This window comes from Pipistrellus hanaki, assembly GCF_964339955.1.
Source record: "Pipistrellus hanaki genome assembly, chromosome: 1".
Classification (NCBI taxonomy): Eukaryota; Metazoa; Chordata; class Mammalia; order Chiroptera; family Vespertilionidae; genus Pipistrellus; species Pipistrellus hanaki.
The window spans coordinates 165,138,488-165,282,666 of NC_140503.1; the positions used below are offsets into that span (position 1 = coordinate 165,138,488).

The 144,179-nt window shown below is 38.3% G+C and overlaps 1 protein-coding gene and 1 pseudogene across 4 annotated transcripts; one reads left to right on the forward strand and one right to left on the reverse strand.

Annotated features, from left to right (window-relative positions):
• Positions 1-2,184: 2,184 nt before the first annotated feature.
• CNOT6L (CCR4-NOT transcription complex subunit 6 like) lies at positions 2,185-88,988 on the forward strand. 3 transcript variants are annotated; one of them, XM_084882494.1, is made up of 12 exons: positions 2,185-2,746; positions 34,809-34,930; positions 39,674-39,860; positions 41,067-41,152; positions 46,731-46,820; positions 55,813-55,881; positions 59,770-59,927; positions 62,306-62,460; positions 71,612-71,763; positions 76,305-76,532; positions 76,701-76,903; positions 81,788-88,988. In XM_084882494.1, exons 2-12 carry the CDS (start codon positions 34,819-34,821, stop codon positions 81,998-82,000), a joined length of 1,653 nt encoding a protein of 550 aa, XP_084738620.1. In that variant the 5' UTR covers positions 2,185-2,746; positions 34,809-34,818; the 3' UTR covers positions 82,001-88,988. The 3 variants fall into 3 exon arrangements, with proteins under 3 accessions (XP_084738620.1, XP_084738618.1, XP_084738619.1); XM_084882492.1 differs by lacking the exon at positions 2,185-2,746 and adding an exon at positions 2,973-3,129; XM_084882493.1 differs by lacking the exon at positions 2,185-2,746 and adding an exon at positions 3,265-3,423.
• A 29,679-nt stretch (positions 88,989-118,667) lies between these two features.
• Positions 118,668-119,387, reverse strand: LOC311630123 (destrin-like; annotated as a pseudogene). The gene has a single exon. The product of its transcript is annotated as a destrin-like (transcript).
• Positions 119,388-144,179: the final 24,792 nt, after the last annotated feature.

Genomic DNA, 144,179 nt, shown 5'->3' on the forward strand with positions numbered 1-144,179 from the left:
TTTTATAGTAAAATCTTCTGTTCTTAACTCTGAATGTCACAAGTACAATTATTCAATGGATTGTGTCTCATTTAATATTTAAAACTTAAAGGCCAACAATGAACACCCCCTATATATACCTAAGCTTCTGGACCAGCAAGCCTCACCATTTATTAGTGCTTAACATCCACAAAGGCTCTCCCCGCTTTCCCCACCACAGCCACCACTGCTGTAAAAGTGGCAGGTATCCTATGGCTCAAGTGAAAATGCCAGTGCCATCACTCTTATCTTCCCGGGCATTGTTGTAACTACTAATTTTGTGTTACTTTTCATACTTTCATCTCAGGTTTGTCCTGTGAGAATTTCCTGTTTATGTGTCTGCTCCCCCTATGACTATGAGCTACTTAAGACTAGGGACTACATATCCTTATCTTTGTATCTCTGATGCTCAACACAATGCATGTCTGGATGTTTGTTTATTGTATATGAATGAACAGCTAGGGATCTATATAGTTATAGGTATTCGAAGAAGCTTAAATCTGTGAGGATATCCCATCATCTGATTCATATTTTCCAGGTTTATTTCCCTCTTTTCTTCAACATCTGGTAGTGTTTCTCCTTGGGAAAGCGTGTTTGTGTGCCAAGGAGAAATGCTGTGGCAAGATGCCACTGAGACGGGTTTACTACTCTGGGTTCCTGAAGTGACTTGTTTGGCTTTGTTGCTTACAAAGCCAAAGATAATTATTCATAATATATCAGCCTAGACTTAAAATTGTTGGGAAGGAACAAGTGGGAACTTCTTCCAGGATTAAAGCCATTTTGATGCCTATTACACAGTATGGGGGTGGTGTTGCTAGGGAGAGAAATGGAAACAACACAGGTGGAAAACAAAACAGCCTGAGGTCTTCTATGCCCTGAAGGGGCTTCTTCACTCATTCACTCACACTTCCTGGTAACAAAGATGAAAGTGGTGCAGTTGCTCTTCTGCAATGGTGAGCTCTTTTAATAGCTGATCAGTTCTGTCTAAATGATGATTTGCATTTTTAACGCACCATTTTCCCCAGGAGATGAGAACGTTTTGCATCCAGTAATAGGGTCTAAGATTAATTGCAACCCTACACAACGTGCTCAGTGTGCTAAACAACCACCCTGTAGGAAAAACAACACTGAACACTGCTAATATACCCGTGACCTGGAGCATGCATTGAGAAAGAGATTGCAAAATTGCAACAGCAGTATTCTTTCTGCCTCCAGAGCTGGTATGATTTGGTTTTGGACTGCTGGTGGCAACAGCTGAATGAAGCTGACCCACAAAAACAAAATTAAACCCGAGGCACTAAAATGTCAAGGTCATATTCATCAAGTAAACATTAATATTTCCATTTCGCATTTTTATGTTTTCATTCTGCAGCCGAAGAAACGTGATCCTATCGCGAGAAGGGAAAATCAGGATACATTATAGGACGTGATGATCGCAGTCACGGGTTCTTTTATTTACATTTCGCTGTGCCGCCTACAGATATTACACGTAAAAAAAAAAAAAAAGAAAAGAAAAGAAAAAAGAAAAGAAAACAACCACAACCACACCCACAAAGATGCCAGGAAACATCTCCTTCGGTCCCTTCACCTCACCTGGCATCTCAGCCACCCAGACCAGCGCTCAGCTTTGCTGTCAGCCTCTTGGCGAGCGAGCGAGCAGTAAACACCGCTGAGTCCACGCGTGACCACGGGGCTCGCCAGTCTCTCTCCACCCCCCCCTCCCCTCCATGCATTATGGATGTGGGCTTTTGATACCCTGCCAGCCTTTCCAGCTCTGCTCGACACTCAAGCCAAGAAAAGAGAATAAGGAAAACAGTAAGAGTAAAGGAGAAAACAGGCGAGAAACACCCCCCCACCCCAATCCCTGGCTGTGGCGCGCGCACGCGCGCCGGCCCCGGGAGGCGGGGCCAGGCCGCGGAGCCCCGCCCCTTCCCCTCACCCCACCCCAGGGCTCCGGGGAGTGACGGACTCCCGCCAGCCCCTCCACGTCAATCAACCTTTCCTCTCCTCGCACTCTCTGCACCTTGTTATTAATCTCAATACCGACCTCGCGCGGACGCCTCTCCCCCGACCCCGGGGGTGTGAACGTGTGTGTGTGTGTGTGTGTGTGTGTGTGAGCGCGAGCGAAGGCACCGGAAAGAAAAAGCTGGCGTTTCTGAGTCGCAGCCTCGGCCCCGGCGGCGGCAGCAGCAGCGAGCGCGACAGCCACCTCCGCAGCGGCGGCAGCCCGGGCGCCGGGAGGCCAAGGCCAAGGCCAGGCTCCGCGCGGCGCTCGCAGTAGCGGAGCCGCGGCTCCGGCGGCCGCGGGGGCGCAGCGTCCTCCGGCGAGGGGCCTTCTGGGCGGCGGCGGCGGCGGCCGCGGGACCTCTCTCTCCTGCGGGCCAGGGTCACCGTCCCCGAAGCCGGGGCAGCGCGGCCCTCGCGTTCCCCTTCCTTCCCCGCCCCCCCACCCCCGTCCGTCCGTCCGTCTCCTCGCTTCCTTCCAGCCGCCCTCCTCCCCGCCGCCGCCTCGGCCGTTCCTCCGGCGGCCCGGCCCGGCCCGCCCCGCCCGCCCCGCGTCCCCTCCGGCCGGTGCCTCTTCCCCCCCGGCGGGCTGCCTGCATGTCTTTGCTGCCCTCAGCCCCGCCGCCACCGCCGCCGCCGCCGCCCCCGCCGCCGCAGCACCAGCACCAGCCGCCCCGCCGCCGCCGCCGTCGCCGCCGCCCGGACCCCGGCGCGCTGAATGCAGGTGAGGAGGGGGCGCAGGGCTCCCCCATTTCCCCCGCCCCGGGGGCCCCCAGGCCTCGCGCCCCGCGAGCTCGGCCCAGGCCCCGCCGGCCTCGCAGCAGCTTCCCTTCGGGGCGGGCGGGCGGGCGGGCGGGCGGGAGCGAGGCCCGCCCGCGGGTGTCGGTGTTTGCGTCTGCGGCCGCGGCCGGCTCGGGGGGAAAGCGCCGTGGGGGCCCCGGGCGCGCGCGCGCGCGTGTGCGTTTCCCCGGCCGCCCGCGGGCAAATGGCTGCTGTGGCTCCTCCTGGGAGGCCCGAGGCAGCAGGGGAGGCCTTGGTCGAGTGTGTGTGCGCCTCCGAGTAGGATCCCGAGTGTCGGGAAGAGGCGCGCGTCCCCGGGGAGATGAGGTGGGAGGAAGGCTCCCGTGTGTGTCGTTGTGGATGCGAGCGGGGACTTGGGCGGGCGGGGGGCGGCCCGAGGAGCCGCCGCCGGGAGTGTGTGTGTGTGTGTGTGTGTGTGTGTGTGTGTGTGTGTGTCGGGCTGACCCGGGTCTGTCAAAGGTTCCGGGTGTGAGAGTGTGTGTGTGTCGGGGGGCGGGGGAGAGGCGCTCCGGGCCCGGGAGGCTGGGGAGCCCGTGAGTCCGGGACCCTCGAGTGGCTGGCCCTCCCCGCTTTGTGGCCCAGGCTTGGGGGGCCTCGCAGGTGAGAGCGGCTCCGCGGGAGCCGGGCCTCCGGCGGGCGGGCGGGCGGGCGGTGCGGGGCGGAGGGCTGCGGGTCGGGGCCGCGCCTCGGGTCTCGCGGCCGCGGCGGCAGGAAGCGTCCCGGCCTGCGGCGCGGCCTAACCGCCTTGCCGCCCGCCCGCCCGCCTCCCGCCTCCCGGGACCTGGGGCCCCGCGCGCGGGCCGGCGGCGCCGTCTCGGGCCCCGGCAGGTGACGGTCCGAGGCGGCACGGACTGATGGATGGGGGAGCGGGGAAGGCATATCCCGGCTTCGGAAGTGCAGGCTCCCTCCCCGGCCGGCTACGGTGGGACCCGGGTCGGGGGGGGGGGGGGGGGGAGAGAAAGTGAATCAAAGCAGTCGTCACGGGAATCCGCGGGGCCGAGGTCCCTGAAGCTGGAGGGAGGGACCAAGTAGTCCCTATTTTCATGTTTCGTTGCAAACACTTTTACGGTTGAGAAACCATGGATGCATAAGATAAAGGTGTTGTTGGAGGGGCGAGGGAAAGAAATGGAAGCCTCTGTGGTCTGGTGAGATTGGGTGGATGTTGTGCATTTGAAATTGTTTTATCCTGCCTCCTAGGGGGAAAGGCGGGTACGCGCCGAGCTTGAGGAAGAGGAAGTTCCTGGCTGGGGCTGTCATCCTCGCCTCCGCGGGCTGTTTTAGCTCCGGCTCTTTGATTGGAATTTGCGTTCTGGCAGTTTAGCCCAGCAGTTTGTGCACACTGGGAGTATGCCACCGCCTTTCGGGAGATAGACTTGCCTTATTACCTCGAGGTGTCCTCATTGTCAGTCAAGTTAGTTGTGCATAAACACACTTTCCCTCACAGTCTCCCAAAACCTAGATGAAGCCTCTGTTGCTCTAGTGTTCTCCTGAAAAGCTATTTTGAGAGTAGTCTTAAATAAAATGCACCGCTAAAGAGAGATCTGCCAGTAGATGTACACATGCATTTCAGAATTAAGTTTAGATGGTGTTTGGGTAATTATTTGCTGATTTACCCATGCATTTCAGAATTAAGTTTAGATGGTGTTTGGGTAATTATTTGCTGATTTACTTTACTCCACCTTCTTGCCATTTGTGTCTAGTTAGCTCACCTAGCTAAAATCGTTTAAAGTCATGATATAGGTTCGACTCTTGCAGGCTTGCTCTGTATAATGGCCGGAGATTGGTCCTTTCTTCTCACAAAGAAATGCTCCATGCCCTTCACTGGGAAGGGGGTGGGGGGGTAAGAATGGTCGTTGGGGATGATATAGTGGGGTGGAGCCGTTTTCTGTGGCCATTATTGGATAAATAGTTTAATGAAACAGATTTGTTTTACAGACTTCAGAACTCCAACTGTGACTTTGCCTTAGCTATTTGGCCTTAAGCAAAGCTTTTAATGTCTTTAAATCTCTTTCATCTGCCAGAAGGAGATAATACATTTATAGTAAGATTGTCTGAGGATAGAATGAGTAACATATGTTTGACACATAGTAGATGCTTAGTTAAATATTAGTTCCCTCACCTGCCGTTCTGATTGATGGCTTTGAAAAACATAAGTACAAATACTCTTTTAATTAGTGAAAGCACTATTTTGTAACTAAGTTAAAAATCAAAACAGTAGAACATTTCAGAGTCCTTTGATATGCATAAGATATATATATATATATATATATATATATAACTTAAAACTGTATTTTAGAATTCTTTCTAGAAATAAGACTCATTAAAATACCTAGTGTTCTAGTTTGTAGAGACTATATAGTCTTAATTTTTTTTTGTATTTTCAAATGGGCCTCTAAAGAGAGATCTGCCTGTAGGTAGGTGTACAGTGCATTTCAGAATTAAGTGTAAATGATATTTGAATAATTATTTGCTGATTTACTTTATTCCACCAGCTTGACATTTGTATATAGTTAGATTATCTAGCTAAAATCCTCTAGTTAAAGTCATGATATAGATTTGTTTCATTATTCTTTTTGTGAGTTCTTGTTAATGTAGCCCTGGGGGGAAAAATTAAGTTGTTTGTAGCACATACATGTTCCCATACAGTCAAGCATTAAAAAGGACCAAAGAACTAAAGTTTATTTTATCTATATAGGTCCATATAGTATAAGTGCTGCAAATATTGCTATGTAATTTTTTAAGTTTATGTTGACTGATTCTGGTAAACAGAACTTCTTGGAATATTTTCCTGAATGAAGGCAAAAATCCTCTGTCAACTTTAATAATTTAACATTTTTATTACTCTGTATGAAGTAGTAAAAAACAAAACAAAAAACTAACCACTTAATAAGCATTAAAATTTTAATAAATTTGTGAAGGATTTTTGTGAAGGATAGCAGAGACAACTTTATTAGAATGCAAAATATCATGATTTTGTTAAAGTGAGTGTGTTATGGGTGGGTGTGTATTTACAACAAATATAACTATCTGCCATATAGTTATATTTAAAGGAAGAATTCTTACCTTAAAATTGTATAAATGTATAAATGGTAATTTTTAATATCTTAAAAAAATAAAATAGAATTTTACTGTTAACTAAGTATTTGGTTTTTACTAGATACTATGAATCTAGTAAAATTTAAAGCACTTCATACTTTTTTAATTAGGGAAAATTTTCTCAGCATTATGAAAATATTAATAGATGATACTGAACTAATATATTAAGACATGTGAAATTTATTTATTTATTTATTTATTTTTATTTTATTTTTTTTTTAAATATATTTTATTGATTTTTCACAGAGAGGAAGAGAGAGGGATAGAGGGTTAGAAATGTTGATGAGAGAGAATCGTCGATCAGTTGCCTCTTGCACACCCCCTACTGGGGATGTGCCCGCAACCAAGGTACATGCCCTTGACTGGAATCGAACCCGGGACCTTTCAGTCCACAGGCCGACGCTCTATCCACTGAGCCAAACCGGTCCCGGCTGAAATTTATTTTAATAGTGGAACTGCTTATGCTGTCATTGTTTAGCTAAAGGAATTGTGTTACATCGAAATCAAAGCGGCAAATTGTTTAGATTTTAACAATAAATGTTATTTAAATGGGCTTTTAAACAATCTTTCCAAAATATTCCTTATAAAATGTCTTTAATGAAAGGGAATTAAAATACTTAAGAATTTGTGCATGTATTACTTTGGATAATGCTAATTGGGGTAAAAAAGACACTCCAGAATTTCAGTGGCTTAATACATATAAGTGTTTATTTTGCTCCCATAATAGTGCAGGTGCTCCCAGTTAGCAGGCTTGTGGCTTTCTTCCCTCTGGCAATTGAGGGACCCTGACTCCTTATATCTTATAGCTTCACCATTCCCTATGGCCTCCTAGCCCTGCCTATTACCCACAGACCATTTCTTAAGAATCCCCATACTTAAGGTGACAAACATCTGTCCACATTTCATTGGTGAGAATTTGTCACAGAGTCTTATTTGAATGCAAGGAAGTTGAGAATGTAGTCTCTGCATAGTGGACAGCTTGGGACTTTTCATGAGGTTATTTTAGATGGTAGCACATATTTATGAAATTATGTCTAAAATGAATTATAATACTTAAAAATTGTTCAAAGAATAAAATTGGGGCAAGGGGAGAAAAGGGAAGGTGTAGAGCCAGAGAAGGAGGAGGAGGGAACAGGAGCTTTCTTCTTTGGGGATTTTGAATGACAACTGAAACCAGCGATTTAAAGATACAGATAGCTGAGACAACATTGTAATTGTATTTAATAATCTTTAGTGAGTTTCTTCTTTATCCAGCTATTGATTGCCATTGTGGTGTACTGGATTTTGACTGTTTTGAGTTGTTTCTCTTTGTACTTTGAAATCACTTGACTTTGAATTTTAGTTTCTGGGGCATAATTTTATAGAAAACGAATTTTTGAATTTTCCTTTTCTGTTGAGAAAGCATATGTAATATATAGAGCATTATAGTTATTACTTTATACTTTAAAGAAATATCATTTAGGTTGACTTTACTATGTTTTATTGTTTGCTGTTGCTGTTTTTGTAATTTTAAAGTTATTGTAATCAGAAAGAACAACAAAATCAAGTAAACAGCAAAGGCTTAATTAACTTGTGCTTGTGTTTCATGATGAAAATACTACAACTTTCTTTAACTGTACTAACATTGAATCTCTAATACATTAAATGCATTTCATTTTCGAACAACTTTAATTCTAATTGAATCACAATTTATTCTTGCAGTGCCTAGGATTTTTGTGAAGTGAGACCTCAGCTTTCTGGTTCACCTATACTTATTTTTCTTCTGAAGAGTTTGGTTAGGAATCTGGGAAATTTTATATATGTCTGTATTTCCCCAAAGAAAGATTTTTGAGTGATGTGGTTAACATTTTCCTGGTAAATATTTCTAATATTTTGTATTTTAAGAATTAAAAACCTTATTTGAGGGCTCACTCTATATCCATTAGTATATTCAGTTGTAAAGCGAAGTATGAAAGAAGTAGAAGAAACCCTTGTGAGTAAGGGAGATAAAACAATGTAGTGATTTCAAAACAATAAACAAGTGCAGGTCACTATAGTATAAACTGTTCACAAATATTCTGAGAGGAAGTAACAAATAGAATGGTGGGTAGGTCGGAAAAGGTTTTTGGTAAGAGCTTTTTGAGATATAATTCACTTACCATAGAAGTAGTCCATTTAAAATACATAACTCATTATTCATATTTGTGCAGCCATCGAAACAATTTTAGAACATTTTAATCACCTAAAATATAAATCCTGTGTTCTTTAAAAGTTACCCCTCATTCTCCCAAACTCTTATTTCTAGGTAATCAATTATTTGTTTTCTGACTGTATATTTACCTCTTTTAGACATTTCATACAAATGCAATCTTAATACATAGTCTTTTATCACAGATTTCTCTCACTTTGTGTCCAGGGTTCATTCCTGTTATGTACTTTATTCTTTCTATGGCTGTATAATATGCCATTTTATGGATATGTCAGCTCATCAATATTGGAGTTGTTTCTGCTTTTTGTCTATTGTAAATAATTCTGCTATGAACATTTATATGTAAGTTTCTGAGCATGTATTTTTCAGTTATCTTGGGGATATGCTAGATCATATGATTCCTTAATAGTTAAACTCCAGACTGTTTTCCAAAGCTGTCTCACCATTTCATTTCACATCTCCACCAACAGTACATATATATAAGGGCTCCAGTTTCTCTACATCCTTGCCAACTTTTGTTATCTGTCTTTTTGATCATAGCTCTCCTAGTGGGTGTTAAGTAGTAGCTCATTGTGATTTTGATTTGCATTCCCCTAATGATTTGAAGTGTTTTTTCATTTCCCTATTGGCCATTTGTGTATCTTTATGTGTATTTAGACCTTACGACCATTTTAAAGTTATTTTGTTATGATTGCATTGTAAGAGTGAATTGGAGTTATCTTTTCACTTTCCTGATAGTGTCCTTTGAAAAACAAATTTCTAAATTTGATGAAGTCTAATTTGTTTTTTCTTCTCTTGTTTGTGCTTTTGATGTTATATTTAAGAAACCCTTTACTAATCTGAGGTCACAATGATTTACCCTTCTGTTTTGTCCTAAGTGTTTTATAGTTTTAACTTTTACATTTAGATCTTGAATCTATTTTAAGTTAATTTCTGTATGTGGCCTGATGGGAGTCTGACATTATTCCTTTGCATGTGGATATTTAGTTGTCCTAGTACCATTTGTTGAAAGACTATTCTTTCCCTACAGCATTGTCTTGTAACTCTTATTGGAAATAAGTTAATCATAAATATGAGGGTTTATTTCTGGACTTTCTGTTTTATTCCATTGAATTATATGATTTTCCTTATGCCAGTACTGTCTTGACTAACATGGCTTTGTAATTAAGAAGTCTTTTCGAAGTAATTCAGATTTCTTGAGTCCTCCAACATTTTTCTTTTCAATATTGTTTTGGCTATTTATTTTTTTATTAAAATATACTTTATTGATTTTTCCACAGAGAGTAAGGGAGAGAGATAGAGAGCTAGAAACGTCAATGAGAGAGAAACATCAATCAGCTGCCTCTTGCACACCTACTGGGGACGTGCCGGCAGTCAGTGTACATGCCCTTGACCGGAATCGAACCTGGGACCTTTCAGCCCGGAGTCCGACGCTCTATCCACTGAGCCAAACTGGTTTCGGCTGTTTTGGCTATTTAATGTCTCTTATATTTCCATATGAATTAAAATTTATTTTTATTTTTATTGATTTCAGAGAGGAAGGGAGAGGGAGAGAGAAGTAGAAACATCAGTGATGAAAGAGAATCATTGATCGGCTCTCTCCTGCACACCCACATTGGGGAATTGAGCCTGCAACCCGGGCATGTGCTCTGACCTGGGAATCCAACTGTGACCTGGCTCATAGGTTGATGTTCAACCACTGAGCCATGCTGGCCAGGCTATTTCCATATGAATTTTAGAATTAGCTTGTAAATTCCTACAAAGAAGCCAGCTGGGATTTTGATAGGAGTTGTGTAATCCGTAGATCGATTTGAGGAGCATAACATTAAATCTTCCTATTCACAAATATGGAATCTTTCCACTTATTTAGATCTTTATTTCAACAATATTTTGTAGTTCTCAGAGATGTTTTACAATTCTTTTGTTGCATTTATTCTTAAATATTTTATTCTTCTTGATGCTATTGTAAATGGAATTGTTTTCTTAATTTCATTTTTGGGTTTATTGTAAGTATGTAAAATACAACTGATTTTTGTGTATTGATTTTGTATTTAGCATGTTTGTTAAACTTTTTATTCTAGTGGATTTTTGGTGGATTCTGTAAGATTTTCTGTATACCAAAGATTATGTCACCTGTAAATATAGTTTGACTTTTCCAGTCTGAATGCATTTTCTTTCTATAATCTTGCCTAATTGCCTGGGTTAAAACCTCTAATAAACTGTTGGAAGACTCGTCAAGAGCAGATATCTTTGTCTTGTTCTCATCTTGTGGGGAAAGTCTTTAGTCTTTGACTGTTAAGTATATTAGCTGACGGGTTTTTATAGATGCCTCTTATGTTGAGGAAGTTCCCTTCTATTCCTAGTTTGAGTGCTTTATCATGAAGAAGGGGTGTTATGGTTGAGTTTTGAGGAAACTATGCAATATGAATTAGAAAAGTGAAGATGCTGTTTCAGTAATGATTCCAGTAATAATGCTTAATTTGTTTGGAAAAGAGAGACTAGCTTTCCCCCCCTCTCCAGTCTTTCCTTCCCTTCTTCCTCCTCTAATGTTTTCTAGTTATCTTCTCATTGATCCATACACACATCTAGCAGATCCTTAATCATTTACTGAAGATTTTCTGAATAACTCAGATTTCTTGAGTAGTGGAGACTATTGTATTTTGGAAAACCTTAAACTGTGGAGAGTTTTGTTCTGATTAGTTTGATAGCTAGGTTGGAAGGGGGAACACAGGAGGCTGAGAAAATAATACAAAAAAAAAAAGTACCAATCATAGAATTTAAAAAAAGGAAACAAACCTTTGTGATACTGAGAATATGGCTAATGATGAATTCCATGTTTACTTTGAACCTGACAGTCATCTGACTTTTTCCCAAAATGTTTCAACATCAATGATTTTGTTTTTATAAGTTTTCTGAAAAATTTAATAGTTTTCTTTTTAGGAAATTTTGCTTTTACAATGTTTCAATTGATGTGGTTATTACCTGTTGTTTCATTTTTGAAACTTTTTGTTTCCATGTAGCTACATTCTGAATAGATAAAATATTAAAAAATATTTTTATTGATTTCAGAGAAGAAGGGATAGGGAGAGATGGGTAGAAACATCAATGTTGAGAGATAATCATTGAGAGATAATCATTGTTCGGCTGCCTCCTGCATACCCCCTACTGGGGATCGAGCTCGCTACCTGAGCATGTGCCCTGACCCAGGAATTGAGCTGTGACCTCCTGGTTCATTGGTCTGTACTCAACTACTGAACAACACTGGCTGGACTAGATCAATATTTTTAAAATTTTATTTCTGTCTTTCATGTTATAAGTCTCAGAATTAAAAAAACAAACAAACTGGGTTTAGTTACAAATCATCCTGTTAAGACAGAGTTGGAAAATGGTATATAACTTTGGATAAATAGCAAACAAATGAAGTCAGAATATGGTTAGCAACAAAGAACATTAAAATACAGGGTACATAGCGTTTGTACCCTTACAGGATGGAAAAAGACAGGTGGTATAGAAGTTGAGCTTATCTTTAGCTTTAGGAGAAGGAAGGAAAGTTAGTGGATTATTGCAAATTCTTTCAGCATCTATTATTTAACTTCTCTTCCCTTGCATGTATTGTTGCCGGAGAAATCCCTAAGTCATTAGACATTGCTTATATTTCCTATCTAAAATTCTTCAATGATAAGTTACTGTATTTTGGCTGCCTATTCTGTGTAAGGGCAGGAGTTGGCAAGTTGTTTTTTTATATAAAGGACTATATGTAGTAAATATTTTGGCTTTTAAAAAAAAATAAATCTTTATTGTTCAGATTATTACAGTTGTTCCTCTTTTTGTCCCCCATAGCTCCCCTCCACCGGTTCCCACTCAACCCCATGCCCTTACCCCTCCGCCCCCCAACTTTCCTTGTCCATAGGTGTAAGATTTTTGTCCAATTTCTTCCCGCATCCCCCACACCCTTCCCTCCCCCCCCAAATTATCAGTCCACTCCCTTTCTATGCCCCTGATTCTATTATATTTACCAGTTTCTTCTGTTCATCAGATTTTTCATTCACTTGATTTTTAGATACACTTGTTGATAGATCTGTATTTGTTGTCACTTTGTTGTTCATAATTTTTAAAAAAATATATATTTTATTGATTTTTTACAGAGAGGAAGAGAGAGGGATAGAGAGTTAGAAACATCGATGAGAGAGAATCATCCATCAGCTGCCTCTTGCACCACCCCTACTGGGGATGTGCCCGCAACCAAGGTACATGCCCTTGACTGGAATCGAACCCGGGGAACCTTTCAGTCCGCAGGTCAATGCTCTATCCACTGAGCCAAACTGGTCTCGGCTGTTGTTCATAATTTTTATCTCTACCTTTTTCTTCTTCTTCCTCTTCTTAGAAAATACCTTTTAGCATTTCATATAATATTGGTTTGTTGGTGATGAACTCCTTTAGCTTTCTCTTATTTGTAAAGCTCTTTATCTGACCTTCAATTCAAAATTATGGCTTTGCTGGGTAATCTTGGTTGAAGTTTCTTGCTATTCATCACTTTTGAATATTTCTTGCCACTCCCTTCTACCCTGCATAGTTTCTGTTGAGAAATCAGCTAACAGTTGCATGACTACTCCCTTGAAGGTAACTAACTGTTTTTATCTTGTTGCTTTTAAGATCCTCTCTTTGTCTTTTGCCCTTGGCATTTTAATTATGATATGTCTTGGTGTGGTCCTCTTTGGATTCCTCTTGTTTCGGATTCTGTGCGCTTCCTGGACTTGTAAGTCTATTTCTTTAACCAGGTAGGGGAAGTTTTCTGTCATTATTTCTTCAAATAGGTTTTCAATATTTTGCTCTCTCTCTTCTTCTGGCACCCCCATAATTTGGATGTTGATATGCTTGAAGTTGTCCCAGAGGCTCCTTACACTATCTTCATATTTTTGGATTCTTTTTGCTTTTCCAGTTGGGTGTCTTTTGCTTCTTCGTATTTCAAATGTTTGAGTTGATTCTTGGGATCCTCTAGTCTGCTGTTGGATCTTTGTATATTATTCTTTATTTCAGTAAGTGTATACTTAATTTCTGATTGGTCTTTTTTCATATCCTTAAGGGTCTCACTAACTTTCTTGGAGGTTCATAGAAGATTCTTGAGTAACCTAACCATGGTTTTGAACTCTATATCCAGTAGTTTGCTTTCCTCCATTTCTTTCGTTTGTGACATGTTTCTTTGTCTCTGCATTTTGGCTGTTTCCCTGTGTTGATAGAGTGACTTTGTGTGCTAGGTGTCCTATAGGGCCCAGTGACTCAGCCTCCCCAGTCACCTGAGGTGGACACTCTTGGTGCACACCTTTGAGGGCTGTGTGCAGTCTTGTAGTTAAGCCTTAATTGCTGTTGCTATCACCTCCAGGCCAGTTGGCCCTGAGGACCAGCTTTGTCTACAGTGGGAGAACTGCTGTGCTGGAGATACCATTATGGGCAGGACTTGCTTCAGTAGGGCTTGGTGCTCACTGAGTCTGCCCATTGAGTGTGTTACTTATGGATGTGAAGAGTTGTAATCTGTTATGATTTCACACTGACCACTGGGTACACTGGCTCTTGGATCTCCAAGGAGGTGCAAAGTTAGTCACTGCCTGAGGCCACCCAGCAGGAGCTACAGAGAGATCTGCAGATTCCTCCTCTTTGGGGTTTGGAAGTGCACAGACAAGTGCCCACCCAGCTGTGAAGCAAGGCAGGCTGATGCTGCTGAGCCTTGGGCCTTCTTTTGGAAGCTTTGGAGTTCTCTTATCTAGCTACAGTTTGTTAGGTTTTAGGTTACAAAAGGACAGGCCATTCATATGCAAAAGCCACTGCTCAGAGCTTTGGTGGGGTTATAAATTGGGTGGGGCAGGGTCTTAGGGAATCACCAGGGCGGAGCAAACAGCAATGGCTGTCATTCAGCCCTGTACCTGGGTCTCTGTGTCCTGTGGTCCTATGCAGGAACTATGATCGCTGCGAGCACCTCTGAAAGAAGTCTGCCCTCGTATTCCAGCCCAATGCCATACAGTCCAGTTTCTCCCTGTATGAGTCTGGGTCCCCAGAGTCTTGCCCTGAACTGGAGTTCAGAGCAATCGGGAGCTTGTATCTCTCTCCCAATAGAAAAAAAAACTACAGTGCACTCAGTTGCCAGCCCATTTTGTTTGCACCTCCGCACCTCTGCACTTCTGCACCTTCTACTAATCCCAATGTGCTTTTTTCTTTTCTTCTAGTTTTAGAACTTCCACTCAGCCAGCTTTCCTGTGGTTCTGGATGATATTTGTTTTGTCCGTTAGTTGTAGTTTTGATGTGGTTGTAAGAGGCAGCAAGTACAGGTGTTTACCTATGCCACCATCTTGGTTGTCTCTCTTTTGGCTTTTTGGATCACATAAGATCTCTGTTCTGTAGTCTCCTTTATGTTTTAGTTGTAGGTTTTTTGTTTCTTTCTTTTTTTTTTTTCTTTTAGGTAACCATCTTAAGATGTCAAGCCACTCATTGCTGTCAAACCAAGCTATAGTTTGCTGACTCCTGTGTTAGGAGATTTACATGAATTAACTTACTAGAATTCTGGCAAAATTGATATTAATTTCTATTTTATAGTTGAGTAAACGGAAACTTAGAGATGCGTTTTTGTTGAAAGTCATATAGCAAGTAAATGTCAGATCTTGAATTCAGATTTAGGTTATTGGAATTCCTAAACCTGTGTGCTTTCCAAGATAACCTGCTACTGCTCATTGCTTATATAATAAAATGGAGATTTTGTAGAATTATATGTAAGGCTCCTTATGATCTTGTTTTTGTATACCTCTCTAGTTTTATTGATTACTCTTCTCTCTTGAACATATTCCCTAGCCTAGCTATATCGCGAGACTTTATAGCTTGGTTTATGCTTTATATGTGCCTACAATACCTTATATTTTATGACCTCACTGACGTCTTTAATAATTCACCTCAGGTTCTCCCTACCCTGAGAAACTTTGCTGACACTTACACTATTTGCTTTATGCTCTTTCTTCTTGCTCCCCTAGCATCCTATGCATTCCTCTTCCATAACATTACCAATTGCCTTGTGTTTACCTGATTTATGTCTCTTTCCATTGGGCTGAGAATTTTTAAAGGCAGATATACCTCATCCTTATAGCTCAAGTGTTTGATACATAGTAGAGGCTTAACTATGTACTAAATGTTTGTTATTAAATGAATGAATAATCAAATAATCAAATAGCATTGCAAGCAGTAGAAATTACATGGACCAAATATGTAGTAGCAGAAAGGCATCCATCTAGATTCAAGGGTGAGAGGGAAGTTGAGTAAATTTCCAGAGCTTCAGTGGGAAGGAGGCTGATAAAGCACATTGGAGTATGATTATTATGGAGGGGTTTGAATGTGGGGTAAGGAATTAAAATTTCTTACTAAGTTCAGCTAGGTTCAACTCTAGAGCAGCATTTTTTTACATCTATAAATTTTTTAAAATTTAATAAATCTTTATCAGATTATTACAATTGTCCTATTTTTTCCCCCATAGCTCCCTTCCACCTGGTTTCTACCCCCCCTCTGCCCTTACCTTCCTCCCACTGTCCTCATCCATAGGTGTACGATTTTTGTCCAGTCTCTTTCTACACCCCCCACTCCCCTTTCCCCCCAAGAATTGTCAGTCCACTCCCTTTCTATGCCCCTGATTCTATTCACCAGTTTCTTCTGTTCATCAGATTTTTTTTATTCCCTTGGTTTTTAGATTCACATGTTGAATCTAAATGTACAAAATGTTTATTGTACTTATGTACTAAACTATGTACTTAACTATGTTAAGTACATATTTGTTCCATGTAATTTCTACTGCTTGCAATGCTATTTGATTATTCATTCATTTAATAAGCAATTACTAACCCCAGGATATATAACAAACATTTAGTACATAGTTAAGTAACTATGTACTTAACATAGTTAAACAACACATTTGTTGTTCATAATTTTTATCTTTACCTTTTTCTTCTTCCTCTTCTTAAAAAGTATCTTTCAGCATTTCATATAATTCTGGTATGATGGTGTTGAACTCCTTTAGCTTTTTCTTATCTGTTAAGCTCTTTATCTGACCTTCAATTCTAAATGATAGCTTTGCTGGGTAGAGTAATCTTGATTATAGGTTCTTGCTATTCATCACTTTTGAATATTTCTTGCCACTCCTGTCTGGCCTGCATAGTTTCTGTTAAGAAATCAGAATGGGTGCTCGTATGGGTGCTCCCTTGTAGGTAACTGTTTTCTCTGGCTGCTTTTAATATTCTTTTTGTCTTTTGCTCTTGGCATTTTAATTATTATGTGCCTTGGTGTGGTCCTCTTTGAATTCCTCTTGTTTGGGGTTCTATGCGCTTCCTAGACTTGTAAGTCTATTTCTTTCATCAGGTGGGGGAAGTTTTCGGTCACTATTTCTTCAAATATGTTTTCAGTGTCTTGCACTCTCTCTCTTTTTTTTAGCACCCCCATAATTCTTTTATTGGTACACTTTAAGTTGTCCCAGAGGCTTCTTACACTAACTTCAAGTTTTTGGATTCTTTTTGAATTTTGCTTTTCTGGTTGAGTGTTTTTTGCTTCTTTTTATTCCAAATCTCTGACTTGGTTTTTGCATTCCTCTAGTCTTCTTTTAGGTCTCTGAAAATAATTTTTATTTCAGTTAGTGTATGCTTAATTTCTGATTGGTCCTTTTTCATATCCTGGAGGGTTTTGTTAAATTTACTGGCCTTTTCTAGGAAGTTCTTGAAAAATCTTATAATCATGGTTTTGAACTCTATATCCAGTCGTTTGTTTTCCTCCATTTCTTTCATTTGTGACATGTTTGTCTCTGCATTTTGGCTGCTTCCCTGAGTTGGCAGGGTAGCTTTGTGTGCTAGGTGTCCTAGCAGGGGCCAGTGGCTCAGCCTCCCCAGTTACCTGACGTGGACACTCTTGGTGTGCCCTTTGTGGCCTCTGTTTGCAATCTTGTTGTAGTTAAGCCTAGATTGTTGTTAGTATCACTGCGGGGAGTTGACCTCCAGTCCAGTTGGCTGTGAGGGTCAGCTATGTCTCTGCTGGGAGAGCTTTTCTGCTCAGCTTGGATGGGACGGAGTCTCAGGGTGAAGCAGACAGCCTTGGTTTGCTGTCAGCCCTGCCCAATGAGGCCCCTGTGTCTCAGTGTCCTGTGGCAATGGCTGCATGCACCTCTGAGAGAAGGCTGTCCTTGAGTTTCACCTGCTGCCAGACAGTCCAGTTTCTCTGTGAATGAAACTGGGTACCCAAAGTCTCACCTGCAACCGGATTTCGGTGCAGTCGGGAGGTTTTGTTTCCCTCCCAACCAAGACAGCTAGCTGTGCAATTGCTACCCACCCTCTCCGGACACTGCAAGTAAGCCAGCCAGGTATTCAGCCACCCTTTCCGCGCATGCGGGTCTCTGCACCTCTGTCCTCCACAGCTCCTGAGTCTCAGTGTCCTTTTCTCTTTCCTTCTAGTTGTAGAATTTCTACTCAGCCAGCTTTCCAGTGGATCTGGACGATGTCCGCTCTTGTCTTCCAGTTGCAGTTTTGAAATTTTTGTGTGAGCTGTAGTATAGATGTTTACCTATGCTGCTATCTAGGTTTCTCCTACATCTATAAATTGAGGTCCTGTTATTAATACCTGAGTTTTATAATATTGTCTTGATCATATTTTGTAGGGCATACCTACATGATAGTTTTGATAATAGTTATTGTAAATGTGTCTCTAGGATTTCATAAATATCAATATTACTTTTAAGGACATTGGGGACATTGAGTGATTTTGGGCACGTTGGTACTTTGAAAAGAATTATTGAAGATTCTTGTTGAGATATGCAGAATGAGTTGAGGAGACTAGAATGGAAGGAGGGAGGCTCTTTTGTCTTTTTTTTTTTTTTAAGAGTTAAATTAAAACATGAAATGATAGGTCAAGAAATTAATTGCTGTCAGTTGCTATAGAAAAGAAGGCTTTTGCTGATTGAATGTAAAGGGAGATGACTGAGAAACCAGGAGACAATTTGGGAAAGAAAATTAGGAATTTTGTATTAGATAAATTGATTAAAATTGGAATGATTTCTCTTTTTGCCTGGATTCAGCTCCTAATTACTTGTTATTTGAATAATTAGAATATCCTCATGTTTTCCCTTTCTGCCTTTAATGAATGGATGGATGTGGGTGGATGTTGGAGCCTTTTTAGAGTAATGAATTTAAGTGAATGAAAGAAAATAGATGTTATATTGAAATACTAGAATTTATATATATAAAAACAAATTGGTGATATATCAATATATGTGTCTTTTTTTAACGCATTTAAGTAAGGATCTGGCAGAGTCTAATAACTACTGTGATTTTGAAGTAGTGATACATATAGATGGCATATATAGTGATAAATATTTGAAGTAATATAGGTGGATGATATTTTGAGGTATCTATAACAACTATAATGTGATATGTGATTTATTTGTGTTAGTGACAAAAATCACAGTTACTGTTATTATTATGGTAGGTTGTTTAGGTCTATCTAAGAGAAGTACAAAATTTTAGTTAGAGGTTAGTGAAAATAGTGATGTAATTTTTTTTCTATACAAATTTAGATTTTCTGAGCTTCATGGACCCCAGTTTAAAAAGCTTTGCTTGTATTGTCTCCTAGTTGCTTAAGTTTATTCTATGTATTAATGTCATAGTATTCTTTGCAAATTGTATTTTCTTTCATGTCTGTTCTAGAAATAATGTGTTCTTTGAAAGAAAAATGATACTGAAGAGAGTAATTTTCTGGTTGTCATCAAGACTATTAGTAATAAAGTATAGTATATATAGTATCATTATATGTTTCTGGGCAATATGTACTTATATTACTTCATAAACATACACAACTAGAATATACTATTTGATGTTTTTAAACTTGCTTTTCTTTTTATTTATTTATTATTTTTAAGTATATATTTTTTTTTATTGATTTCAGAGAGGAAGGAAGAGAGAGAGAGAGAAACATCAATGATGAGAGGGAATCATTGATTGGCTGCCTCCTGCACGTTCACAGTGGGGATCAAGCCTGCAACTGGGGCATGTGCCCTGACTGGGAATGGAATCATGACCTGCTGGTTCATTGGTCAATGCTCAACCACTGAGCCTTGCAGGCCTGGCTTCTTTTTAAATCTAATCCTCATTTAAGGATATGTTGAGAAAGAGGAAGGGAAGGAAGGAAGGAGAGCAAAAGAGAGAAGAAAAAAAATCAATGTGAGAGAGAAACATCAGTCAGTTGCCTTCTATATGTATCCCAACCCAGGTTCTAAATGGCAACCTAGATAGGTGCCCCGACTGGGAGTCAAACCCACAACCTTTTGGTGTATAGGATTCTACTCCAACCAACTCAGCCACTTGGATAGGACTAAACTTGCTTTTTTCTTTTTAATCATCACTTGAGGATATTTTCTTTCAGAGGGACTAGAGGGGAAGGAGGAGGGAGGGAGGGAAGGAGGGGGAAGAAGGGAAAGAGGGAGAGAGGGAGGGAGAGGGAGAGGGAGAGGGAGAGGGAGAGGGAGAGGGAGAGGGAGAAGAAGAGGGAGGGAGGGAGGGAGAGAGAGAGATAGACAGAGAGAGAGGAACATCCATGTGTGAGAGAAACATCCATTGGTTGCCTCCTACATGCACCCCAACTGGGGCTGGGGATTGAGCCTGCAACTGAGGTACATGCCCTTGACTCGGAATCAAATCCGTGATCCTGAGGTTTGCAGGCTGCCGCACTAACCGCTGGGCAACAGGCCAGGGCTAAACTTGCTCTTTTATTTAACAGCATGTTATGGTCATTTTTCCATCAATAGATATACCTCATGCTTTAAATTTTTTATTTTATTTTTTTAATTGAATCTTGGGGTGACATTAGTTAATAAAATTACATAAATTTCAGGTGTACAATTCTATAATATATCATTTGTATATTGTATTATGTGTTCACCATCCCAAATAAAGTCTACTTCCTAAAAATTTTATAGCATTAAAATTTATATATATATATATATATATATATATATATATATATATATATCACATAACACACATTCACATTGTAAAAGTATTTTGTCAGTATTGTGAATACCATTACTATCCAATTACAGACCATTTTCATCACCCTCAAAAGATACTTCATACCTATTAGCAATTCCAGTTTGTCCATTCTAGCATCTGTTGGCAACCACCAATCTACTTTCTGTCACTGTGGATTTTCCTATTTTAGGCATTCATATAAATGGAATCAGACACAATATGTGACCTTTTGTGTCTGGCTTCTTTCACTTATGTTTTCAGGATTATTTCATGTTATAGCACAAGCATGTCAAACTCAAAGGCTAACATGGGCCAAATAAGGCTCAAGGTTGTGGGCCTCCAAAAAAGAAAAGCTTCAATTCTCATTAAAACATAGGTTTATTTCGATAGAGACCTGCTGAATACAAAGGGCTGAAATAAAGGAGTAATTGTTAACAAATTAATAGAAAATTTTAATAAAAATTAATATTTTTTTAACATTAACTTACCAGACACTGAATAACTGCACAAGTTAATGTGTAATGCAAATAAATCTATTTTTCTTGTACTTCAAAAGCGAAATATTTCCTTTTACATACAGCAAACAAATCAGTCCAAAACTAATGATGTGGCAGTCAGCTGCTAAAATATTCACTGCTAGTATTAGTGGAGAGAAATGGTGTACCTGCCTGTAAGGCGCATAAGAAAAATGAATGCAACATGATTACAGTCATCATTCATTAGCGAACTTTGTAGTTCGTTATTAATAATTATGTATAGCAGGATATTGTAAAAGTTAAGTTATGAAATTTTTATTAAAACGTTTCTTACATACCGTTATATTGGCTGGGCCACAAAAATATTCGTTGTAGGTCACATATGGCCTGAGGGCTGCGAGTTTGACATGCTTGATGTAGCATGTAACATTACTTCATTCCTTTTTGTGGTTGAATAATACACTATTGTTTGAGTATGCCATATTTTGTTGACTTGCTCATCAGTTGAGTGTTATGAATTACAGTGCTTATAGCACATTTTATAATTAATCATCATTCAAGAATTGCTACAATTGAATTTTATTCTATGTAATCTGCATATGTTTCTTTATTAAGTTACAGTTATTTGTAAGCAGTGTTATATATCCTTCGTGGAAAGCAACTTTAAGTACATTTTATTTTATTTTTTTATTTTTTATTTTTCTATAGCAAAGTACTTTCTTTAATAAGTAAAAAGAGTATACTCTACAATAATGTAAAAAGTATAGTATAGTAAGTACATAGTTGTTTATAATTATTAACAAGTATGTACTATGCATAATTGTATGTGCTATACTTTATATTTCTGACATCGCAACTGATTTGTCTGCACCAGTATCACCACCAACATAAAAGAAATGCAGCCTGGTTGGTGTGGTCAGTGGTTGTGCATCATTTAAGTACATTTTAGAAAGAAATAGGAAATACATGTTTACAATATAGTGGTCATTGTTTACAGTCTATGAATGATAAGAAAAATGTAAAGTTTTTAGGGCAGGGAACTCAGTTCTAATAATAAGAAATAATGGATTTTTGATAAAATGCTTACAAAGAATTACATTTTATTTTTTAATTTTTTAATTTTTAAAATTTCTTTATTGATTAAGGTATCACATATTTGTCCTCATCCCCCCATTCCCATCCTAAACCCCTCCCCATGCATGCCCCACCTCCCTGTTGTCCTTGACCCTGGTTAGGCTCCTATGTATGCACACTAGTCCTTTGGTTGATCTCTCCCCTTTTTCCCCATCTTCCCCTACATTTTATTTTTTAATTTGTGAAACCTCAAAATAAAGTTTTTAAAAATTGTTAAGCCGAAACCGGTTTGGCTCAGTGGTAGAGCATCGGCCTGTGGACTGAAAGGTCCCAGGTTAGATTCCAGTCAAGGGCATGTACATTGGTTGCGGGCACATCCCCGGTAGGGGGTGTGCAAGAGGCAGCTGGTAGATGTTTCTCTCTCATTGACGTTTCTAGCTCTCGCTCTCTCCCTTCCTTTCTGTAAAATATCAATAAATATATATTTAAAAAATCATTAATTAAAAAGGTTTATTTAGGTCTTACATGGAGAAATAATAAACATAGGTTATGTGCAACTTGGTTTTAGGTAACTACCTATTTTTCCTAGTATGTTGTAAGTATACAGACCTCATTTTGTCAGCCTCAAAACAAGAAGGAAATTCTGCATTGGTTAGCTAAGGAAGAAAGTAATGAGTTTAAGTAACAAAATAGGACATTTGTTCCTCTGTGACCTTTGATGAGTTTGTGAAGTTGACATTTTGACTATAGGATTGAAATTAGGAGAGTTTTATATTTAGTTTACTTTGTTGCTTTTGCAGAGTATCTATCTGCCAGGGGGAAAAAAGAAACCCAAGTTAAAGTCTCTGCTACCTTTGTGGGAAATGATGAACAATACTCTTCCTTCTGCTGACAAAATCTGGGTATCTGTATTTTACAATGGTTCGTTTTTGCTTTCACTTGGGGCCAAAGTATCCTTTTCCTGGAGCCAAGCTTGATTCAAAGCTTTTGTAAGTTCTCTTATTCTTTATCCATGTAAACAACTATTTTAGGAACTATTTTAAAGCTGACACCCCTTCCCTTCAAACCTTTTCTGCTCAGTACAAAGCACCACCTTCTTGGCAGTCATTTTATGAGTAGTGTGGGTACTCTCAGGCATTTTATTCATGCCAAAAAGTTAAGGATTAGCTCTATTGTTTAATGCTATCTGCTTTGGATCAATGCGAGTCAGCATTGGCCCTGCTTTTTTAATTCTTTTATAATTAAGTTACTGGCACCTTAGAACCCTTTCCTGGATGGAGCTTTTCTTTGTGCCTTTATCAAGTTTTATCCACAGTTTGGTTACTAAGGTTTTCCTGTTTTATACTACTGTATTTAATAGAGCCTTACATATTTAGATATTGCTTTTCCAAATTCTAAACCTTGGTTCTCAAATAAAGTAAAACTAGTTTTAACACCTTTTTGTGTACATTTTGCTGTGTATATCTAACGCTGAAACATTTGGTGTAAAGTGTGGGGCAGCTATGACCTTCAGACTTCCATAATCAGTCAGTTTTGTATTAAAAATGTAATGCATTCACTTTCCAAAACAATAGAAAATTAACAATAAGTAGAAATGTTATTCATTATGAAATTGATTCATTAATTAAACCCTTCATTTTTTATATTACCAAACTTACTTTTCTAGTAACAAACCAAATGATTTCTTGATATACTGTTTATATTTTCTTGATGCAATAAGACATTCTTACTTTATACAGAGGTGATAATGCTTACATAAATAAACTTAAGACATTATATTTGTGAAATATTACCCAATTCTATGATTTTTTTTTTCTGTACTACTATAGAGGCAGAGCCTGAAATTGGGAGGTAGGAGAAAGAAAAAGATGAAGTATTTTATTTTTTATGAAGTGATCGACTATACATTCAGTTTTTTCCACATTTAAGCATTGAACTGAATCCAGTTTTTCTAGTGGCTTTGTTACTTTGAGTGTTAGGAAGTCCCGTACTCTTATATCTATTATTATGTCCAAATATCCAAAACACTGGCAATACCAAATGCTGGTGAGGATTGGAGCACCTGATGGGAATGCAAAAATGGTATATCCACTTAGAAGACTCTGGCAATTTCTTATAAAACTAAACATATTCTTACCATATTCAGTCATTAATCATGCTCCTTGGTATTTATTCAAATGAATTGAGAACTTATGTCACACAAACACTTGCACATGGATTTTTATGGCAGTCTTATTCATAATTGCCAAAACTTGGAAGCAACCAAGATGTCCTTTGATTTAGCTTAATGCATTTGACATTTATCCATGTTATGTGTTTCAGTAGTTTAGTTTAGTTTTGTTTTTTTTGTTTTTTTTTAAATGCTGAGTAGTATTTCATTGTGTGGCTGTACCACAGTTTATCTTTTTATCAGTTGGAGAACATTTTAATTGTTTCCAGTTTTGGGTGATTATGAATAAAGTTGCTATAAAACATCTACCCTGTTTCCCCGAAAATAAGACAGTGTCTTATATTAATCATCTAATTTTGAGAACGCTGGCAGCATTTGCATCTCTGCTTAAGATTACTTTGGAAACTAATATTGAGGTGATCAGTTAATATTTCTGTAGAAATGAGTCTCTGTTTAATGATTTGTAATTTAGGGTTAGATTCATTGAGTTAGAAGTATTTGATTCATTATGAGACTTTTATGGTTTAACATTCTCCCTTTCTTAGTCTGAATTCAAATAAAGTAATATGCATCCTTATGTTCATTGCAGCACTATTTACAATAGCCAAAATAGGGAAACAATCCAAGTGCCCATCATAAGAAAGTTGTGGTACTTGGCCATAAAATAGAATGAAATCTTACGATTTGTGAAAATAGGGCAGACTTAGAGGGTATTATGCTAACTTAAATAAGTCAGCCATGGAAAGACAAATACCAAATGATTTTACTTGTATGTGAAATCTAAAGAACAACATAAATGAATAAACATAATTGAAGACTCATAGATATGGAGAACAGACTGATAGTTGCCAGAGGGGAGTATGCTGGGGGACTGGGTGAAATAGGTGAAAGGATTAAGAAGTATAAACTGATAGTTACAAAATAGTCATGGGAATGTAAAAGTACAGCATCTATATATATAAAAGCTTAAGTGACCATCACAACCAAAAACAACTGAATGGACAACCGAACAGGCTGCATGAGGCAACCAGGCCAGCACGGGGGTTAGTAAGGGATGACCAAACAACTGAGCAGCAGGTTGCATGGGGTGACCAGGCCAGCAGGGGTTTAGTGACGGATGACCAAACGACTGAGCAGCGGGCTGCATGGGGTGACCAGGCTGGCTGGGGGGGCAGTGAAGGGCGACCAAATAACCACACAGCAGGCTGCGTGGGGCTACCAGGCTGGCAGGGGGTGGGGAAGTTAGGGGTGACCAGGTAGGCAGGGAAGAGCAGTAGGGGCAACCAGGCCAGTGTGTATGTGTGTGTGTGCATGGCGGGGGCGAGTTAGGGGCGACCAGGCCAGTGTGTGTGTGTGTGCATGGGGTGGAGGGGGAGTTAGGGGAGACCAGGCCAGAGGTGGGGAGCTGTTGGGGGTGACCAGGCTGGTGGGGGAGAGGATGTTGGGGGTGACCAGTCCATCAGGGGTGGCAGTTAGGGGTGATCAGGCAGGCAGGCAGGTGAGCAGTTAGGAGCTAGTCCTGGTTTGTAAGAGGGTTGTCCGACTGCTGGTTTAGCAGGATCGGGCCTAAACTGGCAGTCGGACACCCCCTGAGGGCTTCTGGATTGGAGAGGGTACAGGCTAGACTGAGCCCTCCCCCTCTGTGCATGAATTTTGTGCACCAGGCCTCTAGTGGGGGATATAATCAATACTAGAGGCCTGGTGCATGAAATTCGTGCATGGGTGGGGTCCCTAGGATCAGGGGCTGGACCTATCAGGTAAGGAAGGAACGGATGCCGGATGCCAATGCCATCGTCAGTGCCCTGCCACCATGTGGTTCCCCGCTTCTTTCCCCACTTCTTTTCCCTCATCGCCATGCTGCCACTATTGCATGCAAGCTGAGGGAAGGACGGGGCCTGCCGGCCGGGGGAAGGACCCTGGGAGGTTGGCCAGCCCAGGGGGAGGGACCATGGCAAGTTAGCTGGCAGTGGGAGTGCACTGGCCACCAGGGGGCAGCTCCTGTGTTGAGTGTCTGCACCCTGGTGGTCAGTGTGTCATAGCGACTAGTCGTTCTAGTTGTTTGGTCTTAACAGTTGTTTAAGCATTATATATATATACACACACACACACACACACACACATACATATATATAGTAATAACCTGTGTTTGATGGATACTGGAAATATGGGAGGAAACATTTTGTAAAGTATATGATTATCTACTCACTATGCTGTATACCTGAAACTAATAGCAAAACAATATTAAGTGTAAACTGTAATTAAAAATAGTAAAAAGATGAAACAATATTAATTCTGCTGAACTGTTGCTTAAATTTAGACAGGGTGTTGAGAGGGAAACTGTGTTTTAAGGACTTCTATCTTTATATAGTGTGTTTTAAGGACACTATAAGGACTTCTATCTTTATATACACTGTAGAGTCTGTTTTTTTTTGTTTTGTTTTTAGTAAGCTGCTTCAGATGACCAATATTAAATGTTTACTTCTAGTCTTTAACAGTTTGCTCTGATTTGACCCAGATTTTTTTTATATATATATATATATTTTTTTTTCCTCCCCCCCCTCCAGGGGAGGATGATAGTTATGTTGTTTTATTTTCCTAGCCCCAGATACAAAACCCAAGATTTGGGATTTCTTAACAATAGTATATTTAGGTGTATTTTATATATACTTTGTAATATGCTATTCATTGAAACAGCATATTATATAGTTATCTTGTATTTTATTTCGGTTTTGAAAAGTTCCAGTTTAAACTTTTCCAGGGCTCTTATGATAGAGATTAAAACTTACTTACTTTCAGGATAGTTTATATAGGAACTAAGAAATAGGACGTAATCAGGTTTTTTCTCCAGGACTGATGGTTACTCTCAGAAATTTTGCACTAGAATCTAGGACATCTTAATAAAAGATAGGCTAAGGTTCAAGGAAACTTATGTGGTTAGTATTTGGGGAGCTTTGTGGAGTATTTTTCATAGTGTTGAAATTGGGTCAAAGACTGGGAAGTTTAAAGGTTGTATTGACAAATACCATATGATTTCACTTATATGTGAAATCTAATGGGCAACATAAACTGACAAAATGGAAGCAGAGACATGAATACATGAAACAGATGGACAGCTGTCAGAGGGGAAGGAGTTGTGAGACTGGATGAAGGAAGGAGAAGGGTTTAAGAAAAAAAATACCAAAAAGTGTATGTATGTATATATACATATACATATACATATACATACACACACACACACACACACACACACACACACACATATATATATGGCACACAGACACAGTCAACAATGTGGTGATAGCTAGAGAGAAAGAAGTTGGGGGGGGTGAATGAGGGGAGGTGGAGAGACTTTGCTTGGGGTGTGGGCACACAACAAAGTGTGTAATTGAAGTTTTGTTGAGTTCTACACTTGATATCTGTATGGTTTTGTGAACCAGTGTCACCCCAATAAATTCAATTAAAAAACTACAAAAAAAAAGTAAAAGATTGTGTCAAAAGAAAAAAACAAGATGATGTCGTAGGTAAACAACTAATCTGCCACCTCGCACAACAATTTCAAAACTACAACTAAAAGACAAAACGTCTATCACCCAGAACCACGGGAAAGCTGGCTGAAAGAGAAAGGAGCATAAGTGCTGAAAAGCCAAGTGTGGAGGCACGCGAATCCAGCTGGTGGCGGCCAACTGGGTGCCGGCTTTTTTTCAACCCAAAGGGAAATAAGCTCCCAATCACTTTAAAATCCAGTTTCTGGGGTCACGCGGGGGACCCAGATACCTACGGGTGGAAGCTGGTCTGTCGGCTATCAGGTCCAAAAGTGAGGGTGACTTTTTGCAGAGGTGTGCGCAGCAGTCATTGTTTACTGTGCTGGAGCCAGGGATTTGGAAACACAGAAAGGCAGAGACTGCTGACTTCAGCCATCACTGTTTGTCACGCCCCAGCCTAATGACTACATCCTGAGACCCCGCCCTACCCTGAGGTCTCTCCCCACACATTCTACAAACCCACCCAGGCTCCACATAGCTGCTTTTGTATTGTGGCAGCTTAGCAAATGAAACTGCAGCTCCAGCTCCAAAGCCGCCAAATCCCAAGCAAAGAGGAGAAAACTGAATTTCTCGCTGTAGCTCCTGCTGGGTGGCCTCAGACAGTAGCTGAACTGTACCCCATTGGAGATAATAGTGTATCTAGTGGTCCGTGTGATGACACCAGATTTCAACTACTCTCATAAGGGACACATTCAAGAGGCAGATTCAGTGAGCACCAAAGCCCCATTGAAACAAGTCCTGCCCCATAAATGAGTCTCCAGCACAGTAATTCTTCTGTTATAGACATAGCGAGTCCCCATAGCTAATTGGGTTGAAGGTAAATTCCTCCCAGTGACATCAACAACCACCAAGACTTAACTACATCAAGGCTGTACACACAGTCCACAAAGGGGTGCACCAAGAGTGTCCACATCATGCCCATTGAACCATATAGGACACCTAGGCCCACAAAGCTACCCTACCAACTCAGGGAAGCAGCCAAAATGCTGAGAAAAGAAAATACATCTCAAAAGAAATGGAGGAGAACAAAAGACTGGATATAGAGTTCAAAACCACAGTTATAAGGTTTTTCAAGAATTTCCTAGAAAAGGCCGATAAATTTAACGAGATCCTTAAGGATATGGAAAAGGACCAACTAGAAATTAAACATACACTGACTGAAATAAAAAATATTATACAGAGACCTAACAGCAGACTTGAAGAATGCAAGAGTCAAGTCAAAGATTTGGAATATATAAAGGCAAAGAAAACTCTTCTGGAGAAGCAAGAAGAGAAGAGAATCCAGAAAGTTGAAGATAGTGTAAGAAGCCTCTGGTACAACTTCAAGCATACCAACATTAGAATTATGGGAGTGCCAGAAAAAGGGAGAGAGCAAGACACTGAAAACCTATTTGAAGAAATAATGACAGAAAACTTCCCCTACCTGGTGAAAAAAATAGATTTACAAGTCCGGGAAGTGCATAGAACCCCAAACAAAAGGAATCCAAAGAGGACCACACCAAGACACATCATAATTAAAATGCCAAGAGTAAAAGACAAAGAGAGAATCTTATAAGCAGCCAGAGAAAAACAGTTATCTACAAGGGAGCACCCATATGACTATCAGCTGATTTCTCAATAGCAGGCCAGATGGGAATGGCAAGAAATATTCAAAGTGATGAATAGCAAGAACCTACAACCAAGATTAATTTGAAGGTCAGATAAAGAGCTTCACAGATAAGAAAAAAATAAAGGAGTTCATCACCACCAAACCAGTATTATATGAAATGCTAAAAGGTGTTCTTTAAAAAGAGGAAAAAGAAGAAAAAAGTAAAGATAAAAATTATGAACAACAAATACATATCAACAAATGAATCTAAAAGTTAAGTGAATTAAAAATCTGAGTAACAGAATAAACTGGTGAATATAATAGAATCAGGGGCATAGAATGGGAGGGGATTGATAATTCTCAGGGTCAAAGGGGTGTCTGTGTGGGGGGTATGGGAAGAGACTGGACAAAAATCATATACCTGTGGATGAGGACAGGGAGGGGGGAGGTAAGGTTAGAGGGTCTGGTGGAGACTGGGTGGAGGGGAGCTATGGGAGGGGGAAGGAGAAACTATAAACAAAGATTTATTTAAAAAATTAAAAAAATAAAACAAGGGGAAAAAAGATTGTGTTGAGAAGGGGCTTTTAGTTTATTTTCTTATCTGATCAGGATCTGCAGTGTAAATTAGATTGATGTAATGAAAGGATCCTTTGGGAACTGATGTAAGATGGAAAAATTTGAAACTCTTGTAAAAACTAATTTAAAACTTTGCCTATTTAAAATAAACAAATGACCAAACTATAAACAGACTTTATAGATACAGAGATCAGACTGGTGGTTGCCAGAGGGGAGGAGGGTTGGATGGCCGGGTATAAAAGGTGAAGGGATTAAATATAAATTGGTAATCACAAAATAGATGTGGGGATGTAAATTACAGCATAGGGAATATAGTTAATAATGTAATGACTATGTACGGTGCCATGGGGGTACTTGAAATATTGGGGACCACTTTGTAGAGTATATAGTTGTCTAACCCTATGCTGTATACCTGAAACTGAAACAAAATAATGATTGTAAACTATAATTCAAAAATAAAAGAAAAATTCCTATCTAATAAAGAGGGAATATGCTAATTGACCATCACTCCATAATAAAGATGGCTGTACCCACTGCTGAGGACAAGTTCTCTTAAGGAGCCTTAATGAGCAATCAGTAGGGACTTGAGGCTACGCCCTCCCCAACCCCTGTGGGTCTTAATAGGGGATCTCAGGCTGTGTCCCCCACCTGGCAGGGCTTCACAGGGGATCTCAGGGAGGGCTTGACGGGGAACCTCAAGGTGCGCCTCCTGTCCTGGCACCGGGCTAGGGGACCTGAGGCTACGTCCCCTGCCTGGTGGGGCTTAATAAGGGTGGGACTGGCCGAGTCCGAGTCTTGCCCAATGGGCAGGGGTGGGGGAGCAGCTGGGTCTGGGTCTCACACTATTTTGAGGCGCATGAGGGTGGATAGGAACTTGACTCTGGGTCCCGTGGTGCACCCCAGACTCTGACAGGAGGAAGGTTTTTATATACATTTTACTAATTTTCTTTCATCTCTGACACTTCTATTACAGAGAAAGGACAAATGGCAATATTAAATTATTTCCTCTAATTAATCCCCTATTGATGTGCAGAAATTTTGTCATCAGGCCACTAGTCTATTATTAAAACCCAGTGGCCTTAATGTTTTGACAACTAAAGACCAGCGCGGATGGGCGGGGCTACGAGCACGGGTGGGTGGGGCATGTGATTTCACATGCTGGACTTCTAGTAATAAATTAAAATAATGCTTTGAAGCCCTCTTAGTTACTATTTTTTTCAAAGGTAAGGCAGCATATTTTTATCCAGTATTACATAAATATTTCTTAAATGATAAAATAACCAAAACTGCCTTTTTCATCAATTTGAAAAAGAAGGCAGGAAAGGCTTTGCTTTCCAAAATAAAACATTTCTATTTCTTGGATATAAAGTGTCTATCACTCAGTCTTTTAAGTCTTGGAATGATCTATATATGAGAAATCACATTATCACTGTCATATTTATAGATTTAAATTAGCTTTGAGTTATTCTTTTATATTGTAAGTTCTTTTAAAATAATTTTTTTTGTGTGTTATGTCTCCAAAGTGATTCATGCTAAGGAACTAAGAAGGAAAACAAAGCTGAGTAGTAGGATTCAATAATACCAATTTTCTAAATTTGAGATCTCTAAACTTTTAAGTAGCACATTTGAAAACTTCATGTTTGGGACAATAGTGATTTCTGGAACTATATAGATTCTACTAAATCACTAGTTAATCCAAATGAAAAATGTTTTAGCTTCAGTCAGGTTATCCAAATCTAGATTCACTTTGAAAAATTAAGTAACTAGTATTTTTATTGGCTTCCTAATCAAATGAGGCCTCTGACTAGCCCTTATATAGCAGTATTAATATTACTTTGGTTTTTACATATTATGGACTTTCATAAACATTTTGTGGATGTGTCTTGCAGAAACAGATTTTGTAAATTTTAATGTACTCTTAAAGTTGTAAACTTGTATTTATTTAAAAATATATAGTTTTATATAGTAGCTGTTTTAAGACTAGAATTAGAGGGCTAGAAAAGATTATTAAAATGTTTAGGGAAATGGAACATTTGAATTTATTACCTTTTCTTGAGATTAATTTTTAGAAAAGTATTGTCTGTTAGTTGGCTGTGAGATGGCAAGGGTGGTAGAAGTGGTAGATTTTAGGATTACATTCCATAAATACATATTAAGTGCCCTGGTAGGAACTATATAGAGATATAAAAAGGATATGCTTCAGCACAGAAAAAACTCACAGTCCCTTTAAGAAACATACTGTCTATGAAATATTATGCAGCTGTAAAAAAAGAAGGATCTTTTACCTTTTGAGACAGCATAGAGGCACCTAGAGAGTACTATGCTAAGGGAAATAAGCTAGTCAGAGAAAGACAAGTATCACATGATCTCACTTATATGTGGAATCTAATGAACAAAATTAACTAACAAAATAGATCCAGAGACATTGAAGTACTCAACAGACTGACGAATTTCAGAGGGAAGAGGAGTGGGGTGGCAGGAAGAGATTAACCAAAGAATGTATATGCATAACCCATGGCGGACAGTAGTTTGGGGAATGCCTGGGGATGGGATGGGAGCAAGGTGGAGAGGGGCATTAGAGGGGAAAAGGGGCATCTATTATACTTTCAACAATAAAGATAAATTTTTTTTAAAAGAAGGAAACATACCATCTAGTGAGAGACCATGATTAAAATAGCTAATTTAGCTCTAGCTGGTTTGTTTTAGTTGATAGAGCGTCAGCTTGAGGACTGAAGGGTTCCAGGTTCAATTCTGATCAAGGGCACATACCTCGGTTGCAGGTGGGCCCTGGTTGAGGTGCGTGCAGGAGGCAACCAAATCGATGTGTTCCTCTCACACTGTTATTTCTGTCTTTCCCTCTCTCTTCCCTTCTCTCTAAAAATCAATGGAAAAATATTCTCAGCTGAGGATTAAAAAAAAAGCAGCCAAATTAAGTTGACCTTTAATCCTATGCTGCTTTATGCTTTATAAAAAAGATCTAAAGTTACTGAAACATATGCTTTTGCAAATTTTGTAGTGTGTTTTTTACCCCTCCTCATTGTAGGTAATGGATTTGGTAGCATATCTTTGGATTTGGATCTGTTTGATTTAGCTTTGATCTTGTGTTTTTGTAGACTCTTATAATGCAGAAATACCCACAGAAAGATATATGTGCTTTATGGTGCACAATAGAAATTTTGAAAACGTTATCTAAAATTTTTTTTTCCAGAAGTATTTTACATAGGCTAAATGTGTTAGAAATTGTTTTTCCCATGTGAAAAATGATCTTCTTTGTGCTATTTGAAGGTATGGGAGATATGGGAAATAAAATATAGTTTAGTATCACCCAAGTCGTATGATAAAATTAAAACAGAAAAGCTTAACATGGAAACTTGGAAGCTAATTACTGTTAACAGATAAACAAATCTGGAAAACTTTCTCTTTGCCTTAAGGTAAGGGGGGAAATCAACTATTTTATCTTTAGAAATAAAAGAACAATTTATGGTATGGGAAACTTTGTACTCTTATAAACTAACTTTGATTTCTTGAAACATGATAGAATACCTGTAATTTTCTCTGTGCGTGTGTGTGTAACAAATTTCAGACCTCCTGAAAACAACTCTTCCATTGAGATATAATTCTGAATTCTACTTAAAAACACTCCCAGATTTAGACACTTGGTTTTGGTGTGTATATGTTTGTGTGTGTATGTTAAAAATATGAGCAACTGTAAATACTATGAAGCAGTTTACTAATAACATGTGTGAGTTTAATTAGGTTTAGGACTTCGTTATTTACTATTATTGTTAGATTTGAACTGAATTTTTCCACCCTACCAATCACCAAGCAGTAATTCTTTTGTTGGGCCCCTGAAACAATTACTTTTAGGACCATTTCTCATCTGTTTCATACATGCATACTAGTGTAATTTTATGCCTCGTTGGTCATTACTTTTGATTGTTCTGTGATTATTTTATTAATACATGAAGACTCTATGGTAGTTTCAATTAGGGTCGTCATGTAACTCATCATTCAAATTGGATACTTTTGAGAGTGAAAAGGGCTGATATTAATTATCTAAGAACAAACAGATATAAACCAAGACTGGCCCACGGAAACCAAGATACATGATCACCCTAATTATTAAGCTTTTGATTGTAAGTAACAGGAAACACAACTCAGACTAGTTCAAACAAATGAAATGTATTGGCTCGTGTACCCAAAGAGTCCAGTGTTTGGAAGTGCTACAGGTATGGATTGGTGAGGAATCTGGCTTTCTTTTTATATTTTCTAGACTCTTAACTCAGTGGTTCCTAATGTGGGGCAATTTGATTTTTAAGGAGGGCAATTTGAGAATGAGCTATTAACTGAATTTTTTTTGTGTGTGCATTTGTTATGGTTCTAGGGGCCTCATATACAGTATATAAATTGTGACATGCTCTTTTATTTTTCTCTTTCATGGATTTTTCTCTTCTTTGGAAGCTTGTTTAGACCAAGTTAATGGCTTTTTAGGCTTCTTTGTAAATGGGAGTTCACTTTTTGAATAATAAGAATTATATGTCACAGCACAGGGAACATGGATTTTAGAGATGCTTAGGTGGGGCATGGCCAAAGAAAGGTTGAGAACCACTGCTCCAACATCTATGACTGAAGTCCCTTTGGATGGCTGCCAGTAGCAATTTAGGATATATTCTCCTTTATAATCAGTAGAAGAGAGGGGACATCTATAATACTTTCAGCAACATATTTATTCTCCCATTATATAACATATAGTTTTTCAACATATAAGAGTTTTAAACTCTGTGATCACTGTATATGTCTCAACTAATCTATGTGTCTAGGGGAATGTCATGTGTTGATTGTCTTAGATATGGGATATCTGAATATCACTGATGCAAAGAAGATGGGATTATCCTGGTTCTCTGGGACTAGTCAAGAGTCCATTCAGAAAATTGGTGTAGGATCAGTCTGTCATGGAAAGCAAGGAAGCTAAATGAAGGGGAATGGATGGAATGAATGTTTGGGAAGCTATTACAATGTTCATTGTGTAGTTCAGTGTCATTTTTTTGTTTGAATTTCCCCCGACACACCTTTTGCTAGTTCCTGTAAGAGCCTAGCATACTTAAGAGGTATTTTTCTTTTAGTGAGAATTTGTGGTATAAAATCACTTAGTAACCTGGCAAAGGGAGACAAAAAAGAAAACTTACCCATTTTTTTCATGAGACTCTAATGACTTTTTTTTTTTTTTTTTTTTTTTTTTACAGACTAATAGGGATGCCAAAGGAAAAATATGATCCTCCAGATCCTCGCAAAATTTATACCATCATGTCAGCAGAGGAGGTAGCCAATGGGAAAAAATCTCACTGGGCAGAATTAGAAATCTCGGGTGAGTGGAATCTGAAGCATTTAATTCAGGGTATAATAGCAATAATGAACAAGAGTTGAGTATTGTTATATTTATTTCTTTGTTGTACATTTTTAATTGGATGAACTAATCAAGAAAATATATACTGAGATACTAATGTTTAATTTATCTATTTTATCTATAACTAAATATATTTGTTCATATCCTTTCTTTTGAGATTAGTATCTTGAGCCAGAATTGACATCTGGAATTGAAGACATTGGGAGTTGTTTCTTTTTTTGTTTTTGTTTACACTTATTTATTTATTTTTATTTATTTTTAATTTAACAAATCTTTATTGTTCAGATTATTACCATTGTTCCTCTTCCCCCTCCCATAGCTCCCTTCCACTTGGTTCCCACCCCACCTTCTGCCTTTACCTCCCCCCACTGTCCTCATCCATAGGTGTATGATTTTTGTTCAGTCTCTTCCTGCACTTTCCACACCCCTTTCCCCCTGAAAATTTTCAGTCCACTCCCTTTATATGCCCCTGATTCTATTATATTCACGAGTTTATTCTGTTTCTCAGATTTTTAATTCACTTGATTTTTAGATTCACTTGTTGTTAGATATATATTTGTTGTTCATAATTTTTATCTTTACCTTTTTCTTCCTCTTCCTCTTCTTAAAGAATACATTTTAGCATTCCATATATCATAATTCGGTTTGGTGTCTAAATGATAGCTTTGCTGGGTAGAGTAATCTTGGTTGTAGGTTCTTGTTATTCATCACTTTGAATATTTCTTGCCACTCCCATCTGGCCTGCATAATTTCTGTTGAGAAATCAGCTGATAATTGTATGTGTGCTCCCTTGTAGGTAACTAACTGTTTTTCTCTGGCTGCTTTTAATATTCTCTTTGTCTTTTGCTCTTGGCATTTTAATTATGATGTGTCTTGGTGTAGTCCTCTTTGAATTCCTTTTGTTTGGGGTTCTGTGCACTTCCTGAACTTTTAAGTCTTATTTCTTTCATCAGGTGGGGGAAGTTTTCTGTCACTATTTCTTCAAATAGGTTTTCAGTGTCTTGCTCTCTCTTTTTTTCTGGCACTCCCATAATTCTGATGTTGGTACGCTTGAAGTTGTCCCAGAGGCTTCTTACACTATCTTCAAGTTTTTGGATTCTTTTTGAATTTTGCTTTTCTGGTTGAGTGTTTTTTGCTTCTTTGTATTCCAAATCTCTGACTTGGCTTTTGCGTTCCTCTAGTCTCCTCTTAGGTCTCTGTATAATAATTTTTATTTCAGTTAGTGTATGCTTAATTTCTGATTGGCCCTTTTTCATATCCTTGAGGGTCTTGTTAAATTTATCGGCCTTTTCTAGGAAGTTCTTGAAAAACCTTATAACTGTAGTTTTGAACTCTATATCCAGTTGTTTGTTTTCCTCTATTTCTTTCATTTGTGATCTGTTTCTTTGTCTCTGCATTTTGGCTGCTTCCCTGAGTTGGTAGGGTAGCTTTGTGTGCTAAGTGTCCTAGCAGGGCCCAGTGGCTCAGCCTCCCTAGTTACCTGAGGTGGACACTCTTGGTGTGCCCCTTTGTGGGCTGTGTGTGCAGTCTTGTTGTAGTTAAGCCTAGATTGTTGTTAATATTACTGGGGGGAGTTGACTTCCAGTCCAGTTGGTTGTAAGGGTCAGCTGTGTCCACCAAGGGAGAACTTCTGTGCTGGAGACTGCCTTATGAGACAATACTTGCAAAATTGCAAAGCCTCTGTGTTCAGCTTGACTGGGGCGGAGTCTCAAAGCTGAGAAGACAGTCTTGGCTTCCCGTCAGCACTGCCCTATGAGGCCTCTGTGTCTCAGTGTCCCTCAGTAATCACAACAAGCACCTCTAAGAGTAAGCCGCCCTCGAATTTTGCCCACTGTCAGACAGTCCAGTTTCTCCCCCAATGAATGTGGATTCCCAGATTCTCGCCTGGAACTGGAGTTCAGCACACTCCATTTCCCACCCACTAGAGAAAACCAGCGGCACACTCAGCAGTCAGTCCTCTCTTCACTCACTCGCGCACACTCCTCCAGACCTTTTTCTTTCGAAGCTCCCCTGAGTTTCTGCCTGACAATCCAGATTCTCCCTCATGTAAGCCTGGGTCCATAAGAACTGGGGTTCAGTGCAGTTGGGAGCTTTTGTCTCCTTCCTGCTAGATTAAGCCACTCAGCTGCCCGCACGCGTGTGTCACTGTACCTCAGCCTTTTGTAGCTCCTCTGATTCTCCGTGTGCTTTCCTCTTTCTTTCTAGTTGTAAAATTTCCATTCAACCAACTTTCTTGTGATTCTGGATGATGTTAGTTTTGTCTTTTAGTTGTAGTTTTGAAATTGTTGTGTGAGGCAGCAGTTTAGGTGTTTACCTATGTTGACATCTTGGTTTCTCCTACTGGGAGTTCAGTTTCTAAGTAAAATCAGGTTTTTTAATATGATAGATTTTGTTTTAGCTATTACAGAGTATTTTTATTTTTATTTTTAACTTTTTAACTTTACTTTTTCCTTAACAGAGTAATTATTTTTGCAAATTGAAATCTTTGCCATTCTCCTATCATCTCAGTGTTGGCAGAGTAGAAAATCTAGAAGGTCTGTTTAGTCTAACACATGTGATAACTGTGTTATATAACTTTACATATTTAGGATTTGGTAAAATTGAATAAAATTTCCAAATCTTATTCAAAAGCTTAACCCCAGTCTAATAATAAGAAACAAAGATAAACTTAATTAAAGAATATTCTTCAAAATGCCTAACTGGTCCCCAAAATTGTCAAGGTCAGAAAAACAAGGGAAGACTGAGCAACTGTCATGCATAAGAAGAGATTAAGGAGACAGAATGACTAAATGCAAAATGGTATCTTGAATTAAATCTTGGAACACAGAGTGTAAAAAATAGGTTAGATCCAAATTAGCTTATTAATAGTAATGTACCAGTGTTAATTCCTAGTTTTGACAAATGTACCATGTTAATATAAGATACTAATATTAGGGGAAATTGGATGAGGGGTATATAAGAACTCTGTATTATCTTGGAACCTTTTCTGTATATCTAAAATTGTTAGTTACAGTTAAAATTTTATTGAAAATAGAATATGAGTACTGTTTTTCTTTTATGAATTGATATGCAATACAGATTATATAGGCTTTCATTTGGAAGAGTTAAACCGACATTATAGTGTCAATAGCAAGAACCACCGTTGCAGTTAGCTAAAAAGGTAACTGGGTGAATAAGTGATGGATAATCGGAAGAATTAATATGAGAAAATCCTATTAGGTTAATCTAGACTTTCTCAAATTGGCATTGTAGATCCAGACAATTCTTTGTGGTTGGGGGCTGTTGTGCACCACAGGATGTTTAGCAGCTTTTCTGGCTCCTACCCACAAGTTGTCAGTAGCACTTGTCTAGTTTTTTTAAAAATATATTTTTATTGATTTCAGAGAGGAAGGGAGAGGAGAGAATGATAGAAACATCAGTGATGAGAGAGAATCATTGATTGGCTGCCTCCTGCACGCCCCCTACTGGGGATCAATCCCATGGCCTGGGCATATGCCCTTGACCAGTATTGAACTTGGGACCCTTCAGTCCACAGGCTGACGCTTTATCCAGTGAGCCAAACCAGCTGGGGCAGCACTTTCCTAGTTTTGAATACCCAAAAAGTCTCCAGATTGCTGAAGTCACTTTAGGAGCAAAATTTCCCCTGGTTGAGAACCATTCTGTTAAATCCTGGGTAAAACTGAAATATTCTTCTTGGGAACTTTGTTTCTCTATTAAAATGCAAAATTCTAGTTTGCATTTTAAGCCTGATTATACAATACAATAGATAGTGTGAAAAAAAACCTTGACAGAAGATCTAAGTTTAAATTTACTGCTCATTAGGTACATAAAAAGTAACATTTCCCTTTTGAGATTTTTATCCCTCTTTACCTCCCACTGCTTTTTAAATAAAAATCAATTGTTTGAAAAGTATTATATAATTAAATACTATTTTACTTTTGTAAAGTTTTTAAAATAATCTTCATATCAATTAAGATATTACATTTTATAGAAGCTGAGGTGAGGTGATTTTCCAGGCTTATGTAGCTAATAAATAGCAAAAAATCAGGAATCTGAACAATGTCTTTCTAGTACACGTTCCACCATAACTATAAGATGCTGACTATTTGTAAAACTTAATGTGTGACTATTTCCTTCAGTATGTTTACTTAATGGAAAATATTAAGCCAGAGTTAATGTATAATTGTGTCTTTTGAGGGTTAAATGATTTCCTGGTGGCTAATCTAAGGTTGGTCTATTCTATATCACAGTCATTACTCTTGTCTATTTAAGTTTGTAGACTAATTTGGGCCCTAGATATGGATAAACCATACACTGTTAATTTTTATGGAGCATATGAGATATATTTTTTTAGGACTATGACTGGAAAAAAAAAAAAAGAGTCATTATCTATTGCTCAATTCAACCAAGGCTTTTTCCTTGAGAACATGAAATCAACCTGATTCTAAGGGTCTTCCCATTATTCCTCATCTCATTTAATACATAGAAGATCCATGAGAAAGAATGATTGTCAAGGGAAAGTGGTCTCACATTAAAGAGGGCCAGGTGTGTTTGGAAGCAGTCAATTAGCATTAAATGTAAAATTTAAATGTCAAAGATACAATATTTGTATATATTTGCAGGCTCTTCTATCACTTTTTAGTTCTTGTAGTTCAGTCTTTGTCTTAAGCCTAGAGTTTAATGCTTTAATATTTTGCCTTTTAGGTAGAGTGCGGAGCTTAAGTACATCACTTTGGTCATTGACACACTTGACAGCGCTGCACCTAAATGACAATTTTCTTAGTCGCATTCCACCTGATATTGCCAAGCTTCATAATCTGGTTTACCTGGATCTGTCATCCAATAAACTCAGAAGTTTACCAGCAGAACTAGGAAACATGGTGTCTCTCAGGTGAGGAAATATTATAGATATGACTCACAATGTGAAATTCTAAATTTACCAAATTAGAAAATTATGGGATGTTACTTATCTTATAGTAGGATTTCCATGTGTGTTTCCAAGGTCAAATGCTATAAATTGAACACAGTGCTTGCATTGGCTTCCCATGAACATTTCTTTTCCTTCCTTTCAATTGGGAGGTTTCTGACAAGAAATGTGCTTATATTGCCAAGTTCTTTTGACAGACTTTAGGTAGGGTGGAAATACAATACTACATCTGACTTTTGGCTCAAGTGTATGCTCATAAGACTAATCAAATAATTGGGAAAATATAATGTACTTATTAGTAAAACTTTTAGGAACATATCTCTGTTTCATATAAACTTCTGTATATATAAAAGCGAGTATGCAAAGTGTCCCCTTGGGAGTTCGACCAACCAGGAGTTCAATCGTTCACTCTGATGTGTGCTGACCACCAGGGGGTGGCACAGAACGAAGGAAGGCCCCGGTTGGCAGCCACATAGGAACCCTATCCATATATGGATTTCGTGCACTGGGCCTCTAGTACTTACATATTACAAGTCCTTAAGGAAACCTTAAAACCTGATAAGTGGATTTATTTCTAGTCCTTCAGGGTTCTTTAAGAATGTCTCCATAGGAGAAAAATTTGTAGAAATATTAAGACCTTGAATAAATGTTCCCAATACAAACTAGGATTGCTTTTCTATATTGTTTATATGCTGAGTAGTAATTTACGAGATTTTTATCATATGTTTAAAATGAAACATACTGTTTTAAAGTCTTGTTACTCACCATCCTCTTACTATATGGTTATAGTTAAATCCCGAACTTTGTAAAAATTATATTTTTTCTGTGAATTAGACTAGGTTCAAGGATATCTGTTTGTCTTTGAACACTAAGAATATCTGTCACTGGCATTTGGATGAAAGAGAAAAGACAGTAGATTTAGCTTGAAAATGATATATAATTCCTACACCTTTAATAATGAGTAAATTATAGAAACACTGTTAATAGTTGTGGCAATTACACATTTTGTAGTACTTTAATATTACATAACAGTTTTACGTAAGCATATAAAATGTGCTTTGAATATATACAGCACTCATGTTATGTTAGAGGGAAGGTTAAGAAAGTAATTGTAGATGTTAATAAAGCTTGATAAATTCAACTAAAACTTTTTTTTTTTTTTTTTAACAGGGAATTGCTTTTAAATAACAATATGTTACGGGTTTTGCCTTATGAACTTGGTCGGCTCTTCCAGCTACAAACTCTAGGTTTGAAAGGTGAGTGATTTTTTTTTTTTTAATATAGTGTTAACACTCAGTATTGAGTATACTGAGCCCTTTAAAGACCATTTAAGCCAAAGCTGGTTTGGCTCAGTGGATAGAGCATTGGCTTGTGGACTGAAAGGTCCCAGGTTCGATTCCAGTGAAGGGCATGTACATTGGTTGTGGACACATCCCCAGTAGGAGGTGTGCAGGAGGCAGCTGGTCAATGTTTCTCTTTCATCAATGTTTCTAGCTCTCTATACCTCTTCTTTCCTCTCTGTAAAAAATAAATAAAACATGTATTTTAAAGACCATTTAAATTATTATACTAGGTTAGGTTTTAGTATAATTTTGAAAATGGGACTATGGTATACTTATTTTTTAAATAAAAAGTGGTTCTTTGATATTGAATTGTGTTTCAGGATTTCAACATGCAGCCATCTTTTTAACAAACTTTTGTGGGGGAATGTTTTTTAATTTTATCTTTAACTGTCTATAAAACGCTAAACTTTCTTAGAAGAGACATTTCAAATTAACAATAGTTTTTTTCTGTTGTGTTTTTTTTTTCTTCAATGACTTAATAGTTGGAATATTCATGTCAGATATTCATAGAGTACATAAAATAGTATTAACATATAATATTATTGTAAGAGGGAAAACATTGTAAGAGTAAAAATGAACTATACCTAGTGAGTATAATTATTCTAAATAAAATATATTAATTCAAAATACATGCTCCACTGATAATTTTATCTCAAGATTAGCTTGAAAAGAAAGTCATACTCAATTTACATAAATACTGAAATTTGTAGAATTTTTTCTTAAAAGAAGAGGGGTTAATTTAAATTCAGAGGACTAAATATAGATGCACTGTATTGGTTAAACATTTTATTCTGTGCTCTTGAGGAGTAAACATTAATTAAAGCCATATAAAGTATATGCTTTCATGTATTTTGTTTTCCTCCTTCAGAGATTGAATGTTCATGAGCATGTTTTGTTTGCATTTGTTTATGTCGGATAATGGAGCATTAAAAAGAGAAACTTGAATAAGAGTGAAAAGAATGTTGACATTATTGGTTGAAATGACAGAAAAGGCTTCTTTATACAGTTAACCCTTTATAAATTATATAATTATATGAATGGTTAAGTCTTAGTTTTTAGTTTCTCTGTAGGATATTTTGGATTTTTAAAATTATATATGAAGTGGAAAAATATTTTCTTTGAGAACTAATCCAAGGCATGTGAAATTTAACTGTTGGGATATTTTACCTAATACTATATATGCTAAAACTTATTTTTATAAATATGGTTAAAACAGTCATCCAGGTAGAGTTGGAGTAGAAGCAGGTCTGTTCCTTACTAAAAATAATTATGGAATGGTTGTCATTCTTTTATAAACTTAGATTCTAGAATTATGAAATTCATACTTTTATGTTGACTATTGTTAGTATAATGATAATGATAAATGAATAATTTACTATTGAGGCCAGTGGACTTACCCTTTGTACTGCATTTAACATTCTTGAAAAACCACGTATTACATATACTGTTCCATAACTCTAGTCCATGCTATCTCATATATAGACATGTTCCCAGAAAATTTCTATTAAGTATCAACTGAATGTATCATTCTGAATATCTGTTATCTTCTTAGTCCTTTTACTGGTTAAAATGTTAGTCTTCTAAATTACAGTAGCCTTTGTCTGCAGGAGGTATGCTCTAAGAACCCCCAGTGGGGATGCCTGAAACCAATGATAATACCAAATCCTATATATACACTATTTTTTCCTATCATCATAATAAAAGGCTAATATGCAAGTAGTCATCATGCTGTGGCTGTAGTGACTGGAACAGCAGGGACCTGAGGCTGCACCCCCAACCAGGCAAGGCTTTACTGGAGACCTGAGGCCACGCCCCCGCCCGACAGGGTTTGAGGGGGTGGGGCCAGCCAGGTCTGAGTCTCGCCCAATGGGGGTGGGGCTGATTGGTTCTAGGTCCTACCAGAAGCATAAGTGCATGGGCGGGGACTTGACTCTGGGTCCTGCTGCACACCCCAGACTCTGACAGGAGGGAGATTTTCACATACACTTTACTAATTTTCTTTCATCTCTGACACTTCTACTGTAGAGAAAGGACAAATAGCAATATTAAAATATTTGCTCTAATTTCCTTTTAATGTGCATAAATTTTGTGCACCGTGATGAAGTTTATGAATTCATGCAGTAAGAGATGAACAATTGATAATAAAATAGAACAACTATAAAAATACTGCAGTAAAAGTTATTGCATAATTTTTAGATATTTTATTGTGTTATACTCACTTTCTGACTTAAAGGAAGAGCTTTATGGCTTCTCTTGGGCACATCTGAATTGCAAGAGTACTACTGAATTGCAAAAAGCATTGGGGCATTTTTAAGTAAAACAAGTGATACTTGAACACAAGCACTGTGATACCTCTATAGTTGATCTGATAACTGAGATGCTGCTAACAGGCAGGTAGGGTATCCACCATGGTTACACTGGACAAAGGGATGATTCATGATCTGGATGGGATGGCACGAGATATCATTACACCACTTAGAGAACAGCATCTAATTTAAAACTTATGAATTGTTTATTTCTAGAATTTTGTTTTATATTTTTGGACCTGGATTGACCATCATGTCTCTGAAGCTATAATAAGATGAAGACTACTGTATTCTCTTTGTCTGGATTTTGATCCTAGGGCCCTTTTGACTACTGATTCATAGTTGTTAAAATCTCTTCTTAGACCAGTAGTCTTTTGGATGATGCAACAGCTCTGCTTTGCCAACTTTAATTCAGCTTTGTTCATGGATATACTATATGTTCCTTTTCATTAAACTTTAGTTTGTTCTATGGTAAATACCTATATGTAGCCTTTTTATATTAGAGCCTCTTTTTCTGGCAGTGCCACTTATTGTTCAGGTGATCCAGAAGAGCAAGCACCTTTTAGAAATGAAAGAAAACAAGTGCTTTCTGCCTTCTTTCAAAAGCTGAGGAGGGTAGAAATAGGATTGGCTCCATAAAGCAAATAAAGGAATAAAATGTCCCTAAAGAAATATGCTTAGGAAGGTGAAACTTGAAATAATTTCTTAATCAGTTTTAATAACCACATAGTGGTACTTTGTGTTAAAAAAGGAGAAGATTATGCAGTGGAAAATTTTAAAAAGCACTGTTATATATGTAAATGAAACAATGAGAATGAATTACCTCTGGGATGCCTTTTTGTCTTTTTAAAAATTCCATTTTGTCTTGAAACTGGCAAAAGGAGTGCCTTTTTTTCTATTTCCTTGTCTACCTCTGAAACACAGATACTGAAGTTTTGATAATGATTTTGATTATCTTGGCCCAATATGCTAATTTTTAGAAATTCTATTTTGAGATTTAAGGACTGTGTATGAAAGGGTAGGGTATTTGAGGAATAAGATAAAAAGGCCAATTTTAAAACTAAAGAAATGGTTAGTCTAGTAAATTGGAAATGTTCTCTTTAGTCACTTAAAAGTCTAAAATGTATTAATTTAATGGAAGGAAAGGTATAAGAGCAGTTCTCACACAGTTATTTTAAATAATGTAGAATTCAGGTCCTAATGTGTTGGGCAATACTTTTTCTGACTTATGATTGAAAGAGTTGTCCTCAGGCATTGATGTCATAAAAAATTAAGAACTTCAATAATTGTGAAAATTCTAGGTTTCTGCTAAGAATTCCTTATCTCCTTGAAATAAAATGGGCTGTGGCAATAGATTCTTTTTCCTTGTAAAAATTTTAACAAGATTTTGAAAGTATTAGCCCCTCTATCCCCAAATATTGCCTCTTCTCTCTCTCAACTCTCTTTCTGGCTAGGAGTTAGGCTGTGTTTACTATTTATTATAGTAGCTGTATGTTAGAATCAAAATTTTCCTCTAGTTTCCTTGCTTTTATCCTCTGTTGTCCCTGTGTTTTCCCAGAGAATCTTTAAGTAGGGTCGAAGGCTTGCAGTTACTTGAGACAGAGTCCTGTAGATTTATGATTAGGTCTGTTTTTTAGCGAGCCTGAGCTAGTTTTACCTGCACCCACAGTAGGCTACAGGGACCTGGAGAATGGGGTATTTCTCTTACCCCAGGTTGATTAAGTTTTGGTAAAATCCTAATTTGTCATATTCTGGTAAATTATTTTCCTTGTGGGTAGGACTTGTTAAAGAGACATTACATTCTCCCTTCCCCTGCAAGAAGAGGCAAAACGTTTCTTTACCCTTTTAAAAATATATTTTTTAAAAATTGATTTCAGAGAGTAAGGGAGAAGGAGAGAGAGAGAAACATCAGTGATGAGAGAGAATCACTGATTGGCTGCCTACTGCATGCTGGAAATCGAGCCCGCATCGAAACACTACTTAGCTTAAGATTCAGCATTTTTGTCATCCCAGAACAGTTTCTTTTCCTACTTTCAAGGGTTTTGGAAACTAAGGCTTTTGGATGTAAAATTTGGATAAATTTTACATTTCCACCAGCAACTTATGAGAGTTACAAGTACTCCACATTTCTTTCTAACACTTTGGTGGTTTTTTTAATTTTAGCCAAATTGTTGGGTGGGTGCTGCATTGAAGATTTTGTTTAATAGTTAGGACCTTCATTTCTGGAATTTCTTTGTTTTTTGTTTTTCAAATCTGTTTACAAGGCTGCTCTTGCATGCTTATTTGACAAATACCTCCTTTATTTCTTAAGAGAATATAGAGACTGTTAGTAATAGCTTGTTTTTTGGTATTTGATAAACCTGTAGTCCATATACCTGATCAATATCATAAAAATTACTTCCCTACTTCCCTCTCACAGTTTACTAACTCATCTTGGTAATAATTTTCTTTTTCACATGAAATGTCTTTTCTTTTCTCATATGTAACATAAATATTCTAACTAGGATATTTATTCTAATAAATATTAGATAAATATTCTCCCTCTTTTTTTTTTTTTTTTTTTTAATCCTTAGCTGAGGATATTTGTTTCCATTGATTTTTAGAGACAATAGAAGGGAGAAACACCAATGTAGAGACACATCCATTGGTTGCCTCCCTGGCTGAGAGCCTGCAACTGAGATACATGCCCTTGACCAGAATCAAACCCCCCCCTTCAGTCCACAGGTCAATGCTGCATCCACTCAGCCAAACCAGCTAGGGCCTCCCTCTTTTTCATATCACTCATTCTTTCTCACACCAGACTTTTTTGTTTCTCAGTTAAAATATTGTCTTCAAAGATAAAGTTAGAACCTAGTCCGCAGGCCGGTTATTACTTCAAGTGCCAAGTTGTGATATTACTTCAGAATTTACTTAGATTAATATTTATATGCTATGTGTCTATGTATACATGTGATTTTGACAAATTATAGGGATATAGTATAAATAGTGAAATATGGAAAGAAATAACTTGAAGTTTTTCTTTTTGAATATCTTAAAGTATTTCTTTAAATTCACATTTCTTTACATTTATGTTTAGATTAAATATAGTAAAATTCACTATAAAAACAATTTTTTTTTTATTATGTACACTTGTCTGGTCTTACTGTTATACGTCTTACAGATTGTATTTTTGTCTTCTGCTTTAGGCAATCCTTTATCACAGGATATTCTCAATTTGTACCAGGACCCAGATGGAACCCGAAAGCTACTGAACTTCATGCTTGACAATCTTGCAGGTAATTATTAATGACAAAGCAGTAAACTTTACAGATATTACTGTTGATTAATATGTCACATATTGCTTAAGAGCATCAGATCATTTAAAAAAAAATTCTCACTTGAGGATATGTTTTTATTGATTTATGGAGAAGGAGAAGAAACTACATTTCTTACTTATAACATTAGTTATAACATTACTTACAAGTAAAATATGTAGTTTTTGGATAATAACTTGGGGAAATACATTCATGTGCCTGAGGTAGGGAAAAATTTTTAAAAAGGACACAAAAGCAGTACCTTAATGGAAAAGATCAACAAACTTAAGGATGTTATAATTTTTTTGGTTCATCAAGAGATAAATTAAGAGAGTGAAAAAGCAAATAACACCATGGGAGAAGGTATCTGCAATATATAGACCAACAAATAGCTTATCTCTAAAACATGTAAAATTATACCCACAAACTACATAGAACCCCTATTGCTGGGTCATAGACATGAGAAATATTTAATTTTAAAGCAAGAGGAGAATAGCATACACATAATAAGTATACAGCCAAATACTCTTAAATTTTTACTAAAAGTACCTCTTTAATAAGTTTATCTCTCTCCTATCAAAACTTTTAGTCATTATAGTCAAGCATCCTATATAATAAAAGGCTAATATGTAAATTGACCAAAGAGTGGAACCACAGGCCACTATGATGCACACTGACTACCAGGGGGCAGATGCTCAATGCAGGAGCTACCCCTGTGGTCATTGCGCTCCCACAGGGGGAGCACCACTCAGCCAGAAGCCAGGCTCATGTCTGGTGAGACCAGCTGCGGTGGCAGGAGCCTCTCCCACCTTCGCAGCAGTGCTAAGGATATGTCAGTTGGACATCCCCCAAGGACTCCTGGATTGTGAGAGTGTGCAGGCCAGGCTGAGGGGACCTCCCCGCCAAGTGCACAAATTTTGTGCTGGGCCTCTAGTTATTTAGATATTAATCTAGTTTTACCTTATTGTAAATCTTACTATTTTAAAAAATTTTATATGTAAGTGTCCTCTATCATGGAGAGAATTTCCAAAAGTATAGCCAAATATTGTGATAACTAGTGACCTGGTACATGAAATTCGTACACATTAAAAGGGGATTAATTAGAGAAAATAATTTAATATTGCTATTTGCCCTTTCTCTATAATGGAAGTGTGAAAGATGAAAGAAAGTTAGTAAAATATGTATGAAAACCCTCCTGTCAGAGTCTGGAGCACACCATGGGACCCAGAGTCAAGTCCCCACCTACCCACATGAACCTCAAAATTGCATGAGACCCAGATCCAGCCAGGTTCCCCGCTCCCATTAAGCTAGATCCAGACCTGGCCAGTCCCACCCTTGTCAAGCCCTGCTAGGCAGGGGGCATAGCCTCAGGTCCCCTGGCCAGGCACCAGGATGGGGGGCATGGCATGAGATCTCTCAGCCCAGAACGAACGGGGCAGGTGGTGTGCCTTGAGGTCCTCTGTCAAGCCCCACCAAGTGGGGGACATGGCCTGAGGTCCCCTGTCTAGCCCTACCAGGCAGGACACAGCCTCAGGTCTCCTGGCACAACACCAGGTGGGGGGCGCAGCCTCAGGTCCCCCTCAAGTCCCCGCTCGGTAAGGGCGTGGCCTGAGTTCCCCCAACCCAGCACTGGGGGTGCACTTTGAGGTCCCCTGTCAAGCCTCACTGGGTGGGGGGCACGGCCTGAGGTCCTCAGGCCTGGAGTTGGGGCAGGGGGAGCAGTCTGAGGTCCCCTGGTCCAGCACCAGGATGGGAAGTGCACCTTGAGCTGCTCCCTCAAGCCTTGCTGGCGAGGGGGCGTGGCCTCAGGTCCCCTGGCCTGGCACTGGGGTAAGGGGTGCGGCCTGAGGTCCCCAATCAAGTCCTGCTGAGTGGGGGGTGTGCCCTGAGGTCCCCTGTCAACCCCCACAGAGGCGGGAGAGGGTGTAGCCTCAGGTCCCTCCTGATTGCTAGTTAAGGCTCCTTATGAGAACTAGGCCTCAGCTGTGGGTGCAGCCATCTTTGTGATGGACTAATAGTCAATTAGCATATTCTCTATTAGATAGGATGGCTTCTTTGTTGAAATCTAGAATTCTCTAGCTATTTAAGGACTCTCTATTTTAGAAAAGCATTATTTAATAAAAATCTGAATTTAGAGGCATTTCTATACTTTTACCCGTATTTTGAGTCTTAAGCAAAAAAAAAATAAAAGTCAAGTACTAGCCGATTTGGCTCTTGGATGGAGCATCGGCCTGTGGACTGAAGGGTCCTGTGTTCGATTAAGGGCACATGCCCAGGTTGTGGGCTCAATCCCCAGTGGGTGACTTTTCAGGAGGTAGTCAATTCATGATACTCTCGCATTGTGGATGTTTCTGTCTCTCCCTCCCTCTTCCTTCCTCTCTGAAATCAATAAAAACATGTTAAAAAAAATAAGTCAAATACTTATTAGCTTTAAAAAAAATTCCATTTGGAATACAACTATATTAGATAAATCTGGTGTTCTTAATTAAAATTCTGCTAGTAAAATTTTCACAAATGTGTAGAGAATCAAACCAGTCATATTTAATTCATGAAAAATGTACACAATGTATTAGTTCTACATAATCTGCATTAAATTCAAATTGGTAACCATGTATCTTTGTGATTAAGAGCAAGACAATCTTGGGTTCATGGCTCTCTCATTAATTAGTTGTCTTTTCTTGGGTAAGTTGCTTTATTCTTTGGATCTTAGAATTTGCCTATAAGGCCAATAAAAATTCCTACCTCCTAGGTTCCTAGAAAGATTAAAAGAGATAATGTAACTACAGCTCCTTTCATATTGTTTGGTAAACAGAAACCAATCAGTGTAAGAACAGAACAATGTCCCACTACCCTGGGATTCATTATTGGCAGGAATTACAAACTCAGGCTGGGCTGAGGGACACACACACACACACACACACACACACACACACACACACCCATGACAAATTTCGTGCAACTGGACCTCTAGTTAATTATAAATATGTAGAACTTAAGTCTACCATTTTATTAGTTGTTTTCTTTACCCTTTTATTTCCATTGGGTTCCTTAAACATATTTCAGAATTCCATCTTGTTTTATTTTTGCTGTTTTGAGTATATTCCCTTGATAGTTTTCTTAGTGATCACTCTAGATAACACAATATCCATACTTAGCACAGTCTACAGATAGTGTTTTAGCACTTAAATGAGTTGATGATTCCTTACTTCCATTTATGTTTCTTTCGCCTCCCCACTTTTATTTATTTTTTTAATTTTATTTATTTTTTAAAATATATTTTATTGATTTTTTTTTTTTACAGAGAGGAAGGGAGAGAGATAGAGAGCTAGAAACGTCGATGAGAGAGAAACATTGACCAGCTGCCTGTTGCACACCCCCTACCAGGGATATGCCTGCAACCAATGTACATGCCCTTGACCGGAATCGAACCTGGGACCTTTCAGACCACAGACCAATGCTCTACCACTGAGCCAAACCGGCTTCGGCCGTCTCCCCACTTTTAAATATAATGGTTCTCTAGTGTTTTCTCTGCTTATACTGAGAGCCACACAGATGTAAATTTTGCTTCGAGTATCTATATGGTTTAAGAAGCTGGTATGGAGAAGGATAACCTATTCTTTTTTACCCCTAAGTTTTTACTCTTTCCTTGTTTTTTTCTTTTTTCTTTTTGGTGGTCCAATTCTTTTGTTATTATTTTCTTTCTGTTTAGAAAGCTTCTTTTAGTCATTCTTCAAGGACAGGAGTGCTAGCAACAAAGCCTTTTAGTTTTCCTTTGATAAAATCTTTTATTTCCTCTTGATTTCTTAAGGATAGTTTCATTTAATATAGAATTCACAGTTGATGCTTCTTTTCTTTCAGCACTTGAAAAATATTCCGCCAGTTTCTCTGGCCACCCGATTTTCAGAAAAGAAACTCATTGTTTCTTTATAAGTAATGTGTTCTTTCTCTTAGATGTTTTTGAGAGTCTTTGTCTTTAGTTTTCATCATTTTAATTATAATGTGTCTTGGTGTGGATTTGTTCAGGTTTATTCCACTTAAAGTTTGTTTACCTTGAATTTGTAGCTATATGTCATTTACTAAATTTGGGAATTTTTAGTCATTATTTCTTAAGAATACTGCTGAAATGTATGTCCTTTCCTTTTTCTGCACTACGATGATATGAATCTTAGAGCTTTTGTTATAGTCCCACAGGTCCCTCCTCCCCCTTGCCCCAGTTCTTTTATTCATATTGAACAAATTCTGTTGATTCTTAAATTCAATTATTTTATCTTTTTAAATCTTTATTATTGTGCCTTTCCTGTGAGTTTTGTTAGTTTATTGTATTTTTCAGTTCAATAATTCCAGTTTGGTCCTATTTATTTATTTAATTTCATTTTGAAAGACACTTTAATTTTTAGGGGAACAGAAGTAAAGCACGACATACTAGGGCAGGGGTCTTCAAACTACGGCCCGCGGGCCACGTGCAGCCCCCAGGGGAGTCTGATCCTGCCCGCCAGGTTTTTTGGGCAGTGAGCGCAGCCAAGGTGTTACAGTAGGAATTAGTAGTTCATATAGTCCAGCCCTCCAGCTCTCTGAGGGACCGTGATCTGGCCCCCACTTTAAAAAGTTTGAGGACCCCTGTACTAGGGTATTTACCCTTGGAAGGGTCATGAACTTGAGGCATAACATTGGGGTGTGTTCTTTCTCCTTCTGGGCACTGATGTGACGTTTGATCTTGGCCATGGTGAAAACACCTCTGCCCGGCTGCTCTGGCCACCAAGACATGATTGTACAAAAACTCAGGTTTTAGTGAATGAGGCCGATGCCCCAGATGTCCAAGTTTCAGACCAAAGCATTGTTTCTTTTATAAATAACACTCAAAATTCTCCTGGTTCCATGGACCTGATGTCCAAGATCAAGGTGTCAAGAGGATTGGTTCTCTCCGGAAGGCTTAGGAAAGAATCTGTTGCAGGCTTCACTCTGAGGTTCTCAGAGACATCCCAAATTCTTATTCTTAGTGCATCTCCCTGATCTCTGCCCCTGTCATCAGATAGCTTCTGAGAACCCAATTTGGTCTTTCAAAAAAAAAAAAAAGTCAAAATATCATTTATGCTTCTTTGCTGTAGTTTTCTGCTTCCCCCTCCATTTATTTCAAGAGAATTTATCATTATTTTCTGAAACAGATTTATGATGGCTGCTATAAAATCTGTCAGATAATTTCAAATCTGAATTATCTCTGTTGGCATTTAGAGTCTTTTTTTTTAATGTATGTTTTTCCTGGTGTTTGGTATGAGCAGTGATTTTTCAGTTGTATCCTGGATATTTGGAATATAATGTTAGGAGACTCTTGGTTTTTTAAATCTCAATTTTAGCAGACAGTTGCCCAGTTTAGTTTTATTTATTTTTATCTATTATTTCTTTTTCTTTTTCTTTTAATCTTTATTGTTGAAGGTATTACATAAGTCCTCCCTTTCCCCTCTTTAACCTCTTCCAGCTCTCTCCCATACTCCTCCCCCACCCTCAACCCCACCCCCATTTAATTTTAGCATGTAGGATCTGTCAGCCCTTCCAGACTCAGGCGACACCCCTAGTGTGGACAAGCCATGCCCAGTGCTGCTGAATTTGCTCACTGGGGCTCTGTTAGAGTTGTTGTCATCAGCAACATTATTTCATCCACATTGCCGAAGAAGAAAGGAATAGAGAGGAACTATAAAAATAGATGATAAACAATTAAGAAAATGTCAATCAGTACATAGCTATACAAAAGTGAGAGTGAAGAAAGTTTGAATACTGTCTAGAGATTTGATATTTAGAAAGCACTGTTAATTTGTTTTTAGATGTGATAGTATTGTCATCAGTAACGTTTAGAGATACATACTAAAACATTTATTGAAGACATGAAATGTTTGGGATCAGCTTTAAATAATCTATGTGTAGGGAATAGATTGAAGAATAGATAAATCAAGATTACTTAAGAGTTTGTAATTATTGAATCTGGATAATGGATATTAGAGATTCAGTATATGATGCTCTCTATACCTTTGTATATGTTAGAATTTTCCATACTAAAAAGTGGAATTAACAAACAAGACCAAAGACTTCATAATACAAAATGAAACAAATAGATTTTTTAAATATATGTCACTCTTAAAAATATTCTCATTGTAAAAAATGTTAAAATTCCTGTTAAGACTAGAATTTTCATTTACTAATATCTTTAATTCTAGTTTTATCCATGTAAATTAGGGGTGGGGAACGTCCAGCTGCGGGCCATATAAGGCCCGAGGAATCATTTGGTCTGGCCCTCCCAAAGTATTAGGGATGAATTAAATGTTTGATTAAATATAGCAGGCTAATTTTTAAGTTGATAATTTTGTTTGGCCCATGAATGGTGTTATAAATGTCCAGATGGCCCTTGGCAGAAAAAATATTTCCTACTACTTATATAAATAAACATACTTCTAAATTGAGTGTATATTCTTGTAGACATTAACATCTAAAAATTATACCAGTAGAAATTTTATAGTATTACTTTTTAAGTATGCTTTAAAAACTTTTTATAATAAATTAAATGTCTTATTAGATTTTTCTCCTTTTTTTTTGTACTCAACAGTATTTTAAAATATATATATATATCTTTATTGATTTTCAGAGAGGAGAGGGGGAGAGAGAGAGAGAGAGAGAGAGAGAGAGAGAGAGAGAGAGAGAGAGAGAGAGAGAGAGAGAACGAACCATTGGTCAGCTGATTCTTGCATTCCCCCTTCAGGAGACCAAGCCTACAACCTGGGCATGTGCCCTGGCTGAGAATCTGTGACCTCCTCATTCATAGCATTGAGTTACACCAGCCAGGCTCACCAGTATTTTTATATATCTTTTCACTTTAGTATACATGTATCTAATCATTTTTTTCCTTTAAATGAACTAAGCAGCTTTGAGTTTTATGGGTATTAGCCACTTACCATTATTTGAGATATTTTAAACAATGGTATAATGAATATCTACTTGAATACTGCTTTAAGCAGATAGGACTGATCCCAGGAAATAGAATTTTTTGTCTCAGGGACATGGATGTTTTAAATTTTAAAACATGATTCACTTAATCCTCCCAGATAGCTATGCCAGTTTTTATTCCTATCAGTTGTACATGTAATTATATGTTTCACCATATATCATCACCCATGGATATCAGTAAAATTAAGTTGTTTTTTTTTTTAACCTGGATAAAAACATGCTATATTACCTTTTTCTGCTTTCTAATTACTGGAGATACAGTCTTTTCCTGTGTTTTTAGATCTTCAAATATTTTTAGTGAATACTATGCATTTTACTTACAGTGATGTAGTAGTTAAGTATATTATTTTAAGATTTGGGAAGCACCAAAATGTTGACATTACATTACTTGTTTCATTTTGAGAATTTTCTTGATTTATACATTTTTAACCACTTGCTAAGGATCCCAGTAGCTAGAAAGTGTCATGTGTACCTTCAATGTATTTGTTATTGGGCTTTCATTTTTGAGATAGTTGCCATGATTTTGACATGGCACTCCTAGCAGGCATGATTATTTTTCACATTTCAGTATGTTGAACTAGCCAAATGGTTTGCTTGTCCTATACAATAAAAGCATAGTATGCAAATTGTCCCCTCTACCAGGAGTTCTTCCAGGAGTTCAGCCAAGGGGTGGGGCTGTTTGGGGGAAGTAAGGGAGGCCCTGGCCGGAGGCAGTGGTAGGTGGCCAGGGGAAGGGAGGGAGGTCCCACTAGGGACCCTACCAGTGCACAAATTTCTTACACTGGGCCTCTGGTTATAATAACATTAATGCCTTTCCTGGCACTATATGGAATATACAAAGTAATGTTCATTTAATTTTTTTGAAAAGTATAGATGCTAAGACAGGCATCTTTTAGATAAACTTTTGACACAAGAATTGGTTAGTAAACTGACATTTTTTAAGATCTTTGGTATTTGCATGAAAATTTTTGTGGCTGGATGAAGATGATATTATTTGTTTTAAAAGAATACATTTCTCAACCACTACATACCCTGCACAAATAACTTGCATCAAATTGTTATGTAATTGAAAATGTTTTTAAAAAGAAGAAAGGGGAGTAGTTAAATCTTAACTTGGTGCCCAGCTGGTGTGGCTCACTGGTTCAGCATCATAACCTATGAACCAAGTGATTATGGTTCAATTCACCATCAGGACACATGCCTAGGTTGCGAGCTCTATCCCTGTGAGGGGCATGCAAAAGGCAGCTGGTCAATGATTCTCTCTCATCATTATGTTTCTGTCTCTCCCTTTCCCTTATTCTCTGAAATCAATAAGAATTTTTTTTTTTTAAAAAAGGAAAAAATTCAACTTAATGAGTTTTCTTTCATCTAATTCTTGGGTAGTATTTAGTTCCATGGTGATAACTATATTTAAGCAATTAATATTTAACCAATGCCTTTCTTTTTTCTGTACAACCTACTTCTAATCTCTTGCTTTGCATAGACATTATGAAAGAAAGATTTAAATTAGGAAATGAAAACCCCATTAGAAAATGTATTAATTTTTATTATCCATTCATATATGTATGTTTTTCCTATTTTAAAGAGATTTGAGTATTTTAGTTCATTAATATGTTGGAACTCTAAATAGTTTTGATTTCCCTGCAGAGAACAAGGCTGAGTCAATGTGTAATTAAGACATAAGAACCTGGTTAAAGTTTTAAATAGGTACTTTTCATAAATACTACGTAAGTGGAAATGCCAGTGAGTTTCTAATATTATTTTTTATATATTAGTTATGTGTTTTCTGCATAGCTCATTTTAAACTTCCTTTGGTTTCTAAATTTTTATATATAAATAGTATATTTTTAATTGGGCTTTTGGTTCATTATAGCTGAAGAGAAGAAAAGTTGACTTGACATTATAACGTAAATGATACTGATTTTAGGAACATGAAATTAACTTATTAATTTTTAATAACTATTAATTTTTTTTTCCTTTTCAGTTCATCCAGAGCAGCTTCCTCCGAGGCCATGGATTACATTAAAAGAACGAGACCAAATTCTGCCATCAGGTAAATAGTTTTTATTCTTCCTTGACTTTTTCCAGAAATACTTGAAATGCCATTTGGGCAGTATGATAAAATGAACAGGCCTTCATTTTATAATAGGTGAGTATAAAAATACTGATGGGTATACTTAAAAATTCACACTAAACTTATGTATAAGAAGCTTTCTTTCATGTAACTTTTAGTTTTAAAGTGATTCCTTGTACCACAGCCTTCAATTGGCATCTTCACAGCATATTGGGAGATGTAAGGAAAATGAGTAATAATGAATTTCTTCTGAAAAATTTAAACCTACTTAGGTACTTAATCTTTCTTGAACAGGTAGGTTGATAACAGTTGTAAAAGAATAATTTAGTTTGAGTTTATTTTTGCTATGTAAGAAACAAAATATTATATGAGGCCTGTAATGTAGAAATGGTATAGTGTGAGCATTTGAGCAATTTAAGGATATGGTTTAGCACTTTTTGTACTGCATTAGTGTAAAAAATATAAACCTTTGTCTCTTTGTGGAGACAAATATTGATTTGACATTTTTATAGGGCTCTTTACTTCTTATTAGACATTTATGAATGGCAATTCTACTTAAAATAAGTTGTGGATTGGTATTTCTCTTAATGCCTTCTTTTTAATCACAAGAATAGTGATTATAAAATTAAATAAAAATTTTACTGTTTTAATCTGAAAATTAAAACAAGCCCTGAATACTCATGCTTAAATAATTTTTAATAGGCAAATCATAGTTTATTGTGTACTTTTTAAGCCCTTCTGTTTGTGAGGGTTTTTTTTTTTTAATGTTATTAAATAAGAGGATTTAGAAAAAGTCATTTGCTTTGGTATTGGGAAATGTGGGCAGTATAACATCTTGCATTTTAATAACTGAGAAATATCATACCTTATAAAAGAGTAATATGCAAATTAACCACCACTCCACTCAAGCCACACCCACCAGCCAATCAGAGCAAGTATGCAAATTAACCCCAACCAAGATGGCTGCAGCCACAGAGGTCAATTGAAAGGCAATAGAGGAAGCCAAGCTTTCCACCTGCCCTGGCTGGCCTAGGCCTCCACTCAAGGATACAAAGTTTCAATTATAGAAGATACATAAAACCAAACAGAAATAGGGGCAGCCTAGTGAGCAGGGGGTTTGGCTCCACTCCAGGCTACAAAGTTTCAATTGTAGAAGGTAATTCCTGAAACCAGGACCTGGGCTTGGGTTGCCAGGGGGCGTGGCCAGCCTGCAAACCACCACAGGCCCCTCGCCAAGGCCACCCCACACCCCAAGAGAACCCCCACCCTGATCCAGGACGCCCTTCAGGGCAAACCAGCTGGTCCCCACCCATGCACCAGGCCTCTATCCTATCTAATAAAAGAGTAATATGCAGATTGACCATCACTCCGACACACAAGATGGCTACACCCATGTGGTCAAAGATCCTGCCCCCATGTGGATACAAGAAGCCACCGCAAGATGGCCAGCAAGGGAGGGCAGTTGAGAGGGACCAGGTCTGCAAGGATGGGCAGTTGGAGGCGATCAAGCTTGTAGGGGAGGGCAGTTAAGGGCGGCCAGGCTGGCAGAGGAGGGAAGTTGGGGGCAAACAGGCTGGCAGGGGAGCAGTTAGACATCAATCAGGCTGGCATGGGACTGGTTAGGGGGTGATCAGGCTGGCAGGCAGAAGTGGTTAGGGGCAATCAGGAAGGCATGCAGGTGAGCATTGGGCGCCAGCAGTCCTGGATTGTGAGAGGGATGTCCGACTGGGATCGGGTCTAAATGGGCAATCGGACATCCCTCGAGGGGTCCCAGATTGGAGAGGGTGCAGGCTGGGCTGAGGGGATCCCCCTCCCCCATGCACAAATTTCATTCACCAGGCCTCTAGTTATCATTTACAATTCATTTCTGTCTTCCGGAAGTAAAAATGTTGAAACCAGCACAATCTAGAGCCACAGTATCAGCCTGTCCCAAGAGGCATTGTGTCAGTGTTATCATGAATAGTAACATTTCTATACATTGATGGTTTGAAAAATAGAATACCTAAGGTTTTCTACAAACCTTAAGTTAGGCAGATTTACTTTATGTTTAGCCTCCCCTAATGTGCAATTAATTTGTTCCTTTCTGGTATTAAAAACACCATTTTCTATTATTCAAAGCAATCCTTTTTCGAGTATGAGTGAATATAATTTTCAAGAAAACATTTTCCAATATTGCATACCTAAATTTCCATTAGAAAAAGGACAACAGAAGTTTTCTAGTTGTTGAACTCTTAGAGTAATGTTTTTTTTGGGCTTTCCTTATTGAAAACTGGTATGGATTTTATTTATTTTTTTGAGATGTATGCTTCTCTGAGTAGAATCTGGTGCTAAAAAAGATATTAAAAATGCCTTTTACTTTTGGTGCATAGGGAGATGTGTATAATAATGAATGATGTTTAAGTGTGATTTATAGCCAAAAAAATTATAAACGTTAAACTGTCGTAAGAGTAATTACCAAATAATGAAAAAGGTAGCAGTATATAAAATTGCCACCAATGGAGATCCCCAGGGGAGCATTGAATTAAGTTTCTCTTAATTCTTTTACCATCATTTGAATCTGAACCAATTTCAATCAAGTGTTACTTTATTACTTGGGTTTCTTACCTTTCATTTAAATACTGGAGGCCCAGTGCACAAAATTCATGTACTCTGAGGATGGGGGTCCGTTAGCCTGGCCTGTGCCCTCTCGCAGTCCGGGACCATGTGGGGGATGTCCGCTGAGGTGTCCTTAGCTCTGCTGTGAAGCCTCTCCTGCCACCCTGCTGCGCTCACCAGCCATGAGCCCGGCTTTTGGCTGAGTGGTGCTCCCCCTGTGGGAGTGCACTGAGCACCAGCAGGCAGCTCCTGCATTGAGTGTCTTCCCCCTGGTGGTCAGTGCACATCATAGTGACCAGTCATTCTGCCTTTTGGTCGATTTGCATACTAGCCTTTTATTATATAGGATGTGATTCTCAACTGTGTCTGCCCATACTAATCACCTGGAATACTTTTTATAAATATAAATACCCTGACCCTAATAAACAGACTTAATTTGTTTGGAGTAGGGCCATGGGCATCAGCTGTTTGTTTTTAAAGCTCTTCAGACTGATTCTAAGGGGCAGCCAGGATAGAGAATTACTGGTAAAAATCAGGGCTTTTCAAACTGTGCATGTCATATGAAGTACCTGAACATTTTGTTAAATTGCAGGTTCTGATTCAATAAGTTTTCATGGAACTAAAAATTCTGCATTTCTAGGATAGCTGATGCCTTTTCCTTAGAGCACACTTTTGAGTTTCTAATTTCATTATAAAAACCATGTTCCCTCAGCTATTAGTTTGCTCACAGTCCTTTCATAGTTCAAGGGCATTCTAAAATGAAATTTAATTTCAGCAGTGAACATTTCACTTGGCAAAAAGGATTCTCTTATAACTAAACTTTGTTAGTGCATATTCTTCTGGCTCAGAGCAGTGAGAGCAGTAAGAGGTCCACTGAAGTATAAAGTATAGATATTTTATAAAAATAAATGGAATTAGAGCCTTTTAATGATAACAAAACTAAAATTTACCTTTGTTTCATTTATATAGAAAAGCTTTACTCAACAAATTATGTGCAAAAATCATTCTAATTTAAAATTTTAATTTGTATTAAAATAAATTTTCTAAAAATTTCAAATATGAACTGTTAGTCTAATTCTAGTAAAGTTGCTTTGGTGTGATGGACTTCAATGAAGCTTTAGTAGATACTATTTAATGTGTTCTTGCCCAAGGCATTTCATAATGATGATATTTTGAGTGTGTTTGAATGCCCTGTGTGCTTGTGCACATTACTTTAGAAAAAGTTGCCTAACTTTCTCCCTTTTGTCTATTTTTTTCTCTCTCACTTCTTAGCATCATTCACGGTTATGTGTTACAATGTGTTATGTGATAAATACGCCACCCGGCAGCTATATGGCTATTGCCCATCCTGGGCATTAAACTGGGAATACAGGAAAAAGGGAATTATGGAAGAAATTGTTAACTGTGACGCAGATATCATTAGTCTTCAGGTAACACAATAGAAATTGAATTGTCTTTAAGGTAAAGGTGAACTTAAAAATGAAAGCTCTTACTTCTGGGAGAGATCCTGTTTTCAGAGTAAAACTCAAAGGGAATTGTTTTCTGTTCTTAAAGAAAATGGACAATTTTAAAAAGAACCTAAGACATTTCCACAGTGAAACTATTTTACTAAATATAGCCATCCATTTATACTTATTTACTATCTTAAGTGAAAATTATCTCTTGCATTATTCATGTTAACAATTATCTCATCCATAAATTATTGGTATTGCCAAAAGAGAAAACTGCAGAAGATTATCTTTTAGGAATATAAATTTGACTTTTAATTTTAAAAGAAAATTGCTTGCCTACTATTGTTCCTTGATAATAAACATTTTAAATATTTAAAAATATTGTATTATAGCCTTGGATGGTTTTGCTAAGTGGTTAGAGCATTGGCCTGAGGACCAAGGGGACATGGGTTTGATTCCTGGTCAGGGCATGTACTTGGGTTGCAGGATCCCTGTCCCCATGGGGGCACAAGAGGGAAGCAACTGACCAGTGTGCTCCCTCACATCAAAGTTTCTCTTGCTCTCTCTCCCCCTCCCTCCTTCCCTTCCACTCTCTCTAAAAATCAGTGGAAAAAATATCCTCAGATAAGTATTAACAACAGCAAAAAATATTTTACCATCAATCATGCAATTTTGTCTTATTTAAATACAACCTCTGAATTTTAGATTCTTCTGTTTTATAACACTTTAGTATAATAAATTTAACTGGAGAAGTACCTTTCCATTGAAATATACATTTTATTGCTTTTTTTCAATATGTAGCTAATGAATAGCCAAGAAAGTTTTTAGATAAATTTCAGTAAAATTTTTTTAGCAGCTTTCAAAGCATATTAAGTACTTTAAATGTATCTTAAAATGTTAAATATTATAGTTTCACTCCTTCTTTTCAGGATAGCCTGAGAAGAAATTATTATGTTGTCCATGGTTTATATGACTTCCTGGGGAATAATAAGAAATAAATATCTTCAAAAATTACATTTTCTTCTCGTCACTGAGAACTGTCAGATTTTGGGGTAGGAGGAGGCAAACAGAATCAGTCTTATTATTATTATTATTATTACTTGTCTCCATTTTGTATATGTAGTAAAAATAGCCTCACATTCTTCTATGTAAAGTTTAGTTTGATGGATAAAAATACCATAATAAAAAGTTTTCATACCAGTGTCACCCTAATAAATTTAATTTAAAAATGTTTTAAAGCAAGAAATGTTATATTATCAGAAACAAAAATTTAAAAAATTGAAACCATTCTGAGATCTGCTCTGGGGAATAGACATGGCTGAATATATTAATAAGAATTAATTTTTCAAATGTAGGTCATACACAACTATATGCCAAAACACTTCGTTTTTTTTAAAGTAATACTACTTTATAAAGTGTTAATTCTAGAGAAGTTGAAAATGCTGAAAAAATATAAAGAATGATGGAAGAAAACACGTAATCTCATATCCCAAAGATAGTTGCTGTGTTAAAACTTCTGAAGTGTTTCTTGTATACATTTTTAATTCACGTATTTATTTATTTGTAGATATATTTTAAAAATAAAGATTATCATACTTAATTGACATATTTTCTTTTTTATTTATTGCTCTTAATGCACTTTATATTACTATAATTATTCAGAATTATTTACATGAATAAATACTGATTTATCATTTTCCCTACGGTTGGACATTTAGGCATGTTATAAAATTATGTTGTTATGAGCATTATCACTCATAAATAATTACCTTCAGACTTGATTTTTTCATTTGGAAGGATTTGTTCAAAATATTTTGTGGATAAAAAATAAAATAATTTAACCCAATAAGTACTAAATTAACAGAGACCATTAGAATCAGGTACCAAAAAATTCCTTAAAGAACAATTTTTGTTGATAGAACTTAAGCTTCTTACTCTCAGATATTCAATGCCTTTCACCACAGATGAGAAAGCTTTAAAAAAAAGTTTTTTTAATTACTTTTTTATATATAAAATTTATTCTTTCCTACCACTTAATCTATATGATTAACTTTCTTTGTTTAATTACCAGTTGTGAGGAAGTGAAAAATAGTGGGATGAACTCTATATTGGGAGTCAAGAGGCTTGGGACCCATTGGCTGTGTGAGCATGCAAAAAATCATATAACATTTGGTTCTTTCTAAAGGTTTAAAAAGCTGCCATTTTGAAATGGCAGCAGTTAGGAGTAAGGTAAGGTAGATAATATTTGTTATGTGAATTATTTTAACTTAGTCTCATCTTACTCATAATGCTGAACATTTTTATATCTTTATCAGAGTTTTCCTGTCATGTTGATGATAACTTTTCTTTCATCTCAGGAAGTGGAAACAGAGCAATACTTCACTCTCTTTCTGCCAGCATTAAAGGAGCGTGGATATGATGGATTTTTTTCTCCAAAGTCACGTGCCAAAATCATGTCTGAGCAGGAGAGAAAGCATGTGGACGGTTGTGCAGTATTCTTCAAAACAGAAAAGTGAGTTAAGGAAAGAAAACATAATAGTGTAAACTTACTCCTTTAATTACTGCACATTTTAAATTGTTTTTGGTTTGACCCTATAAAATAAATAAAAAGCTAGAAAGCAAGTGATATAAAAATTAAACTTTAAGTAAATTAATATACTTGAATATAGTGTTATAATCATGTTTCCAATTATATTTTCATGAAGTAAAATATTAGTTTTGGTGTAAAAAAAGTAATTAGATTTTAAGTAATTAGCTTTTAAGATTAGAAATAAGTTTTTATTTCCTTCTGTGATTTTTAAAAAAATATGTGGTCTTTTTCAGAATCATTCATTTTATAAACATTTTCATCATTTTTTTAAGTTACCATTTCATACATTTATTTAATCAGTTATTCACTAAACGATTACTGAACATTTGTTTTGTGACAAGTACTATGGTAGTCACAAATAGACAGTTACTAAGCACACTCAGAGCTCTACTCTAGTAGGAAAAGGTAAGCATGTAAGAAAATCACAATAGCTCTGGCCAGTTTGGCTCAGAGGATAGAGCGTCAGCCTGCGACTGAAGGGTCCCAGGTTTGATTCTGGTCAAGGGCATGTACCTCGGTTGTAGGTAACTCCCCAGCCAGGGCTTTGGTTTGAGCTCATGCTGGAGGCAACCAATTGATGTGTTTCTCTCACATTGATGTTTCTCTCTGTCTTTCCCTCTCTCTTCCACTCTCTTAAAAATATGAATGGAAAAAATATTTTCAGGTAAAGATTAACAAAAAAAATTTATAATAACAATTTTAAAAAATCACAAATATATATATCGAGATATATAGGTTATATATGTGTATATACATGCCAGATATATATACACACATATATATTTACATACATTATATATATATATATATATATATATATATATACACACACACACACACACGTATATATATATATATATATGCCAGGTGTGTGTGTGTGTGTGTGTGTGTATGTGTGTGTGTATGGCAGAAAAAATATGCATTAAGATAAGGCAAGGCAGAAGCACAGCTTATGGAGCTGGGGAGTTAAAGAATTAATTAGGACAGGATAGTGGAAAGTAATCATTATCAGACATAAGAAAACATCACTCGTGTTTTTTTTTGGGGGGGGGGCTGTTAATATAGCTGGTTACTGTATAGTTATAATGATAATATTAGGAGTCTTTATTAAAATACATAAATGATCTTGTAGAAGCCTCTGTGCTTTAATATTCTTGAGTTTAATCTGGAAAACCATATTCATGCTTACTTCAGAGATAGTTAAAATAATTAAATGAGATAATGAATGGGTAGTTCCTTTGAAACTTAAGTATCCTGGACATATTTTTATTATATTTTCCTTTTTCTTAGTCCTTTGTAATATTAGTATTTCTCTATTACTGGGTTTATTATGTTGTGGGCATTTGATTTAGAATTGTATTTCCTTCTTGAGGGTGAGGAGCTGTAACATGGTCAGAAAGTGTCTCTTGAGTGTTGGCTGAGTAACTATATGGTTAGAGGCAGATTCTTTGGTTATCATCTGGAGGAAAAGACAATATTTTTGCCTCATAAAGGCTGCCAATTTTAAAGTGGAAAATTAGAAAGGACCATCAATAGAAGACTGAAAATGTGAAGTCTGATAGAGATTGAATCTCATGGATGATAATTTAGGTTTGCTATATTAGAGAATCTACTTAAACAATAAGTATTTACATGCTTATTACTATATTCCTGTTTAATACCTATTATAACAAAATTGGTTAAATGTTTTTTATTAATGTAGGCATATTACCAGAATGTTAACTTAAATAAATGAATTAAGTTAAACTTAAATAAATGAATTAAGGCCAAATGAATTTGAAAGATATTTGGCCTACTTTTCATTAATTTGAATCTATTTTCCTATCTTTTCTGTGAATTTTTAATAGAGGTATTCTCATTTTAGTTAATAATTAGTACACAGCCCTATAATATTTGAGGTCAGAATATATGAAATTCTTTTAGGTGATTTATTTACTTATAATATGTTTTATTGATTTTTAGAGAGAGAGGAAGAGAGAGGGATAGAGAGAAAGAAACATTGATGAGTGAGAAATATCTTCAATTGGTTGCCTCTTGCATACCCCTTACTGGGGATTGAGCCCACAACCTAGGCATGTGTCCTGACTGGGAATCAAACCAGTGACCTCTTGGTTCATGGGTTAGCACTCAACCACTGATCCACACCAGCCAGCCAGGTTAGGTGGTTATTTTAAAACAAATTTTAAAACAGTAATTACTTTTAAAATGTTTACATTTTAAGCCTTTTATTAATATGGATTATCTTATTTAATTTTTAAATAAACCCTCAGAGGTAGGAATAAAGGTAGTTCCCCATTTAAAATTTTTTTTCTTTATTGATTAAGGTATTACATATGTGATACAGAGAAGCATCAATCAGACTGTCAAACCTCAGAGGGAAGATAGGGGAGGGTGAGGGTAAGGAGGAGAGATCAACTAAAGGACTTGTATGCATGCATATAAGTCTAACCAATGGATACAGACAACAGAGGGGTGAGGGCATGAGTTCTGGGGGCTGAGAGGGTAATAGGGGGGATAATGTTTTGTAGTTCCCTATTTTTAAAAAGTTATGAGTATCATCTCATACCTGTCAGAATGGTTATCATCTACAAATCAACAAATGACAAGTGCTGGCGAAGATGTAGAGAAAAAGAAATCCTCAAAGCACTGCTGGTTCATCCACTGTGCAAAACAGTATGGAGTTTCCTCAAAAAATTAAAAATGGAATTTCCATTTGACCCAGTAATCCCACTTCTAGGAATATATCCCAAGAAATCAGAAACATCAATCAGAAAGGGTATATGCACCCCTATGTTCATAGCAGCACGGTTTACAACAGCTAAGATTTGGAAACAGCCTAAGTGCCCACCAGCAGATGAGTGGATTAAAAAACTGTGGTACATCTACACAATGAAATACTACACTGCTGTAAAAAAAGAAGGAACTCTTACCATTTGCAACAGTATGGGAGTGCATTATGCTGAGCAAAACAAGCCAGTCGGAAAAAGATAAATATCACACCATCTCACTCATTTGCAAATTTAATGAACAACCTAAATGGTTGGAAAAAACAGAACCAGAGTCGTAAAAGCATCGAACAGATCGTCCAACCTAAGAGGGAAGGCAGAGGAGGTGGGTGGTAAGATCAATCAAAGGACTTGAATGCATGCATATGAGCATAGCCAATGGACACAGACAGTAGGGAGGTGAGGGCATGCGGTAGGGGGTGGGGAACATCCAGGGAGAGGTCAACGGGGAGAAAAAGGAGACTTATGCAATACTTTTTAAAAAAATATATTTTATTGATTTATTAGAGAGGAAGAGAGAGGGATAGAGAGTTAGAAACATTGATGAGAGAGAATCATCGATCAGCTGCCTCCTGCACATTTCCTACTGGGGATATGCCCACAACCAAGGTACATACCCTTGACTGGAATCGAACTTGGGACTGTTCTATCCATTGAGCCAAACCGGTTTCGGCGGACTTATGTAATACTTTAAAGAATAAAAATATTTTTGAAAGTTTATTATTATTGTTAAAAAACTTTTATAGATGTGCTCCTCTTTTCCCCTGTTGGTCTGCTCCTCACCTCCCCAGGCCCTCACCACCCTATTATTAGTGTCCATGGCTTATGCATATAAATAATTTGGTTGATATCTTTCTGCTCCTCCCACCTTCCGTCTGACATTTGTCAATCTGTTGCAATCTTTCATGTCTCTGGATCTATTTTATTTGTCAGTTTATTTTGTTTACTCAATTCTACATATGAGGGAGATAATGTGATACTTGTCTCTCTCTGACTGGCTTACTTCACTTAGCATATTACTCTTCAGGTCCCTCATACTGTCTCAAAGGGTAAGAGATCCTTCTTTTTTACTGCTGCAGAGTATTCCATTGTATAAATGTACCACGACTTTTTTATCCAGACATCTACTGATTGGTACTTGGGCTGTTTCTGGACCTTAGCTATTATAAATAACACTTAATATGAACATAGGGGTGCATATATTCTTTCTTAATAGTATTTTCTCAATTTTATAGATGAGGAAAACAAGGCACTGAAAGTAGTCTGGCTTCATAGTAAGTGCTTTTAATCACCATACTAAATGGAATATTTAGGTTTCTTATATGACCTTCCAATATTGTACTTCATATACAGTTGCTTCAATTGGAAAAATAGCCTTGAGTTTGATATTTATTACTTACATTCCTACACAAATTTACTTGAAATACCATAATATATTTTAAAGGTACTGATAACATTGAGATAGGTATACTATAATAAAAAGATAATATGCTAATTAGACTGGAAGATCTTCCAGAAGTCCTTTCGGACAAAGCCATGGTGGCGGGGTGAAGGCAGAGGCGGTTAGGGGCAATCAAGCCAGGAGGGGAGGGCATTTGAGGGCAATCAGGCCAGCAAGGGGGACAGTTGGGGGTGAGTAGGCTAGTGGGGGGGGGGGCAGTTGGGGATGATCAGGCCAGCAAAGAGGGGAGTTGGGGGTGAGATCAGGCCAGCAGAGGGGGTCCAGTTGGGGGCAAGCAGGCCAGTGGGGGGAGCAGTTGGGGGCAAGCAGGCCCACAGGCAGAGTGATTAGAGGAGTTCAGGCCAGCAGGCAGTGAGCGGTTAGGAACCAGTGGTCCGGATTGTGACCTAAACTGGCAGTCGGACATCCCCCAAGGGGTTCCAGATTGGAGAAGGTGCAGGCCAGGCTCAGGGACACCCCCCTACCCACGCATGAATTTCATGCACTGGGCCACTAGTCTAATATAAAGCTCTTTTCTTATATTTTCTATTTCTTCCTGAAGGAAGATGATACAGAGAATTTTTACTATTCCCTTCATGGTTTTAAGAGAAAATTTTTAAATGCCTTGGTAATTTAATAGTACTATAGGTAGTTAAGATTTTGAACTAACAATTATATCTGCTATCTAGGAAACTTGGAAACAATTAAGTATTTGAAAATTGATGCTAGAATTTTTAAAAATACTGTGAATTAGTTGAGAGATGAAATATATAGGAAACGCCAAGACCGGTTTGGCTCAATGGATAGAGCGTCGGCTTGGGGACTGAAGGGACCCGGGTTCGATTCCGGTCAAGGGCATGTACCTTGGTTGCGGGCATATCCCCAGTAGGGGGTGTGCAAGAGGCAACTGATCGATGACTCTCTCTCATCGATGTTTCTAACTCTCTATCTCTCTCACTTCCTCTCTATACAAAATCAATAAAATATATATTTTTTTTTAAAAAGAAATATATAGGAAACACTAAGATGCATTATTTGGATTTCTTTCCTTTCTCAACTCTTTTTGCCTACATAGTAACATAAATCTAGCAATAGATAAAGACTAGGAGTATGATACATTATTACATTTTACCTCTTTTAAACAGTACCAAATACTTGTTGATGTCATATTAGCTAAAACTATATTATTTGGAATTCAATACAAAGTGTGCTACCTTGCCTTTATTCTATTCTTTGGATTGGAGAGAGAATACTGTGCAAAGAAAAGACAATTCTGGGCTTATTTCTTTATTTGTGTGTGTGTGTGTGTGTGTGTGTGTGTGTGTGTGTGTGTGTGATCATTCAACAAACATTTATCTATCTATCTGTCTATTTATTTATATTGTCTGAAGTTTTACACATGTCTCCTTTTCCCCTCAATTAATATCCCCCCCAGCCTTTTCCAACTGGGCAAGCCCCCACTGCCCAAGTATCTGTGTCTATTGGTTATACTAATATGCATCCATACAAGTCCTTTGGTTGTTCTCTAACCCCCCTCATTTGTATATTAACTTGTAAGATAATTTTTTATATAGTTAACAAATCTAACAGTCAGAAAGGAGCTGTAGAGGGGTTTTCTCTCTGTACTCATTCTCAAAGTCTCATTCTTCTAAAACCAGAGTACTTGATAATTCTTAATCTTCACTGATGACAGTTTCCCCCCCTTCTTTAAAAACAGTGGTAGAGAATCAGTAACAATAAATAGGAACTATAATAATTACTATTTTAGCAAAGTGCTAGAAGAAAAAGCTCATCCTTTGTGACGACGGGGTAGGAATATAGCCTAGCGAAAGCTAGGGCACAGATTAACAATATTCAGGGAATTAGGATACAATAAAATATACCTTTAATCATATTCATTCTGGTTTAATTTAATCTTTGGGGATTAAAGTTAAAGATTTGGTAGTACTTATCAGTCATTATTATAAACATGTTCTGTTTTTGTTTTATTGGTAGATGCATAGAAATACCAGAAAATAAGTTTGGATTGGTAGCATGCTTTTGCTTTGTCCTTTACCTCAATAAGTATCACCTTCAGTCTAAAGTGTTTTATAACGTGTGTGTGTGTGTGTGCGTGCACTTGTGTGTCTATACACACATATGTATTTGTGTGTATGTGTATGTATAGAGGCACTGTTATTGTAGATTAGATACCTGGTGCATGAATTTGTGTATGGGTGGGGTCCCTTGGCTGGCTGCCTGGCTGGCTGGTTTGGGGGGAGGAACCACAGGAGGTTGGCTGTGGGAACTCACTGACTACCAGGGTGCAGCTCCTGTGTTGTGTTGAGCGTCTGCCCCCTGGTGGTGGGTGCGCATCATAACAACTGGTCAGCTGGTCGTTCGGTCTTAAGAGTTGCTTAGGCTCTTATATCTTTTATCTATATTATAAAGACCTGTGGCTGTAACGCCTTAACACCATAATGACCGGTCACCAGGAGGTGCATTGAGCAACTCTCGGTCCCTTCCCCTTTCCCCTGCCCGAGAGCAATGGCTCTTGCAGCAGGTGGAGGGCAGGGTAGCAAGCTACAAGTGGCAGAGGGCTACAAGCAGTGGAGAGCTATGAGCAGCAGAGTGCAGGGCACGAACTACGAATAGCAATGGGCATGGCGGCCAGTTGAGGCAAGTGGAATTGAGCTACATTGGGCCTCCAGTATATATCTAAAAAGCTAATATGGAAAGTATCCCCTTGGGAATTCGACTGGGAGACCAGGAGTTTGATTGCTCGCTCACTTACTATGACTGTGCTGACCACTAGGGGGCAGCACGGAACAAAGGAAGGCCCTGGCTGGCAGCCAGAAGGCCACAATTGGCCGTGATCACCTGCCAGGCCTAGGGACCCTACCCATGCACGAATTTTGTGCACTGAGCCTTTGGTATATAGATAAGTTTTGTCCTATAGACTTATCATTTAGTAGAAACAAGATCTTTTATCCAGATACTCAATTTGCAGAAATCCTAGGTGGATTTCTTACTGTCCCTGAGGTTAGCAGTCTGATCTGATCCTGCTTTGTTTAAAATCAAAGAGAGAGGGAAAGATGAGAACAGCAGTTTCAGGACACTGAAAAGGCAGTCTCTTCCAATAGGATTGGGAACTACTCGGTCATGGTGCTTACTTAGTCCTTGCTGTATTGCCTCTGCTGTCTAACTTGCTTTCAGTATCAGAGGTACCAAGTAAGGCCAGGTCTTTGCTTTTCCTTCCTTATTATAGGTAGTTTTGTGCTTGAAAAGAGGGCATTCAGAGGTTATACTTATATCATCCCAAAATGATCTGTTGCGATGATCCCTGTCTCACTAGTTTCTCAGTTATTAATTTCCTCTGCTTTAGGTGGTGATTGAAGTTAGAATTTGTCTATGTAAGTTAAAAAAAAACCCAGATTGTGATTTTTGGTTTCTAATGTTAATTTTACCATTAACTTAATCTTGAACATAAAATTATTGCTTTGTACCACAGTTTTTTGACCTCTCAATTAGGGATAATACAGGGTATCCCCCAAGCGAAATTATACAGTATTATTTTGCTTGCTCATTGTTGGTATACACTGTCCTCTCTCCAGCATTAATTTAATCATATCACACCCCATAAAATTGCTTCTATATCACAAGATAGTAATATAATGAGTTATTTCTTTGTTCTGTTTGAAGGACTGTTTTGGACATGTTCTTCTGATTTTAGAAACATTCAAACTAATAATTTTTCTCAAATCATATAAGAATGGTGAAGTCTCTTTTGTTTGTTTTTGTCATATTAATCTTCATTATATTTTATCTTATTTCCATATGACCATCAGTGAAATAAGATTTTTCTTAAAGAGTAAATGTACAGGAGAATTCTTAGATGTAAATACAATAGCCTTAGGCATAATACTTATAGTCTTTGTGTACTTGCTACAGAACAGGAATAATAAAATGAAGTTTTAAGATTTTACATATTACCAAGATTTGATGAGTATAAAGTAAGTATAAACCAGTATGTCTTATTTAAACACACACAAACACATACACACACACACAAACACACACAAAAAAACACACACACATCTAATAGAAGGATTGGAGGAAGTCCTCTATCTGTCAACATATCACCTGTATGGAAATCTGTTAGACAGAAAATAGAAGCAGAGTGGACTACATTTGGTTGTGTGTACGGGGGAAAATATAAAGTAGTATTGTTAAAGTAGTATAGATAGAATATGGGTAATTATTTCTTAGGCTATTGGTAGACTCTGTTTCTCTGAACACTTCTATACATTAATTCCAGATTTCTAGTAAAATCCAGATGGAAAAATAGGCTTCTCCTTAGCTGAGATAAAGGTGTGTCACTGCATCTTGTTGACAAATCTCTTGAAGTGCTAAGAATAAAACTGCAAAAAAAAGGTTAGGTAGATTTTACTCTGTTCCTTTCCTATTAACTTGCTGATTTAGTTAAGTTTCTGTTCACCTTTAAATCCCAGAAAATTCCAATAGCAGCTTAAAGAAATGGGGGAAGGGTAATTTTCTTACACGAGAAGTCAGAAATGGAAGTGCAGAACTGACTTAACAGCTTTCCCATCCATAGTGATTGGGCTTTTGTGCTCCTGCTCCTCACCACATGGACAAAGGTATAAAGGGATTAACATGCCATTACGTGGTGGTGCTTCCAAAACAGTTTTTATGGTAAGTAATCAAACTTCTTACAACTCATTGGCCAGACCTGTATTACATGGCCCCTTGCTTGATTAGAGAGACAGTGCATAGTGCCTGTATCTTGTGCTCTCTTACCATGGCAGTCCAAGTACATAATATAATAATAATGTATTGTACCTTGTAGATTTACCTTGGTGCAAAAGCATACAGTGGAATTTAATCAAGTGGCAATGGCTAATTCAGATGGATCCGAAGCTATGCTGAACAGAGTGATGACAAAAGATAATATTGGTGTTGCTGTGGTATTAGAGGTCCACAAAGAATTATTTGGAGCAGGTGAGTACAGTTTAAAATATTCTTACTGCAGCCGAAACCGGTTTGGCTCAATGGCTTGGGGACTGAAAGGTCCTGGGTTCGATTCCGGTCAAGGGCATGTACCTTGGTTGCGGGCATATCCCCAGTAGGGGGTGTGCAAGAGGCAGCTGATCGATGACTCTCTCTCATCAATGTTTCTAACTCTATCTCTCTCCCTTCCTCTCTGTATAAAATCAATAAAATATATTTAAAAAAATAATAATAAAAAAATAAAATAAAATATTCTTACTAAAAATAAACACCATCCCAAGTTTTTCTATCTCAGACAAGTGCAGAGAATCTTGCTATTTATTGCATAGTTATTTTCTTGTCTTTTGTGGAAAGTTGAGAGAGATTGGCAGGAAAATAGCACTCATTGTGTAAAGCACCATATATTTCTTAGGATACTAAGGCAATCTTTAAAAATGGGAGTCTTTAATATGCCATTAATTCCAAATTATTTGAAATAGGAAATGTTTAGATAGGCTGAATTTGGATATTCTGATGAGTTGGTTATCTTCTTAGTCATATTTTTACCTTCTTGAGAATAAAAGCTTTTGTCTTTAAGGTTAAGTACTTGACACATTTTCTCTAATATTTTTGTTATCTCTCAGTTATTGTCAGGGTAAAGGCTGGATCTTTAATCTACCTGCTTCTTTTGTATTTTAGATTTTTTTTTATAGCTTTTATTAAAGTCAGAAACTCATGTACTTTGCATATCCAGACCTCCATCTCCCTCTGCTTTCTACTGACAGCCTTTGAGCGTTTCATTGTTTATTTAACTAAAGGCAAGAGTAAGAAGAATCTATAAGAGTACATAAGGGCTTTTATTTATATGCTAGAGGCCCGGTGCACAAAATTAATGTGTGTGTGTGTGTGTGTGTGTGTGTGTGTGTGTCCCTCAGCGCAGCCTGCAGCCTCTCCAATCTGGGATCCCTCTCACAATCCAGGACTGCTGGCTCCCAACTGCTTGCCTGCCTGCATGATTTCCCCTAAATGCTACTGCCTGCCACCCTGATCATCCCCTAACCATTCGTCTGCCAGCCTGATCAATGCCTAACCGCTCCCCTGCCAGCCTGATTTCCCCTAACTGCCCTCCCCTGCCAGCTTGGTCACCCCTAACTGTTCTCCTCTGCAGGCCTGGTTGCCCCCAACTGCCCTTCTCTGCTGGCCCAGTCACCCCTAACTGCTCTGCCTGCAGGCCTTATTGCCCCCAACTGCCCTCCCTTGCAGGCCTGGTCCCTCCCCTGTTGGCCTGATCGCCTACAACTGCCCCCCACCCCCCTGCTGGCCATCTTGTGGTTGCCATCTTGTGTCCACATGGGGGTGGCATCTTTGATCACATGGGGGCAGCCATCTTGTGTGTTGGAGTGATGGTCAATTTGCATATTACCTCTTTATTATATAGGAGGATTTTTTGTACTTGCTAACTGTAGAAGAACATATTTTTGTCTTGAATGTTACTTGAATTATTCAGACCATGCATATCTGTCAGAATTTTTTTTTTTTTTTTTTTTGCCATTACTCAGTTTATCCATCATCAAAGATAATCGGACTTTGTTAGGATATTTAAAATTTTCTTTTTTAGCCTCTCCACTTTTACATACTTTTATATCCTATTTAGTCTCATTCTTCTCAGAGATTTGGTACATTTTGGGGGGTGGGGTGGGTAATGTGAAAATTGAATATCCTTTGGAGTTTTACTTTTCTTTCAATTTAACTATAAATTATACAGTGGACAGTTTCACATTCTGATCTGTGTCACTCTTGTACTCCTAGAAGAAGATTTTAATATTATAGAAGGTGCTTATGACCCCTTTGAAGGGGCAAGTTTTTAATATTTAACATATATTTCATCTACAGCCAAAAGTGACACTTTATAACTTCTAGAAAAGAAGAGAACTTAGAGAACTTTAGCTGCAAGCTTTATCTTATGATCAAATTGCTTTAAAAATGACAACAGTCAAACCTCGGTTCTCTAATGTCTCCCATCTAAAATAGTTAGGTTCTCAACCAAGTGTTTCATGGAAAAAATGTCTCAGTTGTCAAACAAACCATGGTTCTCCATTGGATAACCCTTTCATGGTGATATCTGTATGACAGTCATGGGTCTCTCAGGTGACAAAGGAGAGAATGCATGAGTATGAATCAGTTTACCACTAAACCTCACGTTTTTAATATCTCAGGAAATTGTGCTGTGAATATTTTCATGGTTTTTTGCTTTTGTTGCTGCTTATTATTACTAAATACGTACAGTAAGTTCATGGTCATAAGAAGGTTAGTGATAGCAGCAAAGTGAAAGGGGACATTGTGAGAACAATGAGAGAGCTTCAAAAAGAAATAATTGCAAAGTATGATATAGGTGTTCATTTGCGTGTCTTATCTGGCTACTGAGTATGCAGTGGTGAAATAGACAGTTAGCACAATATTAAAACATAAAAAGGCCATCAAGAATGTTGATGTTGCTAATGGTGTGAAAGTACACAGGTAATTGAAAAAGGTTAAAACAGGGAGTCATTTAGGGGTCTGAAATGGACTAATTCAATTCACATTATTTCTTATGGGAAAAATTCAGTTTTTTTAACAAATAATTTCTTGAACAGCCTTCCAGAATGAATTAAGTTCGAGAACCAAGGTTCTACTGTATTTCTGTCACATATAACACATACTTTAGTTACTTATTTACACAACATCAAAGATAATTATAGCTTTTAGTAAGATGGAAGGAAACAACAAAAATAGTAGACATAGAAAGTTGTCTTTTCCTACAGGGTTGTGTTTTTTTTGTTTTGTTTTTTTTGTTTTGCCCAATACAAAAATTGGAGAGACATTTTTATAGAAATTTCAATGGAAACATTGATTTTATGTGTTCACTAATTTTCCAGCAGTATAAAAGTATATAAAAGTCCCTTATTCATACTCTATAGGAGTAACTCTTTATTTCTTTACACATCACTAACATGTAAGATATATGTATACAATTTTATTTAAATTGCATCATCCCATATATATTGAGTTTTATGTCTTACAGGTTAACTAAGTTTAATTTTCACAATTTTTAATATATTATTCTGTCTGCCATTTTGATGAAAGTACTATGTTAATATTTTGACAAAATTAAAGAACAGACCTTTAAGGAAAAAAAGAATAACAGATTTTCTAGTTGAACACCTTCATTGTCCAAGCAAAGTAACCAAAAAGTAGCCCATGACTACATAAAATAATCCTATATAATAAAAGCCTAATATGCTAAGTGTCCAGTCATCCAGTCGGCCATTCAACCAATCAAAGCATAATATGCTAATGATATGCTAAGGCTGCTCAACTGCTCACTATGATGTGCACTGACCACCAGGGGGCAGACAGTCAACCAGTCAACCAGTTGCTATGACGTGCACTGACCATCAGGAGGAAGATGCTTCAACCAGTAGGTGAGCCTACTGCTGGGGTCTGGTCTATCAGGACTGAGCAAGATTGGCTAGACATGCCCTGAAGCCCTCCCTCGGTCCCCCCACCCCAGCTGGCCAACCTCCTGTGTCTTTCCTCGGCCCTGATTATGTACCAGTGGGGTCCCTCAGCCTGACCTGTGCCCTCTTGCAATTCAGGACCCCTCAGGGGATGTCAGAGAGACAGTTCTCGCCCCATCCCACAGGCCAGGCCAAGGGACTCCACTGGTGCATGAATTCGTGCACCGGGCCTCTAGTTAGTAATAAAGTTGGGTAGAAAACCCATGTCCAGACCTTGAGAGCACACTATTGATTTTAATTTTAAAAATTATCTTATTTGGGCATATGGTATGAATTTGTTTTGGTAGAAAATTCACTTTCTCATTTTATTTTGTATAGGTTAGTATAATGTTACTGCTTTTTTACTGCTGACCTGTCACTGATGTGCTAAAAAAAAAAAAAGTAAGGTGAATAGCAAAAAGAATTTAAATTAAGGTTTAGATAACTCAAATAACTGAAAACCTGCCTCACTAGGTTATATTGATATTTAAATGATAGAGATATTTAAAGTGCTTCTTTACACGAAGAAGTTGGCAAATCAAGGTATTATAATCAAATATTGGTTAGTTATATCATGGTATAATTTCTAATTTAGGCATATAGAGCAGGAGTTAGAAAATATTCTGTAGGGTTCCAGATAGATAGTATTTTAGGTACTGGGGGCCACATGGTCTCTAGTGCAGTCTTTAAAAAATTTTTTTTTCTTTTTTAGAACTCTTTTATAAAGTAAAAGCAGTCTTTGCTCATGCAGGCTGTACAAAAACAGGTGGTGGGCCATATTTAGCCCATGAGCTGCAGTTTGTCAACCCTGATCTAGAAAAGTAATTTCTATGTTGTGATTACTAGAAAGTCAGCACTGTAGCTTATGAGAACTACTTTATGAGATAAAGGGGAAGATATAAATTCATGAAAAAGAATAAAGAAGTAGCTATAGATTTGGGGAGAGAACCTTAAGATTCTGCCTTTTTGATACATAAAGCATAACTTTATCTTCCTTTTTCTAATGTTTAAATTTAGGTATGAAGCCTATTCATGCTGCAGACAAACAGCTGCTTATAGTGGCAAATGCCCACATGCATTGGGACCCAGAGTATTCTGATGTGAAACTCATCCAGACCATGATGTTTGTCTCAGAGGTTAAAAACATTCTGGAGAAAGCCTCTAGTAGGCCTGGCAGCCCAACAGCAGATCCTAATTCCATCCCGCTGGTGCTATGTGCAGATCTGAACTCATTGCCAGATTCAGGTATTTATAGCATCATTTCCTATTGCTTTCAGTTTTGCTTTTACTTCTACTTGAAAGGCCAGCTAGCATTTAACTTGTGAGTAGAGAATTTCTCTTCTAAATTAGGGAGTGTATCAGTAAGAATCCTGTGGATGGGACATGGGGTAAATGATATTGTTTCTTTACTAGGTGTTGTGGAATATTTAAGCAACGGAGGAGTAGCTGACAACCATAAAGACTTCAAGGAACTAAGGTACAATGAGTGTCTTATGAACTTCAGCTGCAATGGAAAGAATGGAAGCTCAGAAGGGAGAATCACACATGGCTTCCAATTGAAGAGCGCTTATGAAAATAACTTGATGCCTTATACCAATTACACCTTTGATTTCAAAGTGAGTGGTTGCTCTGGGCTGCTATAAAAGTTATTTTAAATATAAACATGGCAAGAAAGGTTTATATTGTGCTTAATTGCATAATCTTCAGGAATTTTTAGATTCTCAGAATGTCTTGGTTGAGTATGCACCTAATGTAAAAGAGGTTTGTTAGGTTTTGTGATTGTTATTCTTAACTGGAGAATTCTTTTTAAATCCTTATTTGTTCAAATTTCAAATAACATTTGATAACAGAAAAAACTACTAAAATGTTTATTATGTGCCAGGCACTGGAAGCACTTATGTTTATTAATACAGTTAAATTTCACCTGTTCATACCATCCCTAACTTTCAGTAATGACCCAAATTATATGCAATCTGATATAGCTAAATTCACCATGAGTGAATTTATATAGTATTCTCTCAAAATTTTATTAGTACTTTTTATTGATATCTCATTTATCTTTATGTATTTAGGTTTCTTTAGGTGATGATTGTACTTAGGATCTGTTTTACATCCATGTAGTCACACTAAAATATTCTCAGGCAGAGAGAATAGGAAAGATATTTCCATGGAGGGTCCATTGTGCAAGACCAGTTATTCTTTAGAAAGATTGACTGTAATGGTTTTCTATAGTAAATCCTTCTCTCTTCACTAATTTTCTGATCACTCTGTCTGCCTATAGCATTAGTGGCTCATGGGTTTAAGTAGTTTTTTTTCTTTATTTGTGGAAAAGTAAGGTTAAGGAACTTTGTTATTTTGGTCTTGGTCATGTCAAAATTAGCAAACTAAGGTAATTGTTTCTAGGATTTCATATATATATATATATATATATATATATATATATATATATATATATATTTGGGGGGATAAAGTATCCTCTTTCACTGTGATGCCATATAAAATATTAGTTGAAACTCATTATTTATAATATTTGTAAATAAGTAATTCCAGGTCTGGAGATATTTCTCCATGCTTGGGGTCAGGCTCTCTTGATGTGGGTAGGTAGAAAATTTGGCTTTACTCTTGCATATACAGTCTGGGGCAATAAGAGCACAATAGTTTTTTTATTTTTGTTTGTTATTGTTTAACAGTAACAAAGGAGAGTGACCCCTCCTCCCAGCCACTCCAACACCCCAGGACAAGCCCACACCGCCACCTCAGTTTCTCTATTTATTGGTTATGCTCATATGCATGCATACGAGTCCTTTGGTTAATCTCTAACCCCCTCCCCCTCCACTGTCTTCTCTCTGAGGTTGGACGGTCTGTTCAGTATTACCTTGTCTCTGAATCTATTTTTGTTCATCAGTTTATGTTGATCATTATATCCCACATATGAGTGAGATCATGTGATGTTTATCTTTCTCCGACTGGCTTATTTTGCTTAGCACAGTGGTTGACAAACTGCAGCTCTTGAGCCACATGTGAATGTAGCTTCTCCACAAAATACATCATGCGGACATGCATGTACAGTGCGATTGAAACTTCATGGCCCATGCCCAGAAGTCAGCTTTTGGCTCTCAAAAGAAATTTCAGTCATTGTACTGTTGATACTTGGCTCTTTTGACTAGTGAGTTTGCCGACCACTGGCTTAGCACAATACTCTCCAGGTCCATCCAGGGTGTTGCAAATGGTAAAAGTTTTTTTCTTTTTTATAGCAGCATAGTATTCCATTGTTAGATGTACTACAGATTTTTAATCCATTCATCTGCTGATAGACAATTAGGCTGTTTCCAAATCATAGCTATGGTAAATTGTGCTGCTATGAACATAAGGGTATATATATTCTTTCTGATTGATGTTTCTGGTTTCTTGGGATATAATCCTAGAAGTGGGATTACTGGGTCAAATGGGAGTTCCATTTTTAACTTTTGGAGGAAACTCCATACTGTTCTCCACAGTGGCTACACCGGTCTGCATTCCCACCAGCAGTGTAAAAGAGTTCCTTTTTCTCCGCATCCTCACCAGCATTTGTCGTTTGTCGATTTTTTGTAATAGCCATTCTAATAGGTGTTAGATATTACCTCATTGTCCTTTTAATTTTCATCTCTCTGATGATTAGTGACTTTGAGCATGTTTTCATATGTCTCTTGGCCTTCTGTATGTCCTCCTTAGAAAAGTGTCTACTTAGGTCCTTTGCCCATTTTTTGATTGGATTGTTTTTTTTTTCCCTTTTGTTAGATTGTATAAGTTTCCTGTAAATTTTGTGAGATAGCATAGGCAAATACTGATATGTTCTCCCATGCAAAGGGCTTTCTTGTTGTTTTGTTGATGGTTTCTTTTGCTGTGCAGAAGTTTTTTATTTTGATATAGTCCCATTTGTTTATTTTCTCCTTAGTTTCCATTGCACTAAAAGCTGTTATTAGTAAAGATATTGCTACGAATATGTCTGATATTTTGCTGCCTATGACTTCTAAGATTTTTATGGTTTTTCAGTTCTTACATTTAAGTCCTTTAACCATTTTGAGTTTATTTTTGTGTATGGTATAAGTTGGTGATCTAGCTTCTTCTTTTTTTTTTTTTTTTTTTTTTTTTTTTTTTTTTGCATGTATCTGAACAATTTTCCCAACACCATTTACTGAAGAGACTGTCTTGACTCCATTGTATGCTCTTGCTCCTTTGTCAAATATTAATTGAGCATAATAGCTTGAGTTTATTTCTGGGTTCTCTGTTCTGTTCCATTAGTCTATATATCTATTCTTGTGCCAGTACCAGGTAGTTTTGAGAACAATGGCTTTGTAATACTGCTTGAAATCTGGTATTGAGATCCCTCCTACTTTGTTGTTCTTTCTCAGGATTGCTGCAGCTATTCAAGGTCTTTTTTTTATTCCAAATGAATTTTTGGAGAGTTTGTTCTAGGTCTGTGAAATATGCAGTTGGTATTTAATGGGGATTGCATTGAGTCTATAAATTACTTGGAGTAGTGTGGATATTTTAATGATGTTGAGTCTACGAACATGGTATGTTCTTCCATTTGTTTATGTCTTCCTCCATCTCTTTTTTCAATGTCCTGCAGTTTTCCAAGTACAGGTTTTTTACCTCCTTAGTTAAGTTTATTCCTAGGTATCTTTCATTTTTTGGTGCAATGGTAAATGGGATTGTTTTTTTAGTTTCTCTTTCTTTTGAGTTCAATGTTGACGTATAAAAAAGCCATAGATTTCTGGGTGTTAATTTTGTATCCTGCCTCATTGCCAAATTCATTTATTAAGTCTAGTAGTTTTTTTATGGAGTCTGGGATTTTCTATGTACAATGTCATGTCATATTCAAATAATGACAGTTTTACTTCTTCTTTTCCAACTTGAATACCTTTTATTCTTGTCTCTGATAGCTATGGCTAGCGCTTCCAGCACTGTCGAACAGGAGTGGTGGAAGTAGGCATCCCTGTCTTGTTCCTGTTCTTAAGGGAAATGATTTTAGTTTTTTCCCATTGGGTAAAATGTTGGCTATAGGTTTATCATATAAAACTTTTATTGTGTTGAGGTATGATCCCTCGATTCCCACTTTGCTGAGAGTTATTATCAAGAAAAAGGGTATTGGATTTTGTTAAATGTTTTTTCTGCATTGATTGATATGATTATGTGATTTTTGTCTTTCAATTTGTTTATGTGATGTATCACATTTATTGATTTGCAGATATTGTACCATCCATGCATCCCCAGAATAAATCCCACTTGGTCATGGTGTATGATCTTTCTAATGTAATGCTGGATCCGATTTGCTAGAATTTTGTTGAGGATTTTAGCATCTGTTGGTCATCAAGCATATTGGCCTGTAATTCTCTTTCTTTGTGGTGTCTTTATCTGGTTTTGGAATTAGGGTAATGCTGGCTTCATAGAAAGAGCTAGGAAGTGAAGAGCACAATAGTTTTGAAACTTACTGATCAGACAGACTGAGAAATACTGCTAATCCTATATAATAAAAGGCTAATATGAAAATTGTTCCTTCGACTGAGAGTTCTACCAGGAATTCAACCAGGGTCAGGGCTGATGGCCAACTGCCTGTGGCCCCTCCTCCATCTGGCTCTGCCCCCAATTGCCCCCCCCACCCTGATTGGGGGCAGGGCTGGTCAGCCAACTGCCTGCTGCCCCTCCACCAGGCCAGCTGGATCCTACCTGTGCATGAATTCGTGCACTGGGCTTCTAGTAATATATATATATGGTCCTTGCTAAATATTTTTTGCAAAGGTATTGTTAGGCAGGAAGGAATCCAGAATTTAGAGTATATCAGGAATTGTGAAAATGAGTATTCTAAACTAAAGAACAAATTAGAGTAATTAACTGCATGCAGTATTTTGTAGGTATGACAAATAGGGAAAGCTGAACTAGGATTAGCAAACCTGAAAACATGCTTTACTATGGCTTCTTTCAGATGTGTTTGGATATTTTTATGTGCTGCAAATAATTGAAAATAATTCCAGTTATCATTAAAGGAATTAATTTGAGTGATACCTTTTCATTAATTATACTGGTATATGCATTTTATATAAAGATCTTTATTTTCTACTTATTTTTGCTGTTAGAATTACTGCAATTTCTATAATACTTATACTGATATATTAGATTTTACTAACCCAAGCAAGCAAATTTTAAAGATGTGTAAACATAATTTGGTGTGTTTAGCTCCTCAGTTTGCTTATCACCTATACACACATGTAAGACTTTGTTATTTCAGTAGAATACTTTGTTTCCCTATTGAGTGACTTTTATTTCATGTAATAACCCATTGAAGACTTGAGCCTTATTTTACCCATTGTCAAGACAACCAAACGTACAGGTCACTCAGGTGTTTAGCTTTTGAAAATTATGGATTGTTCTTGTATATATTAAGTTTTTCTTTTTTCTAATCATATGTTTTTCTCTCTCTTTTTTTTTCTTTTTTTTTCCAACTCCCAATCTCTTTTCAGGGCGTAATTGACTACATTTTCTATTCCAAGACTCATATGAACGTGCTTGGTGTCCTGGGGCCTTTAGATCCTCAATGGCTGGTTGAGAACAACATCACTGGGTGTCCACACCCACACATCCCTTCAGACCACTTCTCACTGTTAACACAACTTGAACTCCACCCTCCACTCCTGCCTCTTGTCAATGGTGTTCACTTGCCTAATCGGAGGTAGTGGAGTACTGCCCCGCAAAGACGGGGATCTATTGCTATGGACCTGTACAGTTGTAAATCAAAGTATATAGGAGTGAAGTATGGCCATCCTTAAGCTGCTTCTTCAGGTTCCTTTCATTATGTGTTTGCTATAAGACTTTGTACATTTTTTGTGCATATTGGCATCATTTGGCACTAGAGCTGGGACCAAAGTATTACTCTTTCCAAATTTTTAATTTATAACATGTTTTTAATATCGACCTTCTTCATATTATATTAAGAGTCAACATTCATAATTGATAAATCACCAATTTGAGGCCCAACAACAGTGTATTTGTTTTTCCAAAACAAATATTTTTCTTTAAATGGTTTCAAATGAGCCAACCATTTTTGTAAAAGGCAAATTTTAAAAAACGATGTAAGATTTTAAACTTAATGTTATGCCTTGTAGGGAAAACTTTCTTGAATTTCTGTTTTCCATTATAACAAACTAATTTTTGGCTCCCAAAGTCATTTGCACATTAACAAAGCATTTACATTTACTAGATCTGTACATAAACTATGATATAGCCTATAGCCATAAGAAAAATTGAGAAATTAAAGTTGGTTGCACAATATGCTTTCAGAATCAAACAGTTAACTCCACATGACAGTTTGTTGGGCAAACATTTTTTTTAGAAATCACTCTGAATTTTGTTCCCCTTTTAGTTATAGACTTATTGGAAGTATTAATTTTAAGCCCGACTCTCCAGTTTATTTATAGGGAAACAGCAAGTAATTTTTACTGCCACGCATTTTGAAAATAGAGTTTTTGGTATATTTAGGAAGCCCACAAAATTAGTGTCTAGTATTTTTCCTTATTCTCATCTACCCTTTTCTGCCTGGTTGTGCTGGGAAAAAAATGTATTATATGATATATGTCATTTTTGCTGGTATAGTCAAATATTTAAAAAATAACTACTGAATGAAATGGCCCTGATCAAAGTTTTAGAAGATGAAAGCTGTCCAAGTATTTAATATGTTTCCCAAAGTAGGTCAAGTGGCTATTGGTTTTGGCTTTTGGGGGCAACAATAGAAAGAATTTGGGGGAGAAAGAGACAGGGAGTAGTTGAAAACCTTGAATCGTTTTTCCTGACTCTAGTTGCCAAATGGCCATTACATGCTTTAAATATTTGTTTCTGTTGTCTGTCAGGGTTGAATTAAGAAGCTACTGGTTTATTCCCAACTCTTGATGTTCTTTAGATATGTTGGAATCCTTTTTTTTTCCCCATGAGGGGCCAGTTGAAAATCTATGACTCGAGGCAGTGAAGATAATATCATTTTCTGGGGGGGAAATTGGTTGGCTACTTGATGTTAATTATGGCACAGTAACAGGAAAAGGTTGTGTCTGTGTTTTTAAGTTTTTCTTTATTCTGCTTTTTTGCTGCTATAAAAGTTTTCTGAATTTATATTTTAAACTTTTCATGCACTTTACTGTTTCTAGTCTCAAAATGTGATATTTTTAATAAACAAGAAATTTTCCATTATGTGAATGAAATTTTAAAATAAAATAGCCTATATTTGTGTCTCACTAATATATAAAGTACAACTCAAATTTAAATTATTTAATTAGTTTTAAATGTATGCAATTAGTCTCCTCTTTCAAACCTGACATCTTAGGCTGTTTTATTAGTCTTAAATGATGCTTTTCTTTTCGTTATTTCATACTAATTTCTTCCATAGTAAATCAGGCTATAGAATATAATATTTCCCTGAAGGGTAATTTTAATGGGATGAGGGTGGTGGGATGATGTGATACCACATATGGGATTGCATCAGAAGGTTTCTGTAAAGCCTAAACTCCCTTTTAAAAGTGCCTAGTGATGAGGCGTTGTTTGTCATCTATTAAAATTGGAATGTCATTGTAGTTGAGTGAAGTTTGATGTAAATAAAATATTCTTTTAAAAATGTTCTTTTAAAAATATCAGAAGTAACAAACACACAAAGAGACAACCCTTAAGATGACAGATTTTCCTCAATGTGCAGGTATCCCTTCTTATATACCTCAAGCATTCAACATCTAGCCATGCAAATTGATTACCTGAAGTATAGTACTGGAAAGTAGAATAGCATGAAAAACTTAATTTTGTGGACATTGCCTTTTTTTGTAATCAGCTACTGTATGTGTTATTTTAAACCTTTTGTTTTGGGTGGGTTTTCTGCTCTGGAGGTATATGCACTAACAAAACATTTTCCTTCTTTCATATACGCATGTTAATTAGCAATGTGAGCAATATTTCCTACCATACTTCACTCCCAATATTTTTTGAGATGTTTGTATAAAATGGAATTTAAAGTTCACTTATGATTGTATATGAACCACAGAGGAGCCCATTTATTAATAAAAACTTTTTTAATAGTTAAATGTAGAGGGAAAATAAAATTTGGGAAACATTGTAAACAGCTTAAGTTTATTTTGTGTATGATCGAGGCACTCTGTTGCAGGAAGGTGTGTAATTGGGTTCTCTCTGCTTCCAAATGCACTCTTTCAGACCATTCATTATCCTGTGTATTTTTAATGTGGTTTTAATAAATGTTGGTAGTAGCTTTGTTGAAGTAGGTAATTGTGTTATGTTTTGGGTGGCACACTTTCTTGGGGCATGGTGACCCAAATTTCATGTGCACGGTTTCCCTTCAGCCCACTGCCCAACCTTCACATATACCCTTCACCCTCTGTTACCTTTGTAAAAGGAGTGGTATCTGTTTGAGCTGCCAATTCAGATGATCAGAAATGCTGCTCTCCTCAGTATTGTCTTGTTAAAACCCATGCCATTTGGAACTTTGGCAGTGACAAGCCAAAAAAGGAAGAGGTGAATGACATGGTATATATTCAGTGAGAATAAAATATTTATGCTCATATGCTTTCTAGTTCTTAGAATAAGTTAATAAGCTCCATGCCATTGGGCTGCTGCATATTTTAACTGAAGATAAAGGAAAATTTGGGCATTTTTAGATTGTGCTAATGTGTTTTTTAACTGTTAAATATGATTTCTGGTATTTATCTAAGAACTGGAGTGTTCTTTAAATTTATTAAAACAGTGTTGTTTGAGGAAAGGAAAACTGCACTGTTTGCCGTTATAGCAGCCATGCAAGTGCATGCGAAGTCACCCACTTTCTCAGGCACCAGTATCCGCCTCATAGCTTTACACATCGTGATGGGGAAAATCGCAGCATCCTCAGGACTGACATCTGGGAAAGGCTCAAGTCCCTTACTGCTCCTTGCTTGTTGACTTTGTTTTAAAATATTGTGCCTGGTGTCAACTTTTAAGCAACAGCACTGCCTAAAAGCAAGCAGAGAACAGAATCCCAGCACCATTCTATAGGCAACTTTTTAGAATTCAGATATAGTAAATCTGTTCAAGATTTATGATGTTTTATGTAAAAAAAAAAAAATTTTGTACAATGTAGCTGAATGTTTTTGTTTTTCATTTTCTTGATGTAAGGCGTGTGAACGATTGTTTGAATATCACATGTTAAAGTCAGGTATGGCACAATGGGTTCTGAGACCAGCTTTCCCCCTCCCATTTGCCTTGTTCCAAACTCTTTGTTTTCAAATTACTTTTCTGCTATTCATAGGCAAATATTTAATTTTGCTAGTAAGCATCCTGTGTGAGTGTATTAAAGAAGCTACTGTGTTTTAGTGTTGTAGTTTGCAGAAATATAAAGTTTCATTTCTAATTTGTCCCTTTTCTTTGGTGTCTTAAAGTTATATATTAAATGCCAGAGAAGCAAGGAGAAAGTTGAACGATATCTGAGGCTTATATCACTTGATTCCATGGTGGGTTATATTAGAATTGAGGATGTGGCACATTAAAACTGGAACACGGGCAAATGATTGTGATCCATTTAAAAATTGTATCTCGTAAGTATAGTTAAATGGATGAAAATTTAAGTTTGTTGAATTTCTAAAAGTTTCTAAGAATCACTAATGCCATCTATACTTTCAATTTCAAATAGCAGGGCATAGAGAAAGCACAAGAAAAATATAGGTCAAATGTGTTCCATGCAACCAGAGACATAGGTTCATCATTTCTAAATTCAAGGTTAGATATGATAGCAATGAAAATCAACTGTGTCCCAATACTTGTTTCTAAGCTCTTATATTCTGAGTTTCTGAGGGATTTTTAATAGCTTTGTAAAAACACATTGACTAATTAGTAGCTTCAGTCCCAGAAAATATCATCAGTTTCTGATACCTTTGGCAGGCCATGAAAATAATGGTTTATAGCAAGCAAAGACTTTATAGTACATTTTCAAAATAGCATTCATCCATGATTATATTTTAACAGAAAAGTGAATTTTCACATTTTTGAAGCAGTCACTTTCCCACCTACCTTCTTAAAAAAAAAAAAAAAATTCACCTTTCTAAATGTGTGTAAAAAGATTTGTTTAACCCTTATAAATTGTATCATTTTTGTAGCACCCTGAATTATAGGTAGGCAAATTAACTGGGGAGATGAGAATATTTTTCTAAGCCAGGAACTTCAACTAAAGTTTTAAAGTTGTTTGAATCACAGAAAAGAAATTTTATACTATGTTTGCTTTGAATGATTCACCAAATTTGAATTCAAGCATAAATAAATTAGTACATCTATACCTTGGCTTATTTACCAAAGTTGTACTCTGTTTAAGAACAGGATGCCAAGAGCATCTTTCGTTTTACAGAATATGTAAATCTTTATTATGTAATGTCACTTAAAGCTTAAAGGTAAAGAGAAAACTCTTCTACCTATACTGCAGGATGTTCTGAATAAGATCCACAGAAAGAAAGGGGGGAAAAATTCAAACATTTCTTTTTAAGAAGGTGGTAAGGGGGTGCATGCATGTTTCTTGTTTTAACCAAATACCCTCCTTATGCAAGTTTCTTTCTTAAACCACAGGTCCTGCAGCCAGAAATAGGGAGACACCAGGAAAAGCAAGCTTTATTAACCTAGTTAGTTTTTTGTTTTTGTTTTTTGCATAAGTTTGGTTAGACTTGGGTTATTCTTGGAACCAAAGGAAAACAAGCATGTTGAGCTTTTATTCAACAAAGATTATGCTATTGAAACAATGGAAGTTTTTAAGTAAAATAGTGCTTTCAAAGCATATGAAATAAGGACATTTCTGCCTATTAAATATTAATTTTTATGGAATATAAGTATAAATTCAGCATTATATTGAAATTAAGTTGTGTCATCATAAATCATATTATGAAAAGGATATGCAAATGCCAATGATATTCTTTTGGCATTGGTACATTCAGCTTTCATAAACTTTCAGAAGACATAGTTTAGTTATTTTTTTATACCAATCTCCCTGAATTAGGTAATTTCCCTGTTGGTATATCTGTTACTTTTAACTCTGAAGCATAAAAAGTGGTCCTTTCTTGCTCATTTCAGTTTTGTGTTAATTTCTAATTACTGGTATATGACTGTTTCTTTCAAGCTATCAGTGGTTATATGTACCACATTTGTTTAACTAGTTGTCTTAGCTCACATGATTGGCTCAGTGCTGATGTGTCAAATAATGGCTTTGCTTCTTACTGAATAAGCTTAGTTTCCTGCTACTCGTTTCAATCTTGATGCAGTAAGTGATACAATAGTCTGGGTGTGTATGCAGAAACTGTACTGTCCTTTCTCTGCTTAACTTGCTAAAAATATATTCCCTTACCTGTGAAATTCCTGAGCGGTGCTCTGCCAGCCTTTGGAGGAGGCTTTGGATGGCTGTGTTGCTGCACACTGGATCTGAAATTGTTGTGGCAAATTTCTTAAACACCAGCAGCACTGAGAAGTGCACTATGGGCATTTGTACAGCTGTCCAAATGCAAGCAATCCTTTCATCTAGGAGAAGCTGAGGAATAGAGTTTATTGGAGCACTTGGAATATTTCAAGGAAGATGAACATTTCAACTTTGCATTTATCTCTAGTGGGGTGGTGTGAATGGAGTCTGTTTTAAGACAAAGAGTGTACATGTACTTTTTCTCTCTGAAAGGACCAGGCGTTGGTCACATTCACCATGGATTAATTTGTATTTTCTATTGTGATTTCTGTTGACTATAAAACAAGTGCCAACTCATTGTCCATGAGATGACCTCTTTGACTCAGTTTACCATTTGAATTGGGAAGGGTTCATTTATTTTCAGTACTTGGCATTAAATTGATTGTTTTGCATACATTTGAGTCATTCTGTGGCCTATAAAGTGTTTTTGTAACTCAATTAATGGTTGAAAGCAAAGCACATGAGTTTAAAACTGAGCAAGTTGTTTTTGTATTTCCCCCCTCTTAAATACTTGGTAGTTTCTATTGATATTATTCCGGAACAAATCTGTTTTATGTTGCATATTTATTTTGCTTTTGTTCTAAAAAAAAAAAAAAAAAAGTCTAGCACTAAATTAATTTGTTATTGAATTCTAATTAGTTTAAAAATCTAAGATTTTCTTTTCTTAAAATTAGATTTAATGAAGTGCCATGTAATTGTAGCTTACTAGTGTTTAATGTTTAATAGATTGGTTATGTAGTGTTCTAATCATTTAACACTGTCATCCCTGGAGAAAGTGGTTCTATTCTTATTGAACACCTTCTCCTTGACAAAATCACCAGCTGATTTATTTTTCTATTTATTACAGTTAAACAGTTGATGAGGTCTGAATCTTGACCAAGCTGCTCAGCTGAGATGTTTTTCACAATAGACACTGTACAAAATGTGTGTGCAAAAGGACACAGTTGGGTGGTAGTATTTTTTCATTAATGTGAACATTGACTAAACAAAGCAGTCCTGCCTTTTAAATCCGTGGCAGCTCAGAAGGGAGGTGCTTAAGAACCTTAACTATTATGTCAGATGACAAAATACTTTTTTCCATTTTGGAGATTGGGTACTGCTCACACATGATGTATAGGGCTAAATATATGCTTGTTTCCTTGCACCTGTGTACTTCCCTTCTCTCCCTCACTTTTCTTTCCCTGTAGGCAATAAATGGCCATTTTGCAACTGCATACCTTTGTGTTGGTTTTTTACTATTTATGTGTGCAGTGTAAATGTCTGCATTCAGGTCAGTGCATCTCTTACAAAGTGAATTAGGGAGAGCCAAGGTAATTCAGGCAAAAAATTACAAATTCCTGATACATTTTTTTCTGGTGGAAACTACATTACTACTCAAGCCCTACTTTGTTTAGAATAGGTTCAGAAGTTAGTCATAATTATGAGACTTACTTTGGCTGTAGAAATCTGAGTAAAAAGACTTACTTTGGCATGTGTCACTTCTGAGTGGCGCTTTAAGAGCCAGTGTGTAATTTGCCATATTCTCTTTCCTTGCCATGGTGATCATACAAACGTGGAGATCAAACCTTTCATCCTAGATCGTTGAGTGACTGATGAGCAGGACTCCTACATAGGACATGTAGTGTGAATGAGAAACAACTGCTAAATCACAGTGTCTGAATACAATGAAGGTTTGTTATTAAGGGATATGATAATCTAGCCCATCCTGACTGCTAGACATCCTCGGACAGATCTGAGTAATCAATATTCAGAGGTGGACCTGCCAAGACCTAGAGTAAGTTCATTCAACAAAAAATATCTACTATATACAAAATGTTTGGGGAGATATAAGATGGACAGAGTCCCACTCAGAATTCACATTCCAAACCTATTTCTGACACAGGAGAAAACATTGAAGTGTTAAATCAGAGTAAAGGTTATCTTAAAACCTTGGAATGTTAGGAGGGGGAAAGGTACAGTAAAGTAATTAGAAATTCTGAAAACTATGTTTAGGGACATCTAGTTGAAAAATGATTTTAAGATAGGGTGTTATAAAGACCAAATTATCCTTGAAGAGAATGAAACAATTGTGTAGCTTCATAGGTGCTTAGAGAAGATAATGGCAGCTTATTTTGGAAGAGATTACTAACCGGCAAATCTCTAGCTGAATGCTTAGTGCCTATAGATTTTTTTTTCTACTAAGGTATCAACATGAGCCTGTCATGGACCCAAGGACCATCTCTTTGCAGAGACCTTGATGTCCAGCCTTGAGGAAGTTCTCCAAAAGTAGAATCACTCCCCCCTTAAGTGGATCTTGAAGGAACCAACTTTTAGGATACTGCCTTATAAAGAATAGACTCCTAAGATAAGGCAGTGATGACATTCACCAAGTGTCCTTGCATTTCACCATGTGACCTTGGACAAAATGCATCCTCATTGGTAAAATGGATATAAGAAACTAAATCTCATGAAATGATTCTCTCGAAGAACTGACACCAAGGCTTGACTGCAGGTAGTTGATTTGGAGACAATGATCCCGTGAAAGCAGAGTAGGGGAGTAGGAACAATAAAATTGGGAATGAGAGAAGGCCAAGTCAAGGGAAATTATTGAGCTGGTCATTCTGTGAGCACCTGGGCCACAAAGCTGACAAAGACCTTCTGAGGAGCAGATAGAATGTTTTCACGAAGGATGGAAAAGAATTTATTGGTAGGCTCCATCTCCCCTGAGGGAACAGTTACCCCATGTGTACTAATTCCTTTTCCTATCCAGGTTTGTACATCAGTTGAATTCACTAAGGTTCCTACAGGCATCTCATATAATAATAGTGGGGAAATGGGGTGGTGAGGTGAAGAAAGCAAGCATTTGGTGTGGCTGAGGCAAAGTGTTATTAAGTTACACTTGTGTGCAACTGGTTGCCAAGGCAGTGGTGAGAGTAAGAAAGGGAGTTGAGACTTCGTGGGAGTCAACACAGAAGAGTTACACACAGTGTACCCATTTGAACCACTGAGATCGCTTTGGACCCACTGTTAAATCTACTTCATCATAGCCTTCGACATCATGACAGGCTATAATCTCAACAAATTACAGAGGAGTGGTGGAGCAAGGTACACTCCACTGTTGCAGCTGCTTCTGAAGCTATGACTGATATTTGTCACCTTGCCCTTTCCGTTATGCATTTCAAATCTTAGCGTTGCACCAGTACATCAGTGGGTCTAGGTTGCTTCCCTGAGAAAGGGTGACACAGACCTTCACACCAACAAAAATGTTATGCTTCTTGAGCTATAGTTAATGAATTTGCCCACTTATCCTTGGGCATGGAAGAACAAAGAGTTGCTAAATGAATCCCTTGGATTCCAGATATGCTTCTTCTTGCCTCCTATTATGTAATTGCAACCCTCCCTTCTCTCACCAGTGTGATGAATCTCCTTGTTCACCAGCTTTGTGAGCCCCAAATGGGGCAACCTACACCCAATGCCTGTGAATTGTGTGGGTATAAAGGGTTGGTCTGTCCACTTCAGTAACTCTGAAGGGCGATCCGATCTTCAGAGTTCCTCAAAATGGCTGTTGAAACTGCATTGTAACCCACCTACTTCCTTGGTTCAGTTTTGATTCCTTTTACAGGGTTGATTCTGAGAGCACTCATTAATACTTTTCCTGAATACTAATCTCCATGATTCTAGAGTATGCTTCCCAAAGAACAAAACTTACCACACCCTTTCAAGGAGGTTATCAGGACCGCCTCCAGGACTCCTTGCTAAGACTTTAAATCTTGAATCACTAGAGTGCTACTCTGTCAATAAGTTGTTCTTTATGCAGGTTTATTCAGGTTTCCCTGGCTCAATACTTTAAAGATCCACTTTCACATGTTTCTTCAGTTTCCAGTCACAATGATAGCCCAGGTCTTAGACTTTTGTGTGTGAGAGTTATTTTTTTTTTTCTGGTATAGGTGCTCTATTCCTCTGCTCAGGCTATGGCGTGCTGTCACTGTAGTTACTAGTATTGATCCTGAGTTCAAAAAAGAGGAGGCATGGGTGACTCTTAAGAAGAATGAGCATAAACAATCCAAAAAAATCAAAAGAGACTAAATAGCCTGGTATTAAACAATGACTGGGTTACCAGAGAAATCAAAGAAGAAATATAAAACATCATATAAAACAAATGACAATGAAAACACAACAATCCAAAATCTATGGGACACAGTGAAAGCAGTCTTGAGAGGGAAGTTCATAGCTCTATAAGCCTACTAAACACACACACACACACACACACACACACACACACACACAAACAAAAAAACAAAAACAAAACAACAATGGTAATAAATTACCTAAACCTACAACTCAAAGAGTTAGAAAGAGAGCAACAAGAAAAGAAGAAAAGCCCAGGGTAAGCAGAAGGAAGGAAATAATAAAAATCAGAGTGGAGATAAAGGACATAGAAACAAAAAAATAAAAAATACAAAAGATCAGCAAAACCAAGATCTGGCTCTTTGAAAGGATAAATAAGATTAATGAAGCTCTAGCCAGGCTCACTAAGAAGCAAAGAGAGAGGACCCAAATGAAAAAAATCAGAAATGAAAGAGGAGAAATAACAACAGACCCCATAGAAATACAAGGATTGTTACAAAATACTATAATCAACTCTATTCCAACAAACTGGACAACTTGGGAGGAAATGGACATATTCCTAGAAAAATACAAAACTCAATCAGGAAGAATCTAAAAATCTCAACAGGCCAATAACTATGGAAGAAATTGAAGCAGTCATCAAAAAGCTTCCAGCAGCCAAAAACAGTTTGGCTCAGTGGATAGAGTGTTGGCCTGTGGACTGGAGGGTCCCAGGTTTGATTCTGGTCAAGGGCATGTACTTTGGTTCTGGGCACATCCTCAGTGGGGGGTGTGCAAGAGGCAGCTGATTGATGATTCTCTTTCATTGGTGTTTCTAACTATCCCTCTCTCTTCCTCTCTAAAAAAAACAAACAAAAAAAAAAAACAAAAAAAACAAACAAAAAAAAAACTTCCAGCAAACAAAAGCCAAAAGCCCAGGGCCAGAGGGATTCACAGGGGAGTTTTACCAAACAAGGAAGAAGTAACCTATCCGCCTCAGACTATTCCAAAATATTCAAAAGGAAGGAACACTTCTAAGTTTCTTCTATGAAGCCAGCATCACCCTAATACCAAAACCAGACAACTCAATGAAAGAGAATTACAGGCCAATATCCCTCATGAACATAGATGCCAAAATCCTCAGCAAAATTCTAGCAAATCGGATCCAGCAGTACATCAGAAAGATCATACACCATGACCAATAGGATTTATCCCAGGGATGCAAGGATGGTACAATATCCACAAATCAATAAACGTGATACAGCACATAAACAAATTTAGAGATAAAAATCACATAGTTATATCAATTGATGCAGAAAAAGCATTTGAGAAAATCCAACACCCTTGATAAAAACTCTCAGCAAGGTGGGAATAGAAGGATCATACCTCAGCATAATAAAAGCCATATATGACAAACCCAAAGCCAACATCATACTCAATGGGCAAAAACTAAAACCATTTCCCCTAAAAACAGGAAAAGACAGGGATGCCCATTCTCACCACTCCTATTCCACATAGTACTGGAAGTATTAGCTATTGCAATTAGACAAGAAGAAAGAAAAAGTATATACTTATGAAATATATACATATTTACAAGGAATTTATCTTACATGCCAAATACTACAGTTTTCTGGCCTCCACAGTTTATAATTTTATTGAGGATTCTTTGTATGTGATGAGTTATTTCTTGGTTGCTGCTTTCAAGATTTTACCTTTGCCTTTTGAAAGTCTAATTATAATATATTCCAGTCTGGACCTTTCTTGGAATTCATTAAGCTTCTATGGTATTTATACCTTTCATCAAATTTGGAAAGCTCTCTCTGTCCCTTTCTCTCTTCTTCACTATTTGGGATTCCCACAACGCATATGTTAATCCACAGGTCCCTTAGGCTCAGTTAATTTTTCTTTAGTCATTTTTCTTTCTGCTCCTCAACTTCATAATATCCACTGTCCTGTTTACTAATTCTTTCTTCTGCCTGATTAAATTTGCCTTTGAATTCTCTAGTTAATTTTTCATTTCAGTTGTTGAGCTTTTCAGCTCCAGAAATTTTAATTTTGGTTTTCTATTTATTGTAATAACTATGTTGCTCATACATAATTTTCTTTACTTTTCAACATCTTCTTTGAGTTTTTTTTTTAAATCAGCCTTATGCCAGTTATTTTAAAGTCCTTGTCTAATTGATCTGTCATCAAGCCTTTTTCAAGGACAGTTCCTATTGATTTATGTTTTTTACTTTGAATGGGACATACTTTTCTATTTCTTTGTGTGGCTTCTTACATTTGGTGGAGTATATTTAAATATAAATAATATAAAAATAATAATATGACAACTCTGCAAATGAGATTCTATTTTTTCTCCTGAGTTTGCTGTGCTGTTTTTTTTTTTTTTTGATTGTTTGTTGTTTTTTTAATGTTGTTGGCTGTCTCTGTGCCAAGAATCAGCCTGAAGTATAAACTTAAGGTCTTCTAGGTCTTGTCTGAATCTGCACCTTTCCCTGGGCATGATGATCACTCTAATTTTACCTGTAAGTGCAGTTGCTTTTCAATGTTTTAGTCTTTAATGTCTGACTCCCAAGAAGCAAGGAGTAGGGAGAACTGGTCCTTTAAATTCTCTTGAAGCCATTTCAGCCAAGGGGGTAGGGGCTTGAAGCAATAAAGGGAGGTGTAGCAGCATTGGCTGCCTGTTTCTTTGTCCACATCTTTGTGATCAGAAGCAGAAATCAGCACTCAAAGCACTGATTTTGGGGACAGAATCCTTTTGCTCACCCTGGCTCTGGCAAGCTGTGTTCAGACTGCTCCAGGAACAGGTGCACAGCTGCCTCTCATGTGGCTGGAGTAGGTTCTATGCTAAGAGCTGACATTGAACAAAATTAATCACAAATTACCTTCTGATCCTTCTCCTAGAAATTACAAGTCTTTAATAGACTCCAGAGTTCTAAAGTAGCTACATTAAACAAATCCTGCTAGTACAATTGTTGTCTAGGCCCGGAGACAGATTCCTGGATCTTTCTATTCTGCCATCTTCCCAGAATCCTCCTCTACTTCTATTTTAAACTTCAATTACAATCACAACCTAATACTGCTGCATAACAGCATCATATGCTTCTGTCATATCTGCATTTATTAATACTATGGAGAAAGGAATATCTCCTGTATCTTCAAGGTGAGGATATGGTTGGGAGTGGCTAACCAGTTTGCACATTATGTATCCACTCCAAATTCCCATCTCTAGAATTCTCCAGACTTCTTTGTCTATGCTGTGCTACCCAGTATGTTAGCAACAAGCCTCACAGCACTTGAAATGATAATTTTTTTAAAAGATATATGTCCTATCTAATAAAGAGGGAATATGTTAATTGACCATCATGCCCTTACAAAGATGGCGATACCCAAGTCAATAAAGGAGGAAATAAGCTAATTGACTGCCACGCCCTCGAAGATGGCACTGCCCAGTCTCTCAGCCACCACCCTCCCCCCCCCCCGGGTGGCAAGCATGCAGCATGGCCAGGCCTACCCCCAGGCGGGTCCAGCCACTCTGCGCACCTGCCTCTGGAGTCCCCCAGTCCTCTCAGCCCCCCAGCTGCCCAGAGCCAGCCCAAGGCACAGGCAAGCCTTGGATATCAGCTACCCAGCTGCCCAGGGCTGCCTGAGGTTCAGGTAACCAGGGCCAGCCAACGCAGCAGCAGAGGTGTGATGGGGGCATCGCCTTCCCCTAATTGCCAGGTCGCCTCCCGCCCCTGAAGGCTCTTGGACTGTGAGAGGGGTCAGGCCAGGCTGAGGAATCCCCACTTCGAGTATGTGAATTTTCATGTATCAGGCCTCTAATTAATGTGTGTGTGTGTGTGTGTGTGTGTGTGTGTGTGTGTGTGTGTGATAGCTTTATGAAAACTCCTTCGGTGTCTTTGCTTTCTCTTATTGGAGTAAGTCCTGCACTTTTCCATCTGGGCTCTGTTGAAACATAACTCTTGTTATAAGATCAGAGACAATGATGACTGGTTAGAATGAATTTTGCAGAGAATAATCATCTTCTTCTCAGGCAACTGCCAGAAGTGAGTAAAGTCATGTAAAGGTTTTTATACAAGTGAAGGTTGGTTGCCTCAGTGGTATGTTAAATTGACAAGAGAACTACCTCTGCTAGCTAGGAAGGTGCAGGGAAATGTAAATCTGAGCTCACAGCCTCATCTCTGTCTGCCTAAATGTCACCATCCAAAGTCCCAGTGAAATGCTGTTTCCATCCAGGCCCTTATATTAGCAAAAATAAACAAAAACAAAAAGCAAAACTTGATTGGACTACACATTTAACTAATGTTACATCTTTATAACCTATGTTATTAAGCCTTTGGCCTGATTCTCAGCCATATCTGCTCTGTGGCTACGCAGCTGTAGAATGTGGCTACATAGTTTAAGGTCTTATGTTAGAACTTCAAGGCCTTGGGTTTGTCCCTTTTTTTTGTGTACACTGTTCAGGGCATTTAGAAGCATCCATATCATGTAATAATTTTTGTTAATGATAATTGTTATCATAATGGTCAAATGCATCAGTTACTTGACCAAAGCCTCTGTCTTCACTCTATACCATATCTCAAGAAATCATAGCTTATGGTTTAAGGAATTATCATGCCACAACTTGCTAATGTTCATTTCTTTCTTATAAGGAAGTCTTCACTGCATTCATGGTCAAACACATAGCAACCCAATCCCAGAGTTCCATGTTGACTATCAGTTTTCTATGACTGTTCTTGGAATGAAGAGCTGTATCAGTAAGGAGCCATTCAGAAAAAATAGAAACCACTCTGGGAAACACAAAAGAATTTAATGCAAGGCATTGGTTGTACAGGTAATGGAAGAACTGGGGAGCCAAATAATAAGATATTGAGGTCATCCTGAAATTAGGAAAAGCAGCAGGAAATGGCCACCGCCCTGTGGGTGGAGGAAGTATAGAGAAAGTAGAATGTTACCAGTGTTCAGAAGTTAAGCCACCTTATAGGAGCTCCAGCCTCTGAGGGGCCATCTTGTGAGATCTGAAAAACACAGGAATGGTTATCCCATGGGAACTGTGCTACAGGGGAAACACAGCCACTGCCAGAAATGCCTCCAAAGCAGGGAAAGGGCTAATTATCCTGGCTTCTTCTCTTTCCCACTTCCAAGTCACCCAGCAACACTTCCCACTCACTAAAACTATTCCGAAGCACTTGTCAGGGGACCCTGGGAAATGTAGACCTTGAGGTACAGGCAGAACTAAAGAAGGGTGGCAATAAATCTGAGAGCAATGAGGCAACTGAACAGCACAGGGAGCACCCTTTCTTGGTGGGTTCATAGAGATGATGTGCTACAGCCCTTGCTTAGAAAAACTTGCAAATATAGTTATATGTCAGTGGTAGTAACAGCATGAATGTCAGACAAATTGCACATCATCCTAGCATTGTTTCGTGGTAGGGCTACCTACATAATTTTTAGAAAGGAATCATCATAGATATTATCTGGTGAGAGGTGTGAAATTACTTAAAGTAGTCTGCATTTAAATAATCTACTTACCTTTCTTATTCTGACTAATTTATTCAAAACTTACCTGTCAATTGAGAAAATAAGAAAACCCAAAGAACAACATATACCTTCCCTCCTATAAACTTGGTCTTCTTCAGTAATTTGCAGCTATGTAGCCAAGACGAATTGTCTAAATTCAATAGACACCAATGTTGTGTGGAATTGAGGTACTAACCATATAGATAGGAAACAGTATGGAGAATCCTCCTTGAAGATGTTTATTTCTGTGGAAACATTAATCTTCAGCTTTAGTATTTCCATACCTATAATCTATGGGGGGAGGAGAATGGAAACTGTGCTTTGTCTGTTTAAGAGTCTTATTCTAAGCAGCAAATATGCTTGCCCAAATATTTGCCCTTCATAGCTTTTGAAGTGTACCTGCTAAAAATCAGATAAGTTTGGAACAGTTACATTCTGCCCCAAGCTATCAGGAAATATATATATATATATATTTTTAAAGGACTTTATGTTTTGAATATGTGATTTGACTCTACCCTGTGATCAGGAAGTTCGATTCGGGCAATGACCCGGTGATCCACAGAACATCTACCGTTCTTTCCCCAGTGCGGGGGAGGAAAGATTTGCTAGAGAGGCTGACAGTATGAGAATGTGCTACTTCTTTTAACCCTCCTGTCTAGATTGGGTTTCTCCTCAACACAACTGGCCAAGCAGTTGTCTCTGAAGTGTGTTGGGTGCGGTCCACATGACTGGGTTCTCAGTTTTGCATGGCAATGCCTTCCGTTAGGACTAAGGGGATATTTTGCTAATCACCATGAACATCTGACTTTACAAACACGCCAGTTACAAACCCTGTGACATGAACACTGCATCCAATGTGGAAAAGGCAAAATATCAACTTCTCTTCTATCCTGATGCAGGCCAGTTCACAGGCTTACTTTTGAGGAAAAGAGGAAAGGAATTGAAGCATTGGAAAATGCATAGATAAGTTAGGGAGGTGAGAGGATCAGACAATTAGGTTCTTTCTGTGATTTTTTATTTCTGGAGGAGAGCAGTTTTTTCCATCTTTGCACAGTGCCTCAATAAATGTTTATTAAATGAATTCACTAAAGAAGGTTTAAAATATGACAGTACTTTGAAAGTTTAAAAGTTGTGATGTGGGAGAGGAATGAATTACTGAGCCTTTCTTTAACCTTTTGTTCTGTGCTTTCCTCCTGTAAAGACACACAGAATAATAAGTTAATCAAGTGTGGGGATTCATGACAATAGAAATGTTATCTAGGGATTCACTGGAGCGTGTACCTCTCCTCTGTACACTTCCTCCTCAAATACCAAGCCACAGTGGACTGGCTCTGCCATGGGCTTCGGCTGACCCTCTCTTTTCCTTTGCTGTCACGTACATAGGTGTGTTCCCCTGACCTGCTGACATTCCGAGTGCAGATGGAATGACTGGAAACGGCTTTGTCTGTCAGGGCCGAACTGTATTTTAGCCACCTGTCATCGAAATGCGAATTAAAGTGGCTCCTCCGTGTCATGTAGATGCCATTGCCTATCTATGGAAATGCTCAGCTGTCTAGAGGGACAAGTGTGAACTCAGATGGCTCTCAGTCTCTCATCCTAGCTTGAAAACGATCACCAGGGAGAGAACAAAATCCTTTCAGGATATATGCCAAAGGCCAGAGCGTGCCTTATGTTACAGTTTTTAAAAGCAAGTCTATTTATTTGTCCCGTTGCCAGAATTAGGCAACTGCTAGACAACATTCTGATCTTGCCCGTCTGAGATGGCAGCGGTGCGACCGGGACCTGGTGGAGCTGTGCGCTCCCGGGCAGCCAGCTTTCTCCAGTGACGGGGCCTGTGCCTTTTCACAAACGCAAGGGCAAGCGTCTTGGTGAAAAGATGAAACGGGAAAAGCATTTGGTCTGCTTTCCTGCTTCTCGTATCTGTGACTCTGCGCAGTGCCCGGAAGAGAGCCTGGAATGACTTGGGGAAGAAAGAGATGGAAGGAGGGAAGTGAAAGGGTTGAGTTTTGATGGTGGTGGTGCTGGGGAAGTGGTAGCAGAGAAAAGATCCCAGGAACTGGTGGGAGCAGTGAAATGGTTCATCCCACCTGCCAGCTGTGGTTTATGCTGGTCAACATGCCATGCCCACAGCACAACTATTGAATTTACATTGATTTGTTATTACTGTGATATGTAAAAGCATTTTTTAAACTAATAGCACTTTTTTTTGGTAAAAATAGATTTTATTGATTTTTTTACAGAGAGGAAGGGAGGGGGATAGAGAGTTAGCAACATCAATGAGAGAGAAACATCGATTAGCTGCCTCCTGCACACCTCTTACTGGGGATGTGCCCACAACCAAGGTACATGCTCTTGACCAGAATCGAACCTGGGACCCTTCAGTCCGCAGGCCGATGCTCTATCCACTGAGCCAAACCGGTTTCGGCACAGCACTTTTCTTTTTATGTTTTTAAGAATATGTGCAAGCCAAAGTGATTGGATGGAAATATAGCAAATGATTACTACTTTTTAATTCATTTTTTTATCCTATTTTTTCCACTTAACATTGTTACTTATGCATTTATCCAGGTTAATTAATATACTTCGGGACCACAGAATATTACAAAACCATTCAAAATGTTTTGGTTTTGCTATCATAGGGCTTAATTTAGTATTAATGAATATATAAATTGCTTCTAATATTTTGCTGTTATATGTCATTGAAACTAACATAGATTTACTCATTTTTTTTTTTCCTTTTCAACATCTAAACTCACTTGGTTGACACTTAGGATGAGGGCCGGTACAGAGGAGCCTGAACACATTATATGGCTTAGGCCCAGAGGTGGGTTTCTAATCCACCTCCACTGTCCACACCCAGGGAGCCCAGGGTCACACTCCCAGATGGCCCTGCTGCTCATGCTGCTGACTGAGCATCCCAGGAATGCACAGACCCCTTAAACAGGGGTAATGCAAGCCCTTTGGAAAGACAGCCAATCTGCAGTGCCATTAGAAGTCGGAAGGTCAGCCACATTTCCCTGAAAACAGAGGACACACCAGAGTTAGGATCAGTGAGAGCCATTTAGGGAAGGGAGAAAGCAGAAAGGTTTTATTTAAGAGAGCTATTGAATGAGAGAGTAGATGGCACCAAAGTAAAATACAGTAGCTGCCAAATACGGAGGAGTGGGGAAATGAAGGATGGTGGAACACTGTTTGGCCCCCTCCGTGCCCCCCCCCCCCCGCACCCCCTCCCCCGTTCTCCCCTACTCCCCTGCAGCCTTCACTCTCAGGATATGGGGAGAGACCAGGCCTCCAGCCCATTTCCATACTCTCACGTTCATTGTCCTGTGTTTTGCCAGTCTGTGGATGTAAGTTAGGAGAGCGTCCGTCTTTCCAGGCTAGGAGACATCTAACAGGCACAGTCATGCTGTCAGATATTAATGTCTTTGAGTTTAAATCTCCAGGACCGGTGCTGACATCTATTACGGTTCAATTCTGCAAATTGGTTGATGATTTTGAGCAGTGATAGATGCTGTGTGGGATGAAATTAAAAAAAAAAAATAGTCTCCACTTTCAGGTAGTTTATTATGTAATTTAAGATGTAGGGATAGTGGGCAGAGGAATTAGACGCACCAGTGGCTGTCGTACAAAGTAACCGAGGAAACTGTTGCAGGGAAATGGTAGAGGTTCAGAAGTAAGAGAGAGACGAGGATCAGTGAGGAAGGCAGTGACTTTTTAAAAAAAGATATGGGAAAATGTTAGCAAAGATTTCGGAGCGCATTGCAAAATCGAGTGAGTCAACCTATCTTCAACTTCCATTTCCGGCATAAAACAGTGTTCCATAAACCTATTTTGACTATTTGAGGACCCACTGTTTATATGGCCTGCAGAATAAGAAAAGGTAAGACCATGGGCGTTAATGCTAGACCGACTGGGGTTCAAATTTCAGTCTACTTTCCAGTGTCCTGGAATGAGCTACTTGATGTCTCTGATGACTTTTCTTACTTATAAAAATGGAGATGATAAGAATGGAGCTCACAGAATGGTAAGAATTGGCTAGGAACGTGTGTGGGGTTCCGTTTTCCTTGCCTCACCTCCGTCAGACACCCTCGTCCAGACCAAGTGTGTGCAGCCCCTCGCTGGCTCCTTGGTGACACCAGAGGGCGGTGTCGTCCCATTCTTTATATCAAGGGCTTCCAGGAGAACCAGCCTCCAGGGCAGACAGACCTTTTCTAAACGCCTTCCCGATGAAGGAAGCAGAAACACTGTGTTCCAGAACATGGTAAGGGCAGTGAGAGATAAACCATGGACATGCTTCGGAGCAGCTGCTGTGTCCCTCTGTGGACAGCAGCTGTGTATGAAGATGCCATTGGAGGGCTCCAGCCCAGCCATCTATTTCTGCCCGTTGGTACTAATATAGCAACAAAGCCTTAGACTGGGCTTCTCAGTGACCTGCCTGATTCCTGCTAGAAACCACTGTGCTATAGGATGTCTCTGGAAAGGCTGCTGGAACGTGTTTCTCAGCGTCAGAACGATGGTGACCACCTGTTCTGGGACAGTCCGGGCTTATGCCTGGTTTAATTACAAATTACTCTCAAAGTGTCCTGGTGTGGAGGATACATGACATGGCCACTCTATTCGGAACATCAGGAGGGACACTCACTAATAGGATGGGTCAGAACTAGCGGGAGTCCTCGGGCCTGGGGGAAGACCATGCATGGGCTTTGAAGTCAGAAAGTGACAGCCTGCCCTGACTGGTTTGGCTCAGTGGATAGAGCGTCAGCCTGGAGACTCAAGGGTCCCAGGTTCGATTCCGGTCAAGGGCATGTACCTTGGTTGTGGGCACATCCCCAGTGGGGGGTGTGCAGGAGGCAGCTGATTGATGTTTCTCTCTCGTCGATGTTTCTGACTATCCCTCTCCCTTCCTCTCTGTTAAAAAAAAAAAAAAAAAAAAAAAAAAGTGACAGCCGTGTCAGGGTTAAAATCCCTTTTTTGTCTGTGTGTCCTTGACAAGTTATTTAACCTTTAGAAGCCTCATTTTCCTGGTATAGATTAGAGATAATAACAGTTAATCCTCCTCATGAAAGTGATGACCAGAATCTCTGGCACATAGCAACCTACAGTAGCTATCCTTTTATTATTTTTTAAACTTACTGTAGGATGCAGGCTGTCCCCTTCGTTCTATTGGCTGAGGAAGAGGTGAAGAAATCGAGTACCAAAGTAAAAATGAATTGCTCAAGGTCGTAAGACAGTTGCTGAGTTGCTCAGAGCCAAAATTAGCACCAGTTTCTCAGAACTCCCTGACGAGGTTGTAGCTCTTTCTGTGGCCATCATTCAAAGTTGAGGAAGGCTTTTTAGTAAGTGCCAGACACAACATTATCCTAGAGTTTAGAGAATAATATGTATCCGATGACTACCTTTTATTGCAAAATGTTTCAAACATATGAATAAGAATAGAGAATCTTATCATGAACAACAGTGTACGAACCTTCATCAAATCCTAGCATTATGCTATACTTGAGCTCAAGTCCTTTTTTCAAAGAAATGAAGTGTCATAAATGAGACCTCCTATGCACCCCTCCATTATTTATGGAAGCTTTTTCTTAGTTATTACATAGTATTATATAACAGGTTTTTGTTCAAATGGTATCACACATATCCCTTCGCAACGTGTTTTGTTTTTGTTCTGTTCACTGCTTTTGAAATTTATCCATGCTGATAAATACTGGATGGCATGGCAGTATATGAATTTCCCACAATTTATTTCCCCATCTTCCTCATACTGGACATTTATGAAGTTGGTTCCAGTTTTCACATGTGTGGGTTTCTCTAGGGGTGATAGCCAGAACTGGACTTAGGATATGAGTATTGTCAACTTTACTCAATATTGCTAACTATTACCAAAAGGTTTTCAAAGCGGTTGTTTCCATTTCCATTGTATTTAAAACTCTCCCATCTGAAAACACATTATTTATTTTTTTTAAAGGCATATTGATTTCAGTGGCCAAGTAACCGAAAAATCATGCTAGTTGTAACATATACACTTTAAGAAGTGATGAACTGAATATTCATGGGATACCTATGTGCAGGCTCTATGCTAGGTGAATTACATTTGTTCCTTCATTTGCTTTTCAATGAATTCCATGACCTATCAGTCACCAAATCCTCTTAATTCCACCTAAAAAAAAGTCTCTTCAATGTATTCCTTCCCCAACTTCTTTAAGAAGTTTTTTTTTTTTTTTACAAAAGCACAGATGACACCAACTGAACTACATAACCGGTCTCCTGGCTTCTAGACCTTGCCCTCACCAATCTATGCTTTGCTGTCAGAAGTATTTTTCTAAAAACACAAATGGAATCTTGTCACTCACTTCTGTGGGAACTTCCTAGAATTTTTTATTGACTAGAAGATAAACTTCCAACTTTTCGGATTTATGGGGTCAGATATGGAAAGGCCTTGCATACCTTTGGGCCTTCCTCGCCTCACCTCCTTCCTACCCCTTCCCCCTGTATTCTCCTGCCGCACCAGGTAGACCAGTTCTCCAAATAAATCATCTATTTTTCAAACTGGGGAAAGCCATGGATGTTGGAATGTTCTTTCCATCACCTCACCTCCGGCAGACTGATCACAGTGGTTTGCATTCTGCAGCAGTCTGGGGAGGAATGTGGAGATGGCTTGCTTCGGAAAGGAAGGGTAAGTGGAATGAGTCAGCTCTGTGCCATGAGTAGGAAGAGCATATAATGTAACTTAGCCTATTTATATAACATATACCTAAACTGGGAGACGTTTTAATTTTGGTAAAACATATGTAACAGCCTGACTGGCATGGCTCAGTGGTTGAACGTCGACCCATAAACCAGAAGGTCATGGTTCGATTCCCGGTCAAGGCACATGCCCAGGTTGTGAGCTTGATCCCCAGTAGTGGGCATATAGGAGGCAGCTGATCCATGATTCTCTCTCATCATGGATGTTTCTCTCTCTCTCCCCCTCCCTTCTTTTCTGAAATCAATAAAAAGTATATTTAAAAACAACAACAATTAAAAAGAACCCACATACGTGACATAAAATTTACTCTCAACCATTTAAGTGTACAGTACAATCGAGTTAGCTCTGTGTACATTGCTGTGCAACAGAATTAGATCTTTCATCTTGCAAAACTTCATACCCATTGAACTTTTGTCTTGCAAAACTCAGTACCCTTTCTCCCTCCTACTAGCCCCTGGAAACCACAATTCTATTTTTTGTTTCTAGAAGTTTGATTATTTTATATACCTCCTAGGAAACTATGATGTAACATTTCTTGTTCTGTGACTGGTTTATTTCACATAGCATAATGCCCTCAAGGGTCATCCATGTTGTCACCAATGGCAGGATTTCCTTATTATTTAATGATAGATAATATTTATTGTATGTATATGCCACACTTAATCATTTCTCCTTTAATAGACATTTAAGTTGCTTCCATCTCTTGATTTTGTAAATAGCGCTACAATGCATATGTGTGTACAAATATCCCTTTTCAGTTCTTTTGGATATGTACTCAGTAATGGGAGGGCTGGGTCATATGGTAATTATGTATTTAATTTTGAGGCATCTCTATATTGTTTTTCACAATGGCTAAACCAATTTTCTTTTAAAACCGAACAATGCACAAGGGTTCCAATTTCTCCACATCTTTACTGTCACTTCTTTATTTCTCCTTTATTGTTGAAGGACAGTTTTGCTAAATATAGGATTCTTTCTCTAGAGCTTATAATCTCTTGCTCTCTCAGGTTTCTGCCTGAGCTTTAGGTTCCCTGGTGCTGCAATATGTCACCGAGGTATCCTTTGTTCTCAAGATCCTCAGGCCTCCAAAGTATGTCAGTTCCCCATCGTAGGGCTAGGTAAAAACTATCCTTGGTACCCCCAAAATCTGGAAAGTTGGGCAAATTTTCCACTCTTTCTCTCCTGAGGGTGAAACCATAATTCAGGTATTTTTCTCCTGATCGGGTTGATCTCTACCAGCTTCGAGGAAGGGTTGTCTTGGTGAAAGTACAGTGGTTTTTCTTACTCATTTCAATACAGTTGTTTTTGACTCTGCACTTGACTTCTCGGCTGTTTTCTGGAGTTCTCAAAAGGTCTTTCTGTATCATACACTGTTATTAAATTGATGTCTTTGGAAGGGGAAGGAGGTCTGAGGCTCCCTGTTCTTTCATATCGTTGATATCACTTCTTAACTGGGACACTATTGAGAATGAGCTTTTTTAAAAGTATATTTATCCCTAATATGCAAATCTACCAAACAATGACCAGTGGAACGACCTGTTGCTATGAATGCACTGACCACCAGGGGGCAGATGCTCAATGCCGGAGCTGTCAGTGCTCTCCCACACGGGAGCACTGCTCAGCCAGAAGCTGGTCTCATGGCTGGCCAACGCCCAGCAGTGGCAGAAGCGTCTCCTATCTCCTTGGCAGCTCTAAGGAACCGCAAGCCAAGTGGCAAGGAGCAAGCAGGTGGGCGATAAGGAGTGAGCAGGCAGGTAGTTAGGAGCAAGGAGTCTCAGATTGCAAGAGGGTGCAGGCTGGGCTGAAGGACACCCTCCCCCCCCCACCAGCACGAATTTCATACACTGGGCACATATAGGTATATATATAACTGGGGCACTTTTGACAGGGAGTAGATAAAATCATTAAAATTATATATAATTTTTTGGAATTTATTTATTAACTATGTAACAGTTTTGTTATATTGATATATCTATAAAATAGTTCTATCTCAAAAATACTTGCCATAAAATATCATATACTTACATGTATTAAACCAAAATATTATAACTACAAAATGTAAGTAAATTTATCTTCAGTGTTGAAATTTAAACTAAATTTACAATAACATTCACATTAATGAGAGCTAACACTATTTTGCTTTCATCATAATGAACTTTTAACCTTAATTTCCTACAATGGAAGAAAACAATGAGCTATTGTTGATCTTAACCTTTCTCTCTGGAGCATCCGAAGATTTTGATGTAAAACTGACACAATTTAACACGTTGAGAAGTTCTTTTTCTGATATTTGAGCCAACACGTTGACAGTTCTCACTTTACTTTTGTACATGCAAAGAACACTTAACGTTGAAAACCAGCTAAATAATTGGTAAGTTTGCTCCAAATGAAATGTCACGCTTCCCCCAGGGCTATGTTTAACTTCTGAGGCACACGTGTTAAATAAGCTTCTTTGAACACAGTTTTTATATAACAATTCACTTTTTTAAAGAAGGAATTGCATTGTCTTTTTTTAAAAAAAAAAGTAATTATTTTGTTGAAGTGTAATTCATGTACTTCTCAGTGGACTGTACAGGTTATAAGGGTAGAGTTCAATGAACATTTTTGGATCAAGAGAGAATATTGGCTACATCCCATTCTCCCACACCATTCGTCCCCAAGAGTTATTATTATCCTGACATCTAGCACCATCATTTCATGTTCTCTACATTTGAACTTCAGGTAAATGGCCTTCTACATTATGAATTTTTAAAATTCTGACTCCTTTTACTCAATATAATTTTATGAAATTCATCCATGCTGCATATAGCAGGAATCTGTCTCTTTTACTTGCTGCAAAGTATTCCTTTTTATGAATGCCACAATTTATCCATTTTACTAAATTTATACTATTTCTTTTCACTTTTAACTATTGTGAAAATGCAATTATGAACCTTATTGTGCCTTTTGGGATGTGCTCATTTTGTTGAGTGTATATCTAGAAGTGTAATTGCTGTATCATAAGGTATGCATATGTTCAGCTTTAATAATTACTACAAAACAGAGAGAGGGCTCAAATTAATAAAATCAAAAATGAAGGAGGAGAAGCTACAATTGATACTATAGAGATACAAAGGATCATAGAAACTTCTATAAACAATTACACACTAACAAAATGGACAACCTAGAATAAAGAGATAAATTCCTAGAAACATATAATCTCCTAAAACTGAATCAGGAAGAAATTTTAAATCTGACCAGACCAATTACTAGTAAGGAAATTGAATCAATAATAATAAAATCTCCCAACAAACAAAAGTCCAGGACCAAATGAATTTACAGATAAATTTTACCAAACATTCAAAGAAGATTTAATACCTATTTTTCTCATACTCTTCCAAAAATATTGAAGCAGAGTAAGTGCTTCCAAAATCACTTTATGAGACCAGCATCACCCCGATACCAAAACCAGACAAGGTCACCATAAGAAAAGAAAGCAACAGGCCAATATCCTGGGTGGACAGAGATGTAGAAGTTCTCAACTACATATTAGCAAGCCAATTTCAACAATACATTAAAAGGATCGTACACCGTGATCAATTGGGATTTATCCCAGGGATGCAAGGCTGGTCCAACATTCACAAATCAGTCAATTTGATACACCACTTTAACAAAATAAAGGATAAAAATTATGGTCATCTCAATAGATGTAGAAAAAGCATTTGACAAAATTCACTATCCACTTATGATTTTAAAAAACCTTTTAATGAAATTGGTAAAGAGGGAGCATACTTCAAGATAATAAAGGCTATGTATGACAAACCCACAGCTAAATCATCCTCAATGGTAAAAAGCTGAAAGCTTTTCCTTTAAGTTCAGGAGCAGGATAAGAATGCCTACTCTTGTCGCTTTTATTCAACATCGTATTTAAAATCCTAGTTAGAACAATTAGGAAAAAAAAGAAAGAAATAAAAGTCATATACATTTGAAAGGAATAAGTATAAAACTATCACTATTTGCAGATGACATAATTTTACATATAGAAAACTCTAGAGACTACACCAAAAAACCTGTCAGAACTAATAAGTAAATGATTTGCAGGGTACAAAACCAATATTCAAAAGTTGGTTGCATTTCTACACACTAACAATGGACTATCAAAAACAATTGTATTTACAAATGCATCAAAAAGGATAAAATACCATCCAGCCAGCATGGCTCAGTGGTTGAGTGTTGACCTATAAACCAGGAGATCACGATTCAATTCCCTATCCATCTCCAGGGTGGTGTGTGTGGGAGGTGTCCGATTGATTTCTTTCATCTTTGATCTTTCTCTCTCTTCTTCTCTGAGTGTGTTTTTTTTTTGTTTGTTTTTGTTTTTTTGTTTTTGTTTTTTTTAGGATAAAATACCTAGAGATCAGCCAAAACTGGTTTGGCTCAATGGATAGAGTGTCGGTCTGAGGACTGAAAGGTCCCGGGTTCGATTCCAGTCAAGGGCATGTACCTTGGTTGCAGGCACATCCCCAGTAGGGGGTGTGCAGAGGAGGCAGCTGTTTCTAGCTCTTTATCCCTCTCCTTTCCTCTCTGTAAAAAATCAATAAAATATATGTTTAAAAAAATACCTAGAGATCAATTTCAGAAGGTGAAAGAGCTGTACACTTAAGATCATGAGATGCTGATTAAAGAAATTGAAGAAGACACAATTAAATAGAAAGATATTCTGTGATCATGTATTGGAAGAATTAATGTGTTAAAATGTCTATACTACCCAAAGTAATAATGTCATATTACATATTTGAAAGTTGTGGAGAGAATAATCATAAAACTTTTCATCATAAGAAAAAGACTTGTAGCTTTATATGGTGACCAATGTAACTAGACTTATTGTGGTGATCAAATTGTAGTATATACAAATATCAAATCATTATTTGATATTTCAACTATAACACAATAAAAATAAAATAAAATAAGTAGAACTGAGTCTTAAGCAAAAACATTCTGTTTTAATAACTGAAAGGGACAGACTAGACTAAGAAGATATTATGGGTTTGGGTACCCAGTGAAAAAAAGAATTAAGAGAGCAGAACTTGCCAAAACCGGTTTGGCTCAGTGGATAGAGCATCGGCCTGTGGATTGAAGGGTTCTGGGTTCAATTCCGGTCAAGGGCATGTACCTTGGTTGCAGCACATCTAGTAGGGGATGTACAGGAGACAGCTGATCGATGTTTCTGGCTCTCTATCTCTCTCCCTTCCTCTCTGTATAAAATCAATAAAATATATTTTTTTTAAAGAGAGAGAGACAGAGAGAGAGAGAGAGAGAGAGAGAGAGAGAGAGAGAGAGAGAGAGAGCAGAACTGGAAACACTTACTGGGAAGATAAAATAGTTTTATGCTTCTGCCCACGTTGTTGAGACAGCTCAGTCAAGTTGCTCGCGTAATCTTACATGGTTACTTGGCTAATGTCACCCTGCCCCAAGAGGACAGGGCCTGCGTCTGTTCTGGCCACCACTGTATTCCCATGTGCAGCACAGGGCCTGGCACGTGGCAGATGCTGTTATATTTTGGTTTTCTAACTAAGAAATTGCAAACACTCCTAATGATAATTTAATTCTACCTGAAGGCAATAATCCGTGAAAGCATAGTATCGTATTATTTTATTTGCAGCATTTTTTGAAAAAAATTCTAGTTTTGCATTTTAGAATCAAGCAATTAAAGTAAAAGTTATAGGGATTCTACTTTCTAATTGAACACTGGTAGTAGACAGTCTATAACTTTGACTTAGTACCTAAATTGAGGGGGGGGAAATGGAACAGGAAAAAATGTGGTTAGCATATTAAACCAACACTTTATTTTATGTGTACAAGCTTCTTACCTATTTAGTTCACTTTGCAATGGGGAGCATATTGGATTTTTAAGAATTGCTTATTGCAATCTAGAGTTTGAACTGTATGGCATTTTTATTACATCGAGAAAGACTTTTCCCCCAAGAAAATCTGATGATTCACAGCATAAGTAGCGATAGGTTTCAGCCAGTACCAGAATGGGCAATAAATTGGACTGTGATGAAGCTGTTATCTGTTCAAGTTCAGTGTGACCTAGCGGCCCACCCATTTTTTTGGCAAGGGGAGGGGTGTGGTTTTGGACATTAGGTTACTCAGGCACTAACAAAAACTTACCCTACAATGATTTTATTTTATTTTATTTTATTTTATTTTATTTTATTTTATTATTTTATTTTAATTTTATTGATGTTTTACAGAGAGGAAAGGAGAGGAATAGAGAGCTAGAAACATCGATGAGAGAGAATCATGGATCAACTGCCTCTTGCACACCCCCTATTGGGGATGTGCCCACAACCAAGGTACATGCCCTTGACCGGAATCAAACCCGGGACCCTTCAGTCCACAGCCTGATGCTCTATCCACTGAGCCAAACCAGTTTCAGCTTACCCTACAATGATTTTATTTGTAAAGTAATTCTATGGCATGAACTCAAGGGTTCATCATAGCAAAGGTTATAATAGGCCATTTATATTCATTTTCTTTAATAATTTATTATTAGGGGCTTAGACTAGAAAAAAACAACCTTTCTCTTTTTTATTTTTCTCTCTCGTTTTTGTTAATCCTCACCTGAGGATATTTTCCCATTGAATTTTAGAAAGAGTGGAAGAGAGAGGGAAAGACAGAGAGAAACATCCATGTGAGAAAAACACAGTAATTGGTTGCCTCCTGCATGAGCCCCGACCAGGGCCCGGGCCGGGGGAAGCCTGCAACCGAGGTATGTGCCCTTGACCAGAATAGAACCCTGGACTCTGGTCTGCAGGCTGACGCTGTATTCACTGAGCCAAACCAGCTAGGGTCTTCAAAAAATTTTTTTAAATAACATTTTTACTTTAGAATAATATGGGTACAGAGATTATATCCCACACCCAGTTTTCCTATTATTTACTCTTTTTAAAAATATATATATATTATTGATTTTCCACAGAGAGGAAGAGAGAGGGACAGAAAGAGAGAGTTAGAAACATCGATGAGAGAGAATCTATCATCGATCAGCTGCCTCCTGCACCCTTCCCTCCAAGGATGTGCCCGCAACCAAGGTACATGCCCTTGACGGGAATCGAACCCAGGACCTTTCAGTCCGCTGGCTGACGCTCTATCCACTGAGCCAAACTGGTTTCGGCCTATTATTAACTCTTGCATTAGTATGGTACACCTACTATAAGTAGTGAACCAATATTGATGCATAGTATTAGCTTATATCCAAAATTTACTCATATTTCCATTTTTACATGATGCCCTTTAGTTTTTATTTAATTTTTTACCTAATTCCTTATTTTTCACCCATTTTTTCAAATTTTCTTTGTCTTTGATAACCTTGACAATTTTGAGAGTATCCATCAGGTGTTTTGTAGAATGTCCCACATTTGGGATTTTTATGATTTTTAAATATTTTATCATGACTATGCTAGAGTTATGTGTTTTGGGCACAAAGGCCACAGAGATAAAGGGCCATTCTCATTACATGATATCAAGGTTACACCATTAGCATGACTTATCTCTGTTGATGTTGACTGGACCACCTGCTTGATGATAAGTGTTTTCAGGTTTCTTTACTGTAAATTTACTTTTTCTCTCCATTTCTATACTGTATTTTTTTAAAGAAAGTCAGATTCATCTACTTTTTGGGAGACTTATTTTTATTGAAATATAATTGACATATATTAGCCAAAACCGGTTTGGCTCAATGGATAGAGCGTCGGCTTGGGGACTGAAAGGTCCCGGATTCGAATCCGGTCAAGGAACTTGGTTGCGGGCATATCCCCAGTAGGGGGTGTGCAAGAGGCAGCTGATCGATGACTCTCTCTCATTGATGTTTCTAACTCTGTATCTCTCTCCCTTCCTCTCTGTACAAAATCAATAAAAAATACATTTAAAAAAATAATTGACATATATTAGTGTCAAGTATACAACACAGTGATTTGGTATTTATATATATTATTAAATGTTCACTGAAATAAGCCTAGTTAACATCCATCACCATACATACTTCTCACTTTTTTTTTTCTTATGATGAGACATTTTAAGATCTTTCTTAGCAACATTCAAATATGCAGTTCAGTATTTTCAGTATTATTAACTACTAGGGGCCCAGTGCACAAATTCGTGTACCTTGGAAGAAACTGTGGGTCGTGAGGCTGAGGTGGGCACAGGGCAGGTCTCAGCCCATCCTCCAAGCCTCCCGCCCGGCCCCTCCTGCTGCGGCCCCGGTCCCCTGTCTGCCTGCAGCTCCGCCCTTGCCTCAGCTCCCACACACTGATAGTGTGTGCCCCTCTTGTAGGGGCCATCACCCCTCAGGAGCAGGGAGAGGTGGAGAAGCCCTCAGGAGCAAACAGGGCCAGCAGCCATGGCTCGCACCCACTGATGGTGCTGAGCGATTGGGGCCAGCACCAGGCACAGTGGCAGGTGCAAGTGGTGGCTCCAGCATTGGCAGTGAGTAAAAATGGGGCCAGCACCAGCAGCAGGTGTGAGCCCTAGGCAGGACCACAGTATGCAGGTGCTAAGAATTTTCAATAATTTTCAATAACCACCCTGATGATAGCGACAGGCACCCTGCCTTGGTCTGGTTTCAATTTCATTCTACACCACTAACCCATTACCTGCTTCTTAAGAAGCGGCTAACAATTCATGACTTCTCATACACTGTAAGGACTTCTTTGGAGAATTAGTGTGCTACATCTCCATGACAGAAAGAAAGAGATGGTCTTCCCGTCCCCATTCCCAAACAGAAAGTGAGGGAGATGTCAAAAGAATCACTTTGAGATAACTGATTCCTGAGTTGTTCCTGAAAAAAAAAAAAAAAAAAAAGTCTATAAGAGACACTGTTGGAGGGTGAATGGTTAGAATAAGGAGAAAGGACCACGGTGGCAGTGAAATGGACCTGATATAGTAACTGTTCTCCCCGCCCTCCTTCTCTCCTTTCTCTTCTCCATCCTTCTTCATAGGTTTATTTTACCACAAAATTCACCCTTTTAAATAAAATTTACACCAGTGGCCAGATTATTATGATCTCATAACGCATAATAATCTGGCCACTCAGTGTATATCATGCATAATAAAAAGTTAGTATGCAAATTATCCCCTAGACCAGGAGTGCCACCCTCAGGCAGGCTGGCCAATGCTCATGTCCCCTCCTCCTGGCCAGGCTGACCAGACCCCACCCATACAGGAATTCATGCACTGGGCCTCTAATATATATGTATATACATTGAGTGGCCATATTATTATATTATGCATTCAGATATCATAATAATCTGGCCACTCAGTGTAAAACTCAATATATTATTGTATTCACAGAACTGTGTAATCATCACCAATATCTAATTGTGGAATATTTCATCTTCCCTAAAAGAGACCCTGTACCTATTAGTAGTACTACTTATTTCTCCCACCCCCAACCGTAGGCAACTACAAGTCTACTTTCTATCTTTACAGATTTTCCTTTTTGGGGCATCTCATATAACTGGGATTGTATGATATTTTACCCTGTTTTTTTTGGCCTGGTTTCTTTCACTTACATAATGTTTTCAAGGTTTATCTATTTTATAGCATAAATCAGTGTTTCATTACTTTTTATTACTGAATAATATTCCATTATATGGATATACTATCTTTTATTTATTTGGTCATCAGTTGAGAGAGATTTGGGTTGTTCCCAATTTTCTGATAATATAATTAACGCTTGATTGGATAAAATAATATATAAACATTTGCATTACAAATTTTTTGCATGACTGATTTCAACATCTTGGGTATACACCTGGGAGTGGAATTTCTGAGTCTTATGTAACTCTTTGTTCATCTTTTCAAGGACTGCCAGACTTTCCAAAAGTGGTATTCCATTATATCCTCCTTCCAACAATGGAAAGGCAGTGTATGAGAGTTCTAGTCTCTCCATCTTGTTTCTAACACTGTTATTGTCTATATTTTTTATTAATAGCTATCCTAGTGGGTATAGAATGATATATGATTTTGGTTTTAATTTTCATTACACTAATAATATTGATGTTGAGCATCTTTTCATGTGTTTATTTGCCATTTATATATTTTCTTGGGAGATTTACTCAAATGTTTTTGTCCACATTTTTTTTTTTACATTTTTTTATTGTTTGAAGTATTACAAATAGTAGTACATATGTCTCTTTCTCCCCCATTGACCTCCCCCCAGCTTCCCCAACCCCCTACATGCCCTCACCTGCCCCCCCACTCCCCACCAGTGTCTTGTATCGATTGGTTATGCTTATATGCATGCATACAAGTCCTTCGGTTGATCATAAAATTAAACGATATGTCTTTTTGTTATTGAGTTATGGGTAGCTGATTTTGAGTTGTCTTAAGGGGTCTTTACCATAAGGCCTTCTAAGAAGAGTGAGATCAAACCACTAGAGGCCATCAGAAAGCTAAATCATTTATGGTTATTGGGAAGAGACATTACCCTTATTAAAGAACTGTTGATGGGTCTTCTGAAAACTAATGAAAGCACTAAAGAGAAAAAGAGCCAGAGTATGGGCTTACAAGCCAGACATTTCAGTGGTATCAATGTCAGGAGATTTCTCACCTTTTCCCTGTAGGGGAGAGGAAACAGTGAACTGAGACAGTGAAGTTTTTATTTAAATTTAATTGAAAGGTTTCTTATTACAACTTTATTTTTACCAGTTTTGCTAAGAAGCAGTAACAGCAGCAGAGTTGATTAAGAAAAATGCAAAAAGGAAACACACATAAAAGAAAGTGGTGCCTGCTTTTTAGATATTGATACCGGGGGCCATGCTTTCTGTAACCACCACCTTGTAGTTGCAGAAAGCCCCAGATGAGCTAAAACCGGTTTGGCTCAGTGGATAGAGCATCAGCCTGCAGACTGAAGGGTTCCGGGTTAGATTCCGGTCAAGAGCATGTACCTTGGTTGCGGGCACATCCCCAGTGGAGGGTGTGCAAGAGGCAGCTGATCAATGATTCTCTCTCATCGATGTTTCTAACTGTCTATCCCTCTCTCTTCCTCTCTATAAAAAAAAATCAATAAAATATATTAAAAAAAAAGAAAGCCCCAGATGATTTGAATTGTATGCATTATTATATCAAGGAGTTAGGTGGCTTGCATGAATGCGTCTTCTAGGTTTAGGCATCCTATGCCACTCTTGCTGTGAAATTGAAGTGCATGTAGAAAAAAACATACACTATATGAAACTTTATAACACTTGTGACAACAGTTCCATTTGGTCTATGCACAGAGTAATATTTCTCCAATTATCCTCCAAAACTCCCCACAGACCAGACTTTCGTCCTCATGAGGTGCTGGCCTCAGCCTAACCACCCGGGACTGTCCTATTAAATCACTTACAGGATGTTACAGCCAGCTACCTCCAATTTCTAGAACCTATTCTCTACGAATGTTATTGAAAACAATTTCTACTTCATCTAGATGTTTCTTTCTGCAATGGCAATTGAAGATTTTCTTACACACACACACACACACAAAGTTTTATTAAATCAAAGATGAAGGTATTTTTTAATACCTAAGAGTAACAACAACAACAACAAAAGGATATGCCTAGAATTTTATAAAGAGATGGGACTGACTGAGCTCAATGGAGTCAAAAGCAGTTGTGTGACAATAAATATTGAGCTTGTTTATAATGTTACCCCTTCTGAGTCTAGCTTGTCTTATAGGCCATTTACAAGAGCAGCAGCCAGTACAAACCTCTATGGCATGACTGTGTGTGTGGTGAGACTGATGTAGGAAGTCAAAGAACAGTAATGGCCTGAGAAGCTGGAAGGCCAGGATGTTGGCTGGACAGTCAGCTTTGATGGTGTACTCCATCTACAGGATAATGGGGAATGTGGGGTCGGAATGACATCAAGAAAGCTGAGGGGTGTCCCTGGAGGCTGACAGCCATAGGGATGTTGAGAGACCCTGTATACTTATTAAATATTCTGGAGCTATGGTCTGGAAACTTCAGTGAGGAGTATGCCAACCACATCTCTAGTCTTGGTTTTTGGATTGGGATGGGAGAAAGGAAGGCCACTGATTGAGAGGCTTGAGAAGAAAGAGGAAGTATGTGAACAGTTAGTTAATGGGGTTTGGAAAGAAACAATGAAAGAAGCCAGCAAGGGTCATTAATGGGAAGAGGCAGGGATAAGGGACAGATTCAGGGATGGAGATAAGCCTGAGAGGACGAGGGCACAATCTGGAGAGGTCCCTGCAGAAGTGCCAATAATTTTATGAACAAAAGAGATGGGGGAGGGAGTTAGCAGCCAAGGGAAGTGGGAACAATGAAACTATTGGGACAGAACTACTTGTTGCTAAATTTTTTCATTTTATATTTGATACATTGGTGTCGCCTAACTTGTCACATGAATAACAATCCCATCAAGTTGCAAAACCTGAATACCAATGCTAAGAAGAACTTGGGGTTTCTCTGACCAGTGCCTTTTTTTGTTGTGAAATTCTTCAATTTGAAAAGGGGAATTTCCAATGGAAATAATAGACTGTAAATTGTTTACTTGGCAAAACACCATTAGACTAAGCTAAAGACCTTGATACACAAGGAGATGATATCAGAAGTTTACCTGCCAAGTGCTTTCATAATGAAATGGCAGGGAGATTTTTCCTGACCTGTAGAGCAAAGAAAATGCTCTGAAAGATCCTGTATTTATTTTAAGGGGTGGAAAGGTAGGAATAACGAAAAAGCCAATTAATGAATAAACTGAGTGGGAATCGGGCAAAAGAGTAGTTGAAAAAAGCCTTAAGTTGTTTAGCCATAAATTTATCCTTAATATTGGAACAAATAGAAAAAAAAATTTTTTTCAGGGGTGCTTTACTTAGATTTATTGTCCTCATTTTCCATCTATGGTGTATTTAATACTAAAAAGGGACACAGAGAAAAAAGCAGTGAGGAGTGATAATCAAAGCACAGAAACATTTAGATGACATGTTATCAAATATACTCGAGGCCTGGTGCATGAAATTCGTGCACAGGGGCAGGTGTGTCCCTTAGCCCAGCCTGCACCCTCTCCAATCTGGGGCCTCTCGAGGGATGTCCGACTGCCCGGTGAGATTGGACCTAAATGGGCAGTCGGACATCCCTCTCATAATCCAGGACTGCTTGCTCCCAACTGCTTGCCTGTCTGTCAGCCTGATCACCCCCTAACCAATCCCCTGCCAGCCTGATCACTCCTAACTGCTTCCCTGATGGCACAGTTGCCCCTAACTGCCCTCCCCTGCAGGCCTGGTCCCCCCTAACTGTCCTCCCCTGCAGGCCTGGTCACTCCCACCTGCCCTCCTCTGCTGGCCCTGTAAACCCCTAACTGCCCTCCACCAATGGTCTGATTACCCACAACTGCCCTCTCCTGCTGGCCATCTTATAGCAACCATCTTGTGTCCACATGGGGGCAGCCATCTTGTATGTTGGAGTGATGGTCAATTTGCATATCACCTCTATTATATAGGATAGGAAGTTTATAAAAATTTGCTTCTGCTGTATTTTTAAGCTTTATTTTTTTCCAATCAAGGTGCACTTATTGAATCTTAATCTTGCATCTAGTACTGCACCAAGTGCTATGCATGCTTCAGTAAAGGTACAGGCATGATTCTTACTTTTTTTTTTTTTTAAATGCTTTCTTTATTACATAAAGCCAATATAGCTATTTCTAAGTTCAACTGTTTATGCATCTCTATATTATTCAAAGTGTTATGTCTGTGATGTTAAGACAATCATATCCAAGTGTCATCAGGTAGCAGTTTTCTATGGGTGTCATCTTTTGTCATACATGCTCCCCATTTCGCATACAGTTGACAAACTGCTCTAGGAAATTAAGAAGTTCTCCCAGGCCCCAGAGTAATCATATACCTAATGTTCTTCCCCATCTTATTGTGTCAGAAACAAAGTTCGGAAGAAGACACAAAGTTTTCACAAGTGTCCCAGCTTATCAATATACTGCTTTATCACTTTCATTAATAAAGTAGATTACAATGGAATGTTAATCTGCATCTTATCCGATTGTTACAAGATATTGACATTCTCCTAAAGACACATGATTCTCTAGATGCGAGGTCACTCTCAGAACAGTCTCCCTTCTAGTTAGTGGAGAGCTCACCACAGGTGCAAGGAGTTGTTTCCTGTATTCCAACTACGTGCTTGAAATAGTGCTTTGCAAGATCAGCACTGATTCTGGTATAAGCGTTCACAATTCTGAGACAGTTTCATTACACATCTGGTAGAATTAAAAGACTGCCTGACTTAATCTTATTGTAGTTAGTGTATTAGTGTTATTGCATGTGAGAATTATTTTCCATTATTCAGTTTCACTCAAGAGAGAATAAAGAATTTGGGCAAAAATTATAACCAGGTTATGAGTAATTCTCTAAGCTAAAGAAACAAAGTAATTGCTGAAGTTAACAAAGATGCAATAGTTCTCTTCATATGCTTTGTGAACTGCATTATTAAAAGGGAGCTTAGCAAAAATTTGACCAATAAGAGTTTAATTTCATACCAATAGAACTTTAGATTTTAGATTTATTTAGGGCCTTTTGCACATGTTTATATAATATTTCGTTTACTCTAATAGATGACAAGATAGCTCCTCCTCAGTGAGACTCTGGCCTAAACATATTTGCTTTACTTATATAGCAAGAGGATAACATTAAACATGGAAGCTTTTGATTTGTGGCACTGAACCATGATCTACACAAGGCATCCTTCAAAAGGTATAATTAAGGATCCACCTAGCTTTTCAGCAATACAAGCCCGATTGAGGTCTTCTGGCCCATTTGCTTGACATTCATGTTTTATGCCTTGAAATTTCTTTTTAATTGCATCCTTGGAGCTCGTATAGATCATTTTACTTTTCAGAGGTGCTAGTTCTGGTGCCCATAAGAAAAACATCAGCTCCTCTTTTCTGGATTCCTTGGTTTCAAAGCTTGCATCATACAAAGCATAGCGACAATCTTTCTCTGGAAGCATTCCCACAAAATGCTTGAAAGGATCGGTTATGGTTACACCAACATCTCCAACCAAGATCTCTTTGCCTTCTTCTACAATGATGCACTTTTTGTCTGCACTGAGACAAAAAAATGACAGCCTTCTTTTCTTGATTTCTTCTGGTGTGGAACACTTCCTAACTTTCATGTCATAAAAAAATGCGATATACTTCATCAGCAACTTGCACTCCTGAGGCCATCTTCGCCGAGGCGGTCGCAGGGACGCGGGGCAGGGAGCCAGCGGGCGCGGAGGGTGCGGAGTGGGCCCGGAGTGTCCTCGCAGCAGCGCGCGGACGAGCAACCCAGCCATGATTCTTACTTTTATGGCGCTTACACTCTTAGGAAAACAAGACTAACCACAAAGAGAGAAGAATACAAGATGCTTTCAAGGAAATTAATTGAATATTATCATGCATATTGACACAAATGAAAGATAATACTTTTGTGGTATTATATGATGGAAAAGACTAATTGAAAGTTAAGAAAAAAACAAATGTAATCCCCCCCTCCCCCCCCAAAAAAATGCTTTGGGCTGTTTAATTTTGTTTAAACTTGAATCATTAGACACTCTTTTCTAAAGTGTCACAGAGCTGTATACCATTGAAGAGAGTGCTAAGTACTTTTTATATTCATTCTCTCCTTCCTGTTTATACAACATCAACTTTTAGTTGATCTCCTAGCCACTTAGTTAAAATACTCATTTGTAGCTCGGTGTAATCAAATGACTAACGTCTGTCCTATGACATAAAAGTGGGGTTTCTGGTAAGTCTCCTGAAAGGCGCTCCAATGCATTGTTTTTCTTCCTCCACCTGTTTCAAGGAAAATAGGCATATTGGCTAGATATCCCTCCTCATATTAGGTTATGAGAATGAGGGCAACCGCTCAGGCAAGTAAGAAGTTAGACGGAGCTGGAGTCTCTGATGACTATTAAGGTGCTTTATATGCTTGGGCTGTTTACTTCTGGACTTCATTTATATGTGAGAGAGAGAAATATCTAGCTCTCTTAAGTCAGTTTTTCTCATCTCTATTATACACAGGCAAGCCCAATAATAACTGATACAAATGTTGGTAAAATATACAAAATAACTGATACAATTAATTTCTATGTTTAATACAAAGAATGAGAATTGCCTTTGAGTAGTTTTATTTAAATTAAGAGTGCATAGCAGAAAGATATATTTAGTTTCTAAAAAGTCAATTCATTAAATTCATATGAAAATAAGTCTTGACTTTACTGGTATCTGACAAAAATTCAATTTGATATGAATCAAAGGCCTACATATAAAAACTATTAAGTTTTAGGGGAATATCTTTGAGATTTGAGAGTAGGCAAAGATTTCTTAGGACAAAGAAAGCAGTAACTATAAAAAGAAAAGCTAATTTAAATTATATGTCATAAAAAATTTAAAACAGGCCCATCAAAAGTTATCATTTTAAAATAAAACAGACAAGCCAGAGAAATAAAAATATATTTGCAAGGTAATTATCTGACAAAGGACTTGTATCTAAAATATATACAGGACTCTTACAATTCTATAAATGAAAAAATTTAAGAATATGAGCAAAAGATTTGAGTAGACACTTCACAAAGAAAAATAATAAATAGCCATTACACACATGAAAATGGCCAATATCATTAGTCATCACAGAAGTGAAAATGAAAACTATAATATGAGACCATTGCACAAACACCAGAATGGCTACGATTGACAGCACCGACAATATCGAGTTTTGGAAAGGATATGGAGCAACCAGAACACCTGTACATTTTTGGCATGAGTGCAAAATGACATAAACACGTCTGTAAGCCAAGGAGAGGAACCCCAGGAGAAACCAGCCTGCCAACACCTTCATCTTGGATGTCCAACCTCCAGAACTGTGGCAAAATAATTTTTTGTTGTTTAAGCCACCCAGCCAACTCATACAGACAGCACATAGAATGGTCTTATTTTGAAATCTAATCTGTCAATCTCTGCCTTTTATTTGGAGTGTTGAGATTATTTAAATTTAATATAATTATTGGTTTAGTTTGATCTATGTCTACATCTTGTTTTCATTTTTATTTTTTCTCCTGATTTTTATAGTTATAAATAGTTCCTTTTATACAATTAGTATCCCATTGTATTCAGCATGAAAAATAAACAGGAAAATGTGAACCATAGTAAAGACAAAACAAAATGAAAAGAGGCATTGGGCCTCCAAAATTCTATTGGCAAAAAGTACACTGATAAAATTACTCAGCTACAAACAAGCGCTACTTTTCATGAAAAAAAGAAGGGATGACTCAGAGGGTAGAACAATAGCTCAGAGAACAAACCAAGAGCCATGGAGATTTATTTCCATGTCTAGAAAATAAATGAAGGAACTTTCAATATTCTCCGTTGGATTTCAGAATTGCCTTGGGCAATGATTCCTTTGTTTATTCCATTTTCTCCTTTTTTGAGCAGAAGTATCTTTATCAATTGCCCTATGCCTACAGGATCGTTGTTTTTTAGATGTATGTGAAGGAGGCAAGGATCTCTTTCTTTCACAGATTTACAGATTGAGAGGAACTGTACTCATAGAAGGTGTATTTCAGGAAGTCGACTCAAGGACTTTCTTCCACCATGATACCTTATTTAGATGAGAAGATTATGGATTTCTGACACTCATACTCTGCCCACTTAGCTTTTCTCTTTTATATTCTCATTTACTTAAACACTTGAGTGCCTACTGTTTACTAGTCACTGAGTTACATGCTGGGTATTCGAAGTTAAATAAGACAGCTACTTATCTTAAGTCTGGTGAGAAAGACATAGAGATAAGCCCAAGATACCATCCAGGGGGAAATAGGTACAACATAGTTACATATCCAAAATGCAATGGGAGTAGAATGAAAGCATCTAAATCAGGGAAGCCAGAAAAGGAATCCTGATAAGGTGATACCTGAGCCAACTCCTGAAGGACAGGTACAAGTTACCATTCTTGTATTTCAGAAACGGTTGATTAATGGTAATTTATTATCGTCCAACCTGATAGGTAGGTAAGGAATATTCTACACAGAGGCCTTCCAGTTGAATATGACAAATTGAACACATATAGACTTATCAGCAACAAGACTTTCTCCTAGGACAAGTTAGTCATCCCTGCTTTTGTCAACTGTATAAATTACTGACTTGGTGCTTGAGATATTTCTTACCCAGACTTTGATGAAGATGAGTGAAATGGCCAAGGGCCCTATGTGGGAGCTGTCTCTCTTTATTATCATCACTTTGATGTTGTCCCTCTTTGTTATCATCACTTTGATGTTGACAGGAGACAGATGGGCACTTTCTATTTGTCCTGGGAGAAAGAACAGTTCCAAGGAAAAAGTGGCCATCATAGGGAAGCTGATGAATAAGCCATTTCAAAAAAACTCACTGGATTATCACATGCCCTGGTCATCAGCCAGCTCCCCGTAATTCTGTTCTTAGTACGATTGTAGGGAAGCTGAAGGTGGATGAAATGCTAGTCATTGAGTTTCACCAGCTCTCAAGAATATGAATCACAAATGGATTTGTGCTAATAATATTTTGAGTGGTTTTATAATTTTTATTAAATATTTATTAAATTTTAAATTAAATATTGGTTCTTCATCCTTGATGAGTTAACAGCTTGGTTTGCCACTGACCAAGAGGAGAAAAAGCTGTCACTGCCTTGGTTCTCTGGGGAGGAGGGGTTCCAACGCCTTAACGGCTAAGCCCATAGATTTCAAGGTTGAACGAGATCTCTTTTTCTCACTCAACTCCTTTTTTTAAATTTTAACTTTACTTGGACACTGTGCTCAATTCCAATGCTGTGATAGATATGCCAAAAGAACTGTCAACATTTGATTTGGCTTAAACATCCTTGGTTATCTTCTGGCCTGGAAATGGAAAGTCCTGGTTCCGCCTGGCACTAGCCTCAGGCCACACAGGAAGCCAGAGAACAAGAAGGGCCTGGCTCAGGGAGGGGATGGAGCTGTCCAGACCTGCTCTGGGCCTCAGCTGACAACTGCTGCCCTTCCTCCAGCCTCCAACAGATTTTGAAAATGTTCAAATTCCATTGAAATGATATTAAAGAAATTATTTCAAAGGCAAACATTTGAGAAGGAAAGGAAGCTGTATAACAATGGACAAGTGATAACTGACTTAATGGACCAGAGAAAGTAGAATCTTCTTTGAAAATGAAGGAAATCTTGAAAAGAGATTATTCATTCCATAAATCCCATACAATAGATAAAAAAAAAAGAAACCTACAACAAGGCATATCATTATGATATTTCTGAAAGCTGAGACAAATAGGAGACCTTTAACCTTTTCAGAAATAAAATAAGTGGGTCATCTCTAAAGCTAGGGATTTAGGACCATAATTAGCAAGATATTTTAATATCCGGCTGGCCCAGCTCCCTGTCTATAAACCAAAACCCTTGGCTCACTCTTGGCTCCTGGTAACTCAGACCTCCATCTGGGTTTACATCTCTCTGTTCTGAGCTTCCTGGTCTGTGTCACTGGGCCTGCCTCGGGTGGTTGTCCTGACTTGTTTCCTTGCCTTTCTACTCTCTGCTTCATTCACCTCACCTGTCTGCATAAGGCTTCTCATCCTCTTGGCCAGTGGGCGGCAAACTCATTAGTCAACAGAGCCAGATATCAATAGTACAAGGATTGAAATTTCTTTTGAGAGCCACATATTTTAAACTTAAACTTCTTCTAACGCCACTTCTTCAAAATAGACTCACCCAGGCCGTGGTATTTTGTGGAGGAGCCACACTCAAAGAGCCGCATGTGGCTTGCGAGCTGCAGTTTGCTAACCATAGCTCTTGGCTAAAGGTATCCACTGGCCTGGATCATTCATCTTCATTCCTTTAAGACTGTCTAGGGCCAAAACCGGTGTGGCTCTGTGGATAGAGCGTCGGCCTGCGGACTGAAGAGTCCCAGGTTAGATTCTGGTCAAGGGCATGTACATTGGTTGTGGGCACAACCCCAGTAGGGGGTGTGCAGGAGGCAGCTAATTGATGTCTCTCTCGCCTCTCATCGATGTTTCTAACTCTCTATCCCTCTCCCTTCCTCTCTGTAAAAAATCAATAAAATAAAAAAATAAAAAATAAAAAGACTGTCGAGGCTACATGCTGCTCAAACTAGGAATATCAGACTCTCTTGTTAATATTGAAATTCTGTCTCAGTGAACATTGTAGAAAAATTTTCCCCATGTGTCACCAAAATTGTTCTCTCCCCCCCCCCGCCCTCTCTCTTTCTCAAAAGAGGTCTCTTTCAGGTCTTGAATAGCTATACCCAATTTCAAGATGCCACACAGACATAAATATTATCACTAGTTTTTGTAAAGGGCTTTACTCTAACTGAACATTTAAGAGTAAAGCAAAATGTTTAAAGTGTGTTAAGTAATTAGTCACATATTTATGCCATTGTTATTCAGTGAAGATATGGTTTGATTTCCAAATAACAAAATGTTGTGAATAGTATCAGGACAAATGGATACTGAATATCTGAACTAATAATTTTACATTTTTAAGGTAAATTGTCTCATAATTTTCTGTTTTACTGTGTTTAGTGTATTTCTTCAATCCAGATGAAAGAGCACAAGATGCTTTGTCTGTGCCACTCTAACAATCAAGTCAATAAACTGTTCTTCCATGAAATCAGCATTATAGGTCCCATTTACAAATAAAGCGTCAGAGACAAAGGCTCCAATTTTAGAGGGTTAAATCCAGGTTGAATAGTCCAGATGCAGTGCTATTTGTACGGTTAGCAAATCAGAGTCATACAATCTCTGAGGACAACTGAAGAAATTCTTTTGAATTTTTAAACAGAAGAATCTGGAAAAAACAACAACAAAACAAAACCTTTCATTCAGCTAAAATTATAAATCTCTTGTAGGGCTCTGGGTTGCATCAAGCTTGCTCTGCCACTTCTCAGGAAGGCAGAGCAAAACACCACTTCCCTTTGTCCCTTGGACTCGATGCCCACCCGGCACAAGTAAAACCAGAGCATGGAGATTCTGCTCTCCGGCTGCAAAGCCCGACCCAGGCAGGACGTCTCAATGGGCGCCAGCGGGAGGGCTTCGTCAGGAACAATGGTATAAGGCAGATATTTTGGTAATGACGATGAAAATATTTGTCTCCTTCTGTAATTCTGAACATAAGAGCCCTTATTGGAAATGAAAAGCAGGGGCATCTGCATTACTTTCAACAATAAGACGCATTTACAAAACAGGAAGCTAAGGCAATGGGGGGGCAGGTGGCTGGTATGGTTTGTACAGCACGTAGTTTGTATACAGAGGTGGGCAAAAGCAGGTTTACAGTTGTTCGTGTGGAAATAATACAATAATAAATAAACAAACAAATAAATACAAGAACAAACGGTATGTTTTGCATGTTCACAACTGCAAACCTACGTTTGCTGACCCCTGTGTGTGTGCATGGGTGTGCGTACATCCTAATACATATAAAGAGCTAGGTGGCATCACGACCAAACGGGCAACCAGTCACCATGAAGTGCATGGAGCACCTCTTAGTTCCTCCCTCTCCCCCAGCCCCCGCCCCGCCAGCCGCTCAGCATGAGCAAGGGAGCTGGCAGCAAGGTGGGACTGGGGATGTTGAGCAGCGGTGGCAGGCTGCTTCGCAGGATGGCTTCATGGGGCAGCAGCAAACTTCGCAGAGCAGTTGAAGGGTGGGGGAGCCTCATGGAGCAGTTGAGGGGCCACAAGCATCGCAGAGCATCCCGGGGCGGGGAGCTTCACATAGCGTCACAGGGTGGCAGAGGCCACGTGATGGAGGCCGGGCTAGGCCTAGGGACCCTAACTGCGCTGGGCCTCTAAGATATATATATATATATGTGTGTGTGTGTGTGTGTGTGTGTGTGTGTGTGTGTATGTATGTGTGTATGTATATGTATATATGTATATGTCTATATATATAGAAATATATAAGAAATTAGAAAATATAAGCAAATAAATAAATATGTGGTTACTAATCATAATAGCTACTTCAAAGGAAATGCACAGGGACAAGGCTTACTTGTGGCTCTGCTATGCACTCACCACCTGGGAGACTTGCCATCTCATTCCCAGCATCTCTGCCCACATACACTTTCATGTCTTCATGCCTTTGCTCAAGCTCTTTCCTCTACTTGAGAATTCAGCTTCCCTTATTTTGCAAGTGCAAACACTTAATCTTCAAAGCCCAGCACACCTTCCTGTGTTGATTCAATAAGGGTCAAACCTTCCTCTCTTGATCCTTTCTTGCTACTCCATACAGCTTTTGTTACATTTTGCTTGGTATTATAGTTACTTCCCAGTGAGATGATAAGTAACTTAAGAGCAGAGACTGTGTTGTACTGATTTATGTTTTCCGACAGTTCCCTAAGTAGGAGCTCAGTAATGCTTGGCTGGGATTTCCAAGACCGTCAAATTCAGATGGCACCACTGTGAGTTATAACTGTGAGTACGATTTGACCTGTCTCCACATGTCCTCAGCTGCCTCAGATAGGTGAGTGAGATTTGCAGCTGATTCTTCAAGTCAAAGTTTAGGATGATGATATCAATGTGGTGTAGCAGAGTATTAGAAATATATATTATGTGAGCTGGGGCTAATTTGGATACTGCACACCTGGCCAGAGATATACATACATGCATTAGCAACCAGCTGTCTGTCATGCAAATCAGATCGTAGTGCTCACACATGGGGGATAGCAGACCTGTGTGTTTGCACATCCTCTCTTTTAATCACCGCTTTCAGGGGTCTTCAAACTACGGCCCTCGGGCCACATGCGGCCCGCAGAGGAGTCTGATCCGGCCTGCCAGGTTTTTTGGGCAGTGAGCGCAGCCGAGGTGTTACAGTAGGAATTAGTAGTTCATATAGTCCGGCCCTCCAGCTCTCTGAGGGACCGTGATCTGGCCCCCACTTTAAAAAGTTTGAGGACCCCTGGTAGATCCTCTTGCTCTCAGCTGTCTCTGGTGCTAGTCTGCGTGGGCTCCAACTGGCTTCACCTGGAAGCAACCGGACAGTGCCTCACTTCCTGCTTGCACCACGCCCCTCTTCCTTGCCTTCCACCCTTGAGTTACAGGGCACAAATAATATTCTCTCTCACAACAAAGTTAAAAACCTTTTATCATTTATAACTGAACACTAGCTAACACAAAGGAGGAGATGTAGAGTGTCAGGTCTTATGAAAAACAGGTTCTCTTAATGTTCTCACCCAAAGCCAAGAAGTGGATATTTTTCGTTCCATTTTCAAGAAACTGAGAATCGGCAAAGGTAAGTCGCTGGGCCAAGTTTACATGGCTCTTAAAGAACAGAACTAGAATTTGATCTAGGTCTATTTCTTAGCTCATTATTACTTCCATACAGTCTGCTGCCTCTCAAATATTGATAAGATAAATAACTCAAATTGAATGAATGACTTTTAAAAAATACATTTTATTGATTTTTTACAGAGAGGAAGGGAGAGGGATGGAGATTAAGAAACATCGATGAGAGAAAAACATCGATCAGCTGCCTCCTGCACACCCCCCGCTGGGGATGTGCCCGCAACCAAGGTACGTGCCCTTGACCGAAATCGAATCTGGGACCTCCCAGTCCGCAGGATGATGCTCTATCCATTGAGCCAAACCGGTTTTGGCAAATGAATGACTTTTTAAAAATTAGAATAAAGCAGTTATCCAATTTAATTAAGTTCAAATTTAAAAAGGGCAAAAATATAGATGTGAACATGTGCACGTGTGCCCATTTGTGTCTTTAGCTCTGGCCACTCAGGAAGTCCAGGAGCTGCAACCTTCAAATATCAATTTATACACCCGGGCCCAAAATACTGCTTTTTAAAAATCACTCTTCACTATACAGAGCAAAAAATATTTATATTAATTTAAACTAACTCACAACAAAATACTTATTGATTACCAAGTGTGAAGATGTAACTTTACAATAAAGAAGCCTGATAGGCACCACTTAATCAGGCGATCAAAGTTAACCTACCGCTGAAACCAGTTTGGCTCAATGGATAGAGCGTCGGCCTGCAGACTAAAGGGTCCCAGGTTTGATTCCGTCAGGGGCATGTATCTTGGTTGCGGGCACATCCCCGGTGGGGGGTGTGCATGAGGCAGCTGATTGATGTTTCTCTCTCATCGATGTTTCTAACTCTCTATCCCTCTCCCTTCCTCTCTGTAAAAATTCAATAAAATATATATATTTTTTAAAAGGTTAACCTACCAATGATGAAATAAAATCGTGTAACCCTTGATAGGATGCAATGAGAAGAACAATGCATCTCTTTTGTGATGTTCCTACAGAGGATGTGTTACCTGAATCTAATCACAGGAAGCATCCGCCACAGATGAAGGAACATTCTCTAAGCTATTAGGCCTGTAATCTTTAAAAATGTCATGATCAGCCGAAACCGGTTTGGCTCAATGGATAGAGCGTCAGCCTGTGGAGTCAAGGGTCCTGGATTCAATTCCGGTCAAGGGCATGTACCTGGGTTGCCGGCACATCCCCAGTAGGAGGTGTTCAGGAGGCAGCTGATCGATGTTACACTCTCATCGATATTTCTAGCTTTCTATCCCTCTCTCTTCCTCTCTGTGAAAAATCAATAAAATATATATATTTTTAAATGTCATGATCATGACAATCCAGGAAAGACTAGGGAGCTACTCCAAACTGAAAGGGTAAGGTGCCTCGTTAGCGCAGTAGGTAGCGCGTCAGTCTCACAAACTGAAAGGGTAAAGAAATAAGGCAACTAACTACAATATGAGATCAATATGCAAAGAGGGTAAAACCTTAAATATTCTCACCACATTAAAGAAAGAGAGAAAGCTGAAACCGGTTTGGCTCAGTGGTAGAGCGTCGGTCTTTGGACTGAAAGGTCCCAGGTTCGATTCCGGTCAGGGGCATGTACGTTGGTTGCGGGCACATCCCCAGTGGGGGGTGTGCAAGAGGCAGGTGGTCGATGTTTCTCTCTCTTCGACGTTTCTAGCTCTCTAGCTCTCTCCCTTCCTCTCTGTAAAAAAATCAATAAAATATATTTAAAAAATGAAAAAAGAAAAAATAGAGAAAGAAAGAAACCAGAAAGTGAAGTGATAAACATGTTAATAGATGTGACTGTGCTGATTAGTTTATAATGTATATCTACATCAAAACATCAAGTTGTATACCTTAAATATATACAACTTTTATTTGTCAATTATTCCTTAGTAAAGCTGGAAAAAATAAAAAGAGCAAAACATTACCCAACAGAAATTTAAAAAAAAATAATTGTGTGATAGGAGCAAGAATGGAGAAGTGAAAAGGCAGTGAGCCAGGAAACATGAGTTTCAGGCCTGGCTCTGCCAGTAACTACCTATGCAACCTCAGAGAGTCCACTAAAGTCATATTGTAGATCCAGTCAGACCAGATAGAGTCTGCAGATTGCCTTTTGTTCAACATGCTTGCTTGCCACTTAGGAAACTGGCACCCCAAGAGTTTCAGTGAAAGTTTGGCCAGCATTTGTAGCAAAGGGTGGTAGTGTCACTTTAAAATATTAGTGCCTGAGGTGATTGATACTAGGAGACAATGTTTGTGCCCTCAAACCTCCACAACCACATTCAAGTCTTTCCCCCTTGGCCTCCTTCTACTCTCAGACTTACTTAATTGTGCAATTCTGTACCGCAGGGAAATTTTTTCCTAATCTCATCTGGAATTTTTTCCCAATTCTGACTTCCCTTTCATACTCTCATTCCCCAAAGTGTGTTATGTTGAATAAGACCCTTTCAGATACAGTAACAGAAGTAGAATAACAAAAACCTATATAGTTTCACTGTGGCCACACAGTTTGTAAATATATATAATATAGCATATGTATAAAATAATTAAAATTAATTGTATATATAATATAATATAATATAATATAATATAATATAATATAATATAATATAATATAATTTATTCATGCTCTTGGTCCTCATAACAACTTTATGAGGATAGTCCTATTATTATATGCATTTTATAGATTAGAAAACTGAAGTATAGAGAAGTTAAAGGACTTGCCTAAGATGGTTAGCTGGTAAGTAGTCAGAGGTCTGGGGTCTTTCTTTTGGCTATGCCAAGGCTATTCTGTGTAATTTGTTCTTTTAGGCCTAGTTCTAATCTGTGAAATGGGATGCAGACTACATTTTATCATTTCTTATCCTCATAATAATGGGTGTATTCACCAACTTTTTATCATTGAAACACAGTTGACATATACTATATTAGTTTCAGTTGTACAACATAGTGATTCTATACTTATGTATCTTATTAAGTGATCACCATGATTAAGTCTAGTAACCATTTATCACCATACAAAGTTATTACAATATTATTGACTATATTCCCTATGCTATACATTACATCTCTGTGACTTCTTTATTTTGCAACTGTAATTTTGCACGTCTTAATCCCCCTCTCCTAGTTTGCCCACCCCCCTACAATCCTCCCCTCTGGCAGTCATCAGTTTATTCTCTATATCTATGAGTCTGTTTAAGTTTTGTTTTATTTTTCAGGTTCTACATAAAATGAAATCATATGGTATTTGTATTTCCCTGTATGACTTATTTTACTTAGCATAATTCCCTCTAAGTGCATCCGTGTTGTTATAGATGGCAAGATGGCAAAATTTTATTTTTTAATGGCTGAGTAACATTTCTATACACAGACACACACACACACACACACACACACACACACCACACACACATGTATATTACATCTTTCTTTTTTTAAAATCTTTATTGTTCAGATTATTACAGATGTTCCTCTTTTTTCCCCCCATAGTTCCCCTCCACCCAGTTCCCACCCCACCCCAGGCCCTCACACCCCTACTGTCCTCATCCATAGGTGTGAGCTCTTTGTCCAATCTCTTCCCGCACCCCCCACATTTCCCTGAGAATTGTCAGACCACTCCTTTTCCATGCCCCTGATTCTATTACAATCACCAGTTTGTTCTGTTTGTCAGATATTTTATTCATTTGATTTTTAGATTCACTTGTTGATATATATGTATTTGTTGTTACTTTGTTGTTCATAATTTTTTTATCTTTACCTTTTTCTTCTTCTTCCTCTTCTTAAAAAATACTCTTCAGGATTTCATATAATACTAGTTTGGTGGTGATGAACTCCTTTAGCTTTTTTTTTTTTTTTTTTTTTTTTTGTCTGTGAAGCTCCTTATCTGACCGTCAGTTCTAAATGATAGCTTTGCTGGGTAGAGTAATCTTGGTTGTAGGTTCTTGCTATTCATCACTTTGAATATTTCTGGCCTGCATAGTTTCTGTTGAGAAATCAGCTGACAATCATATGGTTACTCCCTTGTAGGTAACTAACTGTTTTTCTCTTGCTGCTTTTAATATTCTCTGTCTTTTGCTCTTGACATTTTAATTATGATATGTCTTGGTGTGGTCCTTTTTGGATTCCTCTTGTTTGGGGTTCTCTGCATTACTTGGACTTATAAGTCTATTTCTTTCACCAGGTAGGGGAAATTTTCTGTCAAATAGGTTTTCAATATCTTGCTTTTTTCTTCTTCTTCTTCTTCTTCTTCTTCTTCTTCTTCTTCTTCTTCTTCTTCTTCTTCTTCAGATGTTGGTATGTTTGAAGTTGTCCCAGAAGCTCCTTATACTAACTTCATATTTTTAGAGTCTTTTTTCTTTTTGCTCTTCCAAATGGTTTTTTTGTTTTGTTTTGTTTTGTTTTTTGGCTTCCTCATACTTCAAATCTTTGACTTGATTCTTGGGATCTTCTAGTCTACTATTGAATATCTGTATATATTATTCTTTATTTCAGTCAGTGTATGCTTAATCTGACTGGTCCTTTTCCTTTTTTTTTTTTTTTTTTTTTTTTGGCATTCTCACTAAGATCCTTGAAGTCTCACTAAGTTCCTCAGAGGTTTCTAGAAGATTCTTGAGTAACCTTATAACTGTGGCTTTCTTCCATTTCTTTCATTTGTGACATGTTTCTTTGTCTCCATATTTAGGCTGCTTCCCTGTGTTTGTTTCTATGTGTTGAGTAGAGCTGCTAATTCTCTTTGAGTTGATAGTGACCTTGAGTGATAGGTGTCCTATAGGGCCCAGTGGCTCAGCCTCCTCAGTCACCTGGTGAACACTCTTGGTGAAACCCTTTGTGGGCATTGTGCACATTCTTGTTGTAGTTAAGCCTTGATTGCTGTTGGTATCACTGGGAGGAATTGACCTCTAGGCAAATTGGCTGTGAGGACCAGCTGTGTCTATATGGAAGAGCTCCCGTGCAGGAGACACCCTTATGGAGCAAGACTTGCTTCAGTGGGGCTTTGGTGCTCATTGAGTCTGCCCCTCGAAAGTGTCACTTATAGATGTGAAGAGTTGTAATCTGGTATAGTCTCACACTGACCACTGGGTACACTGGCTCTTAGATCTCCAAGGAGGTGCAAAGTCAGCCACTGCCTGTGTCCACCCAGCAGGAGCTACAGAGATATCTGCAGATTTCTCCTCTTTGTTTGGGGTTTGGAGGTGCCCAGATGAGGCCCAGTTGTAAAGCAAGGCAGACTGCTGCTGCTGGATGATTGCTTTGGGGCTCTCTAACCTAGCATCTGTCTGTGTGATAGGCTTGAGGCTGAGAAAGGACAGGCCATTCATATGCAAAAGCCACTGTTAAACTGTATCTGCATCTGTTTCTTCAATTACACTTTTACAGTGATAATCAGAACTCCAATTTTATTTTGTACGAAAAGCCTGATGCACAAAATTCATGCAAAGGGCTCTGCCCTCACAGCTGTGGAGGCTTGCCTCGGATCTTGCCTCGGATGTTACAGCCCCAGCTTCACCTGGAAGGTTGTCTAGGAGGACATCTGAAAGGGTGTCCGGAAGGTTGTTTGGCTGTCTGGTCTAATTAGTATGTTATGTTTTTATTATTATAGATTATTATTGATTTCAGAGAGGAAGGGAAAGGGAAAGAGAGATAAAAACATCAATGATGAGAGAGAATCATTGATTGGTTGCCTCCTGCACACCCCCTACTGGGGATAGAGCCTGCAACTCAGGCATGTGCCCTTGACCAGAATCAAACCAGGGACCTTTTAGTCCATAGGCCAATGCTCTATCCACTGAGTCAAACCAGCTAGGGTGAAAAATGTCTATTCAGGTCCTCTTCCAGTTTTATAATCAGATTGTTTGGTTATCTTTGCCTTTGAGTTGTCTGAGTTCTTCATATATTTTGAATATTAATCCCTTATCAAATACATGATTTGCAAAATCTGTGCCATTTAGCAAGTTATCTTTTTGTTTAATTGATGGTTTCTTATGCAAAAGCTTTTTCACTTTGATGTAGTCCCATTTGTTTATTTTAGATTTTGTTGTCCTTGCCAAGGAGGCAGATCCAAAAAATATTGCTAAGACTGATGTCAAAGAGTTTACTGCCTACATTGTCTTCTTGGCGCTTTATGGTTTTATCTATTACATTTAAGTCTTTAATCCATTTTGAGTTTACTGTTTTTTAAGGCATAAGAAAGTGGTCTAGTTTTATTCTTTTGCACGTAGCTGTCCAGTTTTTTGAACACTATTTATTGAAGAGACTGTTTTTTCTGCCATTGTATATTTTTGCTTCCTTTTTTATAGATTAATTGACCATATAAAGTGGGTTTATTTCTGCCTTCTTTATTCTGCTCCATTGATCTATGTGTCTGCTTTTGTGCTAGTACCTGCTTTTATTATTATGGCTATGTAGTATACTGTGAAATCAGTAAGCATGATCCCTCCAGCTTTATTCTTCTTACTCAAGATTGCTTTGACTATTTGTGGTCTTTTGTGGTTCCATAAAAACTTTAGGGTGAATTTTTTCTACTTCTATGAAAACTGCCATTGGTATTTTGATAGGGATTGCATTGAATCTATAGATTGCTTTGGGTGGTATGGACATTTTAACAATATTAATTCTTCCAATCCATGAGCATGGTATATATTTTCATTTATTTGTGTCATATTCAATTTTTTTCATTAGTATATTATAGTTTTCAGATGTTTTGGAGGCTCATCTCTCCTGTGCAGGATCTAAGGGTTGGAGTGCCTACTGTGGATCTTAAATCCTTCACTCCTTAGGGAAAAGTTCTGTACCTTTGAGATGCCTCCTGACCATGAAACACTGAAACTGGGGTGTGTGGTTTTTTGTTCATAATGGGACTATCTCTTTCTCTCAGTGCTATCCTTTACAGTGTTATCCTTTGTTGCAGGTGCTCTGTTCATTCAGTTCCTAGGTCCCCTTCAGAGGTAATTATTCCATATGTAGGTATAGATTTGTTATGCATGAGAGGAGGTGATTTCAGGTTCAATGTTGCCATTTTGAACTCCCTCCCCAATAATTTTTTTAAATTAAGCTTTCTTAGAACATCTCTCTTTTGTAAGAAGTGAGCAACCTGTGTGCAAAAAATTATGAAGACACTTCACAAACACTAGATTCTCAAACAAACTGAAAAACTAAATTAATTAATAATTTATTTAGTCTTTGTCTTTGTTTTCTCTTCCAAAATTAGGACTAGGTGACAGAAAAAAACATTATATGAGGAAACATGAGCCATTTTCGGCCCTGGCTTCATTCTTGTATCTATTAGTTACATGACCTTAGGGAGGCTTTTAATCAGGTTGGATTACTCTTTCCTCATCTGGACAATGAGATAATTTGGTTAGATGACCTCTGCTGTCCTGATTTTGAGAGTCTGCAATTCCATCATGTTTTCTCCAAACCAATTAGATACATTTCCATTTCTAGTGAGAAAAGTTAATAATGGGGAAGGTAACATTTCTCAGGATAATGTGAGCCCAAGACCAAAAACACTACCTTGTTTGAAGTCACTGGTTCCTGAGCACATTGTGGTATGTTGACTTTTACTTTTCTCCCCTTTACAGGTTCCAGTAAAAGATCCTTATCTTGAACAAACAATGCTAGCTGCTCATTTAGCTTCGTGTTGAAACTTAAAAGAAAAAGTCCTGATTAGAGAGCTATTTTACCATCCTTTCAATAATAGAGAACAATGCTAGATTGTAATGCAAGTTCCTTCATAGTAGAGAGAAGGGTTCCTAGTTGTTTTGTTTGTTTGTTCTCCATAGGGAATCTAGAATCAATACTCATTGGCAGATAGAAGTGGACTGTTAATAATTACTGCTGAACTCTAACCAAATATGTGGTGGTCAAATCATAAGATTCACTGAGTAGCTTATTTTGTTTTGTTTCTCAAACAATAAACAGATTAAAAATATGTTTTTTCCCCGCCAACTCTCAACTCTAAGACCATTTTGTTCTTGTTTCAATAACCACTTCTCAGGGAAAAGACACCACTTTTCTCTAGAGGCATAGACACGAAAGTTATAGGGTATAGTTGCACTGAAGGTTCATTTAAATATGTCTTAGCCCTTCAAATAATAATTTTAACTATGCTCATGAAAAATTGGTTATGCCGCCCTAATGGGTTTGGCTCAGTGGATAGAGCGTCGGCCTGTGGACTGAAGGGTCCCAGATTCTATTCCGGTCAAGGACATGTACGTTGGTTGTGGTCACATGTAAGGACTCATGAATTAATCTTCCTAAGGGCCTTTCTTAAGAAATCTACTGGAAGGCAAACTTCAGCCAACTAAAAGACAGCAGAGAAAGGACTGGCAAACATTTTTTTTTTAATTGTTTCTGCTGCTAAGTGAAGTTTTAAAGGAGTTTATACTGTTCTGAGCTGCATTGAAACAGTAGGAAGTCTGTCTTCTGTCACACTGACAAAGACAGTGATAGTGTCCATGCTGCTGCAGAATTCCTGGTAGTTCACAGTGAAGTCCATTTTGGCAGAGGTCAAGAAAATAATACTGTGCACTAAAATCACAGAGGACAGGAAATCAGCAATGCAATTCATTGAACCCCTAATCCGAATAAGTGTTTGACTGAAATGACTGAAAAATCTTTTCAGTGGCGATAGTTGATGATTTTATGACTTCTTGACGTGGCATAAAATATTGTACTTAAGGCTTTGGACTGATTGTCACCACTTCTCCCAAAAGAATGTTTCCATGAACAATGAAGTTAATGATGACAAAGTGACGTTTTTTTTTTTTTTTAATTTATCTTTATTATTGAATGTATTCCAGATATCCCCTCCCCCCCTCATTAACCCCCTCCATCCTATACCCTCGCTCCTTAGGCCTTAACTGCACTATTGCAAAGTGACATTTTTTTTCAAAAGGAAAAGATACACACTGAAATTTTTCAATCAGCCAAGCCCACCAGCCCATGAAATAGATTCACATTATAAAGGATGACTGAGCCTCGGAGAACTCCTAATCTGAGAATTCTGGGAGATGTCTTTGGAAGTCTTTCCAGTGGTTTGGGTGAACTGGAGGGTAGGCCTTATGTTTTATAACCTGAGAAAACCTTAGAAACTATTTATCTTACTTCTGTCATTTTACAGAAGAAATTCAGGGGATTGGACTAAAGTCCCAGAGGAAGCAATTTGTTGAGCTAGAACCATATGAGGTCCTGTTTCACCTTCTGTACCAGGATTGTTTCAAATCTCTGTTTTCCCCAAGTTCCTGAGCACACAAACTTCCCCTTCACTCTCAACAAAAGAATGGGCTTAAATGGGCTTCAGTCTCAGAGAAAATAGAAATCATACGACAAAAAGTCTCTCAATTTCCTACCACCAACTCTGAACCGACAGCCATCCTAAAGCCGAGGAGGCCCCTCCTGTCTCAGCCTAATATCCTTATCTGTGCTATGTCATCATTTCCTCCTCAAAACTGCCATGGACTAGGGATGTTGATCAACTAATTATTCTTTTGCTCTGTTGTTATCTCCAGTCTGTCTCTCTGTAGGCTTTTCCCCACTCAAGGAAACTTCAACTTTATCGGTTATGTTTTATGACTTTTAGTAAAAAGAAAAAAAAAGAATTGAAGTAATTATGACTAACTGTTCAGATTTATTGTTTCTGCTGGTAAATTCATGGAAGTTATTTAATCTCTGTACCTTTTATGTCAACATTTTTTTTTTTTTCTTCAAAAAGCAAAAAAGATTGTGAACATTACTTGCTCAGGAGCAATCAGAGACCATAAGACTAGCATCCAACCACAGGACTCCAAACAGCCACTGCTTTCCTCTGATTTTCACACTCAAAGTGAAGGAAGTTTGGGGCCCTGCTTTCTGAGGTTAAAAAAAAAAAAAAAAAAAAAGGAGAAAGAAAGTGAATTGGAGAGAGTGCCCTGTTTACATTTGAATCGGGGACTTCCAAACTGAAACAATTTATTTGTAGGTGCTACAAAATGCGAGCTGGAAGTGATCATTTGGAATTTTCAAAACCTTCTCTTCAGCAATGTTACTAAAACATTATCAATCACTATGAAAACAGGAAGAATGTCAAAGTTTACCCATTATTGATTCTCAAATATCTGTTGGCCACTAAGTATGCAAGACAGAATTGGTGAAGAGATGGGTCAATTTTTTTTTTAATTTACTGCTATTATATTATTTCTAATTTTATAAGGAAAATTGCAACTATTCTAGAAAAAAATCACAATTGCATTTCTAGATTCACAGGAGCCCTCATATTTTCACCCATTCCTCCCTCCTTCCTTTCTGTTGAATGGCGCCCTCCTTCCCTATCCAAGCCAAGTATTCTTCCTCTGTGCCTGGACCTTCCCACTTCCCTCCTTTTTGGGACTGTATTCTGTATCTTGTCTCTTCTATCTTCTGTCTTCAACATTTGCCTCTCCATTAGGTCATCCCCATAGTATTTAAACATGTTTCCATTATTCTTCTTTAAAAGTAGAAACTTCTCCACTGAGTTCACATTCATCTCCAGCTGATCCCCATCTCTTATTTTACCTTAACAACCAAACTTCTCAAGAGAATTTCTTTAAAAAAAATTTTTTCTTCTCTCTGTCTCCATTTCCTCAGACCCTCTCATTCCTCAAGCCAATCCATTGTCATCTACTCATAATGCTTTCTCTGCCTTCACCAAATTACCCATCCCCCTTTATGTCACCATTGACCTTCATGTCCACTTGATGGAACGGGCATAAGTTTTTAGGGGGGTGCAGAAGGCAACTTTCCTCTCTGTTACCCTTTATGCTTCTCAAGACTTAGACAAAATCTTGGGCAGATGTCATAACTTTTCTAGTTACTCTCAGGGATTAATAAAGAATTTAATTTTTTATAAGATTGAAATACTTGTATTAGACAGGACTATGATTAAATCTCTAATCCAAAATAAAGCTTCTGGCCCGGCTGTCATGGCTCAGTGGTTGAGCACAGACCTATGAACCAGGAGGTCATGGTTCAATTCCCAGTCAAAGCACATGTTGATTGTGGGCTCAATCCCCAGTGTGGGGCGTGCAGGAGGCAGCCACTCAATGATTCTCATCATTGATGTTTCTATCTCTCTTTCCCTCTCCCTTTCTTTCCAAAATCAATAAAAATATATTTGAAAACAAGAAATGTTTAAAAAAAACAATAGCAAACCAAACCAAAATGAAGCTTCTGCCTAGATCAAACCTAGTTTAAACTGGGATATCTGTAATAAGGAAGGTGGCATAGGTGGCTTTTGCAGTATTTCTTTTCTGAAATTTGGCATTTCACTTACTATACTTTCTCTGCCTCCACCAGGGTTGGTCCTCAAAAAATTCTTACCTGAGTCCCTAAAGATTATATATTAAAAGAAATCATATATAAAGAGGTTTTATAGATAGACAGGTCGATTTATTTCAACAAGAGTGATTTTATAGATCTCACCCCATCTTTGCCATTTAAGAACCACCTATAAATGGGGCTCACCATATCTGCCTTGCCCTCTCCACAGGTTAGCTTTAAAAGTTCCTTGAGTTAATGATAGATCCTCCCTTCTTCCAAGTGATGGACAGAGTATGATGTAACCTGCACCTGCGGCCTGGACCTAACCAGGCACTTTACATGGACTATACATTAAACCACCAATCAGCACCTGCCAAATATCCTAAGCCCTTGATTCTTAAGTACCTAAGTGCCTAATCGTGTGCCTTATATGAAACCTCCAATTAGTGGGTGCCAAATACCCTAAGCCTTTCCTCCCCTCAAAAGGTGTGTCATCTTTGCACACATTGCTGTTCTCCCCTTGCGAGACAGCCCGGCAGGGTCCTTCTCCTCTAATTAAGCCTGTAGTCCTGTTTTCTGCCCTCTGTCTCACTCTTTCAGTTTCTTTAGCCCTTAAGGCCAGCCCTGCTCCTTACCACTAAGAGATCTTGGGGAGTCAGCTAGCTCTACCCACCTCTGGTCTCCACTTTCTTCCTTTAGCTCAGTAGGATGAAGGCTGAATTTATCACAGGTAGACTTAGGACAGGTAAGATAATCTATTTCATTTCTAGAACCTGTGTTACAAACAATAATGAAACTGTTTTTCTTGGACCTGTGACATGCCATATAGCATGAGTGTTCAAATCATTCTCACTTAAGTGACCATGAGCAAGACATGTAGTCATGTAACAGAGATTATTCCTGTTTGCCCTCCCAAATCCATTCTCTTTCCTCCTCCACCGTGTCATCACTTACCTTGTCCTCCTCTGCTTCCAACCCTGTCTGTGCCCTGGGAGGCTTTCCTCCACCAAAGGCAGCGACTGGACTGCCTTTCCCTCTGGTACCTGGATGTTTAGCCAATGGGAAGAGCTGGCAGAGGTGTAAGGGCAGGGAGTTGGTCCCACTTCTTCACCACAGGGCCATGACCTTGGCAATGGGCCCTCTTCCATGGCTCTACCCTAGTTGGTTCCTGTAGCTCTGCCCACGATTGTATAAAGGAAGTGAAAGAGATCCTTCATTAAACACTTTCTTTAAACCCTTTAAAGAGGTCATTTCCCCCCTGCTAGAATCCTGATCAATATGATATCTGTCAGCTCATTTCCCTCATTTTTTGTAATATGGGTGTAATAAAAGAGTCTATTTTGTTGGGCAAGAGTGAGGATTAACTGAGGTGATGCTTGTAAAGCATACGATACACAATAGACACTGAACACTGTATTTAATACTTAGTATGCACTTAATACAAAGTACTTTACTGAGTACTAAGACAAATGTATTAATATTACAATTCAACTATAAATATTAATTCTATCAACGCAAAGTACCTTACTAAGCATTATCGTGGGAAATGCTTGCAATTGCAAAAGAAATTGAGATGGCTTTAAGCCACTCCTGACTGAGAATTAATTTGAAATAGCTACAAAGCCCAACTCCCACCTCCTGCACTTCTCACCACAAAGAGCCATCACTTGCCTTGTCCTCCTCTGCATCCTCAGCAGCTTTTTGTTTCTTTTGGTGTGTATGTGACTTCTTCAAGACTTCCCTCTGTTGAAGCTATTTTTTTTCCAATCCTCAAAGCATAAGGCTATTCTATAATTTCTCTAAAAAAAAAAATGTGGTGATGACAAATTCAGGGATTTGGGGCATAACTGACAACTATGAGGATTTAAAGTTTCAGGAAGATGAATGAAATTATTGAAAACTGATCCTGAAATTCTTTTACTTGGTTGTCTTGAGTAAATCATTTTGTTTTTTACCAAACTACATTTCAGTGACTGGGTAAAATGAATGGGGAAGATGGATTATACTCAACAGAGGAGAAATTAGTGGGATTAAGTACTAAGTGTCTTTTATTCTTCCATTCAGGATATAATACATTAAAAAAAAATAGTTCAGAAACAGGTCTGAAGAACTGGAACATACTCTTAAATTCCAAAGTTATAAAAAGATCAAGTAGAGTGGTTTTTGACTCAAAAAGGCATTTTAAAGAATAATAAACAGATTTCAAGTGACCAAATCAATTACCACTGTTGCTGTCTCTTTGTTTCCATTTAGATACACTGTAGTTTGAAACTAAATTAAAATACTGTTCATACTGGAGCTCTTTAGAAGTCTTCCCTGACTGATTTCACTAAAATCAGAACTCATAAAACTAACTTGGCTCCTAATAATATGATCCTTCATGATAACTAAAGAATTGTCATGTCCTTCATGACAACAATACTTCTTGACAACTTTTAGATGCATGTGACGCTACTGAATTTTTCAGGTAAGTTTAGATACATTCATTCATTCACTCTGAAATATTTTTTGGGAAAGGGCAATGAACATTCATTAAGCACCCCTATCTGCTGAATTATGTCAGCTGTTTTGCATTCCTTGACTCCTCTCAACCCATGAAATAGGTACTGTAATCTTCATTATATAAGTGAGAAAATAACAACCTAGTAACATAGCTTAGATCATAGAGCTGTTCAGTGGCAGAGCTAATATGTGAGGCCCAGTGTTTCCCTCTGTCACATTAATCACAGTGTGCGGCAGAGTAATTCCCAAACCTGACATCCCACCATATCCAAGGCGAGCAAGACAGTTCCTCCTGTCAAAACCCTTATCTCCCTTTCAAGACAGGAACCACGAAATGCTTGTAGTTTTGTAAAATATGGTCAGGATGTGCTTCTCCTTTCCAGCAACCCTATTACACCAACCCATACTCTCCCTGTGGTATCTCATGGACTCTATACTAAGGTTGTGAGCTCACCTTAAAGGTCTTTGAGGCACATGTGTTTTACTAAGGTCTTTAGCATCTCTTTATTATCTTACCTAATAAAAGAGAAACATGCAAATTAACCATCACTCCGCTACACCCACAGCCAATCAGAGTGAGTATGCAAATTAACCCAACAAAGATGGAGGTTAATTTGCATATGCAGGTGTAGAGCGGTGTGAAGCCTGCTATGAAGGAGATGGGGGGCAGCGTAGGGAGCTACTGGAGTGGTGCTCCAGACAGAAGTGAGAACTTGCTGGCTTCAGTTGGCCAGGGAACGGGGACTTGCCCGTGGGATCCCAGGCAGCCAGGGAGCTGGGGACTTGCCAGCTCCTGGTAGGAGCAGGGACTTGCTGGTTCCAAGTGTCTGGGGAGCAGGAACTTGCTGGCTTCCAGGCAGCTGGGGTGGAGAGCCGGGACTTGCTGGCTCCAGGGCGCTGGTAGTGAAGCCAGGGGCCTATTCTTGTATGAATATCATGCAATGAGCCTCTATAGTATATGATAACAAAGGATCATGAGATGTTTCTCTTCCTCATGGGCTCAACATATGATGCTTTATTCCAGCAATCACTTTGGGTTTGTTTCTATTATTATTTGCTAGAGGCCCGGTGCAAGAAATTTATGCATGGGGGCGAGGGTGTCCCTCAGCATAACCTACACCCTCTCCAATCTGGGACCCCACAAGGGATGTCCTATTGCCCATTTAGGGGTTTAGGCCCAGGTCTAAATGGGCAGTCAGACGTCCCTCTCACAATTTAGGACAGCTGGCTCCCAACCACTCTCCTGCCTGCCTGCCTGATTGTCCCTAAACACTTCTGCCTGCCAACCTGATCAACCCCCTAACTACTCCCCTGCTAACCTGATCGATGCCTAACTGCTACCCTGCCGGCCTGATTGTCCCTAACTGCCCTCCCTTCCAGCCTGGTCCCCTAACGGCCCTCCCCTGCAGGCCTGGTCCCCCCCAATTGTCCTCCCCTGCAGGCCTGTTTGCCCCAACTGCCTTCTGCTGGCTTGGTCACCCCTAATTGCCCTTCCTTGCAGGCTTAATTGCCCCCCCCTACTGCCCTCCCCTATAGGCCTGGTTGCCTCCATCTGCCCTCCCATGCTGGCCTAGTTGCCCCCAACTGCCCTCTCCTGCAAGCCTGATTGCCCCCAGCTGCCCTCCACTGCAGACCTGGTCACCCACAACTGCTCTCTCCTGCAAGCCTGATTGCCCCAGCTGCACTCCCCTACAGGCCTGTCCCCGAAACTGCCCTCCCCTGTGGGCCCAGTCACCGCTAACTGCCCTCCCTTGCAGGCCTGATTGCCCCCAGCTGCCCTCCATTGCAGGCTTGGTTCCTCCCAAATGCCCTCCCCTTCTGGCCATCTTGTGGTGGCCATCTTGTGTCTACATAGGGGCAGACATCTTTGACCACATGGGGGCAGCCATCCTGTATGTTGGAGTGGAAGTCAATTTGCATATTAATCTTTTATTAGATAGGATAATTTATTTGTTTCCCTCTCAATGGAAATACATTACCTAGCTCCACATGACCTCTGTTGCAGGTGATGTTAATGTTCATTCCTCTTGTAACCCCTACACCACCTTGAGAACAGTCCCTCTTATAGGTAGTGGCATCCTGATGATGTTCTCTAACTGCAGGAACTTCGTCAGCCCACACACAGAGCAGGAAGAAAGTACCAGAGTGTTAAAACCCTCAGAGTGACCCCTGGGAGTGACCCCTTGGCCAATGAAGGGTAGGAACTGGTATATAAATACGCTGACACTATCATTCCTCAATGGCAAATTCTGAGACATGTTCAGCACAGCATTTGAGAGGGATTCTAGGGGGCTGTGTCTCAATTTCCCTGGTGGTAATGTGCTTGTCAAGGTAACTTCCTTTCCTGTTTGTTTCAGATAGGTGTTCTCAGGAAGCTGACTCTTGGAGGTTAGTGTTCAGGAAATTTACTGAAAGTGTTATCAGGATTAATCTGTGTATAAAAGGAAAGGAAGGAGGGGAAGGTGGGCTGAGAGAAAACTGTTCAGTACTTGGATCCACATGCTCCTAACACAGACCTCCATGTTTCCTTCCTTCTAGTTTTTCTCCTTCCAGGCCTCTGAACAACCAGCTAAGCCAGTCACCAAGGGTGCATGTCTTAGTTTCGGTTGTTGTAACAAAACTAGAGGCTCAGTGCACAAACTTGTGCATCAGTGGAGTCCCTTGGCCTGGCCTGCGGGATTGGGCTGAAACTGGCTCTCCAACATCCCCCAAAGTGTCCTGGATTGCAAGAGGGTCCAGGCCAGGCTGAAGGACCCCACTGGTGTACAGTGGGGGCTGGGGAGGGACTGTGGAAGGGCTCTAGGGTGTGTCTGGCCTGTCTCCCTTATCCCTGATCAGCCAGACCCCATTAGCAAGCTAACCTACCAATCAGAGCATCTGCCCCCTGGTGGTTAGTGCATGTCATAGTGAGCAATTGAACGGCCTTAGCATATCATTAGCATATTACGCTTTGATTG

What these genes read in the sequence shown, in the direction of transcription:
- CNOT6L (XM_084882492.1), top strand. An exon ending in GTATTCTTCAAAACAGAAAA is followed by an intron (nt 62,461 to 71,611) that starts GTGAGTTAAGGA and finishes TGTACCTTGTAG; the next exon opens with ATTTACCTTGGTGCAAAAGC. An exon ending in CAAAGAATTATTTGGAGCAG is followed by an intron (nt 71,764 to 76,304) that starts GTGAGTACAGTT and finishes GTTTAAATTTAG; the next exon opens with GTATGAAGCCTATTCATGCT.